The sequence below is a fragment of the Callithrix jacchus genome, chromosome 12, assembly GCF_049354715.1.
Source record: "Callithrix jacchus isolate 240 chromosome 12, calJac240_pri, whole genome shotgun sequence".
Classification (NCBI taxonomy): domain Eukaryota; kingdom Metazoa; phylum Chordata; class Mammalia; order Primates; family Cebidae; genus Callithrix; species Callithrix jacchus.
In genome coordinates this window covers 79,386,953-79,531,131 of record NC_133513.1, presented here as the reverse complement: position 1 = coordinate 79,531,131, position 144,179 = coordinate 79,386,953, and the positions used below count along the sequence as shown (strand labels likewise).

Below are 144,179 nucleotides of genomic sequence, written 5' to 3'. Positions count from 1 at the left end.
TACTGTAGCCTTGTAGTATAGTTTGAAGTCTGGTAGTGTGATGCCAGCCGCTGTGTTCTTTTTGCTTAGAGTTGACTTGGCTATGCGGGCTCTCTTTTGGTTCCATATGAAGTTCATGGTGGTTTTTTCCAGTTCTGTGAAGAAAGTCAAAGGTAGCTTGATGGGTATAGCATTGATTCTGGAAATTACTTTGGGCAGTATAGCCATTTTCACGATATTGATTCTTCCTAACCATGAACATGGAATGTTTCTCCATCTGTTTGTGTCCTCTCTGATTTCATTGAGCAGTGGTTTGTAGTTTTCCTTGAAGAGGTTGCTTACGTTCCTTGTAAGTTATATTCCAAGGTATTTTATTCTTTTTGTAGCAATTGTGAATGGCAGTTCATTCTTGATTTGGCTCTCTTTCAGTCTGTTATTGGTGTATAGGAATGCTTGTGATTTTTGCACATTGATTTTATATCCTGAGACTTTGCTGAAGTTGCTTATCCGTTTCAGGAGTTTTTGGGCTGAGGTGATGGGGTGTTCTAGGTATACTATTATGTCGTCTGCAAATAGAGACAATTTGGCTTCCACCTTTCCTATTTGAATACCCTTTATTTCTTTTTCTTGCCTGATTTATCTGGCTAGAACTTCCAGTACTATTTTCAATAGGAGTGGTGAAAGAGGGCATCCTTGTCTAGTGCCAGATTTCAAAGGGAATGCTTCCAGTTTTTGCCCATTCAGTATGATATTGGCTGTTGGTTTGTTGTAAATAGCTTTTATTACATTGAGATATGTTCCATCAGTACCGAGTTTCTTGAGGGTTTTTAGCATAAAGGGCTGTTGAATTTTGTCAAATGCCTTCTCTGCATCAATTGAGATAATCATGTGGTTTTTGTTTTCGGTTCTGTTTATGTGGTGAATTACGTTGATAGACTTGCGTATGTTGAACCAGCCTTGCATCCCCGGGATGAATCCTACTTGATCATGATGGATAAGTTTTTTGATGTGCTGTTGCAATCGGCTTGCTAGTATTTTATTGAAGATTTTTGCATCTATGTTTATCATGGATATTGGCCTGAAGTTTTCTTTTCTTGTTGAGTCTCTGCTGGGTTTTGGTATCAGAATGATGTTGGTCTCATAAAATGATTTGGGAAGGATTCCCTCTTTCTGGATTATTTGGAATAGTTTCAGAAGGAATGGTACCAGCTCCTCTTTGTGTGTCTGGTAGAATTAGGCTGCGAACCCATCTGGACCTGGGCTTTTTTTGTGTGGTAGGCTCTTAATTGCTGCCTTGACTTCAGACCTTGTTACTGGTCTATTCATAGTTTTGGCTTCCTCCTGGTTTAGGCTTGGGAGGACACAGGTGTACAGGAATTTATCCATTTCTTCCAGGTTTACTAGTTTATGTGCATAGAGTTTGTAATATTCTCTGATGATGGTTTAAATTTCTGTGGAATCTGTGGTGATTTCCCCTATTGTTTTTTAAATACATTTATTTGGTTGTTTTCTCTTTTCTTTTTTATCAGTCTGGCTAGTGGTCTGTCTATTTTGTTGATCTTTTCAAAAAACCAGCTCTTGGATTTAATGATGTTTTGAAGGGTTTTTCGTGTCTCTATCTCCTTCAGTTCTGCTCTGATCTTAGTTATTTCTCGTCTTCTGCTATGTTTTGAGTTTTTTTGATCTTGCTCCTCTAGCTCTTTCAATTTTGATGATAGGGTGTCAATTTTGGATCTCTCCATTCTCCTCATATGGGCACTTATTGCTATATATTTTCCTCTGGAGACTGCTTTAAATATATCCCAGAGATTCTGGTATGTTGTGTCTTCATTCTCATTGGTTTCGAAGAACTTCTTTATTTCTGCCTTCATTTTATAGTTTATCCAGTCAACATTCAAGAGCCAGTTTTTCAGTTTCCATGAAGCTGTGCAGTTCTGAGTTAGTTTCTGAATTCTGAGTTCTAGCTTGATTGCACTATGGTCTGAGAGACTGTTTGTTATTATGTCAGTTGTTTTGCATTTGCTGAGGAGTGCTTTACTTCCAATTATGTGGTCAATTTTAGAGTAGGTGTGATGTGGTGCTGAGAAGAATGTATGTTCTTTGGATTTGGGGTGGAGAGTTCTGTAAATGTCTATCAGGTTTGCTTGTTCCAGGTCTGAGTTCAAGCCCTGGATATCCTTGTTAATTTTCTGTCTGGTTGATCTGTCTAATATTGACAGTGGAGTGTTAAAGTCTCCCACTATTATCGTGTGGGAGTCTAAGTCTCTTTGTAGATCGTTAAGAACTTGCTTATACATCTGGGTACTCCTGTATTGGGTCCATATATATTAAGGATCGTTAGCTCCATTACATAATGGTAAAAGGATTATGTTATGTAATGACTTTCTTTGTCTCTTTTGATCTTTGTTGCTTTAAAGTCTATTTTATCAGAGACGAGAATTGCAACTCCTGCTTTTTCTTGCTCTCCATTTGCTTGGTAAATCTTCCTCCATCCCTTTATCTTGAGCCTTTGTGTATCCTTGCATGTGAGATGGGTTTCCTGGATACAGCACACTGATGGGTTTTGGTTTTTTATCCAATTTTCCATTCTGTGTCTTTTGATTGGTGCATTTAGCCCATTTATATTTAGGGTTAATATTGTTATGTGTGAATTTGATACTGCCATTTTGATGCTAGCTGGTTGTTTTACCGTTAGTTGATGCAGATTCTTCATTTTGTTGATGCTCTTTGGCATTTGGTATGTCTTTGGAATGGCTGGTACTGGTTGTTCCTTTCTATGTGTAGTGCCTCTTTCAGGAGCTCTTGTAAAGCAGGCCTGGTGGTGACAAAATCTCTGAGTACTTGCTTGTTCACAAAGGATTTTATTTTTCCTTCACTTATGAAGCTCAGTTTGGCTGGATATGAAATTCTGGGTTGAAAGTTCTTTTCTTTAAGGATGTTGAATATTGGCCCTCACTCTCTTCTGGCTTGTAGGGTTTCTGCCGAGAGATCTGCTGTGAGTCTGATGGGCTTCCCTTTGTGGGTGACCTGGTCTTTCTCTCTGGCTGCCCTTAGTATTTTCTCCTTCAGTTCAACCCTGCTGAATCTGACTATTATGTGCCTTGGGGTTGCTCTTCTTGAGGAATATCTTTGAGGTGTTCTCTGTATTTCCTGGACTTGAATATTGGTCTGCCTTGCTATGTTGGGAAAATTTTCCTTAATAATATCCTGAAGAGTATATTCCAGCTTGGATTCATTCTCTTCATCACATTCTGGTACACCTATCAAACATAGGTTAGGTTTCTTCACATAGTCCCACGTTTCTTGGAGACTTTGTTCATTCCTTTTTGCACTTTTTTCTCTAATCTTGGTTTCTCATTTTATTTCATTGAGTTGATCTTCGACTTCTGATATTCTTTTTCTGCTTGGTCAATTCGGCTGTTAAAACTTGTGCATACTTCACGAAGTTCTCGTGTTGTGTTTTTCAGCTCCTTCAATTCATTCATATTCCTCTCTAAGTTGTCCATTCTTGTTATCATTTCCTCGATTCTTTTTTCAAATCTTTTTTCAAGGTTCTTAGTTTCTATGCATTGATTGAGAAAATGTTCTTTTAGCTCACGGAAGTTTCTCATTACCCACCTTCTGAAGTCTGATTCTGTCATTTCATCACACTCATTCTCTGTCCTGCTTTATTCCCTTGCTGGTGAGGAGTTTTGGTCCTTTGTAGGAGGCGAAGTGTTTTGGTTTCAGGTGCTTTCCTCGTTTTTGCGCTGGTTTCTTCCCATCTTTGTGGGTTTACCCACCTGTTGTCTGAATAGTTGCTGACTTTTCGATTGAGTCTTTGAGTGGATGCCCAGATTATTGATGATGAAGTATTTCTGTTACTTAGTTTTCCTTCTAACAGTCTAGACCCTCTGCTGTACAACTGCTGAGGTCCACTCCAGGCCCTGCTTGTCTGGGGTGCACCTGTAGCAGCTGCAGAACAGTGAGGGATGCTACCAGTTTCTTCTTCTTCTGCTATCTTTGTCCCAGAATGATGCCTGCCAAATGTCAGTCTGATCAGTCCTTTTTGAGGTGACTCCTTGGATATACAGGGGTCAGGGAGCTGCTTGAGGAGGCAGTCTGTACTTTATAGGAGCTCAAGTGCTGAGCTGTGAGTTCCGTTGATCATTCAGGGTTGTTAGGCCGGTATGTTTAAGTCTGCTGCAGCAGAACTCATAAAACCTCTTTTTTTTCCTCAGATGCTCTGTCTCGGGGAGTTAGGGCTTTCTTTATGAGTGTCCATTGCACTGTCCTGCCCAGCTAGGAGGCAGTCTAGTCACTATTTGCCTGCCAAGTCTCCGCCCTGCTGCCGGGCTCTGCCCTGCTGCTATGGGCTCCGCCCTGTTGCTGTGGGCTCTGCCCTGCTGTCGTGGGCTCCACCCTGTTGGTAGAGTCTCTCTGTTATGGCGGGTTGCTTTGGCAATGGCAGGTTGCGTCGGCAATCACAGGCTGCATCAGCAATGGGAGTGTACCTCAGTAGCGGCAGAATGCCTTGGTAATGGTGGACGCCCCTCCCCCACTGAGCTGCACCATCCTGGGTTCAGCTGTGCCCAAAGTGAAACTCTTAACCCTGAGCGTTTCAAATCGCCATTTTGTTTGTCCCTGTGGGGTGGGACCCGCTGAGCCTGATCACCTGGCTCCCTACCTCAGAGTCCTTTTTCTTTTTTTTTTTTTTTAAGTTGAACAGTTGAATCTCTCCCAGATGTTTCAGTCACCTGCTGATAGGGCACCGGGATCTGTGTTATTTCCTGTGCAGTGACCCACTGCACTGGCTCAAATGTCGCTTCCTGGGAATCTCCTGGTCTGGCTCACTGTCCAAATCCCGTTTAATCAGATAGATATGCTAATATGCCCTCCCAAATCTCAGATTACCAGTTTAACAGGGCACCCAGACCAGTGCGTTTTGTGTGGAGTGCCGCTGCGCTGCGGCGCTGGCTGAAACAGCTGCATGAGCCGAAACAGCTGTGCTGGCGTCCCGTGTCTCTCCTACACCTGGGAATTTCCCCATTCTGTGGGCAACAAAGATCCATTTGGAAATGCGCATTGCACTCCCCCTCTGCGTCTTCACTGAGAGCTGCAATCCTGATTTGCTCCTACCATGCCATCTTCTCTCATACATTGTCCATTGTCAAATTTCTATGATTATCTAAGAAATGTCTTTTTACACTGGATTCGTTTAACCTGAGTCCAGACAAGTTCCATATATAGCATTTGGTTTGTCTCTTATATCACTCTTAATATATAATATTTCTCATGATCTCTTCTTTCATGCCTTTGTTAAGGAAATCCTGTGGTTTATTCAGTAGATGTTTCCATTGATTGTTCTGACCAGTTGTTTCTTCATGGCGTGTTTTAACTTCTTCTATCCTTGCTGTTTCCTTTAAATATTAGCTAGATCTAACAGTTTGATTAGATTCAGGTCATTATTTTTTCTTTTGGCAAGAATACTCAACCAATTCTGCCACTGCACCCTGGAACAGAAGGCAGCAAAAAAAAAAAAAAAAAAGAAAATTCACTTTAACCCCCACTATGATTTCATCTCCAACCTGACCAATCAGCACTCCCCACTTCTCAAGCCCCTACCTACCAAATTATCTTTAAAAACTCTGATCCCTGAATGCTTGGGGAGACTGATTTGAGTAATAATAAAACTCCAGTTTCCTCCACAGTCAGCTCTGCATGAATTAAGCTTTCTCCACTGAAATTCCCCTGTCTTGATAAATCGGCTCTGGCTCTGACCATCCTGGCCAATATCGTGAAACCCCATCTCTACTAAAAACACAAAAACTAGTTGGGTGTGGTGGCATGAGCCTGTAATCCCAGCTATCCTACAGGCTCAGTGGGCAAGGTGAAACCCATTGAGCAGCCATGATAATAGTCTTCAATGATCTTTTGTATTTCTGTGGTGTCAGTTGTAATGTCTCCAGTTTCATTTCTAATTGAGCTTATTTGTATGTTCTCTCTTCTGGGTTAATCTGGCTAATGGTCTATCAATTTTGTTTATTTTTTCAAAGAGAATTTTTTCATTTTGCCGATCTTTTTGTTTGTTTGAATTTCATTTAGTTATATTCTGTTCTTTGTTATTTATTTTCCTCTTCTAGCTTTAGGTTTAGTTTGTTCTTGTTTTTCCAGCTCCTTGAGGTATGACAGTAGGTTGTCAATTTGTGCTCTTTTGAACTTTCAATGTAGGCATTTAAGGCTGCCAGCTTTCCTCTTAGCAGGTTTTTGTTGTAGCCCAGAGCTTTTGATAGCTTGTGTCATCATTATCACTCAATTCAAAGAATATTTTAATTTCTATCTTTGATTCTTGTTTTGTGAGCTATCATATGGTCTATCTTGGAGAATGTTCCATGTACTAATGAGAAGAATGTATATTTTACAGATCTTAGGTAGAATGTCCTGTAAATATCTGTTAACTCCATTTGTTCTAGCATGTCATTTAGTGCATTCTCTGATGACCTTATGTCTCGAAGATCTGTCTAGTGCTGTCAGTGGTGTATTGAAGTCTCTCACTATATTGTTTTGCTGCCTATCTCATTTCTTAGGTCTAGTAGTAATTGCTTGGTGAATCTGGGGGCTCCAGTATTTGGTGTATATAAATTTAGGATCATAATATCTTCTTGTTGAATTGATCCTTTTATCATTATATAGTGACTAACTTTATATGTGTATATATTTTACTGTTGTTGCTTTGAAGTCTGTTTTGTTTGGTATAAGGATAGCTACTCTGGCTGGTTGCAGTGGCTCATGCCTCATATCCCAGCACTTTGGGAGGCCGGGGTGGGCAGATAATGAGGTCAGGAGATTGAGACCATCCTGGCAACATGGCAAAACCCCCTCTCTACTAAAAATACAAAAATTAGCTGGGTGTAGTGGCAAGTGCCTGTAATCCCAGCTACTAGGGAGGCTGAGGCAGGAGAATTGCTTGAACCCAGGAGGCAGAGGTTGCAGTGAACCAAGATCATGCCATTGCACTCCAGCCTGGCAACAGAGCAGGATTCCATCTCAAAAAGAAAAACAAACAAACAAACAAACAGGCAAAAAACATGAATAGCTATTCCTGCTTGCTTTTGGTTTCCATTTGCATAGAATACCTTTTCTGCCCTTTTACCTTGAGTTTATATGATTTTTTTCTGTTAAATGAGTCTCTTGAAGATGGCAGATATTTGGATAGTGATTTTTAAAAAATCCATTCTGCAGTTCTGTATCTTTTAATTGGAATCTTTAGGCCATTTACATTCAATGTTAATATTGAGATGTGAGCTACAGTTCTTTTCATTATGTTAATTGTTATCTAGATACCTTAAGTCATGTTTTAGCATTTCTTGTAGTGCTGGTTTGGTAGTGACAAATTGGCTTTGTTTGTCTGAAAATGACTATTTCTCCTTCATTTATGAAACTTAGTTTTGTGGGATACAAAGTTCTTGGCTTAGAGTTGTCCTGTTTATGGAGGTTGATGTTGGAACTTCAATCCCTTCTGGCTTGTAAGGTTTCTGCTGAGAAGTCTGCTGTTAGTCTGATCGGTTTGTCTTTGTAGGTTACCTGTTGCTTTTGCCTTGCTGCTCTTAGAATTCTTTTTTTCATGTTGGCTTTAGATAGACTGATGACAATTTGCCTTTAGATAGCCTGAAGATCTTTTGCACCGAATTTCCTGAAAATTCTCTGTAATTCTTGGATTTAGATATCTAAATCTCTAGCCAGGCTAGAGAAGATTTCCTCAATTGTTCTCTCAATAGGTTTTCTAGACTTGTTATCTTCTCTTCTTCCTCAGGAACACCAATTATTCTTAGGTTTGCCATTTTACATAATCCTGTATATTTTGGAGACTGTTCATTTCTTTGTATTATTTTTTCTTTATTTTATCTGATTGGGTTAATTCAAAAGCTTTGTCTCTGAGCTCTGAAATTATTTCTTGTACTTGTAGGGTGTTCACTTAAAATATGGTCCCCTGTGATGGTTGGTGTATTAGTCCATTCTCACACTGCTATAGAGAACTACCTAAGGCTGGGTAATTTATGAAGAAAAGAAGTTTAGTTGACTCAAAGTTCTGCAGGCTGTACAGGAAGCACGACTGGGAGGGCTCAGGAAACTTACAATCATGGTAGAAGGTGAAGGGAAAGCAATCATTTTCTTCACAGGATGGCAGGAGAAAGAGAGAGAGGAGACAGAGAGAGAAAAGGGAAATACACACATTCTAAATTATCAGAACTTGTGAGAACTCACTATTGCAAGAACAGCAAGGAGAAAATTCACCCCCATGATCCAGTCACTTCCCAAATTTGATGTGAAATTTGGGTCAGGATAAAAATCTAAGCTATATCAGTGGGCTAGATCTATGGACAAGTTAGGTAATTATAGAGGTATGAAAATGGAAGTAAAATAGATTCCTGGAAAACCTAAATGTTCAATCCACTGTCCTTGATAATTTGTGTAGCTAGATCCAAACAGAGACCACAAGGCTGGGCAAGAAGCACTGGGGCTTTGGACTCCAAGCTCTGGGACCAGGACTGGACCCTCTGTGAAATTTGGGATGTCCAGTGTATCTTTGTCCTTGAGTCTATATCAGTGTTCCTTAAACTTGAGTGATAATTGAACTGGAGTTAAAAGGAAAAATAATCCTCATGGATCCCATATTTTCTTATAAATTCTTATTAAAATATTAGTTAAATATGCAGAAAAATCAGGAATAAATCACTTTATCAATCTTCTGTAACTATAAAAATAAGAATACTGAATACACTGAAAAGCCACAAGCCAGTAAGAATCAAGTAATAATTATTATTATTATTTTTTTAATTTTTTATTGGATTATAGGTTTTGGGGTACATGAGCAGAGCATGCAAGACAGTTGCGTAGGTACACACATGGCAGTGTGCTTTGCTTTTCTTCTCCCCTTCACCCACATTTGGCATTTCTCCCCAGGCTATCCCTCCCCACCTCCCCCTCCCACTGGCCCTCCCCTTTTCCCCCCAATAGACCCCAGTGTTTAGTACTCCCCTTTCTGTGTCCATGTGTTCTCATTTTTCATCACCCACCTATGAGTGAGAATATGCGGTGTTTCATTTTCTGTTCTTGTGTCAGTTTGCTGAGGATGATGTTCTCCAGATTCATCCATGTCCCTACAAACGACACGAACTCATCATTTCTGATTGCTGCATAATATTCCATGGTGTATATGTGCCACATTTTTCCAATCCAGTCTATTATCAATGGGCATTTGGGTTGATTCCAGGTCTTTGCTATTGTAAACAGTGCTGCAATGAACATTCGTGTACATGTGTCCTTATAGTAGAACGATTTATAGTCTTTTGGATATATACCCAGTAATGGGATTGCTGGGTCAAATGGAATTTCTATTTCTAAGGCCTTGAGGAATCGCCACACTGTCTTCCACAATGGTTGAACTAATTTACACTCCCACCAACAGTGTAAAAGTGTTCCTTTTTCTCCACATCCTCTCCAGCATCTGTTGTCTCCAGATTTTTTAATGATCGCCATTCTAACTGGCGTGAGATGGTATCTCAATGTGGTTTTGATTTGCATCTCTCTGATGACCAGTGATGATGAGCATTTTTTCATATGATTGTTGGCCTCATATATGTCTTCTTTCGTAAAGTATCTGTTCATATCCTTTGCCCATTTTTGAATGGGCTTGTTTGTTTTTTTCCTGTAAATCTGCTTGAGTTGTTTGTAAATTCTGGATATCAGCCCTTTGTCAGATGGGTAGACTGCGAAAATTTTTTCCCATTCTGTTGGTTGCTGATCCACTCTAGTGACTGTTTCTTTTGCCGTGCAGAAGCTGTGAGTTTCATTAGGTCCCATTTGTCTATTTTGGCTTTTGTTGCCAATGCTTTTGGTGTTTTGTTCATGAAGTCCTTGCCTACTCCTATGTCCTGGATAGTTTTGCCTAGATTTCCTTCTAGGGTTTTTATGGTACCAGGTCTTATGTTTAAGTCTTTAATCCATCTGGAGTTAATTTTAGTGTAAGGTGTCAGGAAGGGGTCCAGTTTCTGCTTTCTGCACATGGCTAGCCAGTTTTCCCAACACCATTTGTTAAACATGGAATCCTTGCCCCATTGCTTGTTTTTGTCAGGTTTATCAAAGATTGTATAGTTGTATGTATGTTGTGTTGCCTCCGGTGCCTCTGTTTTGTTCCATTGGTCTATATCTCTGTTTTGGTACCAGTACCATGCTGTTTTGATTACTGTAGCCTTGTAGTATAGTTTGAAATCCGGTAGTGTGATGCCCCCCGCTGTGTTCTTTTTGCTTAGAATTGACTTGGCTATGCGGGCTCTCTTTTGGTTCCATATGAAGTTCATGGTGGTTTTTTCCAGTTCTGTGAAGAAAGTCAATGGTAGCTTGATGGGGATAGCGTTGATTCTGTAAATTACTTTGGGCAGTATAGCCATTTTCACGATATTAATTCTTCCTAACCATGAACATGGAATGTTTCTCCATCTGTTTGTGTCCTCTCTGATTTCGTTGAGCAGTGGTTTGTAGTTCTCCTTGAAGAGGTCCCTTACGTTCCTTGTGAGTTGTATTCCAAGGTATTTTATTCTTTTTGTAGCAATTGCGAATGGCAGTTCGCTCTTGATTTGGCTTTCTTTAAGTCTGTTATTGGTGTATAGGAATGCTTGTGATTTTTGCACATTGATTTTATATCCTGAGACTTTGCTGAAGTTGTTTATCAGTTTCAGGAGTTTTTGGGCTGAGGCGATGGGGTCTTCTAGGTATACTATTATGTCGTCTGCAAATAGAGACAATTTGGCTTCCTCCTTTCCTATTTGAATACCCTTTATTTCTTTTTCTTGCCTGATTGCTCTGGCTAGAACTTCCAGTACTATATTGAATAGGAGTGGTGAAAGAGGGCATCCTTGTCTAGTGCCAGATTTCAAAGGGAATGCTTCCAGTTTTTGCCCATTCAGTATGATATTGGCTGTTGGTTTGTCATAAATAGCTTTTATTACTTTGAGATACGTTCCATCGATACCAAGTTTATTGAGGGTTTTTAGCATAAAGGTCTGTTGACTTTTGTCAAATGCCTTCTCTGCGTCAATTGAGATAATCATGTGGTTTTTGTTTTTGGTTCTGTTTATGTGGTGAATTACGTTGATAGACTTGCGTATGTTGAACCAGCCTTGCATCCCCGGGATGAATCCTACTTGATCATGATGAATAAGTTTTTTGATTTGCTGTTGCAATCGGCTTGCCAATATTTTATTGAAGATTTTTGCATCTATGTTCATCATGGATATTGGCCTGAAGTTTTCTTTTCTCATTGGGTCTCTGCCGGGTTTTGGTATCAGGATGATTTTGGTCTCATAAAATGATTTGGGAAGGATTCCCTCTTTCTGGATTATTTGAAATAGTTTTAGAAGGAATGGTACCAGCTCTTCCTTGTGTGTCTGGTAGAATTCGGCTGTGAACCCGTCTGGACCTGGGCTTTTTTTGTGAGGTAGGCTCTTAATTTTTGCCTCGACTTCAGACCTTGTTATTGGTCTATTCATAGTTTCAGCTTCCTCCTGGTTTAGGCTTGGGAGGACACAGGAGTCCAGGAATTTATCCATTTCTTCCAGGTTTACTAGTTTATGCGCATAGAGTTGTTTGTAATATTCTCTGATGATGGTTTGAATTTCTGTGGAATCTGTGGTGATTTCCCCTTTATCATTTTTTATTGCATCTACTTGGTTGTTCTCTCTTTTCTTTTTAATCAATCTGGCTAGTGGTCTGTCTATTTTGTTGATCTTTTCAAAAAACCAGCTCTTGGATTTATTGATTTTTTGAAGGATTTTTCGTGTCTCAATCTCCTTCAGCTCAGCTCTGATCCTAGTAATTTCTTGTCTTCTGCTGGGTTTTGAGTTTTTTTTATCTTGCTCCTCTAGCTCTTTCAATTTTGACGATAGGGTGTCAATTTTGGATCTCTCCATTCTCCTCATATGGGCACTTATTGCTATATACTTTCCTCTAGAGACTGCTTTAAATGTGTCCCAGAGGTTCTGGCACGTTGTGTCTTCGTTCTCATTGGTTTCGAAGAACTTCTTTATTTCTGCCTTCATTTCGTTGTTTACCCAGTCAACATTCAAGAGCCAGTTGTTCAGTTTCCATGAAGCTGTGCGGTTCTGGGTCAGTTTCTGAATTCTGAGTTCTAACTTGATTGCACTATGGTCTGAGAGGCTGTTTGTTATGATTTCAGTTGTTTTGCATTTGTTGAGCAGTGCTTTACTTCCAATTATGTGGTCAATTTTAGAGTAGGTGTGATGTGGTGCTGAGAAGAATGTGTATTCTGTGGATTTGGGGTGGAGAGTTCTGTAAGTGTCCACCAGGTTTGCTTGCTCCAGGTCTGAGTTCAAGCCCTGGATATCCTTGTTGATTTTCTGTCTGGTTGATCTGTCTACTATTGACAGTGGAGTGTTAAAGTCTCCCACTATTATTGTGTGGGAGTCTAAGTCCTTTTGTAAGTCATTAAGAACTTGCCTTATGTATCTGGGTGCTCCTGTGTTGGGTCCATATATGTTTAGGATCGTTAGCTCTTCTTGTTGTATCGATCCTTTTACCATTATGTAATGGCCTTCTTTGTCTCTTTTGATCTTTGTTGCTTTAAAGTCTATTTTATCAGAGATGAAAATTGCAACTCCTGCTTTTTTTTTGCTTTCCATTAGCTTGGTAAATCTTCCTCCATCCCTTTATTTTGAGCCTTTGTGTATCCTTGCATGTGAGATGGGTTTCCTGGATACAGCACACTGATGGGTTTTGGATTTTTATCCAATTTGCCAGTCTGTGTCTTTTGATTGGTGCATTTAGTCCATTTACATTTAGGGTTAATATTGTTATGTGTGAATTTGATACTGCCATTTTGATGCTAAGTGGCTGTTTTGCCTGTTAGTTGTTGTAGATTCTTCATTATGTTGAAGCTCTTTAGCATTCAGTGTGATTTTGGAATGGCCGGTACTGATTGATCCTTTCTATGTGTAGTGCCTCTTTTAGGAGCTCTTGTAAAGCAGGCCTGGTGGTGACAAAATCTCTGAGTACTTGCTTGTTCGCAAAGGATTTTATTCTTCCTTCACTTCTGAAGCTCAGTTTGGCTGGATATGAAATTCTGGGTTGAAAGTTCTTTTCTTTAAGGATGTTGAATATTGGCCCCCACTCTCTTCTGGCTTGTAGTGTTTCTGCCGAGAGATCTGCTGTGAGTCTGATGGGCTTCCCTTTGTGGGTGACCCGACCTTTCTCTCTGGCTGCCCTTAGTATTCTCTCCTTTATTTCAACCCTGTTGAATCTGACGATTATGTGCCTTGGGGTTGCTCTTCTTGCGGAATATCTTTGTGGTGTTCTCTGTATTTCCTGCAATTGAGTGTTGGCTTGTCTTGCTAGGTGGGGGAAATTTTCCTGGATGATGTCCTGAAGAGTATTTTCCAGCTTGGATTCATTCTCTTTGTCCCCTTCTGGTACACCTATCAAACGTAGGTTAGGTCTTTTCACATAGTCCCACATTTCTTGGAGACTTTGTTCATTCCTTTTTGCGCTTTTTTTCTCTGATCTTGGTTTCTCGTTTTATTTCATTGAGTTGGTCTTCGACTTCAGATATTCTTTCTTCTGCTTGGTCAATTCGGCTATTGAAACTTGTGTTTGCTTCGCGAAGTTCTCATATTGTGTTTTTCAGCTCCTTTAATTCATTCATATTCCTCTCTAAGTTATCCATTCTTGTTATCATTTCCTCGAATCGTTTTTCAAATCTTTTTTCAAGGTTCTTAGTTTCTTTGCATTGATTTAAAACATGATCTTTTAGCTCACAAAAGTTTCTCATTATCCATCTTCTGAAGTCTAATTCCGTCATTTCGTCACAGTCATTCTCCATCCAGCTTTGCTCCCTTGCTGGTGAGGAGTTTTGGTCCTTTCTGGGAGGCGAGGTGTTCTGGTTTCGGGTGTTTTCCTCCTTTTTGCGCTGGTTTCTTCCCATCTTTGTGGATTTGTCCGCTGGTCGTCTGCGTAGTTGCTGACTTTTACTTTGGGTCTCTGAGTGGACACCCAGAATGTTGATGATGAAGTATTTCTGTTGCTTGGTTTTCCTTCTACCAGTCTAGCCCCTTCGCTGTACGACTGCTGAGGTCCGCTCCAGACCCTGCTTGGGGTGCACCTCTAGTGGCTGTGGCACAGCGAGGGATGCTACCAGTTTCTTTTTCTGCTCTCTTTGTCCCAGGATGATGCCTGCCTAATGTCAGTCTTTTGGATATAGAGGGGTCAGGGAGCTGCTTGAGGAGACAGTTTGTACTTTATAGGGGTTTAATTGCTGAGCTGTGCACTCTGTTGTTCATTCAGGGCTGTTAGGCTGCTATGTTTTATTCTGCTGCAACAGAGCTCATTAAAAAACCCTTTTTTTTTTTCTCAAATGCTCTGTGTTGAGGGGTTTGGGCTTTATTTTCGGATGTCCGATCAGGTGTCCTGCCCAGCTAGAAGGCAGACTAGCCACTGTTTGGCTGTCGAGTCTCCGCCCTGCTGTTGTGTGATTCGGGCTGTTCCTGCCGGCTCTGCTGTGGTCTCCGCCACGCCCTGCGGCAGAGTCTCTTTGTTGTAGCGTGTTGCCTCAGCAACGGCAGGCTGCGTCAGCAGTGGGCGTGTATCTCAGTAGGGACGGGTTGCCTCGGCAACGGCTGGCTGCGTCAGCAATGGGCGTGTATCTCAGTTGGGGCGGGTTGCCTCAGCAACGGCTGGCTGCGTCAGCAGTGGGCGTGTATTTCAGTTGGGGCGGGTTGCCTCGGCAACGGCTGGCTGCGTCAGCAGTGGGCGTGTATCTCAGTTGGGGCGGGTTTCCTCGGTAGTGGTGGACGCCCCTCCCCCACAGAGCGTCTCGACCGTCTGCTCGGGATAGTTTGAAATCGTGGTTTTGTTCGTCCCACTGGGTATCCCAATCCCTGCAATCCCCTGGGCTGGGCTACTGTCCAAGTCTCGTTCAGTCTCAAGTCCAGCCCTCTCAAGTCTCAGGTTGTCGGTTCAACAGGGCACCCGGACAAGTGCGCCCTGTGGGGATTGCTGGGTAGGGCCGGCCGCCGCCGCCCTGGCTGCCGGCTTCGCCAGGCAGACCTACTGCCTGGCGTCCCGTGTCTTTTTTATACTTGGGAGTTTCCCCATTCTGTGGGCAACAAAGATCAGTCTGGAAATGCTGCTCTGACTCACCATTTGCGGATTCAACGGGAAGAGCTCCAATCCTGGGTTGTTCTCACAGCGCCATCTTGAGTCCTCCCCTCAAGTAATAATTATTAACTGCAGTTCATGAAGCTCTATCACAGAAATTAAATCACTTGTAATGTGATTATGATTCTAACCTCTCTTATATGAGTTTTTTTTGAGTCCACTAGGCTGTAGTGAGTTTGATGACTCACTTCTAATCATCACTCTTCTCTGTTCTATCGTGAGGTTCATATTTGAGCAGATGCCAAGTCATCAATTAATCATCACATGGCACAAGGCATCAATTACATATAAGCGCATCTAACTTCTTTCTTTAGTAAGCTGCGATAGTTTAAGGAATAGCACAGGGTATTGATTATAAAGGTAGACCTAGGTGTTACATGCTTGGGTTTGAGCCCTATCCTTATCACTTATAAGCTATGCATCCTTAGGCTCAGCTAACAAGTGTTCTATGATTTTTCCTCATCTCCAATGTAATACTTTATCTCACATTGTGAGGATTAATGAGATATGCATGTTAAACACTTAGAATCCCTAGCACATAAGAAGTACTCAATATAGCCCCTAGTTTGCCTATTATGGAGCAAGTTCACTGTGCACTTGTTACAGCTTGTTTGCAGCTGGTGATATAGAACACACTCAGATGTGACAGGTTAAATAAAGTCGATTTATTACCTACAAACAGGCAGAAAGGGGAAAAAAAGAAGCCTAGGATATGTTGTGAGACAGTCCCCCAAAGGTCAATAAACCTACCTGGGGCAGATGGAGCCTCAATTCCATGAGTCCCACTTGTGCTATAGCTGAAGGACCCATAAAGGCAGCCAGTTCTAGATTATATACCTCAGGGGCAATGTGGCTCACTAAGAAAAACTTCAAAGAACATCCTACTTCCAGGGGAGAGAGGAACAAAGCCTGGGCTGTAGTAGGCAGTTCTTGTCTAACTCAAAATATTGCATTCCCTAGGAGGGACAGGAATAAGGCTGGGCTTTCCATGCAGTTCCTCCCTTTCTCAGGATACTGTATTCTTGGCACATTCTAGGTATTCTTACAAGCAAGAAAGAAGGGGAGAACTTGGTCAGTCCAAGGCCACCTGGAAAACAGGGCTGCACTTATTTATATATTTTAAGACTTTGCTTGGAATCAAAATACAACATTACAGATTTCTTATAGATAAGTATTTAACTCCTAAAAAGACCTAAGTTTGAGAAACATGAACCTACACTAAAACCACAAGAAGTGGCCTCCTTGCGGAAGGAACCCTTTTGCTTTTCACAATGTAATATGAGCCCTCTTGATAGTGGCTTTTAATCTTTCAAGCTTTAGAGTTTATTTTTAATAGTGGAAGTTCTCGTAATACATTTTAAGAGATTAAAAGGTGACAATTGCACGTATTTACAAAACTATACAGTGTTGTCCAACCCCATGTTGTCCCATGTTGGACAACATCTCTCAATACTGCAATTCGGTTTTACTCCTAGAGAGGAAACACACTATAATAATGGCACATGTCAGATAGAATGATGAGCCAAAAAAAAAAAAATTGTGTGACATGGTGTAGAGGGGTAAAGGGCACTCAGTCTTCTTTAGGTAAGAGGCATTGACAACATTCAACTGATGCCAGAGAAATGTCATGAATTTAGTGGAATATGGAAGGCCTCAGCCTCGGGGTTACATAAGTACATGGTCAGTGCAGTAAGCTGTTCTACACAAATGGTGACAGAATACTAATCATTTTAAGAATGTAAGAACCACATGTATCTTCAGTAAGAGTGGAAATAAATTGTGCACACTGACCAAAATTTGGCAGAGAGCTCAGCACAAAGCCCCATGCTGGGGCCTATAATTTGAGGACCATCCCTGCCCTAGCTCCGTGGTTCTCAATCTTGGCTGCACAATACAGATATCTAAGGAACTTAAAAAATGTGTGCTAATGTTTGAACACACTCTACACATTCTCAATTGATTGGTATGATGAGTGGCTGAGGATCAATGCTTTTTAAAGTCTTCCCAGGGCTTCTCATGGGCAGTCAGGGTTGAGAAACAGATTCATGTTTCTATTGACAAACAGAAACATTACAGATATTAGGACTATACTGGTAAGAAGAAAAAGGGAGTGGTGAACTCAAGGAAACTTGTGCCAAAGAAGACAAAGGGCATTTTGCTCCAATTCACCCTAGGTATACTTCTTCCAATAAAACTGTTTCATTCAGTAATGGGGATAGTTTTCACTTATGCTTGTGTTATGTAAATTCTTTTCTGAAGATAGGGGAGGAATCTTAACTCTCCCTGAAAGATAGAATGATCTACTAATAGACTTCTGATCAACTCTAGAAGAATATTCAAGAGAACACATATTGGCCAAACTCCTCTTAGGAACAAGGCATTGGCAAGTGTAATGAGTGGGAAAGAAGCCACATAAATATGATCCTGCAGAGAGGGGCTTATTCATCACAAAATGATTTTAATTATGAAAACTGCAAAATAACCTAAATGTTTTTCAGCAAGAAAAGTAGATCAATAAATTATGGTGTTTAACACAGTGGAACACTGTAGTTAACATGTATGAACTGAAGCTACATGTCTCAAAATCATTATCAAAGTGTGAAGCAAAAAGGTAAGTGGCAGAATCATCTGTACTACATGTTAATAATGTGTGCTTTAGATAAAGTTTGAAAACATGCATGATATCAGTGTATACTGTTTTTGGATATAAAATGGAATAAATGAGAAAATATGTGTGAAACTATTTATACCAAATTTGGGATAGAGGTAACTTCTGGGCCATGTAAGCTCCATGAAAGTAGGGGTTTTCTTTCATTTACTGATGTGTGCCTAAACCTAGAATATGGTTTAGGACTTAGTAATGACTGATAAATATTTGCTGGCTAAAGCAATAAATTAATGGAATCAGGGATGGATTTGTAAGGTCTTCAGTTGTAAACACGGCTTTTATTTAAAAAAAAACATGAAGTTTGGCAAAACATGTGACAGAACTTAATGATGAGTACATGGGTGTCCATTAGGTTATTATTTTGACCTTTTCTATTGGCTTGACATATTTCATTAACATTTTTTTAAAAAATGTTAATGCAGAGCAGACAGGAATTAGTACAATTGGAAACAGGGTAAAGGAAAGAGGGGATTTGATGACAGATTTTAAATCTGGGTTGACTGGAGAATAGCAGCACCCTTAAGAGTTTCAACTACTGGATGAAAATCTGGAATGAAACTGAGGGAGGCAATAGCACTCCTATTTTAGATGCATGATATTTAAAATTCTGGCTGAATTTCATCTAGAAATGCCCCCAAACCCACTGAAAATGCTCATTCTGACATCAGTAGTTTTGGGAGAAAAAGGGTCACAGGATGTAGTTTAAGAGCTTCACCCTCAATTTTTCCCAAAACACATTTAGACAACAAAATTGGAAGCTGAAAAATTCGTCCCTGGAAATGCAATATTAATGAAGGGCCCTGCCATTTGAGTCAAGATTGATACTGATTGCCTTACAAAAGAAGGGATATAAATTCTTTGCACGTGAAGATGGTCATGCCCTTCTGGGTCCCTGGAGCAGGATTATCTTGGGCCAGCACATAATTGGCCTGCACAAATAGTGCAGGCCCCCATCAAATATTTTTAGGTTAAATATCTGCCTGTCCTTCCCCTCTCTATCTCCAAATGATGAGTGGGTCCACCAGAGACAGAGACCAGACAAACCTTTTGTGCTCGGTTATCTGAACTTGGTCCTCAGGGCTGTACTTCAGCTCTCTGACTCTTAGCAGTAGGGCATTATTAAGTCAGGATGGAATATAAACTCTTCCATGAGAGTCAAGAGTCCTAAATTCTTGTCCTGATTCTGTTACAAATCATCCGGTAAGCTTGGTTATGTGTCTTAACAACTTTGAGTCTTATCAAGGACTTGATCTTGAGAAAAATCTCTATGGCAGGTATGAGAAATATATTACATCTTCGATGCCTTTGTTGAGAAATTTATAGTAGCTGCTTGGAAAAGTGTATCGAAAAGAATTGAGAGATGGTGTTTGGTTCCCGTGAAAAAGTGGCAATGATTGATTAGCACTGTCTGGTCAGGGGACTGGGGTGGTGATTAGCACTGTCTGACATGGGCCAGGTCTGGATCGGTGGTCAAAGGATAGTCCTGTGTTTGGCCTTCTTGAGCTAGAGCATTCTATAAATGCCAATTTTCAAGGGGTTAAGGAGGCGCAGGGAGAGTTTCCAGTAGGGGCAGAAAATCATTACTTACACTACTTTAGTCCCATCTTATTCCCACAAAATACACAAGTTCCCCTCTTGACAGATGAACAACATTGAACACTAGAGAAGGTAAACAAAACAAAACAGAACAAAACAACACAGAGTATTCACCCAAGGATGAATCTACATGAAATCTGTGGGATTCTTCTCTATGTTCAATCTGCAGCGCCATCTACTGAACTGGACAGAAAATAATGCAAAGGTGCCAGATAACTGTGCTAGATGCTTCAGCAATATTAACTGACTACACCTCCTTACAGCCTTGTAATGTTATCCCTGTTTTACAAAGGGGGAAGTAGGAGTTGAGAGAGTTGAAGCAACCTGTACAGAACATATAGTTAGAAAATGGCAGTGCTGGAATTAAAACCTAGGCCTGCCTCATTCCTAAGCTCATGCTATTCCCACTGAATTATGTGGCCTCTCAATCGATCATTTCGGTTTTCACGTGGTTGAGGTCAAGAGCTTCTGCTTGACAAGGAGAGTCACAAGAGCCCCCCTTTTCAGTTGACCTTCCCTGGAATAGAGACACTTTAATGGTTCTTCTTGGAGAAGCAAGTGATTTGTTCCTTTGAATGTTGGAAATTGTGTCCTGTTTGTGATGTGTGGTCTTTGTGTGTAACTCCTCAAAAACACAGCCACCTATTACTCCTAGAGCTGGCCCTGTTTTGAGGGATACTTGGAGAGAAAGAATGTCTCCAAGAAATTCTTAATTTGCATAAGATATGTCACCTCTAGGTCTCTACTAGGCTCTGGGTTTCTTAGCCATGAAAACAGAATTTATGACTCAATTATCTTGGATTCAATTTTCAAGATCTCTCTCTTGAAGAGATCACAGATTTTGTACCTTACTGATAAGAAACAAATATTAAAGAATGGGTAACTCTAGAAGGTCACTTGTCCAGAGCTATTTTTTAGGAAGATTATTTTGGGTCTTTTATATTTAAAAGTTGGTTGAGAGCTGCCCTTCAGAATAGGGAACAGGACAAGGTGTGCTCTATGAGTCCTGGATGTGTCCCTCACTCTCTGTACTTCTGTGGCTCAGTTTCTCCACATGTCAACAGGAAATAATGTATCTTACATCTTCAGGCTGAACTGAGTACCAGATGAGATCCTGGATATTACATTCTCTCATTCCAAACTGTTATGGGTCTGTAAACACCACAAAGACAACTATACGGGAAGGCAGGTGACAAGATTTATGAAGTGTATAGAGGAAACTTGAGTGCTTACCCTATGATGTAGAATTCATTTTGTACTGCCCCCTGGCTTCAACTCTTCAGATTGTGAACTTAAAAAAGGAGGATGAAAAGGTTCGAGGAGATGGGAAGAAAGCTTAGACTTTGGATTAGAAATATTATTATGAAACATTATGAAAATAATTGTATTTTTTTCATCCCAATTGTATGCTTGGTTTGAATTTAGGTGCCAGTGTAGGTTTTCTGGTCCCTCTCTTCCCTTTAGGGTTCCCAAGTTAGAAAATCTTTCCTTACTCTTCTCCTTCCAGGGAAAGCTATAGAATTCTGTGGCTAGAAGTGAACTGGGGGTGATGTTCACTTTCTGAGCATTGTGCAGTCCTCCATGTTCAGAGTCTGCCTGTAAGCTGCTGTGGGCTTGAGAGTGTGGTGAACTGAGAGGAAGGATTTTGGCAAAATGGCATAGAATGGGAGAATAGTGAACAGCTTCACCAGGGACCCGAGAGCAAAGGGCAAAGCTCTTGAGATTCCAGGGCAAATGTACCATAAATCTACTTGCTTTAGGAGTTGAGGAGCTTGGTGGAAGGAAAAATATACTTCTCGGGTGAAGCTCCTCCAGAAAACCCCTCTCGGTTTTGGAAGAAATTATTTAAACACCACACCCTGTACTCAATGGGAAAGAAGGTCACTCTGGTGGAGGGTTGAGGTGAGGTGCGCTGTTGGTGTGGAAGGGTTGCTGCATGCTGTAGTGTGTGGTGGTCCTCAGCCCAACTTCTAGCCTGGCCGCCTCTGGTCTATCTCTGAGTACCAGGAGGAGGGAGGCTGGAACAGGTGATTCAGTTTAATCACAGGTCATTCAGTTTAACAGAGGGGTTGCAGGTTCAATCCATTTGAGAAGCAGGTGTCAGGCATTTCTTGGGTAACAGGGCTGAGCTGGGAGCTGTTTTCTTCACTGCAGGTGATGTGGCCTGGCTAGATACCCACAGACGTGTGGTGGAAATGCCTCCTTAGGTCTTGCCATACAGTCCACAGTGCATCGCATCCTATCCCGACCCCCTACACCACGGAGTCTGCCGGCTCATGTGGCCCCAGTGGCAGGGCGGCTTGTATCACATCCTGGACCTGCTGCGGTGCTTTTCTTGCTCCGGGTCCAGTTCACACTGGCAGCCTCTAACACTCTGTAGATTGGCCGGAGCAGTATTTCTAGGTGTGGAGTGTTCTCTCTCTAAAACCAAAGAAGACAACCAGGCATTGTGCTTTTATTTTCTTTCCTCAGGAAGACTGTTGTTCAACGACACTGGCTCAGGTGAATAGCAGTGACCATTCAGTGGGTCTGTGGACCCGGTGGGGCCCCAGTAATCCAGACTTTAGCCAGTCTCTGTTTGTTACCTGACACATGATAAGCCCCCTTTAACAGGGGATAATGATGATGCTTTGATGATATTTCCAGGAGTCAATATCAACTCAGATCCTATATCTGATAGTCTCCAAAGTCTCCAGATACTCTCCACATCAGTGTGGGCTTTTACCTTTTCCTGATTTTAAAAAGTTACCTAAGGTAGGTAGAATAATGCCCTTCCCCCTAAACGTGTCTATGTCCAAATCCCAGAAACTTGTGAACATATTATTTTACATGGCAAAATCAACTTTGCAGGTATGGATAAATCAAGGATCTTGGGATGGGGAGATTATCCTGGATGATTCAGGTGTATCTCAGTAACCCATTATAACCACAAGGGTCCCTGTAAGTGCAAGATCAGAAGCAGGATGGTTACAGATGAAGAGAAATTTGAAGGTACTACACTTGATTGTGAAGATGGATGAAGGGGCCATGAACCAAAGAACACAAGCGGGCTCTAGAGACTGAAGAAGATGAGGAAACAGATTCTCCGTTAGAGTCCTCAGAAGGTATGCAGTATGCCAACACCTTCATTTTAGCCCAGTGAGACCTATGTCAGATTTCTGATCTCCACCACTGTAAGTTACTTAATTTGCGTTGTGTTAAGCCATTAAGCTTGTGGTAATGTGTTACAACAGCAATGGGAAACTTGTATCCCACTCAGTAGTGCATTTGCCCCTTACCCTGGGAACCTTCCCAGAGCACTAAATCCTACCTCTCAAGAAAGTGCCTTCGAGTCCACGAATTCTTTCTTATCCAGTCTTATGCTTTGGCTTCTTAATCAAGCCAAAGCCCAGTCCAATCCAGTCCCAGCTCCTGTGTACCTACTAGGTAATTCTTGCCATTCCTTTGAAGTATAATCTTTTCCCTTTTATAAATCCCAGTATGTCCTGAGCTGGATTATGTTGGATTGGTGTGGGAGTAAGAAGAGGAGATGGGAGCATCTCCTTTGGAAGTTACCTGTTGCCTCATGGAGCTAAAGCTTCTGCAGTATCTTCCACGTAAGTGAAGTGCTAGTTCTTACTGTGGTGCAGTGGGCCACCTCTGCAAGGTCTGGATGGTCTCCAGAGCCAAAATCCTTGGGGCCATCCACTCAGATAGCCCCATCCCATATTTCAGTGTCCCATGTTTTTCTAACCAGAGTCCTGGCCTTAGTATAACTGATCTACTTTGGCTGTGTATTTAAATGTCTCTAGAGTTCTGTATTTCTAACTATCAAGCTCTGAATCTACTCCTCAGCCATGTCTTCTTTTTTATTGCAAGAGGTAAATTCTCAAAGAGGCTCCCTGGTTTTCTCACTTAGCTTGTAGCTGGCTGCCAATCATCCTCACTTTCACATGATTTCTCTGTGGAGCATTACTATAACTTGATAACTGTTTACCAACTCTGATGTCTTGTAGGAGTTGGTCCCAAATACATTTCAAATGCCTGCATCATTGAGCCATTCCCACTAAATCATTGAACTGTGACCAGGGCATTTTCCCAGGTCAACATCAGTGAACACTTCAGCAGTTGGCCTGTCACCTGTGCCAGGGATTCTCTGTACTCGATATTCTATTTGGGATGGAGTGCTTCTTGCCAAATCAGTGGTGAGTGGGCCAGTCCTGGAACCCCATTATGTTGCCTGTTTTCCTGGACCACTTATGGTATCACTTGTGTCTTTCAAGAAGCAGATGCTGAGATGGGCTTAGACATGACAGAGATTTCATGGAAAAACACCTACTTAGGATAAAGGGGAAAGGAGCAGAAACAGTTTAGTAAACCTCAGACTTCAGTGTAGATACGGTGTTTGTGAAAGAGGAGAGCTGGAAGAAGGCATGATTTGAAAGGAAGATCCCCAGACTACAATGCAGTCTTGAGAAAGCATTGGTCAGGCTGGTGAGGAATTCCTCAGCAAAGAATGCTTGATAAAGGAATCTTGCATTGGGCAAGAATGACAATAATGGCCCAGCTCTTGTCCTTCTGCTGTGTTTAGTCATTCTGGGAGGTAACCCAGGGAAAGCGTGGCCTTGTTATTGTAACTGCCAAATCCATATGGATCAGCAGCAACCTCAGTTCTCACCTCCTCAGAAGAAAGAATTTGACTGAGGGTCATAAGGCAGAAGGAGAAATTGAGGCAAATTTTAGAGCAGGAATGAAAGGAAATAAGAAGAGGGCCAAATGGGGGACTTCAGAGATCAAGTGTGTGGTTTGACCTTTTGACTTGGGTTTTATACGTTGGTATTCTTCATTCACAAGAAGGGTCTTACATCCCTTCTCCACTGATTCTTTTCTTTGGTTGCACTGTCCACACGTGCAGTGGCCTGCTAGCACTTGGGAAGTGAGCATGCGTAGTGTGTTTTTTGGAGGTGGATGCATGCTCCCTTGAGGCGTTCTTCCCTTTCCAGTACAATATCCCTAGAAGGTCATATACCAGTTAAACTCCACCATTTGCTTCTTAATGCACATGCTTGAGCCCATTCATGCAACTCCTGAGATCTTGTTGGGAAGCTGCTGATCACCAGATTCGGTGTTTGTATCTATTGGGAGGTTGCCTTTCTCAGGCACTGGCTGTAACCAATTATTATTTTAGAGAGACAGTTAACAACTGCCTGTTCATCACCTGGTAGTTGTCTGACATTCTTGGAGTGTGTGTGAGCAGTGGGAGGCTTCTCCTGCCCTACTCATATCTGACTGGCTACCTACTGTAACAGTATGAACAATGTGGGAGATCCAACTATGCTCACTGTGGCAGGTTCTTTGAAAGGAGGTCTGAGTGGCACTTCTCCATGACCACCCCAATGGTTAATAACCTCAGCCCTGGAGTCAATATTCCTGGATTTGAAGCTTGGTTATGCCACTCATTGGTGACATGATTATTGGCAAGGTACTTAATTTCTTTAAGCTATAGTTATCATATCTTAAAGCATGAGGTTTATAGTAATTATCTCATAGGCAAGCAGTGAGACTTAAAAGGGTAACACATGCAAAATGCGTGAACATGCTTGGCATACAGAAGTGGCATAATAAATGGTAGCTAAACAAATAAAATAGGATTGACGGCTCTAGAGCCTGTTCTTACCTTTAAGTCTACCTATTATTCTTGGATGTGAACTGTAAAAGTCATTATAATGTAGTAGGAGAAGCAATTCATTCTCTGTGAGAGGACCATAGAATTCCTTGAAGATGGGATTTTATTGTATTTGAGTTAAACTCTAAAGTAGGCGTTAACTTTTGACAAATGGGAATGGCTAAGAAGATAAAGGAGACAAAAAAGGAGGTGGAGATAGGGGAGAAATTCCAGGTAGAAGAAAAGCCTCCTTGGTAGGGAAGCAGATAAAACATTTACTGAAAATCGTAGAGAAGATGCAGTATGTGAGGGAAGTGGATAAAGGTGAGCTGACACCTTCACCAAGGTGACTCTGGACTTTATATTTGAATTCCTCTCACTCATTTGGGAAATGTAAGTAAAAATTTGAATTCCTTATAAACAGCTTCTTGAATGTGACTCTGTTCTGAGACTGAACTAAAAGGGAGCAGGTTTGGTCATGGCAAAACAGGCTGGCAGTGGATATTGAATATAGTCCTTATCTGGGAATAGAGCTCTTATATTTGTGGCATAAACCAAAGAGTAGTGGGAGAAGAATTTTGGGCCAGATAGGAGATGACTTCTGACTAGTATAGACCACACTCAATGGTTTAAGAATGTGGCAAACGAAAGCCTGTCTTCGAGATAAGCTATTTAGCTGCACAGAAAACGTTAACTCTCATTATTTTGAATCTTAAATATTGCCAAATTAGATTACCTATTTCCTTACTTGATTAAATATAGAACTGTAAGAATAATTCAATCTCTCTTAATGGCCCAACATCGACATTGTGGACATTAGTTATTATGCCAGCTTGTATAGGGTGGAACCTTTGGAATTTAAAGTGCATCAGACTTTTTGCCCCCATGCTAATAGTACTACACCCGTTCAAGAGATATTTTTAGAAATTATTAATTCTTCTTTTATCCCTCTTCTGCTGCCTATTCTTTATAATAGGTTCATTTCCTGTCTCCCAATTGTCGGGGTAGGGGTTTAATGGTAGTAGCTCTACCTCTTTTCTGAAGTAAGGCAAAGGGTCTTCGTGAGCATTGTCTGTGTTTCAAAGGCCTTGTTTGCAGGTAAAGACATTTCTGTTATATATTGGATGTCATGATTAGTTGGTAGATCTTCTGCAAGCCTTGGGTTCCAGCCTAATCTCTGTCCTTAAGTAGCTATGTTTCGGGTATCACTTATCCTTCTTCAGGTTAATTTCCACATTTGTAAAATAGAAACTTGGAAACATGTCCTCTAAAGTCTAGGAATGATGGGTGGAAAATGTTTTCAGGAGTCAGAAGGTATTTAGAAATTCTCATTTGCAAGGTGTTTAGGCAAGTTAATCCATCTCTATGTCTCTTTCTGTTTTCTTATCCATTTTGATGGTTAATAATATTGGTCATGTAGTTAGCGTGAGGTCTGGGTAGAATAAATGGGAAAGTTCCTCTTGCAATGCCTGCAACCCAGTGGAGAGTACCTGTTAGTTCCAGTTCCCTTTCTTCAATTGAAATTGTTTTTGCAAGATTAAGTGCCGAAGAAATCAGAATTCCCCAGGCTATTTGAAAAGTCTCTAAGTGTCATTAGCCAAATAGGCCACTGGATGTCACACTTGGTCTAAGCTACTGTACACACACTGTCCAGTGCACTCTGGCTTGGACAATCTTAGGTTTTTAGGACTAAAATAGACTTTGGCAATCTTCGAGGCCAGAGTGTAAAAACTGTGGGTTGTAGGCAAGTTTTATTTTGCACACATTTTATTTTTCTCAGTATTTATTGGACTTGGATGCATCAAGGCAAAGGGTACACTCTTCAGAATGATCAGAGTTGAGATAACTGTGTCCTACACCCTGGAGTCTTACAGGTGTGCTTCTCATTTGGGTCACCCAACTAGTCCCTTAAGGCAAGGGAGTGTAGGAGCCCTTTATGTCCTTTTACAAAGGAGGAGCCTGACCACCGAGGCACCTTACATGGCCTTCACACTGACACTTGATTGGGTGTTTTGTCTCATGAATATTTTATTTTATGAATTTGGTTCGGGGTATGTGACTGTGGTTGGAATATGAGTCCCAAGGCACTTAGCAGAGAAACATTAGGCTAAAACAATAAAGTCCACAACCTCTAACAGTAAATCAGTAAGACAAGCCAAGGGTTATGATTTATCCCAGCTCTTGTTAGAAAAAGCAAGCCAAGAGCACTCACTCTGAGTACTAATAAGTTTTAATGTAACCATACACATGCATGGCAGGTACACACTCTTAAACATAAGGGTTTAAATTTTCATAATTGTTAGATGGAAGATATAGGCTAATATTGCCTCCAACTATACCCACTGCCTTTGGAAACCCAGTAAGGATCATTCTCGTTCTTTTTTCAAATTATTATACTTTAAGTTCTGGGGTACATGTGTAGAATGTGCAGGATTGTTACATAGGTATATGCATGCCATGGTGGTTCGCTGCATCATCACCCTGTTATCTACATTAGGTAATTCTCCTAATGCTGTCCCTCCCTTAGTTCCTCACCCCTTGCTATCCCTCCCCTAACTCCCCACCCTTCAACAGGCTTTGGTGTATGATGTTCCCCTCCCTGTGTCCCTGTGTTCTCATTGTTCAACACCCACTTATGAGTGAGAACATGCAGTGTTTGGTTTTCTGTTCTTGTGTTAGTTTGCTGAGAATGATGGTTTCCAGCTTTATCCATGTTCCTGCCAAGGACATGAACTCATCCTTTTTATGGCTGTGTAATATTCCATGGTGTATATGTGCCACATTTTATTTATCCAGTCTATCATTGGTGGCCATTTGGATAGGTTCCAAGTCTTTGCTACTATGAACAGTGCTGCAATAAACATACATGTGCATGTGTCTTTATAATAGAATGATTTATAATCCTTTGGGTATATACCCAGTAATGGGGTTGCTGGGTCAAATGGTATTTATTTTTCTAGATCCTTGAGAAATCACCACACTATATTCCACAATGGTTGAACTAATTTACACTTCCACTAACAGTGTAAAAGTGTTCCTATTTCTCCACATGATCGCCATTCTAACTGGCATGAGATATTAAGCTCTGTCTGGTTGTGTTTTCACTAGAATTGTAGATTATTTGTGGGATTATGGTGGCAGAATTCCAGACTTGTAGGAGCTATCAAGATAAGAGTGAGTCAGGTTTCCTTATAAAACATTTTACTACTTGGGGCACTTTTTCTGAGGTCCTGCACAAGTTGGGGAGCATGTGGTTCCTTCCCTGGGGACCCAGAAATGTGGAGGGTGAGACATGTCTCTCTCTTTAGTTAATGAATTTTGAAGGTTCCTAAGGAGGTTCACAGGCAGGCTCTTTAAAGTCTTTTGAAGAACACTGATGTCAATGATTAAAAGCAGTAGCTTAGCCTGTTAGAAGTGGAACAAATATGAAAGAGTATCAAGTTGATTTTCATATGACAAAATCAGAAATGGCAGTCCAGAGATGTTAGAGGGCTTGCTGAAGGTTAGACATCAATTTTGCTGGGCTAATACTTTCTTTTTTTTTTTTAATTTTTTATTGGATTTTAGGTTTTGGGGTACATGAGCAGAGCATGTAAGACAGTTGCGTAGGTACACACATGGCAGTGTGCTTTTCTTTCCTTCTCCCCTTCACCCACATTTGGCATTTCTCCCCAGGCTATCCCTCCCCACCTCCCCCTCCCACTGGCCCTCCCCTTTTCCCCCCAATAGACCCCAGTGTTTAGTACTCCCCTTTCTGTGTCCATGTGTTCTCATTTTTCATCACCCACCTATGAGTGAGAATATGCGGTGTTTCATTTTCTGTTCTTGTGTCAGTTTGCTGAGGATGACGTTCTCCAGATTCATCCATGTCCCTACAAACGACACAAACTCATCATTTCTGATTGCTGCATAATATTCCATGGTGTATATGTGCCACATTTTTCCAATCCAGTCTACTATCAATGGGCATTTTGGTTGATTCCAGGTCTTTGCTATTGTAAACAGTGCTGCAATGAACATTCGTGTACATGTGTCCTTATAGTAGAATGATTTATAGTCTTTTGGATATATACCCAGTAATGGGATTGCTGGGTCAAATGGAATTTCTATTTCTAAGGCCTTGAGGAATCGCCACACTGTCTTCCACAATGGTTGAACTAATTTACACTCCCACCAACAGTGTGAAAGTGTTCCTTTTTCTCCACATCCTCTCCAGCATCTGTTGTCTCCAGATTTTTTAATGATCACCATTCTAACTGGCGTGAGATGGTATCTCAATGTGGTTTTGATTTGCATCTCTCTGATGACCAGTGACGATGAGCATTTTTTCATATGATTGTTGGCCTCATATATGTCTTCTTTCGTAAAGTGTCTGTTCATATCCTTTGCCCACTTTTGAATGGGCTTGTTTGTTTTTTTCCTGTAAATCTGTTTGAGTTCCTTGTAAATTCTGGATATCAGCCCTTTGTCAGATGGGTAGACTGCAAAAATTTTTTCCCATTCTGTTGGTTGCCGATCCACTCTAGTGACTGTGGCTAATACTTTCTTGTACCTAGAAAGTATTTGCTGCTTTTGCTCTCTTATGCTCATTTTGTTTTCTATTAAGGTATTATTGACATGCAATAAATTGCACAAATAAATTACACAAATAAAATTATAACATTTGATAAGTTTCAGCATGTCCATTCTCATAAAACAATCATCACAGTCAAGATGATGAACAAATCTATCATCCTGGAAAGTTTCCTAGTGCTGCTTTGTAATCCTTCCCTCTTGCCCCTCTCCCCAAACAACCACGATCTTCTTTGTCTCTTTCTACATGCACTTGCATATTCTAGAATATCATATAAATGGAATCATGCAGTATGTACACTCCATTAGGCTTCTGTTGTTATGCAACATACTTTGATATTCATTCGTGTCACAGCATGTTTATTTTTTATTTGCTGAGTTGCATTGCATTGAATGAATGTGCCACAATTTGTTTATTCATTCATTCCCCCTTTGGTGGATGTCTGAGTTTTATTCTGGTTATTGGCTATTACAAATAATGCCACTACAAACATTCATGCACAGGTGTTTGTATGAATACATGCTTTTGTTTCTCTTGGGTTAATACCTAGGAATGGAATGGCTGGATCATATGATAGGAATATGTTAAACTCTTAAAAAGCAGTATTATTGAAGAGCAATTGATACATAATATATAGTACACATTTATATTACACAATTTGATAAACTTTGACATATGTATGCACCTGTAAAAATGTCACCACATTCAAGATAGTGAATATATCAGTCACCTACAGATGCTTCCTGGTGTTTCTTTGTAATCTCCCTACCCTTCTCAGCCCCAAACTCATGGAAACTCTGACTTGCTTTCCGTCACTAAAGGGTAGTTTCTATTTTCAAGGATTGTTTAAAATGGAATAATGCAATACATGCTATTTTATGTTTGGCTTCTTTCACCTAATGTAATTATTTGCATTTTATCCATGTTGTAGCATATTAATAGTTTATTTCTTTTTTCTTTTTGAATGCTGTTCCATTGTATGGATAGATTTTGGTTATTACAGAGAAAGCTGATAGGAACATTCATATATAAGTTTTTGTATGGAAATATACTTTCATTTATCTTGGGTAAATATGTAAAAGTGGAATGGCTGGATCATACAGTGAGTGTACATTTAATTTTCTAAGACACTGCCAAATTGTTTTCGAAATTCATTGTATCCTTTTGCATTCCCAAGAGCAGTATATAAGACTTCCAGTTCTTCCACAACCTTGCCAACATTTCTTATAATAAGCCTATTTAATTTTAGCTATTCTAATGCATGTATAAGGACATGTAATTGTGGTTTTAATTTGCATTTCTCTAATGACCAATGATGTCGAACATCTTTTGAGGTGATTATTTGTCCTCTATATATCTACTTTGGTGAAATGTCCATTCAATTCTCTGCCCATTTTTAAAAACTTGGCTTTTTTCTTAGTGTTGAATGTTGAGAATGCTTTATATCTTCTAGATATACAACCTTTATAAAATATACGATTTGCAAATAATTTCTGCTAGTCTGTGGCTTGTTTCATTCTCTTTTAAAGAGCAGAAGTTTTAAATTTTGATAATGTTCAAGTTATCAATTTGTTTTTTTACAGATAATTCTTTTGGTGTTGAATCTGAGAAATATTCACCTATCTTAAGAAAACAACATTTTTTCCTATGTTTTCTTCTAGATGTTTTATTGTTATAAGTTTTAAATATTTTTTTAGGATGCATTATGAATTAGCTTTTCTGTATGGTATGAGGTAAGGATCAAAATGTATTGTTTTACCAATAGATTTTCAATTGTTTTCATCACCATTTGTTGAAACTGCGTTGTTTTCTCCACTTAATTAACTTTACATATCCATAAAAAATCAGTTGCCCATGGATATATAGGCATATATATATTTAGACTCTATTTTGTTCCATGGCTCTGCTTTAATATCCTCACACCAATATCAAAATGTCTTAGTTACTTTAGCTATAAAATAAGTCTGTAAGTCAGGAAGTAGAAGACTTCAGACTTTGTTATTCTCTTCAAAGTTGTGGTAGCATGTTCTATATGCATTTTCATATAAATTTTATAACCATCTTGACAACTTCTAAGTAAACCTGTTGGAATTTTGGCTGGGGTTGCACTGATACTATGATTGGGGAGAATTCACATTTTGGCAACATTGAGTCTTCTGACTGATGAACATGGTATAGCTCTCCATCTGCTTAGGTTTGTAAAAATTATTCTCAGCAATGTTTATAGTTTTCATCCCTATTTTATACTTTTGATGATATTGCAAGTTGTATTGCTTTTTAAATTTCAACTTTGTTTGAAGTTTGTTGCTCATATATAGGAGAACAATTTATTCTTGTATATTGATCTTACACCCTGTAACCTTGCTAAGTTCACTTATTGGTTCTTTATTAAGAAAAAATAGGACAAACAAATAATAATAAACAAATAATAGGAGAAATAAACAAACTATGACAATAAAGTGACTTATATTTTATTTCTTCTTTGAGAACAAATTTATTCTTATTTTTTAAAGAAGAAATAAGATACAAGTAGCTTTATTGTAGAGTCCACTGAATTTTCTATTTAGACTGTTATGTTGTCTTTAAATAAAAACAGTGTTACTTATTTCTTTCCAATCTGGAATTTTAATCTTTTTTCTTATTTTATGGCACTGGCTAGAATCTCTATCATGCAGCTCAATAGAAGTGGTAAAACTGAACACAAAAGTCTCATTCTGGATCTTAGGGGAAAAGCCTACATTTTTTTTTTTTTTTTTTAACTAGTAATATAATGCTTGCTGTAGGTGTTTTGTAGATGCCCTTGATCATTTTGAAGAAAAATTTTTCTAATTCCTAGTTGACTGAGCATTATTATATAGTTTTCTTTTTAAATTTGATTGTCTGATTCTGGTATTGGGGTAAAGCCAGCCTCACAAAATAAATCGGGAAATATTCCATTTTTTCAGTGTTCTGGAAGAGTTTGTATAGCATTGATATTATTTCATTCTTAAATGTTTGGTGGAATTCATCAGTCAAGCCTTCTTTACATGGAATTTTCTTTGGGGAAAATTTTTAACTATTAGTTAAATTCTTTAGCAGTTATCAGACTATTCAGGTTATCTATTTCTTCTTGCCTACGTTTTAGCAGTTTGTGTCTTTTAAGAAATTTTCCCATTTCATTTAAATTCATTTTTAAAAATTTGTTGTTAATAATATTCTCTTATTACCTTTTTAACATCTGTAGAATCCGCCCTATGTTGTTTCTCATCTATAATATTGACACTATGTTGTCTTTTCTCCTTTTTCTGCCTGAGCAGTTTGGCTAGAAGATGAGCCAAACACCTGGCTCTTGGTTTTATAGATTTTCTTAATTGTTTTCCTGTGCTTTATTTCATTGATTGTCACTCGCATTTTTATTATTTCTTTCCTCGTGCATGCTTAATTTGCCCTCTTTTTCTATATTAAAAAATGGTGACATGAGAGATCGCTGATTTAAATTCGTAAAAGTAAATACATATGCTAGAAAGAAGTTCTCAGATCACTCACATTATATGCCAGTAAGAGACCTGCTTTCTAACATATGTGTTTAAAGGTATCCATTTCTTTATAAGTACTTTTCTTTTCTGCAGTATCCAATATATTTTTCTATGTTGGGTCTTCCTTTTATTCAGTTCAAAATAGGTTCTATTTTTCTTTTTCACTTTTGAGTCATGGGGTTTTTTTTTTTTTTGGAAGTATGTTATTTAATATCCAAATATTTGAGGATTTTCCAGATCTTAGTGTTATTGATTTCTAATTTAATTCCACTGTGGCCAGAAGACATATTCTGTATGATTTGAATTCTTGTAAATTTATTAAGGCTTGTTTTATAACCCAGAATATAGTCTATTTTGTCAAGTATTCTGTGTGGACTTCAAAAAAAATGTATTCTGCTGCCGTTGGGTATTCTATAAACATTAAGTTGGTTGATAGCACTTTTTAAGTCTTATACTTTTTATTGATTTTCTCCATCTTTCCTATCAATTATTGAGAGTAGTATTCTCAACTTGCAACCATATTTATGCATTTGTCTATTTCTCCTTGCAATTTTATCAATTTTTGCTTCACATATTTTGAGGTTCTGTTACTAGGTGCATAAATCTTTAGAACTATTTCTTTGTTAATGAACTTTTTTGTCATTGTGAAATAGACTTCTTTATCCCTCGTAATCATCTTTGCTATGCCTTAAAATTTTCTTATACATATTATAGATCAAAATTTTGTGCTTTGTTTTGTTGTTTTTTTTTAAGAGAGGGTCTTGCTCTATCACTCAGGCTGAAGTGCAGTGGCATGATCATGGCTCACTGCAGCCTCCACCTCCTGGGCTCAAGCAGTTCTCCTGCTTTGGCCCTCAATGTGCTAGGATTACAGGCATGAGCCATCTCATCTCACTAGACAATTTATAATTGTATATATTTATGGGGTACAAAGGGGTATTATAATTTATAAATACAACATTTAATAATTAAATGAATTAGCATATTCATCACCTCAAATACTCATCATTTTTTGTGGTGAGAACATTTGAAATTAACTTAGCAATTTTGAAATGTACAATATATTACTATTAACTATGTTTACCACACTGTGCAATAGTTAATCAATTTTATTAACTATGTTTACCTCATTCTTCCTTTCTAACTGGGACTTGGTACCCCTTGTTATGCTTTTGTGAGCTTGTTTTGAGTATTGTAGCCTGGAGTTAGTCTGGGATTTGTGTCCATTAATACACAGATTTAGGAATTTACCCTTCTCAGCTCTGTCCTTTCTGGAATTTCTCCGATGTTCTATCTCCAGGAGCTCCTTTTCCTGGTTTCTCTAGCTAAAAAAGGTTTTTGTTTTTTTCTTTCTTTTTTTTTTTTTTGAGTTTTACTCCCTGTATTCTCATGCCATTCTGCAACATGGAGTTGGCCCTCAGGATAAAGTTGCAAGAAAAAGTAAAAATTAAGATTCTCTGCATCCTCTTCCTCTTAAGATCACAGGGGCCCCTTGGTGGTTCCTTTGCCTGGAGAGATGAGTTTTTTCTAGCAGTTTTAGGTGATGTGTTGCTGCAATCACAAATGCCACCACTGGTGCAGCTCTGCAATGAGGTAAGGGTTGGGCAGGACTGAGAGAGATAAAAGAGAATAAGGAAGAAAAAAATAAGAAAAAATATTCCCCCTGTGGATTCCTCCTCCTCTACACTATCTGGTTTTTAAGGAGCTCCTTTTCTGATTGTTTTTGTCTGTCCTCATGCTGCTAATAAAGACAAACCTGAGGCTGAGTAATTTATAAGGAAAAAGGTTTAATTGACTCACCATTTCACATGGTTGGGGAGACCTCACAATCATGGTGGAAGGTGAATGAGAAGCAAAGTCATGTCTTACATGGCAGCAGACAAGAGAGCTTGTGTGGGGGAACTCTCATTTATAAAATTGTCAGATTTCATGAGATTTATTCACTATCACCAGAACAGCATGGGAAAGACCCACCCCCATGGTTTAATTACCTCCCTCTGGTACATTGACAATGTGTGTTTTAGTGGGAATTATGGAAACTACAGTTACAGATGAGATTTGTGTGGGGACATAGTCAAACCATATCACCGATCATGCTGGAAAGGGGCTTTGTTTGGGAGGTTTTCGCAGTTGGCTTGCTGAACAGTTTTGAGACCCAGGTTGCACATAGGATAAATCCCAAGGACATAAAAGATATCACCCTCCCCCCTCCAGAAACTCACTAGCATTATGCTTGAATCTTCAAGTTTTGATTTTTCACATCAACCTACTGGCTAGGGTTTTCTGTAACCAATGGGAGAGATAGTCTATAGTTGGTTTACCTCAGTTTGGACAGCATCAGATGTCTATGTGCCTAATTTTTACTTGTTCTGTAGAGAAAAGAACCTGGAAATTTCTATGAAAACCTTACTAGGCTACATTTGCAGATTTTTGTGATGATGACTATTATTTATATGAGGCTTACCATGTCTGGTAGTGTGATAGGTATTTTAATGTACATAATCCCAATGAATCCTCACAGTAACCTTATGAAGAAGTTATTACAATTTCTCTTTAACTGATGAGGAAATAAAATCAGGGAGTTGAAGTGATTTTCCAAGATCAAATAATGAATACTCCCAAGCCAGTGCTTATGCCACTCTGCAAGGTAACATAGAATTAAAAAGCCCAGTGGGAGCCATGTTGAGGTGGACCTTGAGTGTTAGAGTAAACACAACATGAAAGAAAACATTACTTTATTTTTCTGCAACTCAACTTGATTTTTCACTGAGTCCCTATCTCATTGTACAGGTAAAATTAAAAACCTGCCAGACTCATCCTCCCATTCCTGAGACTCTGCTGCAATCCTTGGTATTCTATGTAGTGCCAGAATGTAATCATGGAAATGGAGAATTTGGTCTTCATCATTGGTTCATAGGAATGATTTATGAGAAGGCCAATGTCTCTGTTCCAACAGTCCCTCCCACTCCCTTAGAGAAGCCCTTGCCATGTTTGAGGCATGGATATATAGTCAAGGCTGCTTGAACTTGTTCTGCAGCCATTCTTTGAGATCTTGTTACTTCTGGATGGTGCTGCTTGGAAATTTCCTATGTTCTTGGTTCTTGAGGTCTCTTCCTTCTCTCTCTTCCCATTCCAATGTTGTTTTGTGGATGAGGATACACATTCCTCCCTTTGCTTCTCCATGATAGTTTGTTTCTGCTTTTGTCACTTTCTGCCACCCTTTCGCTTCCTTCAAAAACCCTATAAATTCTTCCAATTCCCAAAGATTTTGAAAAACCACAGCCAGAAAGCCTTGCAGGAAATCTCTGTTTGATGTTTGACCAGATACTTTTACTGAAGCAATGATAGACAGTTGGATCTGCTGAAAAAGGGGAAGAATACAGTGAGAATAGAAGAAAGTTAATGTAGAAAATATTTACATAGCCATGTAAGCTAAGAAATCTGTAGTTAATTCCATAGATCAATATTTCAAGTATTGGTTGTGAAAAGGTTTCACTTTTTAAAATGAGCTGTTTATTAAGTGGTTTTGTTGATGATAACTTCAGTTTTTTGAATGTGTAATGATAAGGAAAGTGGAAATTTACAGTGTGTCATTCATTGGTTGATTGATTGGTAATAACTACCAGGAGCCCTATGCTGAAAAGGATTCTGAGGCTGTGACAGACCAACAGGAGATCAAAGAGTCATTCCTCAATGTCTGCCAAGGGTATTGGAGAGGAGAGTGTCTGCCCATGTGTGAGATATTTGCTTTCAGTGGGACATTTTATCATATGTATTATTGTTAGGAGCATCCAGAGGGGATAGAAAATTTGCCAAAAGGCAAGGAATTAGGCATTGTGGTAGTAATATGTTGACAGTGTGCTAATAAAAAAATATTGGTCTGTGATATGGTTTGGCTGTGCCCCTACTCAAAACTCAACTTGAATTGTATCTCCCAGAATTCCCATGTGTTGTCAGAGGGACCCAGCGGAAGGTAATCGAATCATGGTGGCTGCTCTTTCTCGTGCTATTCTCATGATAGTGAATAAATCTCATGTGATCTGATGGGTTTATCAGGCATTTCTGCTTTTGCTTCTTTCTCATTTTCTCTTGCTGACACCATGTAAGAAGTGCCTTTTGCCTCCCACCATGATACTGAGGTCTCCTTAGTCATATGGAACTGTAAGTCCAGTTAAATCTTTTTTTTCTTCCCAGTCTCAGGTATGTCTTTATCAGCAGTGTGAAAAAAAGACTAATACTGTAAACTGACATCAGTAGAGTGGGGCACTGCTGAAAAGATACCCGAAAATGTGGAAGCAGCTTTGGAACTGGGTAACATGCAGAGGTTGGAACAGTTTGGAGGGATCAGAAGAAGACAGAAAAATGTGGGAAAGTTTGGAACTTCCTAGAGACTTCTTGAATGGTTTTGCCCAAAATGCTGATAGTGATATGGACAATATGGTCCAGGCTGAGGTATTCTCAGATGGAGATGAGGAACTTGTTGGAAATTCCTCATCTCCATCTGAGAATAAGTGACTTTTGTTATGTTTTAGCAATGAGACTGGCAGCATTTTGCCCCTGCTGTAGGGGTTTGTGGAACTTTGAACTTGAGAGAGATGATTTAAAGTATCCAGCTGAAGAAATTTCTAAGCAGCAGAGCATTCAAGAGGTGACCTGGGTTCTGTTAAAGGCATTCAGTTTTATAAGGGAAGCAGAGCATAAAAGTTTGGAAAATTTGCAGCCTGAGTATGTGATAGAACAGAAAAAAACATTTTTCAAAGAGAAATTCAAGCCACCTGCAGAAATTTGCATAAGTGGCAAGGAGCCTAATGTTAATCCCCAAGACCATGGGGAAAGTGTCTCCACATCATGTCAGAGATCTTCACGGCAGCCCCTCTCCTCACAGGAATGCAGGCTGAGGAGAAAAAAGTGGTTTTGTGGGCCAGGCCCAGGGTCCCCATGCTGTGTGCAGGCTAAGGACTTAGTGTCCTGGGACCCAGCTGCTCCAGCCATGACTGAGAGGGGCCAACATACAGTTTGGGCTGTGGCTTCAGAGGGTTGAAGCCTCAAACCTTGGCAGCTTCTACATGACGTTGAGCCTGAAGATGCACAGAAGTCAAGAAGTGAGATGTGGGAACCTCTGTCTAGATTTCAGAGGGTGTGTGGAAATGCCTGGATGCCTAGGCAAAAGTTTGCCGCAGGGGTGGGCCCACATGGAGAACCTCTGCTAGAGCAGTGTGGAAGGGAAATGCGGGGTCAGAGCCCCGACACAGAGTTCCTACTGGGATACTGCTAGTTGAGCTGTGAGAAGAGGGCCACTGTCCTCCAGACCCCAGAATGGCAGATCCACTGACAGTTTGCACTGTGCACCTGGAAAAGCTGCAGACACTTAATGCCAGCCTGTGAAAACAGTCAGGAGGCTGTTCCCTGCAAAGCCACAGGTGTAGAGCTTTTCAAAACCATGGGAACCCACCTTTTGCATTAGCATGACCTGGATGTGAGACCTGGAGTCCAAGGAGATCATTTTGGAGATTTAAAATTTCACTGCCCTCCTGGATTTTGGATTTCCATGGGCCCTGTAATGTTTTTGTTTTGGCCAATTTCTCCCATCTGGAATGGCTGTATTTACCCAATACCTGTACCTCCATTGCATCTAGGAAGTAATTAGCTTGCTTTGGATTTTACAGGCTCATAGATGGAAGCTACTTGCCTTGTCTCAGATGAGACTTTGGACTGAGGACTTTGGGGTTAATGCTGAAATGAGTTAAGACTTTGGGGGACTGTTGGATGGCATGATTGGTTTTGAAATGTGAGGACATGAGATTTGGAGAGGCCAGGGGCAGAATGATATGGTTTGGCTGTGTCCCCACCCAAATTTGAACATTAATTGTATCTCCCAGAATTCCCACGTGTTGTGGGATTCGCTTACCCAAGGGGAGGTAATTGAATCATGGGGTGGTCTTTCCCGTTCTATTCTTGTGATAGTTAAGAAGTTTCATTAGATCTGATGGGTATATCAGGGATTTCTGCTTTTGTTTCTTCCTCATTTTCTCTTGCCACTGCCATGTAAGAAGTGCCTTTCAACTCCCACTATGATTTTGAGGCCTCCCCAGCCATGTGGAACTGTAAGTCCAATTAAACCTCTTTTCTTCCCAGTCTCTCAGGTACGTCTTTATCAGCAGCATGAAAATAGACTTATACAATATGCCCACCACTGTTATTCACATGTTTCAATTGATAGTCTCTACAATAGAATCTGAGAGTCTGAGTCAGGTACTTAAAAACCAGTGCCAGAACTGGGTCCAGAATTCTGGACTCTTGCTTCAGAGTTCACTGTTTTCCTGGAAACTGTATCAGGTGTCTTGAACATTCAGGTGGATTGGAGGATTTTTTTTTTCTCTTATTGAAACTTTTTTGGATCTAAAGTGGTTCATGTCATGACATTGTTCATCAAAAGGAAATTTTACTCACAATTTCTTGAAATATAGGAGCAAAAGATACCACTCACTTGCTGTTACTTAATATCATTCCTGGTTCTCTGAAGTTCAGATTCTCCTCTCCGTTCTCTCACCTCTATTTTTCTTTCTCTTTCCTCCCTTTCTCTCTTCCTCCCTTCTTCTCATTTTCCTCCACTCTATCTCACATTCTCTTTCATCTACCCCTTTCTTCCTTTTTTTCTTTCCACTACACTAGCATTTTTGAGCACCCACTTTGTATCAAATATATAGCATAGCATTTCTTTAGTTTCTTTTTTTCTCCATTATTGGGCGTATGCTCCTGGATACTGACATCAACAACAGTTATCCATAAACACAAAACTTGAGTTGTTTTTCTCTGATTTAGCACAATAGCTTCAGTGACTCTCAGGTATAAGCCCATTTGAATTCTCTGTAACTTTATAACATCACTGTTATATTAGTCATCGATTGCTGTGACTTTCAGATGATAAACGTTTACATTCATTGCATTTTGTAGCTTTTTACTGTTGTATTGATTATCAGTTCCTTTAAAAAATTATCCTGAAGCTTAAAAAATTAAAATAACATTTATTATATCACAGTTTCTGTGGGGCAGGAGCCAGATGCAGCTGGCATGGTCCTCTGCTTTGAAGTTTGTCATAAGGTGCACTCAGTATATTAGCCAGGGCTGTAGTTTTCTCAAAGTTCTGCTGAGAAGGGACCCACTTCCAAGTGCAATCATGGTTGAGGTCAAGACTCAGTTCCCCTTGGGCTGTTGGCTGCAGGCTGCTTTCAGTTTCTTGCCATGTGACTCTTTCCATGGCCCAGCTTACAATATGGCAGCCAGCTTCATCACAGTGAACAGGCAAGAAAGGCCGGTAAGACGGAAATCATAATCTTTTACAATATAACCTTGGAAGTGTTATCTGATCACTTTTGCCATATTCTGTTCATTAGAATGGAGTTATTAGGTCCAGCATGCACACAAAGGAAGGAGATTTTATGATTGTGTGAATACCTGGAAGTGGGGCCAGTGGGATCCTCCCTACCACAGGTGTACTTTCAATGGGTAACAATGCTTTCAGAAACTCTAAGGTACATGGGCAGTTTCCTTTTAGTTGGTAAAGGCAGGGTATAAGAGAACTGAAAATGCCTTTGCAAAAATTACAACAGTGAGAAAATTTTGATAGTGAAAGGGATCTGATGGAACAAAACTCCTTCTCGCCTTTAAGTTCTAAGTTGTCCTTAATTATTTCTAGGCTTGGCCAAGCTAACTTTGGGAGATATTCAGTTTATAGTTTGAATAATGGCCCTTCCATCTAACTAATTGCCTTTGTAAAGCTAATGAAAGACTACCAGGTTAGGAGGAGGATGAGCCTAAATTCTTCTAAGGTGTTCACCTAAAGGATAACCAGCTATTATTCTATAGGTCACAAGATTTGCAACTCCCCCAATTACTCTTGCAAATGACTCACTATAGTAGAACCTAAGCTCAGTGTTTTGAGTTGTCTTTTCAGGTTTTTGTGTTTCTGACTACCTATGGTTTCACCTAAGCCACTGACTCCCTCTGATTGGTCCCATGGCCCCACTCACAAACAGACTCTCTAGCCAGCCAAACTATCCTTGAAAAACCCTAGTCTCCAAATTTGCAGGGAGATTGATTTGAGTAATAACTCTGTCTCCCACACGGTATGGCTGGCTTCATGTCTGTTAAACTCTTTCTTTACTGCAATGCCATGGTCTCAGTGAATTGGTTTTTGTCTGTACAGTAGGCAGGAAGAACAGAGCCAAGATTCATAAGTACCTATTTTCAAAGGCCAGTGCCAGATGTTCTCATGTGCCTACTAATTTAAACATCTCATCCTTCCTGTGATGTAGGAATTTGTGGCAGACTCGGCTAGTTTTCCCTTGGAATTCATTCTCCATTCTTTCATAGCAAAATAATTTTTTTCCTGTCTAGGTAGAGACCAAATTTTCTATCTTCTCTTATAGCTAGGTATGGCCACATGCTTAAATTTTGGCCAATGTCATGTAAACTATAGTATCCTGTGGCAGCTTCCAGTAGCTCTCCTAAAGGGACAGCTTATGGGTATCCTTCCCTTTCTTTGTCCTTTCTCTCTCTTTCTACTTGTGTATAAATCTTAGATGATGAGATTGAGACCATTCAAGTAAAGCAACAAAAGGAAGCCTATGTTCATGAAACCATGAAGCACAGCACCAGCATTGTACTGCCTTTAGGGACTTTTGGGCAAGAGACAATGAATTGCTATCTCATTCAAACTATTACTGTTTGGCAATACTGTCACTGCCATCTAAACCTAATCCTAGCTTATTCAGAATTTGGCACATAGAAGTGGGGTGCTAAAAGTAACAGAAACTAAAATATGTGGCATTAGGTAAGGGCAAGGTTGGCAAACTTTCACTGTCAAGGACAAGATAGTAAATATTTTAGGCTTTGTGGTCATATATGGTCTTAGTTACATGTTCTTCCTTTTTTTTTCTTTAAACCAACCTTTCAAAAATGTAAAAAACCTTCTTAGCTCAACCTTTTAAAAATGTAACCGTCATTTTTTAGCTCAAGGGCCAAAAAACATCAGGCAGATAGATGGGTTTGGTCCTGGACGGAGAGTTTGCTGTGTTTGCTCTGGTTCTTAGGGATCAGCAGATGCCCCCAGGCAAATGTTGACTTCAGGGCCCACTTACCTTTCTGGAGTCATGTTTTCTCAATACTTTTAGTTGCTAAGTATTTTTCTTGTTTCTTTATTAAAAATAATGCATTTAATTATTAAATGTTGCTTTTAACCTCAGAGGAGTAAACTCATATAGAAGATGTAAATCATCTAAGGAAGTTGTCAAAATCACATTGCAATTATGGATTATTAATACACAGGTATTTACTCAAAAAAAGGCAAAACTTTCATTTTCAGGAAAGAAAAAATTAGCCAGCAACTCGTATTGATAATTTTTAAATCTTTATAATGGCACTTGAAAGTTCAATTAAAACAATTGCATCATCCAGGAATTATACAGTTTTGCATTGTCTCTCATTTCATGTGATTTATGATTCTAAGATGCCCATATCTTCCAAACCAAAAATTATATTCCCAGCAAGTGAATGGTGTAATTTTACTTAATATCTTTAGATAGATCATAGCATTCTATAAAACATTGTACTAAAGTACAAAAATAAGTGCTTTATGCACAGTTTTTAATACTGTCTTTATCTTTTTTTTGGTACCTCAGCTAACCAACATCACATAAATAAAAATAATAACAAAAAAGAAAAGAAGGAAGAGATTGTTTAACATCTGGAAGCTATAATTGCATTTTGCTGACAGCTTGCTTTTCATTAAGACACAGGGAATAACAATATTGGGCTGTATTGCAGTCAGGAACATAGAAGAGAAGGAGAATTGTATGAAGGAATAAGAATAAAAATTCCAATGGTTACATTAAGTATTTAAACCAGTGATAATGATGAATTGATTTAAATAGATTTATCTGTAGTCTGTGTGCCCAAAGATCTCTTAGGAATTATAAAGAAAATGCCAAGTTTCAAAATAAAATTTACATTTGTACAGGAGCATATATACTTAATTGCAAATCATTTCTTGCAAAAATAGGCATGGCTAAGGCTTGTGATATAGATTTTAAAATTTTATAAACACAAATGAATTTAGAAAACAGAAATAGTTAATGGCCAAAATGTTTTCAAGTAAATAAAATATATAGGTACCTGTTCATTAACATAAATCAGTTTGCGTATTTATCAATTCCATGTTTTAATACTCCTTCTGGACCTCTAACTAGCCTTTTCACCTTCTTTTATTTTTGCCTTTATATTTCTCTTGGGGAAAATATTTGAAAACTCATTTTATTTAAATAACTATAATAGGTCAAGTGTTAAATTCATCTTTTAAAAGGCCTATTGTCTCAATCCAGAGCTTGGCAATCATAGTGAAAACTTAAGGTTTAGAATGGAGTTGATTTATTTTCAGGATTCTAAATGTCAAGACCTATCAGTGAGGCAATTATATGAAATTTTGAAAAATGCAGAATGGACCATGAGTCTGTGTGCCCCATTAAGGAGAGAAGTAGAAAATATATGTATTTGTATTCACAGTTTCTGGCATAAGAGTAGGTACATAGTAAACACAGACTGATCATGTATTCTCTGAAGAATAGATTTGTGGGTTAATAGCAATAGAGCCTGTAAAATTTGTTTAATTTTCAATGTTCATAAAGAGAATTGAAGGAGAGTTAAAAGGAAATTTTGTGAAAAAGGAAAATAATCTGACAATGTCTTTTTTCATTCAAAATAAAATCTTCATATGGAATGATGTAAGGATTTGTTTATGAAGAATGGTTGATGAACAATTATAATGATGAAATCAAATGCAAGGGAATTAGTGTTGGAGCAAATTTGTGAAGCAGAAGGAAAAAAAGGTAATATGTTTTTTAAGGTGAAAGTTTACATAAGACCTTTCTGTTTCAAGACAAGTAACTTGACTCAAGGAAGAAAGAAACCAGTAAATGCTAAGACCTTACTAGTTCGCTGTGGATCTCTATAGACCAAGCAAGTGTCCCTAAGAGCTATCTGCCTGTCTTTTCCCCTGCCTAATCTGGCTTAGTAATGGGTAGCTTGTGCTGCCATATGAAGGCAGAACTCAGGACTCATAGCCCAGGGGTAATGAGAGGAAAACTAGGACCAGAAATGGGCTGGGTAGAGAGACAGTAAGACAGAAGGTGGATTGATGGAGATTTTGGAGGAGGAAGTGTTACATTCTTCTCTGTCTCCCATGACCCTGCTCAGTCAGGAAGGAGTAGCTGGGCTCTTTAGTATAAGCTGCTATCTGCTCTGAAGAGGGCAAATCCAATTCTACACAATTAAAAACAAAAGAAAACCGCAACCTATAAAGGTGGTGCTGGTGGGGTGTGTGTGTGTGTGTGTGTGTCTGTGTGGCAGCGGGGGGGAGGGGGACTGTATAATTTGTTGTCTAAGCTGGGACACATTTAGGAATAAGAGGGACCATTGTTAATATTTACAAAAGAACAGACCTAAGCCAGAGTTGTCCTGAAAAACCAGGATGTAGTGTTACCCCAGAGAGACATTGCTAAACCCTGAACAAGGTTGATATTCTATAGTCTCCAAAAAGGTCTTTGGGCAGTTTACTTTATTTAAGATACTGTTTCTTGGTCTTTTATATTCCTTTAGACAAAGTATCATTGTGGAGAGAGAGCAAGCTGTATTCTTCTTCTTGAATTTCTCTCTCAACATAGGAGAAAAGTCTGTAACGGGGCAGGTAGGTACAGAAGTATTCTATATTTTATTCCAGGTATGTTTGGATGAATGAAGTCTTTTGGTTTTCAGGTGATTTTCCCTTTCTAAATTGGCTATGAATTTCGTTATTAGTGAGAGAGTACAAGGTTTTCTTTTAGCTTTCCTACAAAACTGAGGAGAACTGTGGACACATAGTTTACAATCTCCCACAAATAAGCCTACATATACATCGCTATCTATATTAAACTTATCTATTTTCTGTATAAATATTGTTAGACAGCATGGCTTTTAAAATGTTGGATATTTTGAGGGCAATAGAGTATTCTGTGCCCATTTTTCATTTAATAAAAAAAGTTTAAATGTTTTACTCCTTAGGCAAATAGAGAGAATGGGAGTCAGAAAAATCTCTTTTTCCTTAGTTTCACTCATTATAGCACAACTTACTTTGTTTTCTTAATGTTGGCAAACACGAACATAGAGCCTGGTATATACATTACATTTCTATGAATATGTTCTAGTAAAATTCAAAGCATTTCTCAAGACATTATTTAAGTAAAATATCATTTCAAAATCAAATTTGACAATTTAACAAAACTTAGTTGATAATGGTTGCATGTCAGTAGGAATATTTACTGCCTAGTTTCTTTCTGTCTTCCAATAAATATATACAAAATCTTAAGTTAGCCTGTTAATACTTTCTTTTTAAAAATATTTATTCAAAGTTTTTTTGTAGTGCTTACTAGAAACTTAGTTTTATCTTTAACAGATGTATTTACAATATATAAAAGTGTATCTACAAAATATAAAAAGTGCTAAGTTTCTAGGCTAATTTTTAGATACATTTTCATCCCCCTGGGAACTTTTATATGAATGCAAGGAGAGAATAATCATGACTATGTGTGAATATTGAACACATTGTTCATTTTCTGTTGTAAGTTACTGTTAGAAAATCTTAGTGTTGGAGTTGTTCAATAATAATAGACTTTATCAAACTTCGTAGCTTAGAATGCAATGAAAAGTTACCTCAATTATCAACTTGATTGCCCTTCATTTTACAAATGGCCCACCTAAGAACCTCCCTGTTTATGTGGATTCTAATTGTGGCCCAGTTGTACAAGATAGAATTATAAAATAGTCATTTAGAATATAATGAAAATTAATACAAATGAAAAATTATGTTGATGCAATATTGTGCTAAATGCAATCAGAAGAATTTTTTTCTAAAAAAAGAACTTTTAAGTAAAATAAAAACCAATTTCCTTCACAGCTGTTATCAATACATACTTATAATTTAATTTCTTTCCCACCTTGAAAAAGCTAAGGAACTGTGGTTTGGAAATAGGTCCCTTTTTGTTAGATATTTATTTTTGCTTTTTTTTTGAGACAGGGTCTTGCTCTGTCACCCAGGCTGGAGTTCAGTGATGTGAACATGGCTCACTGCAGCCTTGCCCTCTGGGACTCCAGCAATCCTCCTACTTTAGCTTCCCAAGTAGCTGAGACCACAGGCCCACATCATCACACCTGGCCAATTATTAAGTTTTTTTTTTGTAGAGGTGGGGTTCTCTCCAAGTTGCACAGTCTGGTCTTGAACTCCTGGCCTCCAGCAATCTTCCTGCCTTGACCTCCCAAAGTACTGGGGTTACAGACATGGGCCACGGTGCTAGATATTTTTTGAAATTCGTATTTTCTTGACATGAGGTAGCTTTTTAGCAGCATTTTGGGTGCTGTTCCCCAAACAGTATGGTTTGGCATGATAACAGATTGGAGGATAATCTAGTCATCTAGAAGAATTATATTTTGTTGCATCTGAACGTGCTGTTCTAGCTATAGTAATGCAGTGGGAGAGAAGTAAAGCAGTTTGAGAAGAGGCAGCATTTTTACGGGAAAGAAAATAGATACCCAATCTCATTGCTGATCCATTTCCTCCTACTGAAGCAACATCAGGCTGATTTTAATTATCAACTAGCTATTAATTACCAGAATTTAGAGACCAAATTCAAATGTACTGGATGTTCCTAAATTATTGTTTTGTTATTATAACCTGGTTGGCTGACTAATTTTAATTTTTTTCTATGAAGAATTAGGGAGCATTCCAATAAGAAATTACTGAAGAATTGATAGTGATGCAGAAGGTTTGAAGGTATTCAACACGTGCTAATTTCTTAAGTCTAAAAACATAAACCTTATGCAAAATTAGCCTTTGGTTCTATCAGCAATTTAAAAAAGCTGATTTTCTTAATAATTTTAAACTTACAGCAGCAGGACTTGCTCTATCTACTTAACTTGGGGGAAAGTAAAAATAAACTTATGGCATAGTAGACACATTAACAGTTTCTATGAATATATTTTAATGGAATTCAAAGTATTCCCTAGATACTACTAAAACAAAGTAAAATTTTAGCAGAAAAACAAAGTCACATCTACCTATTCATACAAAACTGGCTCTAGGGAGGTAAATGGTATGATAACGTGAGATGCTATTCCCGTGGTAATTTTCTCCATACTTTGGTTTTGTTGTATGGTTGGGTGTTTGCTCTTAATCTTGTGTAAAAGCTATTATGACTTTATCCAGAATAGTGAATTTTTTTCTTATAAAGAAATTCCGGTATTAACTATTTTTTCATTTTGATTAAATTTAAAACTTCTTTGAATCAAACCTAATCTGCATTCACAAGCCATCTGATAACACCCTTTGCTATTTATTTTCAAAGATTTTAAGGAAAATCAGAACTTTCACTCCTAGAATTCGGAATGCTTTTTTAGACTGAGTAAAAATTTGCCAGCCCCAATGGACATTTGTATGTCAATGTAATTACTATCTTTGAGAATAAAAGCAGATCTGTGGGACAGCATAAATTTGAATCTAAGAATTACTTTAGGAGAAAGTTGTTTTACTTTCTCCTTTTTAGAGTTAGTTTCAAGCCTACATAAATTACATTTAAATTCATACTGTTAATGGGATAAATATGATTTGGCTATTTGTTTTAACTTAGATGATTTTTAATTGCATTTTTCTATTTAATAAAGGAGAAATAAAAAAGAAATTAAGAGATAGAGTATAAATACAAGAATATAGCAATTCCCAAACCTAGGTGCACATTGAAATCACCTAGGGATCGTTAAAAAGTGCTGATGCCAGGCACCCATCCAAAGAAATTTTGATGTAAATGTCATGAGATACCATATTGGCATTAGCATTTTTAAAAGCTCTCCAGATGATTCTGTTGTATGGCTTACTTTGGGAACTACTGTCCTAAGAAATATTAGAAGCTAAATGTAGAACAGAAAGCACAGGGCCTTTCCGAGTTTCAGCCTTGAAGCCTTTGTTGTCTCCCTGGAGTTGGTACAACTGAAATATTACAAGTACTTTTAATTGTGATTGAAATGTACCTGAATTTGATTGGAATCTTGCCTGCTTTTGGATCACAAGATTCCATTAAGGAGTTGGCAAAATTTTCTTTGTATTAATGTTTTTATTTGAGTTCTGTAGATTTTTGTAAGGGCCAAGGGATTTTTAAAAATGGAAATTCTATTACTGTATCTTAAACTATGAATGAGACTGAAGTAGGAGTAATAGGTATTTGATGTTGGATTTAGATTATTTAAGTTTGAACAAAGCAAGCATTTACAAATATGGCAAGAACGTAGTGCCTTCTCTTTACTTCTGTTCCAGGTTTTGTAGTGCTGTTGCTCCCCTCTCTTCATCATCAGATGTTCTTGGAGAAGAGGTCTAGGACTCTAGAGGGATTTTGGTAAATGACAGCCATGCTGATTAAAACAGTTTCTAATCAGCAATGATTGATTTAAGAGTTTTCTGTGGCAGCTTCAACAAAAGGACTCAGGTATGGTGAATCTGCCTGATACTCAGTGAAATAAAAAGGAAGGAAAGATAGAGGATTTCCTGGCAGATTTAAAATAAATGGGTTAGATAGATCAAGGCTAACCCCAAGTTAATATAACTGTCTCTGAATACTAGATGGTGGGGTGGATATTACAAAAATATCAAAGAAATGAGAGCAAATCTGCACTTCTCTCTTTAAAATGACTTTTCAGTCGATTTGCTGAATAGGAAAAAGTATCATAAATGATATTCTGTATATCTGATTTACATTTTTTATAATATTGGGTAGGAGAAAAATGAGTCTGAGATGATGAAAATAAATTAATATGAACAAGTTAAAACATTTTAAATTAGAAAAAGTCATTTCATGTTGGCATGATTATTGGAAAAGTTAGGAGTTCTAGGGAAAAATAGGTGTGGACTAATGAGCTGAGTAAACAGTGGGACCTGGATTTGTTTTAACCATATCTGCAACATATCATATCTATTTCTAGGAAGTCTCCATGGGCTGCAGGGGACAGGAAGACCCTGATCTGTGACAAATCGACTGGATGGAATTTTCAGGCTGAAAAGAGGTTGAATCCACAAAATCTTGGACAGTCTTTCATGAGCTCAGGTCTGCAATCATGCCGCAGAGTGGGCCACGGTGAATGCATTTTGAAAACACATTCTACCTTCCCTTTTCCTTTTATGACTTTGTGTTTCACAAAAGCAGCTGCAAGCCAGAGGTAAGACTAGAGTTTACTTGGCTTCCCTTGATTGTTAATGACTGCTCAGGTTTGCTTCGTTCCTCCCAACTCTTGCCAGCGAAAAGATCTCTTGCCACTCTCGCAGGATTTGTAAACATACTCCCTAAACACTCAGGAGCATTGGAAGAACAACTTTCGGGGCAATGGCTCTCCAGCTTTCTGTTAAACAAAAGGTTCTTTAACATTTGATTTCATTTCAGAATAACATTCTTACTTCCTGATTCTGCAATTGGTATAAGCTATACTGTCTCTGGAAAGACATTTCTTTAGGAAAGATATTACTTATGATCATTAGGGGACTGAGTTAGAGGTTTATTTACTTTTTTAAATAGAGTTTTGTGTGTCTTATTCTTAAATTTAAAAAGTGTCTTCAGAAGGCGCCATATCCATCCCCTCGGGCAGTCACTGCAAAAGTAGGGTAGACCTCATAGGTTGTATATGCTGCTAAGTCTTGTCCAAGGGTTACCGCTTGCTTGAGCTGAGCTGCAGACACAGGTGCAGTTGCATTAGGGACAGCATATCCTAGAGGAAGATGCAGAGAAAACTTTGTGAAAGAAATTCACATTTGCTCCCTTTTGGCTTATTGTCTTTTTTTAGAAATATGAATATTTAACATATTGCTTAAAGCTAAAAGTTAATATATATATATATTTTTAAAGTGCCATTAGGGATACAATATGTTGACTCAGTGATTTTAAATGACATTTAAAAAGTCCTAGGACAAGGTTCCCAAAAGTGGGGTTAACTACCTGTGCCAGAATCACTTTATACTTAAAAGATGCTTGGGATTGGGTCCAAGGAAGAGAAACTTAACAGGATGCTAAGTTTATTAAAGCTTGTGATTTATAACTATTGAGGGCCTCTGAATTTATAAATGAGAAAGAGTGATTGAAGGGTTGGCTGGGCATGGTATGTGGGGAGGTGGGGCTCTGTGGCACCAGTTCTCCTGCAACCCCACACCTGCCTCAATGAAACATTCAAAACATTTGCCTTTACCCAAGAAGATGTATAGAGACTGGGAGACAGTAGGAAAAATACTGTAAAGTTTAAGTGTGCTTCTCCAAAATTCCTTAAAAGCAAATGCTAACCTGTCCATATTTAGCTCTAACCATGAATGGCAAAGGCACCTTATTATCTCCCAAGTGCCTCATCAAGCCTGTGCTTGGTGTGTTCAGAGGCTCTGATGCCGGTTCTTACCCTCAGAGAACCTAAGTGCCTGAGAATTAAAAAAATAATCTATGTGCTTTCATGTTAGCATTGTGGTCTAATGGATGAGCATTCACTTTTGAAGAAGAAAGCGTATTAGCTACTATCTAAAACATTATTTCTCTGTATTGTTTTAGTCTAAAACCTGAATATTTCTGAGATGACCCAAACAAGATAACAAGAGAAAGATAGAAGTATACTCAAGTACAAATAGGTACTTTGTTGTTGTTGTTGCTCTTGTCTTAAACCCGTTTGGTTTATGTGCAGTAGAAGCCTGCCCAACCCCAGACACATTGATTTTTTTTCTGGTGGCTTCTCAGAAAGTGGTGACAGGGAGCTGGTTGGATTATTTTGAACAAAAATTGAATCCACCAGGAGCATTCACTTTGGTCAGTACTGCTGATTAATGCACTAGTGAAGTTTGGTCCATTTTCCAAGGATAGGAGACATGATGTGTTAACAGTTACTTTCATAAATTTGGAAACTATTTCTAAACTAAGTAAGTAACGTAATTGTGCGAGTGTGTGCATGCATGCATGCATGTGTTCATGGCACAGGTTTTAACCTTAGGGATTTTGAATTTTCTTTTTCAACTTGGTCAATTTCTTAAGCTCCAGGGTGTTTATGTTTCAAATCAATCCTTCCCTTGGAACCTATTATTCTTTGCTTGACTCCACAGCAAAGTTATGAGAGGCTCTCAGATTCTTAGGCATTCCCAAGGCAATGGTCATGCCCCAAATATTTTTAACTTCTCACAGAAGCCAATAGAAATGAGAATAAGGTAAAACATTCTTTGGTAAAAGCAAATTCTTTCCAATGTGAAAGCAAATATTCTCCTGACAGTTGCTCATTAGTTTTATTGTACATTTATTAGGTGTCTTTGGTTGCAGCTTTCTGTAAGATAAGGGCTCAACTTTCTCTAAGAGCTGAGAAGCCCTGGCATGTGTCCTTAGTAAATGGACATGTAAACATCCTGTTATGTGGAAAGCAAGCACCGGCTGCTGGCCCCTCACTGCCCAGGAAGGACCTTGCCCTCTGTAGTGTCAGCTGTTTCCTTGGTAACCTCCAAGGGACTCACCACAGAGTGTTTCCAAGTTATTACAGAGAAACAAAGCCAGGATTGAGGTCACTTTCAGATGTGAAACATCATTAGTGTTAGCCTTGCTTGCCAGAATGGAGGATTTATTCACAACTTTTGAGAAAAAAACAAAACAAACAAAAAAACATAACTGGGAGCAAGTCCCAGCTGCAGTGGTGTGAGGAACATAAAAGTTCTCACAGCTATACATGAGCAATATATGAATTAATTAATCAATTCTAGTTAAAAATCTACTTTGGACTTATGGGGTGCATACTACTGACACAATGACAAGTCAGAATGACAGATTTCTTGAATAGAAACGAGCTTTTACTAAAAAAAAAAAAAAAAAAAAAAAAACAGATAAAAAATTTTCAGTGAGAAAAAATTTCCTAAACAACTTTCTTGCCTGGTTGCCTTTAATCTCTAAAGATTCATTTTTAATTATTAGCATTTGTCCTGGGTACATAATAAATGGGGACAAGTCTTTTAAATATGACCTCTGAAGGCATTGTTAAGCTACAGATAGGCTTTGCTTTAAGCAATCAACATATGCCCCAGACCAAAATTATAGAACAGATAAATTGAGTTGAGTCCTGATTATTCACATATTGAAAAGATTTCTGTCTGTTCCTCACTCTCACACATACAATTTTTGACTTTAAAATCTTTTTGGAAATAAAATTAATAAAAGTAGATTGAAGATTGGAGAAGGAGAAAGGATTGCTGAAAACAATTGCCATTGGCCAAATTACTTTTATAATGCTTCCTGACTCTTTAGGTGAATGCCTAGCACACAGTAAGAGCTCCAATAAACATCATCTATCCGTAGGCAGTCTCAAACTCTCTGACTAAAAGTCAAAACCAAAACAAACCAAACTCAGAGAGACTGAGTCATTCAAGATCACACGGCCGTTTAAAGCCGGGCTGAGACCAGAACCCACTCTGCTGCCCAGCTTGATTTTCTTGCCTCGTGCTTTGTGGGCCACTCATTTGGGAATTTCTTTTTGGTCCCAAGGTAGTGCAAGTCAGATTACTGTAAGTGGGGTACACAAACATTTCTATGATTGATTCCATGGTACCAAAAAAAGGGTTTCCCTAATACTCTCTGCAGGGTGCTAATTCTGACGTAATTTCCCCATACCTGGGAAAGCAGTAGCAGCCGCAGCCGCAGCCATGGTGCCAGGATCGCCTCCATCGGTGGGGATGCCCAGGGTCTGCAGGGTGTATTCAGCTGCGTATGTCTTTGCTTCGTCCACATAGGCACTCAGCTTTGGAGGTGTGAAAGGGTGGCTGGAGAGCAAATCAGTCAGGGTAGGCATTTTTAAACTGGTACAGTTGAGTCAGGTGAAAACCTAAGGCACTATCAGCTTTGTAAGATGACTGGATGGTGGTATTTTGTGTGGGTATTTTTCATTCTGTTTGCTATTAAAGCTTCTAAATATAAGTTGCATGTAAGAATATTTACAAATTAATCTAGAACATCAGTGGTTGATGACATTCCTGGGACATACAAGTAATTCACTACTTGTATGCTTTTTCTAAAGCAAAAGTGAAAGAAATTGTTCCTAAAATATATAGAAATACAGGTTCAAGGTAAATTTCAGGAGGTGATATCCACTAACAGAGAGGTCATATATTTGATCCAAAATTTAAATGATGGGTTATTGTGTTATTATGTATAAAAATGGTAATGTCATATTATTCAACCTAAACACTGCACAGATAAAAGAATGGACTATGGTTTTGTTTGTTTGTTTGAAATGGAGTCTTGCTCTGTTGCCTAGGCTGGAGTGCAGTGGCACAATCTCAACAACCTCCAGCTCCCAGGTTCAAGCTATTCTCCAGCCTCAGCCTCCCAAGTAACTGGAACTACAGGCGCCTGCCACCACACCCAGCTAATTTTTGTATTTTTAGTAGAGACAAGGTTTCACTATGTTGGCCAGGCTGGTCTTGAATTCCTGACCTCAAGTGATCTACCTGTCTTGGCCTCCCAAGGTGCTTGGATTAAAGGCATGAGCCACCATGCCCAGTCAATAATGGGCTATAGTTTTTTATTTCTATTGAATTTTACACTACTGACTGTTTTCCACTGGTTGGTGATACTACACAACCTTCATTGTGCATATGAAATTTGGGGGCCTTTATGTGCTGGTTTCATAGCTGGCACATCCCAACTACATATCTGAGTGTTTAATGAACTGAGCACTTAATGAAAAATGAGTAGGTGGTAGACCTGAGTGTCTTGTTTAGATGGTGACTAAATGCACTTAATTTAGAAGTGTGTCCTGCTCTCACATCAAAATGGTAAGGAATTTGGAGAAGTTACACACATTGCAGGATTCTGGCTGGCTAGAGCAGGAATGGTTATTTTGTATAAGAAGAGCTGTCTTTGGTCTTGTCCAATAGCAGAATGCAGCTGGTACACTGGCTGTCCCCAGTTATTTTTCTGACATATCTCTTCTAATATCTGCAAGAATAAAAAAAATGTTATTTCCCCCTCAAATGACACATTCACGTTATTTCCCAAGTTTTCAGGTTTTAAACACTAATCTTCAGAGTTCAAGCTAATATCAGAAGATATAAAATGCCACATAGTTTAATGACTCATAAAATTTAAGATGAACTCAATTTGAACTCCATTAAAAATGTTAGGTCTATCAGTTCATAAAAATCACTTTCACACCATTTACTGTAATACGTTTTTAGTTTAGTCCTTTAGCTGTAACTTTTTACCGAAAGCTTAATTTTATGACTTGTTTGGTATATTTTGTTTTTAAAAAAATTGTTGCTCCAATACTGTGGGTATAGATTTACTCATTGTTACCCTCAATCTCTGGGTTTATAATGGTTTAGAGATGATAACCTAAGAATATATTTTTCTTTCATGTCGTTTGTCATAGGGTTTTAATCTCACAGTTTTATAAAAGTAGAATTGAAAAGTTTAATGGATTGGAATTTATTGAGCATTCCTAGATGGGAGTTGACAGCTGCGATGTTTTTATTTGTTTGGCAAGACACTACTTCTGGCTTTTTTTTTTTTTTGTCTTAATGACAGTGTGCTTTTTAGCATCCACCTGTATGTTTTTCTCTTCTGCAATTACTCCAAACAATATTTTCTAAAGATTCATAGTTTCTTTATTCTGAAGCCATTTTTGGTTGTCCAGAGGTCCTGATGCTCTCTTTAGTCAGCAGATTTAGTAGACTGTGCAAAACAGGGCAGCAGGCAGAGAAAATAACTATAAGACAGAACAATGCCCAGGATGGGTCTCTGGGGTTTCTTACCTAATTTGTGCTAATGAACCTAGCTGCAATAGCATGACATTTTCTAGTTTATTAATTTGTAGATTGTTCCTATTTTCTCTATTGACATTTTCTTTTTAATACTCTTGCTATGTAGGATCTCTTGTCATCCTTAGAGCATTCTCTACAGTTCTTGGGCAATAATAAAGGAGCTTTTCCTGGTAGGTATTATGCCTGCCTGTTCATGCCAGGTGAGCCAACCCTGGTGGAAGGAGCACCAGCTCTCACTGCTGACTTTGTAGGGCAGTGCTGGTCTCTCTGCTTCCAGCTGGAAGTTTGCAACTCTACTTTGGGGTTGTTTAGGCCCCATCTATATTGATGGTGGCAAGGTCTTCATTTCTAAACTCTAATTGTAGAATTTCAGAGACAAATTAAAGAACTTTTATTAATTGATAGAGATTATTACCCACATGTTAATATAAAACATGATGAATTTCTAGCTTGAGTTTAATGTAAAACAAAGAGATCTCTTTTCATATTACAGCAGCACACAGAATTACTGTTATGCAGAATTTGTGACTATTGTTTTATTTTCTTAAAAGATTTATAAGTATTCCAGTACTTGAATCAGGTTCTTTGTTTTGGGTTTTAACCCAAGAGAAATTGGATGCCTAGCTTTTGCATTTTCAGAACTAACTTCATCATGTCACCTACCAGATTTCATTATAATTATGTGTTTACATGTCAGTATTTTTTCCCACTGAATTGCCATCTAGTGTTTGATGAGAGGGATTTTGCTATATTCACTTCTACATCTCCAGGACCTGGCGCACTACAGGGTGCATAAAAGAAGCTTTCTAAATCTTTTGTGAACAAATGATTGCTGTGTAGCACTCTGATAGGCATTCTTTTTGTTTTTTAATTGCCTGGGTAGGGTTAGCAGAATCCTTAGATAAACTAATCTGTAGATAAAAGACAGCCAGAAATCCCATAATACAATTACCCAAGATGAGCTTTTAGAAAACCACGTTTTATTCTTGATGAAAATTATAAGGGCTCCTACTTATACATACATGTGGGGCTTATACTTTTGGCATGGGATTAGGGAAGTTTCCTTGATGATACACAAACTGTAACTCTGGGTATTCAGCCAAAATGTATTTCAGAGAGATCAGCACCTATAACACTCCCACAGGGAACAGTCTCAGGGTTAGCATAGACTCTGATTTGTTTTTAACCCTAGGAGTCAGTTTCCATATAGAAACTTTTATAAATTTTAATTTTCCCATAATAAAAACCACAGGCTACTTCTGAAGTATGGAAACTTAGAACTGTTAAATCAACACAATAAAAATTCACTGTAATGGCATTGCCCAAATATAACTATTGAGGAAGAGTTAATTTGGTGTGACTGATGACATCTCTTAGTTAACCTAGATATTCACCTGGATATCATGGTGAAGTTTTCCCTTAGATACACTATTTCCAAGAAAAGATATCCTAAATGGTCCATTCAGGGGCCTGCCATAATACTCTTCATTTGCCAAACAACCTGGCTCACACACAATAGACATTTATTCTGAGATGGGGTCTTTGCCTCATTTTATTTTCATATGGGTTATTGGTTGATAATTCTTAATAGCTCTAAGGTTTTTTGCATTTCAGTGGAATACTGTTCAAGGTGTTAAACGTTATGGTTAAAAAAAAAGAGTAAGGGCCTATAATAGAATAACAGCACCCCCTGTCCAGCATTCGCTCAAAGTGTGTCACGTTGATTGGATGTTTTATATATTAAAAGAAAAAAAAAACCCATAGCTTGGGTAGGGATCAAGTCAAATCATTTCATTAAAGTGAATGGCGCTTATTGGCACAACTTAAAGAAACTATTTCTGGAATAACATTACCTACCTGGGGAGCGAGTTTAATTCCTTGGGGTTTTAATGCTACAGGATTCATTGGGGTGAGCTCCATCCCAGGTAAAATGTCATAGAGTTTGTCTTCTCTCTTGTCTCCTTTGACCTGGTATCCTCGACCCAGGCCTGTGTATGCCAAATAGCCACGGCCGCCCAGTCCTCTCACTCCCGCAGCCCCTACAGGTACATTCATGTAAATTTCTAGGAACGTAAGAAGGCATTAAACTGAATCAAACCACCAGAAAATCACCCTGATTCTTACTGTAATGGAAAAGTTAGCCCAATTCATGGTGCTTCTTGCCCTGAAGACAGGTGGGAAACTCTAGGATTCTAATGTAATGAAACTCAACATAAGGTAAGGTATAACACAGATGTCTGTCCCTTTTCTAAAAAACCTTCAGAAGAAAGCAATACCATTGATAAGTACAATACTATTGATAAGTACACAAGCAACTTAAAAATTTTGGTAGAGAAATTTTGCAATTTTTGTCTTTAGGTAACCTTTTCTTGAGATTTTCTATGGACTAATAAAGACTGGAAATGTATTTATTACAACATTCCAACATAATTCAACCACTTGTTTTGAAATCAGTCTTGCTTAGAGACTGTCACCGATCAGTATATCAGAAATAAATTCTGGCTTCCCTAATTATCCCACCTCCAATGACTTATTGGAAAATAAACATTTAGAAAGCATGCTTTTAAGTTCCCCATCCTCTCTCTTATGTTCGGTCAATGAGATACTTAAATTTCCATTGAGTTTCATGCATAGATTCCTTTTGATTTTTGTTTTGCCATGTTGCTACTTAGATTATCTATTGGTGGCATAGAGATAAAAATTAAATTGATTTCCCTTCATCCATGAGTATTATTCATTGATTCTTTTCTTGTTATAAGATAGACATTTTTTCCCTTTTACTGGAGTTTGTTTTTTTCTACATCATAACTGGTTGAAAATTTGCATTCAATGTATGGATTGGTTAATGATGTGATTTTACATTATAAATGCATAATATTTCAATGATATAATTTGTCATCACATAAACAAGTTATCCTAAAGGAAATCCTGATTATTTCATTTGCATTACAATTTTGGGCAGAGTAATTATGAGTATGAAACTTTTAAGGCTGTTGAAGACTAGAGCTCCTAGGATGATCAATTCAGTTCCTCTGAAAAATAGTAAAATGTAGTAAGATAATTGTTTCCACAGTAATCTAGATGTGCCTCTTTGCTTCTAAGTCAAACCCCAAAATAGACCTAAATATAGTTTGTTTATTGAATTGCCCAGATTCATGTCGTATTTGGAAGATAGAACTGGGATTCAGCTGGCAGCCACATCCTAGAAAAACTAATCTGAAGGAACCAAAAACACAGGGATAAGCTAGTTTCTTGGAAATAAAATAAAGGCTTTATCTTCTAGCTTCCTCGAAGAAATGAAGCTTGAAAAGCTACTCAAACATTTAGAATCCTTACAGGATTCAAATGTGAAATGTTTATTGTTTTATTAGCAGTCCAATTGAGGGTTCTTTTTTCTATTCAGTGTTTATTTAGTTCCCCATGTACTAAAGAAATATAGTGATTTCCTTAATAGTTTGGCTTTTAAGAAAGTATAACACATATTTCTTGGTCAGGTCAGATGAGAACATCTCATATGTCTGTTATATTATATCCATTATTATTTGTGATTTATGTGTTAAGATGATGTCACTGAATCACCATAAAATACATACATGCCTTGAAAGATTTTTGCTATGAGGAAGTTAGTTTCCACTGGACTATACTTGTCTATCCCAGAAGTGTTGTAATGAGCCACAGATGACTGCACAATAGTGGACAAGTGATACAGAGGAAGCTAACAATTGTGGAACTAGGTTTTAGTTTGTGCAAATTTTGTGGACCCATGCAAAGTTTGAATTTTTGCACTAGGCTCATTTGCACAATGTTTTGACCACATTTTTTCAATAACCAGTTGTAATGTAAAAAAGACTCCTATTAAAGGGAAACCATTGACATAATACTTGATTTTTAATAAACAATTTTTCAGTTCTTTTCACCCAATGGACCCATCAAATGTATCTAAGGCTACTGCAGTACGAATCATTTGAAATCTTGGGATTACTCTAAAGCAAGATCTGACTGGTGTTACCTCTAACAGAAGGTGCTCGGATAATGGCTCTGTTGCTGAGGTGTCCTTTGGTGGCTGGGAAATGAAGACTGGGAATTGCTGCATAGGCCTGGGGGGCATAGAAGACAGGAGCTCCAAGGTAGGTTGTGGTGGGATCATAAACTTGGCCCAAAGAATAGGTATACTCTCCTTGCAGCATGGTGCCCCTTCCACCTGTGCCTCGGGTGTACCTAACATAACTGTCCTTGTCCACTGGTTTTGCCAGGGTCACTTCAATGGGAGAACCATCCAGCACCTGTTTTAGATGGCAAAGAAAAATCAAAATAAGATGATATGAAGATAACCAGGTGTGGATGAGCCCTAATAACATGACTACTTCTAAGTGTTAGACTATTTGCTGTAGGCTTACTGATTGTATCTTGTCACTTTATAGGTTTGTGTTCATACACCTGTTGAATTTTCTCTGAGCACTTTGTTGGTAAGCTGCATAAGATGCCAACAGGTTTGACAGTAACATATTGGCCAGCGTCTATTGACATATTCATTAGAAATTTACAATCTGGTTACAGTCAGTGAGACAGAAAGTTATGTAATATGTCTATTATGTCATATATGTTTTAAATTACATGTTTATATAATTATACAACTACAAGAAAATTGAGGTTTATTATGGATGGTATAAAATCTCCATTACCTAGCACAATAAAATGAAGATGAAAGGAAACCAATAACGAGATCTTATCAATTATTAGCATTTAGCATGGGCAGCCAAGTCAGGCCCTTCCAGCCGATAGCCAGCTAACTGTCATGCTCCTTAAAGCAGCCATACAAGTTTTCACTGGGGAAGAAGACAGGCATAGTGTGGCCCTACCACAGGAAGAGGAATCTGGGAGGCTGTTGCATTGCCTGCCACAAGTTCTTTCTTGTGAAGTCAGCTTTGGATCTGCTGAACAGTTGGGAACTAATAAACAGGAATGACAGGGTCAGGGGTAATTGGGAGTGAGAGTAGTATTGAGGTTCTCAGATCATGCACCCCTTAATACTTGTCCTCAAAAATTATTGACACAAGTTTTGAAATTGCACACAGCTCCAGATGTCGAAGATAATGGACGTATGTAGATCTACATGTGCAAATACTTTCTGTGTACTGCTTGCCTACACAAGAAACAAGTGGCTCTCAACAAATTCTTGATAGATTGATGTATTTATTATCAAAGGGAAAAGTATTGTCAGAAAGCATGTGTGGCTTTTTAAAAATAAGAATATGATGATTCTCTATTTTATATGAAGAATACTTTCATATAAAGTGTTCCTACAGAAATTCCCATTCACTGCAGCCGAGTGTGCACCCTTACCCTCTGATTTCATCAGTGACTCTGTGGTTCCTGCATTATTGAAGTCTGCCGGACAAAGCTTGTGCTTCATGGTCATCTGGACCATTTTGTTCAGCCTCTGGATCAATTTGTCCCCAGTGTTATGTATTTACCTTACTTTTTAGTAGCAGGAGCCAGTGTCAAATAAATTAGATGGAATACTCCGAGAGACAGACAGAATCCAGCTGGTAGTCAATAATCTTATACTGATGTTGATGTAGTTAGAAAAAATAGACCTGGGATATTGAAAATAGGGGAGGACCTTGGGTATAAGATTCTTTATATCTTCAATCTTGTCTTGAGGAAGATGAGAGATCCAAATAGGCCTCTGCTTATTGGCACTCCCAGAGATATTTTGCATGGAATGATTCTTTGTTGCAAATTCAGATTTCTTGTTGTAATTGGTTTTGCTCTGCCTTCCTCTGTCCCATCCAACAGCATTTTAAACACAATATTGTATTTTAGTTATTTGGTTTAGGTAGTTCAAGAGCTTGGACAATATCTTATTAATCTGTATAGCCCAAGCTCAGTAAAATTTCTTTCACTTCATAGACTTACAAAAAGAATAAATGAATAATCATTCTGGAGCTCAATTCATCATGTTTCTCTCTGAATAGACTTCTCTTCCTGACTTCCATAAAAATCTACCATATTGGAAACTTATAGTAACTTGTCCTTTTTTTCCACCCCTATCTCCAATCAGTTCCTGAGTCCTTTGACTTGGTCCCCTACAGTTCTGTACATGGCTGTCTCCTGCTTTCTATACCTACCTGAGTTCAAGACCTTATTTTGTCCCATTTGGGTGACTGTAATAGCTTTCTAACTAGTTTCTATTATATGTTCCACTCACTTATATTAAAAAGTGAATTCTTACTAGGTTAATTGTCCTAAGTTGTAAATGTAATAATTACTGCATAAAAAATTTCAAGGCCTCACCTCATCTAATAAATTAAATATAAATATCCATATATATGCTCTAAAACCTTTGTAGTTCCTAGGAAAACTTACTTTTGATTTTTCCATACCACATTATAGTCCAATATAATATTAAATATATATTTAACTAAACAATATATGTAAACATTTGTATAAAAGTACCTAGCTGTAAAAATTTTGAATAATTTGAATATGTTTGCATTGTAATTATTCCAATGTAATTATTGACATTTAATTTGTGATGGCTGTTCCTTCCCAGCAATCATCTTGTATACTCAAGGATGTTTCCAAATGGAGAAAATCTAACTTACAAATTGTTTTCCAAGTAAAAACACTTTTATAACTAAATGTGATAATCAATGAAGATGAAATAATGCTTTTCTTTATAGACATGTATTTATGCATTAGCTTTTGCTTTGCAGTTTTCTTTTTTTCATATTTCAGAGTCAATACTTTCTCCACCCCTCCTCCAGTAATGAAACATTTTGACTTTGAGTGGGTCCCTGAGGAGCTAATATGTAAGAGGCTCCACAGTGTCTGAAGGACCGAGGCTAAGAGATCCTCCCTTTGCCCTCTGGATCCAGTCCCTATGGAATCCACTGCCTACTAGCTCTAGCCTGCTTTCTGCTCTGGGAGGCTATTCTACATGGGGTCTTCTTTAACCTTCTAGATTGTGATTGGATTTAGCCAATGGGAAACCCTGGTAGGAGGTTGGAGAAAGAGACAACAGTGAGTTTGAGGTGTTTATTCTGCTCGCTCCCTCTTTGAGAGGTCACCTTCAGCTAACTGTCTTTTGACCAAAACCACAACCTCTTTCTTTTATCTGTTCTTTTTTTCCTTATTGATGGAGTCTCACTTTGTTGCCTAGCCTGGAGAGCAATGGCACAATCATAGATTACTGTAGCCTCAGCCTCCTGGGATGAAGGGATCCTCCCATCTCAGACTCCCAAGTAGCTGGGACTACCGTAGTAGTCCATGACACCATGCTCAGCTAATTTATTGTAGAGATGAGGTCTTGCCATATAGCTCAGGCTGGTCTCACACTTCAGGGCTCAAGCAATCTTCCCACCTTGGCCTCTCAAAGTTCTGAGATTACAGGTGTGAGCCACTGCACCTAGGTACTTCTTGCAAAGAGATCTGCTCTACACAATTCTCTCCACTTTCAGGATTCCTATTAATTCTCCAGCCCTGTACCTTTGCCTCCAGAATGCTGTGAACCCCAGATTCTGATATTCTCTTTTGATTCCTGTAGTCCCCCCACACACTTTTGTAATTAATTCCTTTGCTGTTTGTTTTCTTTTGGGACCCTGACTGATACTAGACCCCAGGGGTAAAACAGTCCCATATATATTATGTTCCAACCAAGTTACTCTACATTTTCCTGTTCTCCAATTTTGTCTTGATCTTCTCAATTCTGTGCCTCTAAGACTGCTAGTCTTTCCATATTTTGATTTTTCAAATTACACCCAATTTTCATATCTTCCTTTAAATATTTTCATTTCATAATCATGAAGATGTTTTATTCTTTATGGCCCTCTTCTTCCTTTGAACTTTCTCACCATGTTTATCTCTTTTTATAATATTTACTTGCCTGCACTTTGCATGTGTTTGTGTAGTTGTCTTATTCCTCCAACAGACTTTGAACTCTTTGTCAAACATCTATGATTCTTTTTGTATCCTAGCATGATAAGTGATCTACAGAAGGTTTTAAATGTTTATTGGCTTGATATATAAATATTATATTGGTTAGACAACTCAGTAGTGAGGCTATAGAAGCTTCCCCAGCCCTTACTCTTGGCAAGGTGAGAGATTCTAAGCTTTCTAAGTTGAAAGATCAAACTATGAAGGCAGAATAACAGCTATCTTGACATCTTTTAAAATCATCAGCTTCTAAAATACTGCACTAAAATGATGATAATCTTTTTGAAATAATGAGAGGAAACTGGAATTATGAAAGACACCTTGAAATAATCTACCTCAATTTCCTCTTTCCATGCAAATTGAGGGCCAGTGACTTGTATAAATTAGAAAAAATCAGAGGTAAAGTTGGATATATTAGGTACATCTCCAATTTCCATTGTGTTTTCCATCATTTCTCTTTACTACATCTTAAATAGACGGAGGCAGCCATGTCAGAGAAGGTTGGGGTGAAACAGACTTGCAGGACTGCACTTTTGAATGTAATGTCCACACCAAACTTGGATGGAATCTACATATTTTTTTCTTTGTTCTACCTTACCTTCCCATTTAAAGCTTTCATAGCCTCAACTGCATCTTCCCGGTTACTGAAGTGCACAAAAGCATAGTCTCGAATTTTCTTCACCCTCTCCACAGCACCTGTAAATAGAGTGAAGGTTGCCCCATTAACAAACTTAAGAAAGCCCTGAAAATAATATATTTTAGCACCTAGCTTCCAAGAGAATTTGATTTCTTTTTAATGGAGACCTTATATTTAAGTAAGGATCTCATCAAGAACATTCAACAGAAGATTTTGTTTGCAATCTTTAGAATAAAATGTATATTCTGACTTAACATAAGTTATTAAGGATTTATGTTTTCTACTTCCTAGATTATAAGATCTCTAAGGGTGAGAATTGCACCTTCCTTTGCATCTTATGTAATGTAAAAGATAATACCTTATGCATGGTAAAATGTTTGTTGAATTGAGTTGAATTCAATTATTGGTCATATTACAAACATATATTTAGGCTATTACCTTTTAAAGTTTTCTGTTTTTCACCCCAGCAAAATGTCTTTATCTCTTTTGTAATTGACTTATGTAATTAACTTTAATTTAAAACTTAAATATTAGGTAACTACAGTTCTGACAAGGCAACTGATATTTATGAGTCCACACAGAGAGAAACTACAACCAGATTTCCTATATCCTTATCCAGTACTCTTTAAATGAAAAAGCAAAAAAAAAAAAAAAAAGGAAAAGAAAGTTGTTTCTGAAAGAACATCATTAAACCAAGATAAGTTGCCTGCCTTGCTGTCATGATAGGTAAAGACTAGAAACAATGCAGTTATCTACTATTCTGCTTTCAGGAATGTCTCATACAGAAACACTCACACACATCTAAAAGGATCATACATAAGAATATCAATTCCACTATTGTTGAAAGAGCAAAAATAAAACAATTTAATATCTATTTTCATAAGTAATTAAATCTACTACATTTATACCAACACCAAGGAGTCTGTAAAGAAAACAAAACTCAGGCCAGGCGCGGTGGCTCAAGCCTGTAATCCCAGCACTTTGGGAGGCCGAGGCGGGTGGATCACGAGGTCAAGAAATCGAGACCATCCTGGTCAACATGGTGAAACCCCGTCTCTACTAAAATACAAAAAATTAGCTGGGCATGGTGGCACGTGCCTGTAATCCCAGCTACTCAGGAGGCTGAGGCAGGAGAATTGCCTGAACCCAGGAGGCGGAGGTTGCGGTGAACCGAGATGGCGCCATTGCACTTCAGCCTGGGTAACAAGAGCGAAACTCCATCTCAAAAAAAAAAAAAAAAAAAAAAAAAAAAAAAAAAAAGAAAACAAAACTAGACCTGTATGTAATATGGAAAGATTAAATATCTATTGTTATATTTTAAAAAGTTATAAAAGAATATATAATATTATAGCATTTGTGTTTTTACTAATCCAGAACCATATATATGTGCACACAAATATAAATACACTCATACAGAAAGCAAACTGAAAAGATAGAGACCAAACTCTTAGCAGGGGTTACTTCAGGAATGGGGAGAAAAGTTTGGGAGAATTAAGGGAATTTTCATATTTCAATGATATATTTGGTATTTTACAAATATTTGCAAAATTTATTTAAATTATTTGTATAGAAAACCCAAACAAAACAACAATACATTTTTATATAAAGGAAATGCCGAACATGATGGCAACATATAAAAATGAAAAAGGCAGTTGTACCAAGAGGGTTGGATGTTATATTTTTAAAATGTGGTCGCTTATTCCATTTTAAAAATAGATGTTTTGCTTAGAGTGAAGGTAAGGTGGAAAATTGTTTAACCATATAAGTTTAGCATGCCAATTATCTTCTTTTAGCCTACACTCACTTGGGTGTACCTTGAGCATCCAGGGAGACAACACAGGCTGAAACATCATGCCAGGGAAAAGAAGAGGAAGAAGTCCTCTCCTTTCTGTCTCTATCAAAGTTTCATTATCCTCTTAGATTCAAGACAACAAAGGTAATTAGAGTATTTACTCTCCCATATGGTTCAATGACTAAGAATTACCTTCCTTTGGAATAATAGTTGGCCTGTAACATAAAGACATTGTGATACTTCTCTTTTCACTCCCATCAACATTCGACCCTTGGTTTCTTATGGCAATGGTTATACAGAGCAAAATTATCTGGCCAGGCTAAGGATAACAAAGCTCCCTGAGATCAGAAAGCACTGGACATATAATTAATTGAACTTTCAATATAGTCTCTTTATTCCCTTCAGTGTCACGTGGGGTGATGATTGTGACTCAATCCTATGACATGTTTTAGTAATTGAGAAGAAAGAGGTTGGCCAGTGATGACCTTCATCTTTCTAGTCTTTGCTTTGTTCCTATTTCAATGTCATTCTCCACCTAGGCTCCCTGGTCTGTTATCTCCCTGAGAACAGGACCAGTTTCAGAGACTTCTTAGTATCATCTTTACCCAGTTCCTGCTTCCTGCCTTGAACACAGGAGCTCCTCAATAAACACACATGGAATAAGGGAATAGTATCAGTCAATTCACACCCCAGCTTCTGTCATCTACACCAGGTAGGTGGCATTTCAGATGATAATAAATTTAGGTTTTCTGAAATTCTGTTTGCAGATATTTAAAATTATCTTGCACTGTTGAATGATAATTTCCAGATGCATCTGGTTTTGAAAAATTTGATATTTAAAAATGTAGCCTCATAAAACAGACAAGTTAAAAAGTTAGAGTTTGTATCCTAAAAGCTGGTTTTCTCTACAGCAGTATTCACACATGGCTTATTTTAATATGTTTCTTCTTTAGTGCATAGAAGTTTGTTTAAGGATTGATCCTCATTTGGCAGAGGGTGAGTCCATAGAATATGAATGATTATTACTACTCAATCATCCATTAGCAAAGAAGAAAAAGATCCTCTGAAATCATGATGGAAGGAATTGGAAAATTATTGCTGTGTTTATTATCAACTTGTCAGCAACACATCAACGTGAGGAGAAACACACCTGCATGCCAAAGGGGAGGTTATCAGAGGGTCATGTTTCCCCAAGTGTGGTCCCCTGACCAACAGAATCAGCTTTGCCTTGAAACTTAATAGAAATTCAAATGCTTGAACCCACCCCCAATAGGGAAAGCAGTCAGATTTAATGTGCCCTTCAGGTGATTCTAATACTGCTAAACTCTTGTGGGAAAATCAGATCTTGTAGAATGACTATAACTGGAAATTCAGCTGATACCCTCCGGGTACAGTGGGGAAGAACAAACCATCTTCAGCCAATTTTTGTTCTAATTATCATTTGCATCTCTGAGTGTCAATATAGTATTATTCAAGTTAATTATGGTTAAAATGATACATGGTCAAATATTTTGAGGAAATATGCAGGTTCCTCTGAGCAACCTAAACTTGAAATGGAATTTTTAAAGAGCAGTTTTCCTGTTTCTTTCCACAATTTTTTCTAGGTAAGTATAGCCTTGGCACAGTACATACTTTCCAAGATAAAATGAACTAGTTAGCTCTGACTTTTCCCTCTCAAGGCAGCAGATGTCTGCTAGTTGTTCACCTTCTGCAATTCATATTTATTTTTGCAGAGGGCTAGGAAGAACAAGCCACACATCATTACATAGCCCTGAGAGTTGTGCCACCAGCTGCAGACTGTGCCCTGAAATCGCATGGACACATTGTAGTCCCAAGAGGAAAGAGAGAGCGAGAGAGAGAGTGAGAGAGCAAGAGACTGAGAGAGAGAGAGATGATGTTCATTATTTTCATGATAGTTAGTAGGATCTGGGCACACATGTCTCTTCAATATATCCCAATACACAGACTGGGAAAACCGAAGCTGATAACCAGGGACTAGGAAAGAAAGCAGCCTTTTAGTAGTTTCTCATTCTAGCCCTTTGCAAAAAAAAAGGTGCTGTTTTAATTAGTTAAAAATAAGAAGTATCATTCAATTTAGTTAAAAATAAGAAGTATCATTTAGTTAGTTAAAAATAAGAAGTATCTGGGAAGGTAGAAAGTCAACATGGAATGAGGGAGGATAGTGGGTAATATTTATACACACACATATTGGTTCCTATGCCTACAACTGCATCAACATTCAGACCTCAGCTTATATGTCACTTCCAAACACAAGTCATCTCTGCACTCCAATAGTAGCCTGTCTAAGCTGTGATTTTTCTGGATTTCTTAAACTTTTTCCACGCATATATCATAGCTGTTGGTTCCTTCCACAGTGCCTCACACATAGGAGCTACTGAAGGAAAGACAGTTGAATAAATGAGTGAGTGAATGGAATAAGGTTGGGCATGAGAGTATTAAAGTTGTTAAGAACATGCCCTTTACCAGACCTGGGTTCAAATTCAGGATCTGCCACCTGCTAGCTGTGGGGCCCTGGGCAAACTACTTAACTGCTCTGGGTCCTGGTTTTCTTATCTAGAAAGTAATGGAACAAATACAGCAACCTGCATTATAGAGTTGTGATGAATCAATGACACATGCTGTGAAAGTGCCCACTGCAATTCCTGGCACACAGTGAAGTGGTCCATCATTCACAGTTTCTAGTTTAGTCGTGGATTCACAGCTGTTGGTGTGGAGTCGCACTATTACACTAATATTTCAGGGAAGGCATTGTTCCTGAGGCTGGAGAATGATCTTTGGTGAATCTTTCAAAATGGAGCAGTCACATCCTTACTGAATACCTTTAGAGCAAATCATCAGCTGATCATTCTGTTGTATTTGAAATAGCATCCAGAGTTGGAAACAGACAATGCGAGTATGTGCAAGCAAATATTCTCAGGCAGCTTTAACATGTGGCACCATGACCCATGCTTATTAACAACCTAGGGAATTTGTCAGGAGACTGGGAAATACTCAGTTATAAAAGGGTATTACTACTATGATAACCCTAAGCCACGACATCCCAGAGTGTGTTTAGAGACACAGTAATCCTCCAAGATGATCTGCCGAAAAAGAGCATCCATGTTTCAGAAATTTGAAAAATGAAGCTTTCTGTATCTCTTCTTGGAGAATTTCAAAGCCTGTTAGAAGGCTAAAGACTTTAATAAGTTTGATAATGAAGAAGTTAATTTAATTTTGCAGAATATGGTGTTGACAAGCTGATTTGACCATGGAGCCCTTTTATCAGTAACATCTACTAAAAGACCATAGAATTAATGTTCTGAACTGGGTTTGGGAAATGGTGATTTGGACATTGTTTCTTGAAATGCTCTACCCTTCTCAGCATTGTAGATCCTATATGGAGAAGAAAGAGATGGGGAGTCAATCTGATGGCTTAGAATTGATACTGAAAAATATTGACAAGATGAGTATCAACTAATAATCCCCTTCCACCTTCCCTCTATTCCTTTCTTTTCTTCTTCACTTAAAGCAGTTTTCTAGGATTGCCACCTTTTTATTTATGTCACAAGCATATTCCATTAGGCCAGTGGTTCTAAACTGGGGGCAGTTTTGCCCACCCATGGGGTATACTTTTCAAAGTCTGAAGATATTTTTGGTTGTTGCATCTTGGAGGTTGCTACTCGCATCTAACAGGGATGAGCCTGAGATGCTGCTAAACATTCTACAATCCACTGGACATACCCTCACAACCAAGAATGATCTGCCTCAAAATATCAATAGTGTTAAGGCTGAGAAACCCTGCATCAGACCTACAGTTATGTCTTGCATTAATTATTATAGTAAATATTTATTGGGCAATCATTGTCCCCTAGGCCCAGAAACTAAATGTCTGAGGACAGAGGAAATGATAAGAGGTGGGAAAAACTCATGAAATTTATAGTTTAGTGAAGAAAATGTGTATTCATTAAATAATCACACAGATAACTATACCATTATAATATTGATAAATGTTATGGGACCATATGGTTGATTTTTTAATCCAAAGTTAGGAATCTAGTTTGAAAGGTGTGCATGCAATTATGAGATGAGCTAAATAAAAGCATTTCTATTTGAAGTTATGGGATGTCATCACAAGTATAGGTGTTTTTAAAAAATGTTTTGAAAAGATAATCTTATATATATGTCCTACCTGGTTTGATATTGTTGAATTCCTTTTCAATCATCTCCTCAGAGGTAGACAGCATGAGATTTCTTACATATAGGATTTTCACTGAAGACATTGTATCTTCATCAACTTCTACTTCTGGCTCTGCCCAGTCTACTGCAATAGGATGTCCCCATAACTGAATTCTTCCTGTTGAAAATGATTACAATTATGATTAATTATATAGAAATCAGGACAATATCATCTCAGTTTATACTGATGGTCTTTTAAATTGACCTGACCCTTGAGGTCTTGAATGAGCAAGATGGCCATTAAAATTGGTGAGTACTGATCTTAAGAGACAGTCCAAATAAGAATAGTAGCTGACTAGAAGGGAGTCCTGTGTGACCAGTGGCTTGTTAAACTTTATATTGATTATAAAGGAACCAGGATTTGGTTTGAGGTTGAAGAGAAATAAGGCAATGAAGAGCACACTTGACTCTGAGAACAGTGCTCATTGGGTGGAGGTAGTCACTTAAGGTAAGATAGCAAAAGGGAGAAAGAAAAAGTATGAATTTAGGGCCTAGACAGAGTCTGACTCCACAGAACATTAAGAAGGTTACTAGGAAGAGTGTTTACTGCTCTTGGAATCTGTGTTGCTAACTATGCTGGGTACCACCATTGAGATGTTCAAAAAATGGTGCTTGGGCAAAGGTGGGTGGGGCTCAGCCATCCTTAGTTTATTCTCTGTCCCTTACACTTGGTCAAGGCTTAGAACAGCTGTGTTCCCTCTGAATCCTCTTTTACAACATGAATAAATTGGGAATCTGGAGACATTTTTTAAAAATCCGAATTAAGAAGACAGATGATGAACAATGAAGTGTCTATGATGAGAAATTTAACTCTTCTGAAAAGGGTAGTTGTTCTCCATGGCTACATATATTTTTGTATTCCTATAAATACAATTTATTGAGTGTCTTGTACTATACCATGTGTTTCCAACTCATGTGCCATCTCAGTTCCTTCTCACAGTAACCCTGTGGGGAGGTGAATGACTCCCAATTTTACAGAATGGGAAATGAGCTATAGAGAGGATAACTTTCCCAGACCTGTTCTACTTAACCACCTCTCCCGTTTTTGTTTTTGGTTTGGTTTTGTTTTGTTTCTTGGTGACTCTGCTCCTGTACCCCTACACAGTGTAGATCCTGTCAAAGTGATGAGAGGAGGGTGAGAGCCAACCCAAGTTCTAAATTTGTTAGGAAATCTAGTTTGTTTTTCATTCATTGTTTGGGAATAAACTTTATCCTGTAAGCAATACAAATCTTGAAAGAACAAAATCAGGAATTCTCAGTATTGGTAAGGGTTTAGTTGTTTAATTATTACTCATGGGAAGCAATTATTTTCAATCAGAATGCATTGAAAAGCAGTCAGTGAAAGCATCTGTGGCAATGGCATTCTAAAACCCAAATGAAGAATAGGCATGTCTTAAGAGATAACAGACCCTAGAGAAGCTGGCTCCTGTTACTCTAGCTGTGACTATCTTGTTCTGTATTGCATCCCAGGGGATAGTTTTCCTCATTATTCTCTTCCCTTCCTCTTCTAGGCTTTACATAGATTTTTCATTTGTATTATCCCAAGATCCCCAAGGCTCCCAGTTAACTCTGGTTTTTGTAGCTCAGTGGTTCTCAGCCTTGGCCCCATAATAGATAAAGTTTAAAAAATAATGAAACCTGGATTCCACCCAATGATGTACTGGAGCTGGTTCCTATATACTTGCAAAAATAGATTATTAAATTTTTGCATTTTCACTTTCCAGCTTTATTAAGGTATAATTGATTAATCAAAATTGCCTCTATTTATGATATACAACATGATGTTTTGATATATGTATATATTGTAAAATGATTAAATGAAACTAATTAACATATCCATCATCTCACATACATTTTTTCAGTGGTGATAACATTTAAGATATACTCTCTTAGCAATTTTCAAGTATACAAATATGTTAACTATAGTCATATTATACAATAGATTTCCAGAAATTATTCATTTTAATGGAAACTTTGTATCATTTGACCAATATCTCCCCATACCTCTGCCCTCAGCCCTGGTAAACACCATTCTACACTTTGCTTATATGAATTCAACTTTTTAGGTTCCACATATAAATGAGGTCATGCCATATTTGTCTTTCTGTGCCTGGCTTATTTCACCTAATATAATGTTCTCCAGGTTCATTCATGTTGTTGCAAATGATAGAATTTTCTTCTATATAAACGCTGAATAGTATTTCATTGTAACTAATAAACGAGCTCAGTACAGCTGCAAAATACAAAACCAACATATATAAATAAGTAGCCTTTCTATACACTAATAACAATAAATCAAGAAAACTGAAAAAAATCAAGAAAACAATCTCATTTGTAATATCATCCCCCAAGAAAATACTTAGAAATAGATTTAACCAAGAAGATGAAAGATACATATAATTAAAAACTATAAAATATTGATAAAAAATTAAAGAAACCAATAAATGGAAAAATATCCTATGTTCATGGATTGGAGGCATTATTATTGTTAAAAGTTTCATGCTATCCAGAGCAATCTATAGCTTCAATAAAATCTTTATCAAAATTCCAGTGACATTTTTCATAGAAATAGAAGACAATACTAAAATTTGTATGGGACCACAAAGGATTCTAGCCAAAGCAATCTGAACAAAAAGAACAAAGCTGGGATGATCACACTACTTGATTTCAAAATATACTACAAAGCAATAGTAATCAAAATAGTATGACACTGGCATAAAAACAGATAAGACATTTATGCCAATGAAACAAAATAGAGTCCAGAAGTAAATCCACACATTTATGGTCAATTGTTCTTTGACAAAAGTGCCAAGAACACACAATGGGGAAGAAACAGCCTCTTTAACAAAATGGTGTAAGGAAAACTGGATATCCATATGCAGAAGAATGAAATGGGACTCTTATCTTACAACATACACAAAAGTCAAGTTAAAATGGAATAAAGACTTAAATGTAAGACCTGAAACTGTAAAACTACTGGAAAAAAAACATAAAGAAAAGTTTCTTGACATTGGTCTGGGCAATAATTTTTTGGCTATAACCCCCAAAGCACAGGCAACGAAAGGGAAAATACATGAATGGGATTGCATCAAACTAAAGTTTCTTCACAGCAAAGGAAAAAATCAGTGGAGTGCAGAGAGAACCCAAGGAATGGGAGAAAATATTACAAAGCATATATTCAGTAAGGAGTTAATATCCCAAATATATAAGGAACACAATCAATAGTAGTAAAACAAATAACCCAATTAAAAATGCACAAAAGGCTGGGCGCAGTGGCTCATGCCTGTAATCCCAGCACTTTGGGAGGCTGAGGTGGGCAGCTCACCTCCTGTCTCTACTAAAAATACAAAATTAGCTGGGCATGGTGGCGCATGCCTGTAACCCCAGCTACTTAGGAGGTTGAGGCAGGAGAATCACTTGAGCCTGGGAAGTGGAGGTTGCAGTGAGCCGAGATTGTGCCACTGCACTCTAGCCTGAGCAACAAGAACGAAATTTAATTTCAAATTTAAAAAAAATTGGCAAAGGATTTGAAAAGACATATCTCAAAAGAAGAAATGTAATGGCCAACAGGTATGTGAAAAAATGCTCAACAACCCTAATCATCAGGGAAATATAAATCAAAAGGAAAATGAGCTATCACCTCACAGCTGGTAGAATGGCCATTATCAAAAAGATCAAAGATAACAATGTTGGCCAGGATTTGGAGAAACAGGAATACTTGCACACTGTTGCTAGTGTAAGTTGGTACAGCCATTATAGAAAATAATATGCAGATTCTCCCAAGAAATAAAAATAGAGCTACCATAAGATCCTCCAATTGCTGTACTGGGTTTATGTTCCCCCCAAATGAAATCATTACGTTAAAGAGATATCTGTATTCCCATGTTTATTGAAGCATTATTCACAAACATCACAATATGGAATCATCCTAAATGTTCATGAACAGATAAATGAATAAAAAAAGCATCAGAATTTTGTGAGCCAATTGAAGTCACATTGGTAGCTTGAAATCAGCGACAGTGGGAGTGTTAATACAATGGAAGTTGGCAAATACTAAAATCAGGGCTTTTGGTTTTTTCCCCTGGGAGCTGGCTGTTAAAGATTTACCAGCTCATTACTGACCTCTGGACTGCCCCTCCCAATTCTGATATAAGTGGGCTGGATCTCAGGATTTTTAAAAATAGCTCAGTTAATTTTAAAATGCAGCCACAGATGAGTACTACTGCTCTAGCTTTATTCTTCTTAGCCTAGGACCATGAAGAGCTGCAAAGGGCTAAGGGAACAGAAATGAGAGGAGGTATAGGAAGCAGGGATTTCCACCAACATCCTTGTGAAGGCCCCTGGTAGAAATGAGTGTTACAGAATAATATGAGAACACGAGCTTGAAGTAAGACAAATTCAAATGTCAGAACAATGATCCTGGCTAGAAAACATATCCTTTCTATCATCAGTTTCCTTATCTATAGCCTACTATTGTTGTGAAGTAAAGAAAAGATGATGCAGATAAAAGACTTAATAACTTTTACATGATTCAACAATACGCTCTCCTTTTCATATTTTTTGCCTGTTTTTATATATGTATAGTTTTCTCAGAATATGCACTCTTTGAGTGCAATGGTTAGGTACTATTTTTTATTTTATTTTAGAATCTCTCATGTCATTCAGAAGGGAGCAATATATGTTCTAAATGCTTAATAAATATTTATCGACCGAGCGGTTCCCAGGTATTCCTATTTACATGCCATGAAGATGAATACCCAGTATCATTAGCTGATGGATTTAGCAGTGAATCACAAAATTTGACTGAAGAATAGAATCATCTGGAAAACTTAAAACACCAGTACCCCAACCTTATACCCCAGTGAAACAGATTCAATTGATTAGAAGCTAATATGGGTACTGATATTGTTTGAAAACATCAGGTAATTCCAATGTGCAGCCCAGGATGGAAAATCATTTAGTCAAATCATGGGTTTTCAAATGTGCCTGGGAGCTTGTTGTAAATGCAAATTACCTGGCCCCACACCAGACCTACTGAATCAAGAACTTTTGTGGTGGGATCTAGCAATCTGTGCCTTAACAAGTTCTCCAGGTGATGCTGATGCAGCCTGATATTGAGAATCACTGCCAGGAATTTCTTCAGCGCATTCTTAGAATGCCTTTCTGATCTCCGAGTGGGACACAGCAACTTTGTCCTGTAAAGAGCTCAATAAAGATGAGATTTCTCGAGGGGGAACTGCCACTGTTAAGAGGAGGTAAGTGGCTGAGGAGCAGTTACATCTCTTTTGACAACCATTGTCTCTCTGTCTCCAAGTCTGGGTCAATTAAGAAAGAAAAGTTTCTTGTGGTCTTCACTTAATCATTTTTCCTAACAGTCTCTGTGTTCTTTAAAACTGGGTTCTTCAGAGGGTTGGCAATTACAGAATTCCTTTGTTGTGTGTGAGTCTGCAGTGTGTTAACAGGTACAGTGATCCAAACGGGTGCTAGGTTTTGTTCTGAGATCTCATTAGAGGTGAAGGAGTTTGCTCTGGCTGGCTTACTCACCACTGTGCTTCATCTTGTTAGTTTGCGGATGAGTTAGTTGCTGACTAAAATCCAGCTGAGTGAAATCCACCTGAGACTGGCTCAAAGGGCCACAGGTAACGGGGTTTGCCTTGGATCATGGTGAATATGGGTAGTGGACGGGGAGGGGCGATAGCCTCCCTATGGTGTATCCTGGACAGAGAATCCACAAAGAAAAGTCAGGACTGTGGGTGGAAGCTTAATAAAGTGCTTGAGAATTTCTGAAGCTTATCTGATAGGCCCTGGCCAGCCTAGTCAGTTTGACTTACATAAAGGAGTTCCTTCAGTGGGGCAATGTGCCACTTTATTTGGAGAGATAGGGAAGCTTTGAGGAGGTTGAGCTTCTCCAGGAGTACCGGATTGTCTTGACCCTGGAAACTGTCTTTCACTTGTTTTGGACCCTCTTTCACTGTCCTGCTCCCCCACACCCAAAATGATTTCACATATCTGTTTTCACAGATAACAAACGCTTCCTGATTGAGGGAGAAAAGTGATTAATTCAGGCTGGAGTACCGGAGGCAGGTTTCTCCAGAAGGTGCTGGCTGAGCTGGGGCGAATGTCACAAGTGAAGGAGGGACAGGTACTCCTACTAGAGGATACAGCATTAGGAATAAAGGAGACAGATATAAGCATGACAATGTCTAGGTCATTGAGGTGTCTGTCTTGATAGAAGAAAGTTTTTATTCGGAAATAGAAGGTAGCAAACATGATCATAAAAGAACGGGGAATGAATAAAAGGTCTTGAATAACGGAATCACATATTTAGTTCTTATCTCATATGCAGCAAGGAGTTATGAATATTTTTGAACTGGCCAGTCAGTGACACCATTCATCCTACAGAGAGAGATTGAATTCCTACTATTTTGGAAACAAATCTGTTGGTAATGTTCAGGATGGAGTAGGCAGAGGATGGGGCACATGGAAAAGAAGGCAGAGCTGGGAGAATAATTAGATTTTGAAAAAACTGTGTAAGGCTTAGAACATGTTCGTTTAGACTTCATGGTGGCCTGATAACAGGATGGATACAAAAGACTTTTCAATGGTAGAGTTGTTGATGTTGAAGAAAAAAGAAGAGTTAAAGCAGATTGCAAAATATTATGTCCAGGTCACCAGGAGGTATGACCCCTGAGGAGTTTTAGTGAGTTTGTCTCTGAGCCTGTGACTTAGATGACTTGACTACTGGCCAGTGAAGAAGGACGAAGTTGTGAAAGATTCAACATTAAAAATATCTACCTCTTTAAAAGATGCAGCAATCTTTAAGAACTGTTGCCTTTTGTTTTCACTTTAAGCTGCCTTCCTGAAGATATTATTGAAAAATCTTCCCCAAGCTAGAAGCTGTCTCCCAATTTTGAAAATTTCTAGGAGGCTGATCTACTAGTGGTTTATTTTGAAGAGTGTGGATAAAGGCAACATAAATGTGGATGTCTTTGTTGTGGTTGTTTTGCTTGGAATTCTGGTGGCTCTCCCATAATTTTCATGAGAAAAGTTCATTCCAATGTGTTCAGTCCATCATTCTTGAAATCTTCTTATTTTAATATTCATTTTAAAACCTGCATAAGTTGTAGTTAATGTTTTAGAATGAGCCAAGAACTGTAAAAAATTGTCCTAAGTTGATGTGATGAAGGCGGCGTTGTGGTAGATGGGTCTTTTAAACTTAGAATTTGATAATTATTGACCAAATGGGATCTATCCTGTGTTGTAGTAACTAACAAATAAAGGGGCCTGTCTAAGGAGAGCTTTTATCTCTTTCCTCTCAAATTAGACAAATTATAAGACAACGGGGAGTCATAATGAAAGTATGTCACCTAGTTGTCATTGGGATAATGTATCACTTGAATTATTTCTACATTCTAATGGATAATATGCCCTATTTCTAATAAGCCTGATAACAAAATCTATACACAAAAGTAACTGTGATTGATATATTTCATTTTAAGAAGACTCTATTCATTATAGGATTGCTGTCATTTAAAGTTCTGGGTTTCTTCAGTGCATGTAAATTAGCCTCAGTGCACAGAATGAATATTTTTCAAAACCAAGTCTTTGAAAACTTCAGGGAATGGAATCAACTGTGAGATAGTAAAGAAGGTTAAAAAGTTTAAACTATAACATAATGAAAGTTAGAGAGCCAAAAAAAAAAATTAAAAATGCTGATTTTCTTTGCGGAGGCAGGCAGGATAGAGTGAAGTCCCATCTTTGAGGAGGGGATTGCTAACCTGGTAACAGTTTCCTCCTGGCCATGGCAGCCGCTCGATGACTTTCATACTCCACAAAGGCAAAGCCCCGGTTTTTGGTTTTATCTGCAGCGCTTGGGTAGACGATGACATCGACAACACCTTCAGTAACCTTTTTCATCTCTGATAAGATTTCTTCTCTCTTTTTGGTTTTTGGGATGCCCCCAACAAATAATCGGCAGTTGTCCACGCTGGCACAAACCCCTAAGAGACGCCCATTTCTGCAAAAGGAGCAGGGAGTTTTGGTTGATGAGAATCCTTGCAGGATTCAGGTTGAAAATGGTTGGCCCTGGACCAGATATGGCCTGCAGATGTGGGATGTTTGGTCTCCATTGTGTTGAAACCATTTTTGGAGAGTTGTGGTTTATTTTGCAAGCTTATTACATGTGTCAATATGTGCTCTACATCATTTGAAGCTGAGTAGCATCTACTTTCTTTAGGCTAGATGTAGATTCAAGAGTTGTAAGTCCTCACCACTCCCTAAAGCATCCCCAGCACTGAGGCCCCTACACCTAACCCAGGTTACTCAAGCCACCTGCCTGGTCCTGCAGTCACTTGAATTTGCAACACCCAACATTCCCTTTCTTCTGCAGCCAAAGAGAAAAGCTGTTCTGATGTGATCTCTGTTAAAAACAGTCTCTTGGGGCTAAGGCGGTTGGATCACGAGGTCAACAGATTGAGACCATCCTGGTCAACGTGGTGAAACCCCGTCTCTACTAAAAATTACAAAAAATTAGCTGGGCATGGTGGCACGTGCCTGTAATCCCAGCTACTCAGGAGGCTGAGGCAGGAGAATTGCCTGAACCCAGGAGGCGGAGGTTGCGGTGAGCCGAGATCGCGCCATTGCACTCAAGCCTGGGTAACAAGAGCGAAACTCCGTCTCAAAAAAAAAAAAAAAAAAGACAGTCTCTTATACTTCATCACATTTCTACATATTATCTTATCTGGCTCACACAAAGTGACTGTGAGATTGGCTGAGTAGATGTTATTTCCACTGACAGGTATACTTGAGACTCCAATAAATTAGAAGACTTACTTAAATTTTATAGATTTTAAGGAATGAAACCTAGCTCTGGGATTTCAGTCCCTGTTTCTTCCACTGTACAGAGTTGCTTCTTAGCAAGTTGAGGTATGTACACCTTCACTGGCAGAGTATACATTAATTAAACTATTCTGGAGAATATTTGGCAAAATGTATCAAGAGTCTTACATGTGCATAACCTTTTACCAAATAAAGTATCTTCTGGGAATACATCCCTGGAAAATAAAAATGAGCACGAGAACTTATGTTTGAGGATATTTATTACTGCTCTTTAAAATTGCCCCCAAATTAGAAATGAGCAAAATACTTCACAGTAAAAAACTGGTTTAATGCATCTCAACTGAGATGTTATTGGCTTTGGGATTAGACATTTTCTCATTGTATACTATAGTATGTTTATCATCTCTAGTTCTTGCTCTCTACATGCCAATAGTGACCAACTGGATCATTCAAAAATGTCTCCCCACCTTTCTAAATGTCCTGTTGGGTGGACAGTACTGCTCCTGGCTGAGAATCACTGGTAAACAAGATAGGCATTCATACTGCTGCATGCTCTGCAGCCATTAAAAAGAGTAATGTAGAAGAATGTTTATTGGTTTTAAAAAACAGTTCACACTATGCCGCTAGGTTTTAAAAAGCTATAAAATAAGTATAGGAGAAGGCCATTTTGATTAAAAATATATGGAAAAATCTGGAAAGACAATAAAATATCAACATAGTGGTTATTTTGGGGCAATGGCATTACAGAGAAATGGTTTTAACTTTTATTACTTCATGCTTTTTGATGTTTTCCATGTGTTACATATTCAGCTATATGACTTTTGTAATAACACTAAGTTATTAAAAATGGGTAAAGTATGCGTAGCAGAAACGATTCATTTGCCATGAATAAAATCTCTTGGCCAGGTGAGTGGATGATTGGTCTGATTTCCATGGAGCGAGTGGCTCTTGGTTGTGTGGCAGGTTTCTGACCAGGGTTAGGCCACTGTCCTAGCTTTTTCCTATGCTTTGCTGAGGAACCAAGGACCATGTGTCACATCTGGGACAGGTCCATGTCAGTCTAGGAAGAATTGTACCAGGAGTGTGGTTCTCATGGGGAGGGAAGTGTTGATAAAAATAATCTTCCAAGTTTTTCTTTTTAACTTTACTTAGAAAATACCAAAACGTTATTTTCCACAGTATTAATGTATTTAGAAATTATATTATTTTTGATAGTTAGGGGGCTGTTCATACATCAATTACCAGTAGGGGGAGCCTAAAATTCCATATTTTATTTTTAAAGGGTTGTGGTTTGTCAGGCACCTTTCCCGGAATTATTTAGAGACAAAGAACCATCTCCTCTCAAAAACTGAGGGCACAACTTTAATGTCTCTAGGAGCCAGACATTTAGATGATGATCAGTGAACATTTGATGAAGTAGAAGCTGATATGATGATATGTGGGAGAGAAATGACGGATAACAGCAAATTGAAGGTTTCTTCTCTGCAAAAAAAGTTCTCTCTCTGGCCAGACAGACCCAAGGCTGTCTAGGGGTGTTTAATCTGGCATGTCATATTCCATTTGTCCTACCCACTAATTTTTAAGGTAACACTCTGCTTTTACATTGCGTCTGGCATCTAACCTGTGCTTTGACTGGAATCCTGGCCAGTAACTTTCTCTTCCTAATTTCTTTGTCATATTTTTCCTTTCCTTTTCCCTTCTCCTTTTCCAACGTCACCATCATAGCCTTCTGCAAACGTTCATAGAGCACCTAGTATGTGTCAGCACTGAGATTTATGTACATTATCTCATTTATTTTTCAAAACACCGTATATTTTTATCTTTATTTTATAGACAAAGATGCTAAAGTTCACAGAGGATACTGTTAATTATCAGTGGCCATGGTGGACTGATTATATTCATTATTCATATCCTATCTATTGCCCAAAAGCATTTACAGGCCCTAATGGGTAACAATGTGTTAAGTAGGTACCCAAATCCAGTTGATTCCCTACGCAGCCAATTCTACATCCATCTCAACTCAAAGACCATTTAGGAAATAACGCTTACTGTTGGGATGTCCAGATTTCACGAAAGACCAAGGAATGGGGAAACCTTCCAATTCCTGAAATCATAGAACTGTAATACAGCATTTTGTAGCCCTTTCAAGGCACTTCAGTGTATGTTCTTTCATATGGTGAATGCTCAGAACACCTCTGTATTCAAGTGCCAATGATAAAAGTGATGATCAAAGAGGTCAAAGGATTTGTCCAAAGGAACCTGGGCTGGACCCCAGGTCTCCTGATGCCTACTGCAAACAATCCTCCATGCACCACACAAAGCTCTTGGGGTCCATGGAGGTACCTGTGGGAGGGGAACCACCTTTATGTTTTCTCCAAGACCCTCTTCTAGAATCTAACCTTGGAACTTAACTAGTAGTTGCCAAATCCGATTGATCTCCTGTGGCTAGGGAGCTTGTAACAAAAGGAACCAGTAGTTAATTGATTTACAGAAATGTAAGGATAATATATGACTCCTTTTGGGCCTATAGAAAGTGAGAAAAAAGTGATTATAGTAAATTTGCTCTTTCTGTATTCATCATATTTAAGATCCACCCATTTTAAGGCACAGTTTTGTTTCAGAAAGGGAATAGATGTTTAAAGGAAAACTGCATCTAGAATTGATAAACTGTGCTAAAATATAGTTTTAAAAAAATCATTTGCCAACTTATTACCGTGTTTCAAACACTGGGTTAAGCGCTGTAAAGTTGTTACAGTATCCCTGCAATAAACCTGTGAAATAGATAGTATCCCCATTTTATAGAGAGGAAATTGAGGCTGAGAGAGGTAAAGTTACTTGCTGGCACTCAAATGAAGCATGACTGACTCCAAAACTGTTGCTTTTTAACTGCAGTGCTAATCTTCCTCACACATGGCTCAGGGCTTCCTTTAAGAAAGAATTTATGACAGTTCTCTCTCCAAGTGAAGATTTTAGAAATCAGACAATTTTGTGATGTCAGTTCTGTTTCCAGTTTGTAAAAACTGGTTATTGGTTGCCCACAGTCAGTTGCATCCAGGAACTCTCCTCACGTTTCATGGTCTTAACTACTATCTATTTTAGCTGCCCTGCAAATTTATATTCCAATTATGACCTGTCTCCTGACTCCACTACAATGTAGTCACCTTCTCAATACCTCTCCTGGGATGTCCAGTGTGCATCTAAAATGTAAAGTGCCCCAAAGAGTCCTTCCTGTGCTATCCATTGCAATGGCACTAACAAGTTCACAGATACTTGGACCAAAATCTGAGGTTTCTTCCCTGAATTCTGAATTATCTCACAGTCTAAATCCAGAATCTAGCCAGTTTTGTGTACTCAATCTCCAAAATATATCCCAGATCTCACCCTTTCTTATCTTGTCCACCACTGACCCCCTCATCCAACTACCACCCTCTCTTGTTCAGATCTAGACAACTGTAGTAGCCTTCTAACTGGTGTCCTCTTTCAAACCTCACCTGCTATAGTACATTCTCCATCAAACAGCAGAGGGATGTTTTAAAAACTATAAATGTAATCAAAACTCTTTCCTCCCTTCTATTAGAAGAAAATTCAAATTCTTCACCACAGAGGATTCTGTATCTCATCTGTACTTTCTCACAGAGTGCACAGCTCTCCAACTGTATTGCTTTCAGTTCTCCTGTCTTTACACTTGCTGGCTGCATGGGCTTGCTCTCTGCTCCTCAAACATATCACATTTGTTTTCACTTTGGAAACTTTGCACTTGATGTGCTCTCCTTTCCTGAAATAACCTTCCCAAGATCCAATTGTCATGACTGGCTCTTTTCATTCAAGTCTCAGGTTAAGTTTCACTCTCCCAGAGAGTATTTTCTTAAATAACCCAAATTAGAGTAGCCACCTCCTCACACAACTTTATACCATCCTTTGATTTTTTCATACTATTTTAAGTAATCTTAGATATTTGCTCTGTGATTAGGAAATTATACCTTGATATATTCCCAATATTTTGAACAATGCCTAATATATAATTATAAAATAGGTAAATTATTGTTTTGTTTCTTTGAACACTCATAGAACTTAGATACTAAGTAAATATTTAGTCATATTTATTTTTACAAAAAACATACTAACCTGTTTTATTTCTGGCTTGGTTTCTTTTTTGGCATATACCATATTAGATAAACTTGACAGAAAAGCAGATATAGGTGCATTGTCTGTTTCACTTTTAATCTAGAAGAGGTAAAGCTTACCTAATTTCATAGTTATTAAGTTGCTTGATTGCATTCTTGGCTTCCAGTTTATTTGAGAATGTTACAAATGCATATCCTCTATTGTTGCCATTAAAATCCATCATCATTCTCATTTCATAAATTTTACCGATCTGTAAGTAATAGAAATAGAAAATCTATATTTGTACGTTTGTACTTCTGAATGTATGTGCTGATGCAGACACACACACACATACACACGCACACAAACACCACAAACACAGCGTTTTCTGAAGTTTGCCTCTTGCTAGTACTAATTGACATTTGCAATGTGGAACGGTTTGCATACTTTCATGTGGGGTCAGATCAGTCATCTGATGAATGAGAGAAGTCAAGTTAAATAAAATGTGTGCAAGTCACATTTCGGCCTGAGTTAATAGAATGTGTTTTTGTTAGAGCAAAGGACCTTTCACCACATAATTATCTGAAACATCTCAGAGACATGGAAACACATTTTATGATAAGTACAATTTCTTATACCTGTAATTCCAGCATTTTGGGAGGCCAAGGCAGGTGGATTGCTTGACCCTGGGGGTTTGAAACCAGTTTGGGCAAGATGGTGACACCCTGTGTCTACAAAAAATACAAAAATTAGCTAGCGTGGTGGTCCGTGCTTGTGTCCCAGCCACTTGGAAGGCTGAGGTGGGAGAATTGCTTGAGCCCAGGCAATTGAGGCTGCAGGGAGCCATAATTGTGCCACTGCAATCCAGCCTGGAAAACAGAGCAAGACACTGTCTCTAAAAAAAAAAAAAAGTATAATTTCTTGATGTATATGTCCATGTCCTCTAACTTGTCCTCTGAAATCTCCATAGTTTAATGTCCAGTTGGTCCTATTCTATCATTGACATTTAAAACAAAAACCAAGAATGCTCATTTGCCAAACTAACTTCTTAACTTCTTCAAAATACCACTTAGAAACCAGTATTTTGTGCTAAGGAAGGGAAGAAATGCTACAACATAGAATAAAAAGCTTAAAGCTTTCATTTTAAGAAATTTAAAGGCACAGATTTTATGTCAATTCAGATTTTATATTATGCAAACATGAAATAAGCCACCAAGTTACAACAAACATGTGCTAGTGATTGTTTAGATTTTACACGTCTCTCCAAATGTAACACTCACATTGCATTTCTTATCTAGATGTATACAGATAGCACTTTCCCTCAGCCATGACAATAAAATGGACACAGATATGTTTCAGGGGATGATCTGGGAGCCTTGTCAGTTTCTCAGTCTGCTGGCTGAATGTAAATCCTAGCCTAAATACTACTAACTCAGGGCCAGGGCCTCCAGAGCAGGATAGTACTCTACTGCCCTGGCTATCGTGACTCTACTTGCCCTTATGATACTCCCTTCTACCCCCATGACTGTCCTGCAGCAATCTAGACTGAGCAATTTACTATTGCTGGCTGCTGTAAGAAGGGTTGCCCAAATAAGTATGATGGGGCATGTCTCGAGAGAAGTGCCATTAAGCACATGCCTTTGTGATTGGTCACTTCTCAGCTCAGCCTTACGCTACCCCACCCCCAGTTCTTCAGTAATGAACATCTATTTTTTTTTTTTCTGGGCTCATTAGGAAATATTTGAGCATGTTTTATCTCTATGTTTCAGGTTTTCTTGATGCTCATTTTCAGATTCAGTAGATAAGATTCTTACAGAATTAAGTCCTCATTATTTGTCCTCTTGCCAAGAGGGATTGTATGTGTAAAATTAGGTGCAGTTCTGAATCTGAGGCTGTTATACATACACACAGACAAAACTGATTTTGTCATTTAGGTAGAGAGCTAAATTCTCATATTTACTAAAATTTTCAGGAATCTGATTGTTGCTAAAAAGTTCTTGGTAAATTATTAAAACTAAAATTTAAATTTGTGTTCTTCCTTTAATTGAAAAGCCATGTTCTTAATCTTCTTGATGCATTTAAGTAGATAAAAAATTTAAACTTGGAGGAGATTTCATTCTGGATTAAATGTACAGACACATGTTGAGTCATGATAAGCATATACATTCTTTTAAAGTGAAAATGTTGTACTTTATAAAACCATATTAAAATTTCAAGTTGGAAGAATATATAATTTTAGACAGGGTGTTGTAGTATTATTATAGATGGATAGACACATTGAGTTTGTAGTTAGATGGCAAAGATTGGGGAATAAGATATAGATTTCAAAGTCATTAGAAATTGTAGCAATTCAAGCTATCAGTAACAGGATAAGAGCTAAGTCAAAGCACTGATTATAAAGAGACAATCACTAGAAACTTTGTTCATAATTGAAGAATGGTAATTGGAATGAAAACAATCATTGACCAGGAAGGATGAGAATGAAGTGAAGAGAATAGGATTTTTCCCTTGAAAGATAATAAAAATTAAATGTTAAATTTGGACTCACTTTTTCACATAATGGTATAAGCTCATCTTCAAAAAGGTCTCGGGGAAGTTTTCCAATAAAAATTTCACAGCCCCTTTCAGGGGGTGCAGCATCCCAGCCAGGTGGAGGGCCACCATATTTTCTTTGTCCATTCTCCTGTAAGTCCAGGACAGGTGTGAAGGAGAGGAGAAAATGATAATGTCTTTAATTCAATTTCCTTGAATATTTTTCAAAATCACTTCACAATAAGGAATGTATTTATCATTGATAAATAATAATAGTTAAATGATTAAAGGAGAAAAATTGAAACCTTTTATATGAATTATAATACTAAACTCTTTGGCTCAGCAAGTTGCTCGAGATAAACATTGTAAAAACTTGTAAAGTGCTAGGCAAGTATAAGGTTTTTCTTTTTTAATTTCATTGAGGTAAGAACACTTAAGAGATCTATTTTCTTAACAAACTAAACAGTGAACAGAGCAGGGTAATTAGCATATCCATCATCTCAAACATTTATCATTTCTTTGTGTTGGCAATACAAGGAATAGCCTTTCTCTAGCTATTTAAAACTACATATTAATAACATATTATTGTTAACTGTAGTCATCCTGCAGTGCTATAGAACACTACAATTTACTCTGGCTGAGGCAGAAGGATCCCTTGAGCCCAGGAGTTCATTAGTAACTTCTAAAACTAATATTTTAAGAAGTTTTATGCTATAAAATCATACATGTTGTGGAAAAAAACATAGTGATAGATAAGGTAAAAGAAAAATTCTCCAATGTAACACTCCTTGTAACTCTCCAATGTAACTACATCCTTAGATGTAGTTACTGGTAAAAAATTTCAGTCTGTCTTTTCGAGTATTTTTCTGTGTGTGTGTGTGTGTGTGTGTGTGTATATATACATTTTTTTTTTTTTTTGAGACAGAGTTTCGCTGTTGTTACCCAGATTGGAGTGCAATGGCACAATCTTGGCTCACTGCAACCTCCACCTCCTAAGTTCAAGCAATTCTCCTGCCTCAGTCTCCCGAGTGGCTGGGACTACAGGCGCTAACCACCATGCCCAGCTAATTTTTGTATTTTTAGTAGAGACGGGGTTTCACCTTGTTGACCAGGATGGTCTTGATCTTTTTCTATGTATATTTTTAAAAGACATGTTAGTTGTTTAAAGACACTGTTTTGTATGATAGTTGTTTTTTAAAATTGAAATAAAGCAGCTTGTGGTGTGCCTGTTAAATCTTCATATACATCAACTTGAGTTTTTCTCAATTATTTTCTAAGTGTTAGCACAAAGGCTCTTTGGATCACAGTATTTAATTGATGTCTGTGGTCCTGATTGCTTTTTTATTTCGAATAACTCATACTAAGTTTAATAATAACTTAATAAAATAATAATTTAATAAAAATAATAATTTTAAAAGATGTCATATGAGTCTTCTACTTTGCCTGGATTCTTTTTTTTGTTTCAAGCAACTGAATTTTTAAAAATCAAACTGAATATTTAAATTTTTGCCTAGAGAGTTCTTGTATATTTTTCTTACTCTAACATTCTTGTCTAGCAGCAAAACTTTGATATCACTGAGAGGTCTGAGAAATTGAATTCTTTATGCTTATAGAAAAAACCCAAAACATTGGTAACTTGGTGGTCTATATCTTAAACAAGAATTACCTTAAAAATGTGCAATTGACATTTTCAGAGACATTAATGGCTTTTATTCCTTTACTTATTTTCAAACAAATAGCTATTAGTAGTTACTATTTGCCAGATACTGCTCTATCATTACTTAATGTCATGGATTAAGGACTGTTAATATTCCATTTACATAAGGTGTCAAAGCCCAGATAAATTAAGTAATTTGCCAAGATCACATGGTTGGGAAGTGGAGAAGCCAGGATTTGAATCCAGGCAATCAGACACCAAAGTTCATCAGCTTAATTTTGCTCCTTTGATATATGAAAGCCATTTAGAACAGATGCATGCATTAAAATATTCCTTATTCATCCGGCATGGTGACTCATGCTTGTAATCCCAGCACTTTGGGAGGCTGAGGTGGGTAGATAGCTTGAGTCTAAGAGTTTGAGACCAGCCTGGCCAACATGGCGAAATCCCATCTTTACGAAAAATATAAAAATGAGCCAGACATGGTGGCACATGCCTGTAATCCCAGATAGCTGGGAGAAACACTTGAACCCAGGTGAGATTATGTCACTGTACTCCAGCCTGGGTGACAGAGCAAGACTCTGTCTCAAAAAAAAAATTACTCCTTATTTATGAAAAAATTTATCATGCCATTAAATAGCAAATTCCCTATTGCAATTTAAAATTATTTCAATTTCCAATCATTTTATTACAAAAAATATTTGGAAGAATGTATCTCATATTTCTAACCACAAAATCCAAAGTTCAAAACTTTTCAGTGCCAATATGATGCACTGAAATTTCCACAAGTAGAAAATCTCATACCTGACCTCATGTGATGGGTACCCAAAAGTATTAAAAGCATTGTATAAATTACCGTCAGGCTATGTGTATAAGGTATATATGAAATGTAAATGAGTTTCATGTTTATATTTTGGGTACCATTTCCAAGATATCTTTATTATGCATATGTGAAAATTCTAAAATTAAAAAAAATCTGAAATCTAAAATACTTCTGGTCCTAAGCAATTTGCATACCAGATACTCAACCTGAATTGCCAAATTACCATCTTCCTCCCTGGGCAAACTCTCCATCTGAGTGACAATGATTCTTCTGAGCCCATTTTTGCATATCTTTGATGTCTATAACATTCAACAGATTATTAGAATAAATTTGCTATACATTTGGTGGCATTTTTACCCTTGCAGTTGAGGACACCAAACTTTCATCCCATAAGAGTAAAGAGGTAATTCCAGACATTCTACATTGAAAAGCTTTGATAGTTTGAAATTAAATAGGCAACCAGCAGATGGACTTTTTAAAATTTATCTTTAACTTTCTTGTTTGCTATAATTGCTAAAAATGTCATCCAACTATTTTATGCATATCATGTGTATAGGAGGATTTATCTGCTTATGATCTGAAATAATTGACCAGGAAAGCATATTAATTATCTTTCTGTGTTTTCTATAAACACTTGAAAAAATTCCAAAGAATATTTTTTGAGACTGTAAAGAGATGCCCTGAAGTTCCCTCAGTGGGGGAGATTTGCTCTGTGAGCCACCCACCGGTCTTGGAATGCACCAGTAATGGAAGTCCAGACCAATTTAAGGCAGGCACTGGGCATTAGTCATGAGGTTAGAATAGCTGTCCATTACTCAGAAAGGACAGTTGGGCTCTGGGTTGCTAGTATGTCAGGCACTATTTTCATAGTGGAGGAGTTTAAAATAGATAAAGCCCAGTTATAACTGCTTTTTCCCCTCCTAGCTGACATCTTACTCAAGGGAAGCATTCTCTCCAGCAGCACGAATGTATTCATAGTTCAGACTAAAAGAATATAGATTGTTGTTTTTCATGAGACAGTGTTCATTAAACTCTGGAAACATTTACTTTCCTAATCAAAGACTTAGAAACCATTGTCTCTCTAGAGTCATATGCAAATAGGTGGAAAATCTTCAGCTATGTCAATGAACAGTTGAGGACACAATTCTAACTATAAATCCAGTGGCTTTAATTTAAATATTGGATGTTGAGTCTACTCAGTAACTCAGTTAATATGTCAAGAGTACTTGGAAATTTCCTCCTATCACAAATATTTCAAGTCCTTCATGATGGAGCCATAGGGTCTTCAAGAGATTATGTCTACCATCTTCTTGACCTTGGATAAAAACCACACAACCTTCTTCAATAAATGATTCTAAACAATAAGTCTTAGCATGAAGGTTGAATGAACTGAGTTAATGTTGGCCACTGAGCATTTGATCTTCTTATACAGCTGGGGAATCTGGGGAAAAATTGCCTTCTCTTCTAGAACTTAAAAATGGGAGATACTTGATTTTTCCAGCTTTCCCTGCAGGTGGGGCCATCACGGTTATTGGACAATCATGGTTTCCTTTACTAAAATTTAGTTCTGATGTAAAAATCACAAATGGTGCAAACTTTAGTGTTGAGTGTTCTGTGATGGTAGATAACATTTTCTTACCATGACAAATATGTGATGTGGTTTTGGGTATTGTTCTTAAAACTTACCCTTGAACTGTATTCTCCACATCTAAAGTTTCTGTGAACCAATTCCCTTTTAATAAACTCTTTTCTATTTAGCCAGTCAGAGTTAGCTTCTGTTACTTGCACATGATAGTAATGACAGCAGAAACAACAACTATCTCCAACTGAATCAGGTATTTTGCTGAGTGTTTTACATTCGTTTATTCTTCTCAACAAATCTATGAGTTGCTCTGGGTTGCCTTCATTTTATAGATAAGGAATCCAAGGCTTAGAATATGTCCAAATATATATAAGCATTAAACAGCAGAGACTAAATATGAAGATGCTTATAGTCACATTATCTTTCTTTCATTTTTACATTAACACAATACGCTAATTTTATAGATGAGGAAACTATGTCCAGAGATATATAAACACAATGGTTTAATTTGTTGTAGAAAACACTAGAATAAATGTTCTAGATTTGATGAACTTTATGGCATATATAGTGTTCAGAAACTCTGATGATTATTTTTCTCAGGCTTACCAGCCTCATAAAACCTCATGTTGTGTGTCGCATTTACTTTCCTGTTCAACTTCACCAATCATGGACATTGGATGATTATTGTTTCCCATAAACTTCCATTCATAACTGGAAGGACATTAGTTAATGAACCCTCATTCAGCCTGCTTTTTCCTGAGTACTAATTTCAGTTTCTTTAATGGCTCTTTGGAAAGTTCATATTTTAAATTTGTAATCATCTTTGTGGTTCTCTTTGGTTCTTTGTTTTTTTTTTTTTTCCTCTCCAAGAGGGAAGAAACTGTGTACTTTTCATAACTAAACTTCTTTCAGATGTTTTTCTATCCATTTTCTAATTGATCAGGTTTGCTTTTATTCCTGTTCCTGTTCCCTTAGATCCTGGCCAATCTATCCATGCTTAGTAGCATTTCAAGCCTTTATCAGCTTGCCAGTCACCAGAACCATGCCTAGACCAGTGGTTCTGTGCCCAGACTCCTGTGCATGGTTCTTAAAGTTGACAACAAGGCATTGAGGGCATCTCTCTTGACCATGTCACTTGTGTTTCATGAGTGTATGTATACTGTATTTTTCTAGTTACTGATTTGCAAAATTGAATAAAAGTGTTTATTACACATTATTTCTACTGTATTCCACCTATATACTAGATCTTTCATTATGTAATAGTTTCATGAAAGTCTGTAGGGCCATAAAATGTACCAACAGGACTCTCTTAGATGTGATTTTACCTTTGGCTCCTTCCGCAGATTTTGTTGACTGAGGACAGCAAACAGTGCTATAGGGGATATTCATTTTTAAATTGTATATAAAATAATTATCTATTTTGTATAGTTTGTTCACCTTCACATGTTGTTAAAATCAGTGGCTTCATGTTGGTAAAATATGTTTCTAGACTGAAATTCAGAAAGCAGAATTTATTTGACTTAATATACTGTAGAAGTTGGCATTATTTCTATTACCTATTTTCTGCAATTTTTATAAGGCATATACAATATGAATGCCAGATATAATGTTACTGAAGTAGAAAGAGTAATAACAATTGTAATATAAAGACTAAATGAGTTGTGGAAATTTATGGAAATATGGAATTAGAAATAAAGACAGGAAAAGCTAGGGTATGAACATAATATTCAAATATTAATTTAACTTTATCATCATACAGCCTAGTGTTTCTCAAAATATGTGAGGATGATATTAGGTAGTTTATAGGTCAATATTTCTTATTTAAATAATTATGGATTTTTTTTAATGTACATTAGGAAAAGTATAATTAGTACACAAAACGTATGGGTTTCTACTTACATCAATGAGAAAGAGTTTACTTTTAAAAATAAATGACTAAAAATAGTAAGTTGATTTAATTCACTCTAAATAAATAATATTGGCAGCATGTTTCTGTGGCAAAAATCATGAACAAAGATGCAAACGGCTCTTGACTCTTGAAAATTTATTGATTGATTTTACTTTTTGCAGAGCCCTGACATTTTATCTTTAAAAAGTGTATGACATGGTTCTTCTGAGGAAACAGCTATTAGCAAATTATGAGTCAACTTCCTGTTTCACTTTGGAAGCTTGACAATTAAAAATCTATTTCCAAGGAAATTAATCCTAATTTCACTTGAAGTTGTTAACTGTCTTATGGAAGCAGAAGCAACTTGTGTTATCAAAAGATGCATTTAATAGTATCTTTTAATAATTTTGCTTTGTATTTAAGAGATTTTTTTAGTATCAATGTTTGAAGCATTCAAAAGCAAGTAGGCTTTTTAAAATGATGTATTTTGAGAAGATTTTTATAATGTATGATTTTGGTCCTTCATAAGAATACTGAATTTGAAAATAGGCAAAATTAGAAAACAAAACATTTTTTTCAAAATTAGAAAACAGAAACTTTTAGTGTTTTTCAAAATTAGAAAACAAAAAGCACTCTCTCTGTGTATGTGTGTGTGTGTGTGTGTGTGTGTGTGTTTCTACAAAAGAGAACAAGTAAAATGCCAACTTACTTCTAAGTTTCTCTGTTTACCTTTTCCAGTAAAGTTTGCATAATGATGGACTGCAAAGCATTATCTCATTTCTTTGAGTCTGGGAATTGCTGTGATCATGCTCACTTCTCACTCTGGGCATGTGGCTTGACACACTGCTTCCATCTGTAGTAACCTCTAATTCCTTCCAAGAAGTAATTAGGTGACAGCTTTAGTGATTCCTTAATCGGTTGGGGCTTTTATCCTTTTAGAATGTGTAATTTATTCAATAGGCCCATCTAACTTTTTGTTTACTTACAGATACAATTTGCCTTTTTGAATTAACTACTATTATTGCCACTAGATCTGATTAATTTAGGCAAAACTTCCCTTGTACAGATAAAGACACAATGAAGAACATTTGGTATGGGTAATTGCTCTTCTATCTTTTCCTAGTTCAACATATGCCAAACATAATCCCATCTATTGCACTGGGGTTGAGGCATGTAAGGAATTTTATACAATCATTCTTCTTAAAATTCACCCTTGTGAATTTTAATTTCTGACAAGCTGAGGGACTTGGCAAGCCACTAAATCTTTTCTGATTTTAATTACTTCATCTACAAAGGAGTAGGAGGGTTGACTAGGTAATTGCAGGAGTCCTGTCGGGATGTCAGGGTGTTTGTGAAAGGAAGGCTGACTTTGATATCATGTTTAATGGAGGAAAATGTTCATAGGATGTTTTGCAAGTTAGTCAATTGGAATCTTAAGAGGATGTTGCTGTAATTTTAAAAATTAGTGTATCTCCAATTCCATATCCACTTGACATGTGTTCTGTTAACTACCTAATGACTTTTTATGCATTGATTCACTTTGTTACTTCAAGAAACTTGTACCAAAAAGAAAATATATGTTGTCCTTATAAGTGGAATATCCGTATTATTTCTCACAAATGAATGGTAATTATAAAAACAATTGTAAAAGAGGGAAATCATGATCAACTTCTACCTAGACGTTGTCCTCTACTAGAAGCTCTAGACCTGCTCTTGGTACTTAAAAAGGCTCGCAGGGCCTGGAGAGGTGTTTAAATCATACCTCCAACAACTAACTTTCCTCACCTGAAAGCCTGAAAGAGTGTTGAAAGTGGAATAATACTTTGTATGGGATTGGATGTTATTTAATGATGTGGCGAATGTACCATTTAACGTCATCTCGGTTCTCTGCTCGGCACCTCTTTGACAACATTATAAAGGATCACAGCTGTTGAAATCCTATACAGATTCATGATTGGCAGGATCTGTGATCTCCATAATTTCTTCTTTGCCTAGCTTGTTTGAAAGCTGTCTTTGCATCTCACAGTGGTAAGCTTTCAGGTTCTGAAGATGAAGAGTCACTTATACTTAGTTGCCGATCAGTACTAACAACCAGATAGCACTTCAAAAACTGTGAATTTGTCAGCAAGTGGAGTCCAAAGTCCATAATGCTTGGTCTTGCTTCTGTATATTTAGGTCATGAAGTTCACACTGATTTTTAAGCTGATAACATAGAAAACTTCTTTGCTTATAGCTTAAGGGAAAGCACTACTATGTGCAGTTTATGAAGATTTTGAATCTTACATTGAAGACTTCATGTATAGCCAACACCCTGTTAGGCTATTCAAGGAGAAATTCATTACTATTTGGAAACAATAGCTTCTGGAACATATCTGTGTTCCTTGGGTTAATGAAGCTCCCTCAAATGTTGGGCACACACCCCTACACCAAGGAATTCACAGAACTGCTCCTTCATTTGGAGTCCTTTGCACCATGCTGTGGCATCTCTGGCTAGTAGAAGTAAGACTGCTTCCGAGCTTTAAAATAAAGTTGGCCTGTGGGTGGCTGGGGTGATTAGCTTAGGGAAGCATGAGCTTGTGATCATCCACTGGTCCCATCCTGTTCTGAGGCTTATTGCTACCTATTTAAAGAGTTGGTATCTATGCACTTGGTGAATGACCTAAGTCCTTGGATAGCAGGGATGTGAGCAGGTGGTGAGAACAGTCAATAGAGTCAAAAGCAGGACCCAGGAACTATATTTTTCTATGAAGTCAAATTCCTATTTCTGTTCCTAGGACTTTTATTGCAGTGGTTGAAAAAGAATGGCAATGCCATAGTGTTTTTCCATCTGCTCTTCTCAGAACCAGTCTAGATGAAGCCAATTAGTAAACCTGAGGCCCTCAAGTTATTTTTATTGTATTATTTGTAGGAAAAAATGTCATTTGAGAAATATCCAATTAAAATTGCCTAAGTGCATTATCTCAAACCAGAAAGATGGAGAGTTAACTTAATTTGGGGCACTCTTAGAAGAGAAACAGTATTCCAATTAGACTTGATCTAGCACCATCCTTTGTACCTGATGGCTTGTATTTGCTGAAGAATCAAAAAACTTAGAATCAAAACATGCAATTTCATTGAAACTCAATACAAGAGAGTATGCATAGAAAGGAAAGTGTGAGGGGTGGAAATTGAGTACTGTATTTTGTTCCTAGTTTGTAGAGATTGTTCCCAGTACACCAGGTCCATGGCTGATTAATAGAGGAATGGAAAGATGATACCCACTTACTTATCTGCAGTAATATCACTAGAGGTTAGAAATTAAGACATATTAATGTCTTCACTGCCCTAAAGTGTTCTGTGTTTTATAAATATTTGGTTTAAGGAGTACTGCCTGTGTGCTCCATCTTCCCGGGATACTTAGCTCCTTGCAAAGTTTGTTTGCTCTCATAAGTCTCAGCTTCAGTGTCCTTTTTCCTAAAGAAGGTCACCTGGCATTCTCTTTTTCACAACCTGGTTTATCACATTCTTGGCACTTACCATGATCTGTAATTACTTTGCTTGTTTCTTTGTTTATTTTCTATTTTTTCTATGAGACTAATCTTCATAAAGGTAGAAACATGTCTCTCTTTGTGGTGCAATCAACAAATGAATTAATAAATGAATGGGTGAGAGCCCAGTGCTTGAGTTGGTGTGAATAGGCAGCACAAGAAGGGATACACCTATTTCTTTTAAGGAAGAGTAAATACTCTTCTATATTATAAGGAATTTTTTTTAAAACCTAGATTAGCTTCTAATATAGAGCACTAGTTTAAGGATTTGAGTTGGAGTCAGCAAACTTTTTTTGTAAAGGACCAAATAGTTGATATTTTAGGCTTTTTGTTTGTTTTAAAAAAGAAATCCTTAAAACATAAAAAAAAAGTATTCATAGCCTGCAATTATGACAAAAACAAGCTGTAGCCACATTTGGTTCATGGGCATAGTTTGTTGACCCCTGGTTTATAATTGTGTAATTCTGGGGCTTATTTTCTAACTACAAAACAAAAGGATTGGACTATATTAATATTTTTAAAAAGTTTATATATATGTAGAATTAGAAAGAATAGTCTAGTGAATGTAGGCATCTCTCATCCAAATTTAATAATGAAAATTTTTTCCATGATTTTTTTCTTTCTTTTACTCCTGACGAAATGACCTTAGAATTTTTTACCTTGTAAGATTTTTCCTTATAATAAAAATGATCTGCATTTATTATAGAAAATTTAGAAAATGAAGAAAAACAAGCAGGAAAAAAATTAGAGATTACCCTTTGTTATTTTACAATATTCTCTATTATATGTGAATAATTTCTTAAAATATTATTTATAAATTTATATGTAGCTTTCAGATTTTTAACTAAATGTTAAAATCTGGATACTCCTCCATGTCTGAAAATTCTTTGAAATCATAATTTTATATTACTATACAATTTGAAAATATAAGGAAGATCATAGTTTATTTGACCATTAATATTTATTGGATATTTAAGATATTTGTAAGTTTAAATTTCTAAAAAATTATAAATTTCACTATGATGAACATTCTTATGTCTAAATATTTGTCCTCATTCCTCAGGTCAAAGAGCATGGTCAGTTTTAAGCCTCTGTACAAAAAATGCTCATCTATTTGGTACCCACAGCTGTATTGCTCATTTGAGGCTGCCTTATGTGGTTGCTGTTTTAAATTTTGAATATATTCTTTTTCATTTCACCCATGTTATGAACTTTAGGTCAGGCACTGCATTTTTATATTCTCTAATCCCAAGACCCAGCACTAACACATTTTTCTCAATAACAAGGATTAAGGAAGCAAAACAAGAACAAAACCAAAACAATATCAAAACAAAAACAAAAAACACCCCCCCAAAACAACAAGAAAACAAAACCTTGATGCTTATTTAGGATGAGCACTGGTTTAAGAAAGCAAGGGGACTATCATACCTTATAAAAATTGATTGTGCTATAATGATTTTTAGAAAATACCAACAGGATAACTAGATAAACAAAGCTAATACATACCACATTTTAACTTATTATATATATTTAAATATATGTATATATTTTAAAATACATAGTTTTCAATATATTTTTAAGTCTGTGTCTATTTTTAAAAATATTCAGACTATTTGAGGATGATTTTTGTTAAATATACATTTAGGTTTAGTTGCAGTAGAATTAAACTTGATGTCACCAGACACCATATTGGGTGGAAGTGTATACTTTTCTGAATATGCTTACCTAGGAGAATGTATTTTTCTAGTTCTAAGGAGAAAATTCCAGGTGGGAGGAGCATCACATATCACAGTTTATGACCCACATCATTAATGCATTCTTGAGGAAAGGCTCATCATAATGTAATTTGTTTTTGTCTTTAGCTATCAAAGAAATATATGCTAGCTTTAGAAATCTGGAAATACAGTTAAGAATAAAAAAGTAGGGAAAGAAATCCCCACGTATAATTCCATTACCCAGAGGCAAAGACTGTCCCCATGTTAATAATGTAGCACATTTTTTTCCAAAATATTTTTATAAGGCTTAATGCAATTATGAAGCTTAAAGTTTAACTTAGTAGCAGTATACAATTTTTATCAATAGTATGTATTGAATACCTACTATATGTGTGGTACTGCATTACATCTCTTCTCTAAAATACTTCGACAAACAGTTCAGTGGTCAATATCCAAAAATCACAAAGCATATTTCCAAATCCTTAGAAGCAGGCATTATTGCATCAGTTGCTACATAAAGGCTGGCTCATGTTATTAAGTAACTCACATAATTCTATTTTTGATATCTGTATTTGTCCTGCTAGTAATAAGAGAGCACAAATTTATCACTCTCTGTTTTTGAATTCTTGTTTTGCAAATATTCAACATTCAGTATTAAAAACTGTAAAGATATATTAAAAGTAAAGCATTCAAACTCTAATTCTAAACTATCATTTTATGGGTATGCTCCTTGGATTGTATTAAGATGTTTCTTTAAGATGTACAAAAACTTAAAAAAAAAAAAGGTGAACCTGATGTTCTTAATGTTGTCTTTCTTTCTTTGTGGATAATCATATTAATCTCTTGTATAATCCAGAGTAGGAAGGCTGAAGTATTAGTAAGACTAAAGGATTTTCCCTAATTTATGAAAAGTTTGAAGTTGTATTTCTACACATGCCTGGTCTGCCCTTTCGACCAAATAGTCCAGTGTGCTCACCAGTGACTAGATTTAGAAGATATTAGAATCACAAAAATCATGGGCAAATAGTTCGGTATTGCCAAGCTGATCTTCCAGGAGATTATGGCCTGGAGTTGTTAAGGGACTTATTCAAGATCATACAACTCCTATGTGGTTGGGACTAGATTAGATTATAGGCCTTCTGATTTAAAGTCTTGTGTAATTTTCCACACTCTGTAGCCAAAATCAGGAGGGATTCTTCAATTCCTTCCAAATGATTGAGTTATATAGGTATTTACATTATGATTAGAAACCTTAGGTATAGATAACTAGCGTTTAGAATATTAGGCTTCACATTATTGAAGATCTGATTCAACATTCACACTGCTAACCAATATTACTTAAAGTGAATCATGTTACAAAGTTTAGTTTCAAACATAATGTTTTTTGCATGCTCTGGCATGCTGATCTCTAAAATTGCAATCTTAAAAGTCTCATTATAACAACTCTTAGTTTGCTGAATCTAGCCAAAAAAATTGGCCAATAACAACACAATCTTAGCCTCTCAATCACACAAGTTATCTAAACTGTTTGTGCCTTGTTTTCTTCATCAGGAAATTGGGGATAAACATAGTAGCTACCACACAGTGTATAGTAGGGACTAGATTAATTAATATACACAAAGCAGTTAGAATATTTTTGTTAGGCTGGGTGTGTTGGCTCAAGCCTGTAATCCCAGCACTTTGGGAGGCCGAGGCGGGTGGATCATGAGGTCAAGAGATCAAGACCATCCTGGTCAACATGGTGAAACCCCGTCTCTACTAAAAAAAAAAAAACCACAAAAAATTAGCTGGGCATGGTGGCATGTGCCTGTAATCCCAGCTACTCAGGAGGCTGAGGCAGGAGAATTGCCTGAACCCAGGAAGCAGAGGTTGCAGTGAGCTGAGGTCGTGACATTGCACTCCAGCCTGGGTAACAAGAGCAGCAAAACTCCGTCTCAAAAAAAAAAAGAATATTTTTGTTATTATTATTACAATTAAATTGTGGTCTAAGTCGTTACTATAAACATTTTCTGAATATTATTGAATATATAAGATCAAGGTAATATGGAGATTGGCCATATTATTTTAAGAGTGTGTTATATGAAAACATTTTAAATTATACATATCATTTTTTTCTCTATCAGATAAATGTTCTTAAATCATAACATTAGACCGTACAATGGAGTAAAATTTTAAAATGGAGTAAGATTATCTCCATTGTTATTTGGGTCTCTTCAAAAAAATTATTTGCAAACTATTTACATAACTTTAACAGTAATGCTGCATTTGTCCTTCAGAATTTTTTATATGATTACTGTTAGTAACTGAATAGTGCTTTATCTGTAACAGGAATTTAAGATGGAATTGGACTTTTAAGATTGATGCATAATAGTTGTGCATATTTATGGAGTCCATATATGATATTTTAATACATGCATACAATATGTAATGATTGAATCAGGGTGATTAGGGTATCACCTCAGTTATTTGTGAACATTTCAGATCTTCTTTTCTAGCTATTTTGAAGTATGTAATAAATTATCATTAACTCTGGCCTCTGGTTTTGGTATGAAACCGAGTGACTAGAGTACCAAGCAGTATGAGAAGGTAGCAGGAAACTATTTTTGCATTGTTAACTCTCACTCAACATTCCAAACTTAGAAAAGAGATTGGAGAGTTTGAGGGGAGTTTTTGGAATTTACGCAAAGATATTTGGAGACAACTGCTGTTGTGTTGTGAGTTTTAGTTCCCCCAAAATGGGTGGAATTGGGAGTTGCCTATCATTTTGCCTCAAGCATGAGAGAGGAGTAGCAGAGAAACCATTTAGACAGCTTGATGTGTATTCCCTGCCTTTGTGTTTGGGAAACATGCTAGCTGGTGGGTCTAACTCGCTCCTGAAATCTCTCAACGTGAACAACAGCTTCGTTGTTGTCAAGGAGAGGTGGTTGCTTTGTGTCACCTCAACTTCCAGATTTTGTTGGGGCAGGGAATGTGTGTTTCCAGGGGACTAGAGTTTGGCTACAGGTAGGAATTAATGATTATCTCCCATCCTCTCCGTGAGGGCAGATTCAGATATCAAAGAGAACCCAGCAGGAGGCTGGGTGTCTGAGGATCCTACAAAGAATTGCACAAGCTTTAGATACCTGTCGAGCCGCAGAGCCCAATGAAGGTAGCTCAGTAGAAACTTTCCTTCCCCCATTCCTTTGCTTAATTTTTTCCTTCTGCTTCAATCGGGAGTCAGAAATTATTGTTACCAAACTGGTGTCAGAAGAGGAAAACAGAGCTCAGAAAAACGGAAAAGAAATAATTTTCTACCCTGACATACTTGGGGAAGTGGAAATAACTATACCTAAGTGATTTTATGTCTTTACTTTTATTCCAAACTGTATCTACTTTGGAATAATATCAATATGAAAAAATATCAATTTTTTAATGAAGGATTTTTTATTACCTGAACGTTACCAGAAAAGTTACGAGACTTGACCTGAATTTCATCTGGGGGAAAAGGAAGAACAAGTACCCAGAATTGAATTAAATATAATTGGCAATTTATATTATTTTAGTATTTTTTTTTATAAATTCTGCTTGTTGAGTATAATAATTATCATTGATAGTTTACTTAATAATTTTCTTATATTTATACATTTAGGTTTATGACATGCATTCTGGCTGTCACTCTAGACAGGTTTATGCATATTTCTATCTTATATTATGGGTTCTTAGAAATACAGTTTCAGAAGGGGAACTGTAATCTGTTAATATATATAATGCTAACAGATTGCTGTTTGAAAGGATTGGAATGCTTTCTATTTCACCATCTTTGCACAAATGTTTCTAATATCAAGAAGTTCAAAATTAAAAAAAGATTCAAAAACATTCTTGATGTTATAACATTTATGGGAAGCATTGATTGCAAAAAGAAAGAAAACCATCTTTTCAAAAGTTTATTAATGAGCCTAAAATAATTTGACTTTTAAGTATTAAGAAAACTAATACATCAGTATCTCAGTGACTTCAAGGAAACTTCAAAAAGTCAACTATGAAATAATAGAAACTTAATAGAAATTAAAATACTGTGTCCTACTGTAAAAATACCAACATTTTTTCTTTAAATAAGATAATATATGTATCTAACACTACATTGTTTGCTTTTTAATGCAACATAAGTTCTCTAAAGGAAGGTATCATAAAGATAATAGTAATATACAGATAATTTCTAAAAGACAACGTCTATGAATAGACAGTTTTATTGTGTTTTTTTTTCTTTTAAAAAATGCTAAACATGGGCAGAAGTTAGTATTACATATTCTAGACTGGATGAGTAGGTGTTCTGAGAAAATAAACTGCAGCAGCTAGACAAAAGTGTTTATTCCTTAGATCCCACATCTAGAAGTCTTAAATCTGCGCTGATCTCTCTGGAAATGAAGTCTGGTTCCTGCTGTAGTTTACTTTCTGCTGATTCCTGAAACACCAATGTGGTTCTACTTCACAGCCTTGAGTGACAAATTCTAGCTGCCTTTTTGTGATAGTCTCTATAATTTTGGACCCTGATTCTGTGACAAGTTAAGGTTAAATTGATAACCTAGAGTAGAAAGAAGGTTACATTCAGGGTCATCTACAAAACTGAAATGTTGCAATTCCCTTCTCTTTTAGAAAGAGACAATTTTCTAAAGAGCTATGTAACTGACCATTCCCATTTTGCATTTTAGGACCACTAATATTCTCACTACTGTGCAAATTCAGTGGTGAGTCTCAGCAGATTTCACAAGAAGTTCCTACCTGGACCAAGCTATATCCTGTGCGCTGGACCAGTGCACGGAGGGCTGCTTCCTTCTGGGTGCCGCTCAATCCATCCCCGGATTTGTGATTTGATTCCATTGAGAGTGATTATCAGCAAAAAATCAGGTTAATTAGGGTTGCTCACTGAAACCAAATTTAAGATAAATTAAGTAAATTACTGTTGCCAAGTCCAAACTTCTCCTTTTCATGAAGGACATCTTTAGGAAATATTGTCTAAATGACTCATTTAGGAAATGAGTCATTAAAGTGAGAGCAACTAAGAGTTATATACAAATAAGGCTCGGTAAATATACTCTTAAAAACTTTTAAAAATGTGCAATATTCTTTGAAATTTAGAAACAAAACAATGAATGATACTCATTCTCCAATTACAATGCAGATTAGTAATTCTGAATCCACTTATCTCAGGATGTCACCAAATGCCCAAAAACAGATCATCTCCCATCTATTAAAAGAATATGAAGGATGGTCCTTAAAGATGTGGGAAGAGGGCACCGTCATTAATTCTAACCACTAAGATAAGGCATCAGAATTCTCAGAGATTGAGCTGTATTTTACGTGTCAGCTGAGACAATTATCTACTTATTCTCCAAAGATAAAATTTTAGAACAAAATGTGCCAGTATCATATATACAGAAGTCCTCATGCAAACTACTTTATGTAATAAAAATGTGACATTGATTTTAACAAAACAAGAACAATGGATGCTCTTGCGTTGATGTGGGAAGGGTCTGCTAACATCCAGATCACATGCCACAGTCATGCTCAGTAGAGTACATGAAAAAGTCTGTAAATTCTAAAAAATGATGAAAGTTTACATATGTTTATGTTTGTGTATACAGATATGAATATATAATTTCAGCATTTCATTGTCTGTATTTTCTATTTTGGAAACATGATTTGAATTACATTTTAAATGGGTAGTTGCACATCCACAGGTTTCTAGAACACGATAATATCCATTTGGAAGGTTCTAGGCTTTTGGGGGTTTGAGGCCTGGGAGGTTCCCATATATACAGAGGTGAAGGCTGCCATACTGATTACAGTATTAGTGGCTCAGGGAAGGTTCTACGCTGGGTTTCCATTCTGTTTAATATGCTCTGTCAACCAGGACAGAGGAAATATGTTTTACAACGATCTGACTCAAATGAAACTAGAATGTATTTGAATATAGGTACTTTTGAAAAATTTCTGACTTATTCATTGAGAATTCCTGTACTGGTTTTCATTGTCCTTTAAAGACTGAGAATGAAGACACCATTAATAATATAAGAAACTGAGTGAAAAATTGGGTGAAAGAAAAAAAGGAAGCGGAAGTGGTCATTTCTGAAAAATGCAGCTTTAAGGTATTCTAGTACAAAAATTACTATTCCTTGAATAAAGAATATTAATAGAATATTACTATCAATAACAATAGCAATATTATTAGGACTATGTACTACTATTAGTATTAATAGTACTACCATTACTAATAGCACTAATATTAGTACTAATAATAGTGTATTACTAATTGTAGCAGTATTAATAATGCCAGTGCTAGTGTTACTAATAGTTGTAATAATGGAAATACTAATATAGTAATATTACTAATACTATTAGTATTACTATTGCTACCACCATTATTATAGTATTATTTTAATTACAGGTTACTACTATTATAATTAGTGCTACTATAGTAATACTAACAGTACTACTATTAGTAATAGACATAGGGATTCTACTACCGAAGTAGTAGAATTAAAGAATGTCCCAAACTAATAGATAAGCATCATTTAGAAAGTGATATTTTGGCTAGGTATGGTGCCTCATGCCTGTAATCCCAGTACTTTGGGAGGCCGAGGTAGGCAGATCTCCTGAGGTCAGGAGTTCGAGACCAGCCTGGCCAACATAGTAAAACCCCGTCTCTATTAAAAATGCAAAAATTAGCTAGGAGTTGTAGTGCATGCCTGAAGCATGAGAATCACTTGAACTCGGGAGGTATAGGTTGCAGTAAGTCAAGATCATGCCATGGCACTGCAGCCTGGGCAACAGAGTGAGACTGTCTCAAAAAAAAAAGAAAGTATATTTTCAGTATAATTTAGAAAATCAAAAGAAAAAAATGTGATTATAGAGAGTTAGCTGTTTTTAGGGCCAGAATAATGTTGTTCTCTGCATATAAACATGGACATTCTTGCCTTCACTTTTCTGATGGTTCTTGCTTGCTGCTGACCCAGGCCAATTAAATTTGCATTCACTGATTGTTTCAAGAAGCAAGCAGTTAATGCTCTCTGTTTCCATCTCTACCCTCTGCCGGGCTTTAGGGCATCGTGTTTTATGGGGACTCTGTTAACTTAGTAAGTTAATATGCCAGCTTCGGTGTCTGTACTTTGCAAAAAGCAAAGACTTTTGAAGACTTACAAAGGAAACTAGTTTTTAAGATAAAATCTAACTCTTGCTCTTTTCCCAAAAGTTACTAAAATTGTCTTTTTGCAATGCCACTCTCAAACTCTCCCACTGTGCTGAATTAACCTACAAAAGCAGGGAGGCTATAGATGGGGTCTGCTGGGATTATTTATGTATGTCTTAGGCTCTTTAAAGGCAAAGTCTACAGCCTTCTGGCCAAATTGTAGATTTGTTCTTTGCTGAACTTCATCTTTTCCATTGAAAAGATAACAGTCATGGTGAAATGACAAGTTCATATTTGCAAAATCTGCCTTTAGTTTTGGTTAATAATTAGTAAAGGTTATTAAAGGTATTTTGACATCAGAAAGGTCTTTTGATCACATATAAATTCACTCTGAAGTGATTGAGAAAATCTGTATAAAATCTCAATTACAGTGTTGAGTCATTGGGAATCAGGGCATGGAAATAAAATTCAAAATTTGCCACAAGAAACACTTAATCTTTAATTTTAATTTTGCAAAAAAAAAAAAAAACCCCTCTCAAAGTGTTGACCTATTCTAAGGGGTGAACTTGAATTCCAGATAAATATTTATTTTAAGCAAGTCAAACTTTTGTTAAAAAGCCTGGTCAATTTGAAATAAAGACTTTGTAATACGTCTTCTAATTTAGCAGCTTATAAGTTCTTCAGATCAGAATTATAAAAGGATAGTCCTTAATGTCTCTTATTAAAGAAATAGAATTTAAAACAAACATATGGCATGCATTAAAACTATAGGAACTAAAGAAAAGCATTCATGAGTATTTATCACCTATTAATTCAGAAATTATTTATTGAGTATCTACTGTCTTTCAAGAATTTTCAAGACATAGGGATGTAGCTGAGAAAATACCAGATATCTCATTCCCCAAAATATCATGGAGTTTTATAGGGAGTGAGAGAGATAATAAATAAGATCAGTAAGTAGAATATGAAAAAGTGGATCTCATGGAGGCAAAAAGTAGAAAGGTGGTTACTAGAGAGGCTGAGAAAGGTAGTGGAGAGAAGGAGGTGAGAAGTTGGTTAAGGAGTACAAAATACAGTTAGCAGTTCTAGTATTTGATAGTACAGTAGGGAAATTATAGCTAACAATAATTTATTTTATATTTTAAAATAACTAGAAGATTTATAATATTCCAAACATAAAGAGAAAATAAATATTTGATGTGATATTCCAATTACCTTAATTTGATCATTACATATTGTGTAGAGGTATCACAATATTACATGTACCCTCAAAATATGTACAAGCAATATATATCAATACACAGTAAGTAAAATATAGTATGCTTATGTAATTTCTGTGGAGAAAATCCAGTTTTGTGGCACAGCACTGTTATCTAGATGAGGATGGCCGAGAACAGAAAGGATCAAAAAAGATGGAGATTGGATGGAGGGGAAGGCTACAGTCAGTATTACAGGAAATAATCATATATTCACATACTCTAAGCATCAGTTTCCTCATTGTTAATTGGGGTGATGAGCAGGCTGTGCACCATATTGTGAAGATGAAATGTGAAAACACCTGTGAAACACTGCCCTAGGTTTGCTAATAACTCATGTTGAAGGAGAGAGGTAGAGTAGATGAATAGCAAAGGGACTCCAGAAAGGGCCTGATGAAATGTCAACCCTTCCTTGTTTAATTTCCTCCCCTTTCATTTCTTCTTTATATCCCTTCTAACAAGGGGATGAGGAAAGGACACTAAGTGTGACAAGCCAGGACTTCCTCTAGTTCTTACAGTTTCCGTTAACTGGCAATCAGTGTTTTCCTGTCCTCTCAGACAGTATGTTTTTATAAGCAAAGGAACACTTTGTTGAAATATATCCTCACCACCAAACCTGCTATGTAAAAATGGTCCCCTCTTTTCTTCTTCAATTTTCATCCCAGAGGAAGCTCTCGGAGCCTGTTTCTTTACACGTAAAAATAGGATGAGGCCAGGTGTGGTGGTTCATGCCTGTAATCCCAGCAATTTGGGAGACCTGGGAGTTCCATACCAGCATGGGTAACATGGCAAAACCTCATTACTACAAAAAATCAGCCAGGTGTAGTGGCGTGCCCCTGTAGTCACACTACCTGGCAAGCCGATCGCCTGAGCCTGGGAGGTTGAGCCTACAATGAGCTGTGATTGGGACACTGCACTCCAGCCTGGGTGACAGAATGAGACCCTGTCTCAAAAATGCTACTACTGCCACTACTACTACTACTACTACTACTACTACTACTAATCATTAAATAAATACAATTAGGATGATAATAAGTTCACCATAGAGTTCTTTGATAATTCAATATTAATATTGGGAGCCAAATAATGAACATATATTTAAAATACTTAAAATGATTTCTGGCATGTAATAACTGTTTAATAAATATTAGCTATTATATCATTTTAATTATTATGATTATCAATCTCTAAATCCAAGAGGCAGAATTTCAAAACTGTGGAAAGGATGAAATCCCAGGTTCTTAGTATGATGCACTGCCCCTTTAGTACTAGATCCTAGACTCCCCTTTTGGTGTCATTCACATGCCCTGCCAGTTTGCCTTCCCATGTTTTCTCACACCTCCAGGATCTCTGCTTCGAATGCCTTTTCCTTCCCGTGCCTCCTAACTTCACCATATCGGCCGTATTGACCCTTCTTGACTTGATTAACATCTTCTTTGCTTTGTGATGCTTTCTTCCTTTGACCTCTGTAGGTAACCTTTAAGTGTCAGCTTCTTGGTGCTTTCAAAAAAACCTGTACATCCCGTATTGTTTCACACATGACTGTATTTATTGGCTTATATGTCTATCTTTCTCACTAAATTGTGAGCTTTCTGAGCACAGGGACTATCTTGTATCTATCTTTGTTTGCCCAGAAGGCTCTGCTTGACATTATGCTAAGTGCTTAATAGACACTTGTAGAAGAAATACAAAACTTTGGATCAGCAATTTAAAAATTACAGTGACTTACAGTCAAATAGAAGTAAAAGTAATCTGAATTCAAAGTCCTGATACTTATTATTTCTCTTCTCTGGTTACTTCCTGGAAGTTCTATCCTGGAATGAACTTGTTTTATGTAAGAAATGGATTCTCATGGTTTCTCTGCACTTATGAATATGTCATCATACTTGTGAGAGAGACAATAAAAGTAAAAAATTTCAGAATATAGAGTGATTAAAATATAAAGTTAATATTTGGACACACTTTTCTACATCTGTCTAGTCTTATATTTGCAACATTAGAGCCTATTTGACTAAGAAAACAAAGATCTAGAAATTGTTAGGGTTCAAGATTTCTGCATTTCTGAAAGGCAGAGAGAGTTGGAATGAATAGCTCACCCATCACTTGGCTGCAATTGCTCAATGGAAATTGCCAGAGTTCACTATTAGGCAAGGTTAGAGCTGCGGTTCCTGACCCTGTTGGCCTCAGGTGCCAGTGGGTCCTGTTTCAGGGAAGTGGGCAGGGAATCAGATGAGAAGGAAGTTGGAAGAGAGTCACAGACAGGGTAGTACATTCTGACTTTTCTAAATCTAAACCTGTTAGATGGATACTATGTCCTGCTCTTTGGTTATAAACCTGAGCTAAAAAGAGGAAACACATTTATCTTGTACCTAAAAACTCACCCCACATGAAGAACCAAGTCATGGAAAGAAAACTGAGAGGATTTTAAGTGAGATTTGTTATCTAAATTTGCCTGCAGTTATGAAATGGTGGAAGTTCTTTCTGCCTTAGTGGACCGTAAGCTGGCAGCTAGGGAAACAAAGAAATTGGGAAAATGAGTATTTTATTTTTATTTTTATTTTTTGAAAAAGAAAATAGAGATGGGCTTGCTGTGTTGCCCAGGTTGGTCTTGAACTCCTGAGCTCAAGGAGTCTTCCCGTCTTGGCCTTCCAAAGTGCTGGGATTACAGGCGTGAGCTTCTATGCCTGGCCTGTTTTGTTTTTCAAAGTCTTTCAAATGGTAAACTGGGACAGATAGAAGACAAAGGTAAGAGAACTACATAATAGAAAATCACATTTAAAGAGTCATGAAAACATAGCTTGGAGAAATAGAACTAGAAATGTACTTGGGTACTACTGGGTATCTACCCCAAGGGAAAGAAATCAATATATCAAAAACATACCTGCCCTCATATATGTATAGCAGCAATATTCATAATGGCAAAGATATGAAATCAACCTAAGTATCCATCAACAATTGGATAAAGAAAATGTTTATATATATATATACATACACACACATGTATACATGTGTACATAAATGCATATGTATATGTATTTATACATATATGCATATATGTATATATTCATAAAATTCCACTATATATGTGTATTGTATGTATATATGTGTGTGTATATATATATAGTGGAATTTTATTCAGCCATAAAAAATAATAAAATTATTTTATTTTATTTTATTCTTTGCAGCAACCTGGGTGGAACTGGAGGCTATTATCTTAAGTGAAACAATTAAGACACACACAAAAAAATCTGTTCTCATTCATAAATGGGAGCTAAATAATGTGTATTCATGGAAGTAGAGAGTGAAATGATAATGGAGATTTGGAAGGGTAATGAGGTGGGAGGGCAGTGGATGATGAGAAATTCATAATGGTTACAATGCACATTATTGGGGTGATGGATACTCTAAAAGTCTTGACCACTCTGCAATCTATGCATATAACAAAAGTACACTTGGATTCCTAAGTTTATACAAACAAAAGACATGGTCATTGTGAATGATAGGCAGAGAAGAACAGAAAGGAGAAAAAAGATAAGGACAGAATTAAAGTTAGAGGATTTCTTGGTTACAAATTAATTATACTCAGCTTTTAAAAAAGGGTCAGCTAGTATTAATTTAATATCTGCACCATGGTAGACAATTTAGGATTAGGAAATGGAAGCTTTCTGTTAATAGTATGTTTACTATTTTTACTTGCTTTGAATTTTCTGAAGAAATTGGATAAGGAAACTGAATGGGGAGAAACACTATTTCTGATGTGGTAAGTAGAGAAGTGTTCTTTTGTAATTGAGTGAGAAGTTGCTGGGGCCTGTAAAACTGATATGGCCCCTGTGCATTTCAAATCCATGATGAGTTCACTTGCCACCAGGACTCCTCCAAACTGAACACAGTCTTTCCTCAATGTTTAATTCTACCTTGACATTGCATGATGTAGTCTGGTCCATAACTTTTATGTAACATGCAAGTTGTACAAGTGGTTTTAGCATGAATTTCAGCCCTTGAGTATCTCCTGGGAATTTTATGTGAAAGAAATTCTAGATAGTACTGAAATGGTTGATGAAGGATTTATAACCAAAGTCTATATATTTGCCTGATGGTGCTAAGTAAGTGTTACTTTGCATTGCTTGACACAAAGCGCTAATATTCACCTTGGAAAAATATTTACAATTGGTCATAAGTCTATTTTGGAAATGAATTCATGTGGTAGCATGCATTATGGACATGCATCATGAGCTGTATCAAAATTAATAGAGAATACAAATACATAAAATTTCAAAAATGTAGCCATGAAGACATCACACAAAGTCCCAATATGTGGCATCTTATTCTTCTAAAACAATACTGGAAAAAAATTAACCAGAATCTCCTTTGTGTTATTAAGGCATTAGTAATAAATCATACATTAATTTAGAACTTGTCAATTTGGACCAAGACAAGGCTTAAAGAAAAGAAATGTAAAAGTTCTTCATAGTGGACATGTTAATTTTACTTATAATTATTGACAAAGATTTTTCTCTGTAGTAGGTTTCCACATTGTAAAGAAGGACAAGCTTACATTGAAATTTCAGTTCTGCTCCTGCATTATTGGTAGCAAACTTACACAGGAACAGAAGTGAAATTTAAATGTAAGTGTCTTTAAAAATGTGGAACCTGCTATAGAGGAGAATAACAGAAACCAAATACCGCACGTTCTCACTTAGAAGTGGGAGCTAAATGATGGGAACTTGTGGACACATAGAGGGGGACAACACACACTGGTGCCTTTTGGAGGGTGGAGGGTGGGAGGAGGAAGAAGATCAGGAAAAATAAATAATGGGTACTAGGCTTAACACCTGGGGGATATAATAATCTGTGCAATAAATCGCCATGACACAGTTAACCTACGTAAGAAATCTACACTTGTACCCCTGAACTTAAAAAATAAAAGTTAAAAAAATTTAGTTCTGGTACCATGATTTGAACTTTTCTGAGACCTGGTTTTCTAGTCTAAAAGGGGATAAGAATGCTGATACCTAATTTGAAGGGTTTTTTAAGGATTAAATAAATAAAGTAATGAGTGTGAGAGTGCCTAACATAGTACTTGGCATATAGAAGGTGCTGTAGGAATATTCTGTTCTTATTTTTTTTCTGCTGCTTTGTTTAACTCATCTTAGCCAAAATCTGTGATTTTCTCATTGGTTGCTCTCCTCCCGTTTCTCCAATGCAGAGAAAAATGCAATTTTGAATGCATTATCTTAAGCTTTTTATATTGCCTTAAAAATGGATCCAATTATTTCATGTATCTTTGTTTTTGCTTCTCAGTAGAAAAGTCCTTAAGTTCCTGAGACTGTTCTTGTTTGTCACCTCTCATAGAATATATTAGCATCATTATTAAGGTTAGGTACAAGTGAAATATCTAATAATAAAGAAATATTTGAATAAGCAGTGGTACAGTACAACAAATCAATGTTCTAGACCAATATATAATGATTTGGACAGATATTTGTGAAATACAATAAAGTAGAAAAGACATTATAAAATAGAATGTATGGTCTGATTTCATTTGCATTAATTTTTATATTCAAAAATACTTTGATTACAAAAGGTTAATTGATTATCTCTGGGTGGGTGGATTAATAAATTATTTTTGTTTTCTTCATTCTTGCTTATTTGACTATATGTAGCTATCTATGATACATAGCTCTTACTCATAATATAAAATATAAAAGTTAAAATTATGTTAATAAGTGGATGTTAATAAAAATGTCATACTTTTTATTGAGATGTGGTCAAGGTTTTATTTTTTTAATTAATACATAATAGATGAACATGTTTTTAGGGTACATGTGATAATTTAATCAATTTATATAAGGTATAAAGCTCAAATCAATATAATTGGGATATCTATCACTTTAAACATTTGACTCTTCTTTATGCTAAAAACATTTAAATCATTTTGAAGCTTTGAAATGTACAGTAGATTATTGTAAACTATTGTCTGTTTATTATTAATTACAAGACAATACACACTGAAACTAAGCATTCAACTAAAGAAGCTAGGGAAAGAATAAAATGGACTAAAAGAAATTAGAAGGAATCAAAGATAAAAGTAGAATTAATAAAACAAATCTGTAGACTTGATAAATGTATGTAACAGCTGATTGAAAAGATTAGTAAATTAGCATCCAGCAGGCAATCCTGACAAAGTAAAAAGGAGAAAATAAATTTTCAAAATGAGAAAAATTTGATGTAACCAAAGATTCATAGACTTTTAAAAAAGGGAATACTTTTGCCAATAATTTGAAAAATATACATGCAGTGGACAAATACTTAGAAAAGTATAAATTTTTAATTGCCTCAAGGATAAGTTTAAAATTTGAATAAACTAGTAATCGTAATCTATTTTGAAAACAATCAGTGTTTCCCTCCCAAATAATATCAGGTCCAGATTGTTTTATTAGTCAAGTTTTATAAATCACTTAAGAAGCAAATTATTCCTTTGAAGGAATATAAAGCCTTTTGAAGAGTAGAAAATAATCAAAAACTTCTGAACTTATCTACAAACTTAAAATACCTGATACAAAAAAATACCACAAAGCAGAACACTAGACCAAAATCATAGGAGTATAGATATGAACTATATATGGAAAAGCATCCAAAATAGTAATATACAATCAACAGGATGGGATCATTATAAAAATACAAAGTCTATTCAACATTAGGGGTTTCTATAAGGACAATCATAAAATAAATGTTCTGTATTTTACAGAAATAACAAGTGAAGTATAATGAGAAGATCTGAACAATATAAGAAAAACTTATACAATATGAATAAACAATGAGAAATGTTTAAAACCTATGTGAAAAAAACTGATAAAATTCATCTAAAAGATCTAAAGTCCCGAGTGAATGAAAGCCTTATTGATGTAAAGATAACAGTTTTTCCCAAATTATTACTTTAACGCAATTCTAATTTAAAGTCCAATGAAATTATTCTGCAATCTGACAATTGATTTCACAGTTAACCTAGCAGGAACAATGTGCAATAAATGCCTCAACATGTATTGAAAGTATAGAATGATTTGGAACCACCCTAATTAACAGTTAAGATTAAAACAAGCAGAAATAGAGAGCTAGACTAATGGAATAAAATAAAAACTCTGGACCCATAGTTTTGTTTATACTGGAACTCGACAATAGATGCAATTTCAAGTGCATAGGAAGATCATAGACAATTTGAGAAAAAAATAAAGCGGGCATATCACCTCATAACATGCTAGCAATCTAAGTGGAATAAAGAAATAACCTTTAAAAACACTGTATAACTCCCAGAAGAAAATATAGAAGAGCATTTTTATAATCTTGTGGTAGAGAAGGTCTTCTAAACCAAGCATATTAAGAACCATAAGTGAAAAGACTAACAGATCTGACTATGAAAATATTACCAACTTCTGTAATGGCAAAATAAATGAAGTTAAAAAGAGTCCACAGACTGGCAGAAAATGATTGTTATTTATATAGCAGACAGAGAAGTAATATCTGTAATATAAAGATTATTTTTAAATAAACAGACACAAATCAGTGGACAAATGAGCAAAGGAAATCAATAGTCAATTTAAAGAAAAGAAATCAAAATAGCATATAAATTTATAATTTAATAATGACAGTCTTTAGTGATCAAGAAAAGGCAAATTAAAAAACCAAGATACCATTTTTTGGTCTATTATGTGGCAAAATTTAAAAAGACTTTAAAAAAGAATAAACATAGGTAAGATTTTCTGAACACATATGCTATGTTCTGAAAGTTTTAAACATAATTTATTTAAACCTCATAAAAGCTCAGTGCTGTAGGTATTATTATTCCTATGATATGGTAAATAAATCAAGATAGAGAAAGGTTAAGGTGCTCAAGGTTACACAGGTAATGAGTGGCAGAGAGATTATTTTAATTTAGGTAGCCTGGTGGCTGAGACTGTGTTCGTAATTACTAATTTTACTTCTTTTCAGTTTCCTCATCTTAAAAAAAAAATTAGGCAGGGATGTGGAGATTATATCTACCCTGCCTTCCTTACAGTGTTGCTGTGAAGAACACAGGACATCATAATGAGCTGATGAGGGTGATACTATGGTCCAGATTCTCTTCCATAGGGACACGTGGACTGGAGCATCTGAAGCACTATGGTTATTTAGCCTCTTTGCTGGAATGAAAGTGAACTATTATAATAGCTCCTTCAAGGAATGTTGTGGGTGGATTGTCTGATGCTTCACTTGGACACATCAAGGATCTGACCCCCTGTGGATATGGTCCAAATGGATCCAGCTGTCTGCTATGTACTGAGTCATATCTTACTGAAATTTTACTTCTTGGCAAGTGTGGCGCCTTCATGGTTTACCAAGTGATGTATCATTTGGCAAGATCTGACTCCGCTTTCATGCGTACTTTTATTCTTATATTTAATTTTTTTTTCTGAGTCTCCCTCTATCACTCAGGTTGGAGTACAATGGCATGATCTCCGCTCACTGCAACCTCCACCTCCTGGATTCAAGTGATTTCCTGCCTCAGCCTCCTGAGTAGCTGGGATTACAGGTGCATGCCGCCACGCCAAGCTAATTTTTGTATTTTTAGTAGAGATGGGATTTTGCCATGTTTGTCAGGCTGGTCTCAAACACCTGACCTCAGGTGATCCACATGCCTCAGGCTGCCAAAATGCTGCGATTATAGGTGTGAGCTACCATGCCAGGCCATTTAAATTCTTTAAAGTATTGATTCTTCTTTCCAGTGATCTTTAGTTCTTCTGGATTGTAGATAGCAATAGAGGAAGAAATTAGCTATAGACCAAATATCTCATGAGGGTGCAGTGGGTGTAATCAAAGACCCAAGTGCTTCTCAAGACACCCAACACAACTACTTTGTGTACATGTGTTACACATAGCTACTCTCAGGGAATGAGTAGGATCTTCTCACCCTCCAACCTCAAATGTCCATATAATTCATTTTTCCTTCTCTATCTCTTTTTCTGTCTTATTCTTTAATTTCTATTCTCTTTCTTGATCTTGTAGTGACACCCATGGCTAAAGAATATGCTGAATCCATCTGACATGAATATTGTACTTTTAAGGCAAGATATTAAATGTTGTGGAGGAGTAGTGCTGATACAACTTTCTAAAGAAATTGCTATTTTTGCCAGGAAGTATAGGACTAGCTGATGTTTGATTACTGTTTATTGAGATTTAAAATCTATATACCATCCAATTTGGAATCATTCTAAGTCCTAAGTAGAGTAACTTAAAATAGCAAAACCTAAGATACTGAAAAAATTTCACTGTAGTGAAAATATCTATAGAGAAAAAAAAAAGCTATATTAGGGAAAAAGTACCATAGAAACCACTATCTCAGAGTTTAGTAGAGAAAAAGAAGCAGATATATAATGAACAAATAATTATGTTCTTATAATTTTAATGTGTTTGTGTTATATGTATATATCTGTATAGGTACATATGCACACACACCTGTATTAAATCAGGGCATTAAAACATGCAAGTGATAGAGGAGGTATATTTTCTCAATTTTTAAAAAATCTATATCAAGTCAGAAATCAGACACAAGCTCATGAAAAGAAAAGTGTTACCTCAACTCTTAGGAAAGTTAAGCATATTCATCTGGCCCACAGATCATCAGATCATCATTTTTTCAAAACAATCCTGACATCTAGAAATCTTTTTTGTTTTGTTTGAGGAAAAAGTAATTTCAAATAGAACAATTTATTTTTGTATAAAATTTTGTTTAAAATTATATAACTTATGATCCAATAAAAGCACATCTTGCTTTTTAGCATATTCTCTTTAAGTGGATTTTATAAAGGTACATTTTATCTGTTTTGAAAGACATTTCTCCATTTGCTTAAAATGTCCTTTAAATATCAATGAAAAGCACTTTAAATCCCTAGGATTTAGCTTGAACTGTAAATTACACAAGGAAATACCAGAAGAGGAAGCATTAACCTATGCACCTGTGCACATCTTGTCAAACTAGTACTATGAGGTTTAACTGCAAATGTTCTTAAATTTTAGCAAGTAATATTCACCCCATTAAATCTCTCCTTCCTCTTTTTTTATTCCGTGCCCTCAAAACTTCACTGTGATCTTCTCCAACAGAGGTTGTGTCCAATTTGAGTAAATCCCATAACTGTGACTTTCAATAAGTTGCGTTGAAGCCCTATTCTTGAAATATTGTACCACTATTAAAGCATACTACCGATTGGCATTAAAAATCACTTAAGAACAGCCATAGTAGAGCCAGGTGCCAATAGCAACGACATATAGAAGCTGTTTACAAAAACCAGACTCCCTACCTGGCCTCATAGTAGAATCACCTGTGCTTAGGCATCATCTTTCCCACCCCTGGAAGGATTCTGATTCAGCTGGTCTGGAATGGGGCCCAGGAAATGATAGATTTTAAAGCTTCCCAGGTGATAACAATATGCAGCTGCATGTACAACAGCTGACAAGCTCTAACTTATACATGTTACAGGTCAAACGAAACAAAACAATTGAGGGTAATTGAATTTATTCCACCTACCAAATAAATGGGCCATACAGTCACATGAAAAATCTAATTAAAAAGAAAAACACTACATGGCATAGGTAGAAACTAGATAGGAGGAAAGAAAGCATAATTCAAATTGTTCTCTAATAATTGTTTTGTCTACATTTTCATCATTTCTAAAGAATATTTTCCTAGTTGTTAGTATTTATAGATAAAAAACCTCGAACAACCTTTAAAAATCTGACTCTTACTAGATTCTGGCTCATATGATTTGTTTTCAACTCAGTTTTGATGAGGACTAGCCAATAAGATATTTATATTACCACTGCATCCATAAAACTAGTACTTGTGTGGTTCTACATATGGAAAGGAAGCAAAAGCTGTGGGGTGGAGAAAATACAGAGAGCAAGGAAATCTCTTAGGAGAAAGGAGCAGATGTAGGAAAGTTGAATCGTGAATAATGAAGAGCCTTAGCAGTTCTGCGAATTGCCATGAATTCTGCCTCTAAAATCCTAACAGTCTCTTTATCCAGAGCAATCTTCAATATAGGCACCTCATGAAGCCTGGATTTTGACTTGTTTTCTGCTTTCTGTACATATGTATACTTGCCCTTTGTTCCCTCTACACTCCTAGCTCTATTTCCCACCCCATTTTCCATTATTGAACTTAACCTGAGCTCAGCGAAAGTGTAGAGTGAAAGAAATGTCACTGCTTACTACCTTCTAGGCACAGCATGTCTGTTCTGCACACCACTGGAAGATCAACCTCCCTAAAATACCCCTCTAGTATTCTCCTCCCCCAAATCCTTCACTGAACTCATCGTTAACTAGAAAGAAACAGAGTTCAGCCCCTTAGCCAACATTCAGAGCCTGCCATGACCTGGTCCTAACTCGGCTTTCCTGCTTTTCTTTCAATGCAAGCCTGGAGCAATACCACACTCAAGCCCATCAGATCTCCTAGGCACACCAGTTCCTTTTTATTTTACCGAAGTGCCTTTGTCCTTGTTTATCCTATTATTGTTCTAGTAGCTGTAAGATCAGACCACTGATGGTGACTGTTGTGCTATCTTTATTCAATTATGATACTCAGCTATTCCCAAAATGCTTAAGTTCCACATGACTAGAATTCCCATTATTCTTTCTATAATTTCCCTGGCTAAGCTGAATCCATGCCTATTCCATTAGGTGTTGGGTGTATGTGATTTTGTGTGTATACATGTATAAGTGCACTAGCACACATGTTCAGACGTGACTAAGTATATACACACAGGGTGAATAAACTCAGAGGTCAGTGTGGGCAGCACAACAATCACACAAGAGACCTTTCAATATACCATTTTCCTTTTGCAGCTGCTCTGACTTCAATACTCTCATAAAGTTTCCAGCCTGTGCTCAACTTGGAGAAGCATATCAGAAACTCAGAAACAGGAATACTCATAAGTGACCTGTCCTTGTCAACACTGAAGATTCAGAGAAGAATGATGGGTTTTTAACCCAAAAAATATCTTGGAAAATTTTAACAGCAGATGCAATGTGAGTAGGTCTCATCCGATCAATTGAAGACCTAAATAAAACATAAAAGCTGAGTAAGAAGGAGCTCTTCCTGCATGACAGAGCAGGGACATTGGTCTTTCCTGATATTCGGACTTGAAATATTGGCTTTTCTTGCATCTGTAACCTGCTGGCTTCTGGACTGGAACTTATACCATTGACTTTCCTGGGTCTCAAGCCTTTGGACTGGTGCTAGAACTACACTGGGACTCCCCTGAATCTCCAGCTTACTAACTGCAGATCTTGGGACTTCTGCTTCTATAATTGCATGAGCCAACTCCTTACAATAAATCTGTTTATTTGTATTGATATGTGTAGACTTACATATTTGTATGCATATTTACATAAATTTATATTTTATTTATGTTTTTGTGCATTTATAAATTCATTACCTATATCTACATATATATTCTATGTTTTTCTAGAGAACACTGACTAATACATAAACATAATTCTTTTCTTTGTGCTATTATTGTTCTAGTAGCTGTAAGATCAGACCACTGCTGGTGACTGTTGTGCTATCTTTATTCAGTTATGATACTCAGCTATTCCCAAAATGCCTGAGTTCCATAAGATTCCTGGGAAAGAGAACTGGCAGAATTTAGAAACTGTAGAATGACATGGCCTAACGAGAAGAGTAGAATGTCTTTGTATGTTTAATACAAATATGTTTAATTTTTAAGTTGTCTTATGAATTTGTAAAGTGGTAATCATGGCATACAATGTAGATATTCTTCAGCTTAAAAGCAGGTGATTATTCAATAGTCCTGGTACCAATTATTTGTGTGGTATATTATAGAGACCTGATGAACTGTGAGTGCTGTTTCATTCATTCTTCATCTAGTGTTATGTTTCTTCCTCTCTTTTTAAGCTCATTGGGAATCTGATCTTTTGAACTTAGTTGCTGCATTTGGTTTCCTCAGACCAATTTGGAGAAATTTAAGTCGAAAACTCAATTTTCACAAAGTCTGCCAATCCCTGACTAATGGAGTATATTTGATCTCTGAGTGAAGCTAACAAAATCTATCTAAAGTTCTATGTTACAGTGGCACAGAAGCAATCTGACACTTGTAAGGAAAGATAGCCTTATGTTTCTATTTTAAAAGCCATATTGTATTTGTCCTGATATTATGCTAATTTACATGCATCATCGTAAGTGGCTTTGAGTACTAATCTTTTTTATCATAACTATGAAAATAACGAAGTATTAGAGATTTGCACTCTGGTGTGAGGATCTGTATTTCTCTTTTGCTTCCTCCTATAATTACTCAGCTTCCTTCAAATCATTCTATACTAATTTAGGAGACCCTGCCTATGATAGGGAATGTCTCTGTCTTAGGAAAACTACAAGAGGACTAAGTGCAGTGGCTCATGTCTGTAATCCCAGCACTTTGGGAGGCTGAGGCAGGCAGATCATGAGATCAGGAGTTCAAGACAAGCCTGACCAACATGGTGAAATCCTGTCTCTACTGATAATACAAAAAAAAAACAAAAAAACCAATAGCCAGGTGTGATGGTGCATGCCTGTAATTCTGCTACTCAGGAGACTGAGGCAGGAGAATCACTTGCACCTGGGAGGCGGAGGTTGCAGTGAGCAAAGATCATACCACTGCACTCCAGCCTGGGCGACAGAGTGAGACTCCTTCTCAAAAAAAAAGAAAAACTGCAAGAAAGTCAGAAAGACAGTGTTCCAAATTTGCACTGCAAGCCAGTGATGGGGATAGAGTGCAGTAAGATGACTTAGAAATTAACTCTATCCCCAAAATAGACAAATGGGGATAGAGTTAATTTCTAAGTCATCTTCCTGCACTCTAAAAAGCACTCTACATTTGCACCTCATGGCCTCTTTCTTACCTATTTTCCTCTAGTAAAACATTTTATAATCAACACAGAAATATGATCAGCCTTATACTAAATGGCTAAAATTTATGCACATTTGCTTGACATTATTCTAAGCACTTTATATATAATTTCTAATTATTTAAACAACCTGCCTTTACAGAAGAGGAAATTGTCACACAGAGTTCAATAAATTGCCTAGAGTTAAATTGTAGCAAGTGGTAGAGCCAGAATTTGTGTCCAACCATTCCAGGTCCAGAACCTTCCGCTTTAACATATAATTTGTCTCCACTCTGCTATGTCAACACCACAAATCAGAGATTTGGATCATTGGGCTTTAGGAAATCCTTTGCAATTCTGAGTTACTAACGTGTTATAGAAAAGATCGGACTTGATGGCTTGTTTTTAAAAGGCAGAGAAAATTGAATTTCTAGGCATTACAGGTTTTTCTCTTAAAATGTCTTAAGGGTCCATATAATGGCATTTCTGGCATGATGCCAATTCAAGTCAATGCACCTGTTAAGTATCTGTTATATAATGAGAAAAATAGACACAGTTGAATCAGTATTTTGCAAGTGTGATATTCAAATGACTTTACTAACAATTCTTCAATAAGTTAATTCTTCCTTGAAGATCAGATAAATCCTGCTACTCAAGTCCCTTATATCACCCTCTAGTTATTTTTGATACTTCCTCCCTGGACCATCTACTCTTAATATCTTCTTTCCCTATCATCAAAACTTGCTTCTCACAAGGGTTTGCCAAGCTAGTTAGTCTGTTAAGTGACTTTGGTCCCTATCACTCACATCCTGCATCTAAACTAATTTATATTCTAACAAAAATGTGTCTTCTATCTTTGGGGAACCCAAGTTGCTTTTCTCTGTCAAATAAAGGATCTCAAAAGTTTCCTTCTGGTTCTAAGCTGTGGTGCTTCCCAGTGTTCCATTGGTCCTTTCTTTGCAGGGTGGACTGTGCCAGACTGCTGGGACTCACTCCTGCACCACTTACTACTGGTGTGACCTGGGGCAAGTTTCTTCAGGTCCCTAAACTGTAGATGCTTTATTGGAAAAATGGCACAGCAATAGTACCTATTCCGTAGAGTGATGGAGGATTAAATGAGTTAATCTCTGTGCCTGGCATCTGGCAGGATGTAAGAGCTTTTATTAACATTATTGTTATAATCATCATGGGGTGCCAATTCTAGTTAGTTTGTAGTGCATGAATTGCAAGGAACTGTTAGGGAACTTCAGAAAAGAGGATTAGAAAGAGGATTTCTGAGATGAACATCTATATGTGCCAACACAGTTTTCCCCCATGGTACCAGATTTTGATTTCTGACTTCCATTGCAAATAGTCAGAGGCATTAGGGTATAATTACATCTAATAATTAAAAGTAAAATTTACTTCATTCTAAAGGCCCCAGCTGGAAAGATAAGCACTAAGCAGAATCCCAGTAGAAGAGCAGGATATAAGAATACTAAAATCAATAGAAAATTTAAAAATTTCATTTGTATACAATGCTTTGCCAGTCCCCTGCAAGGCAGGTAGGAGATTTTATAATCCTCTGTTCCTTTATATGTTTCACTGTGTTAGTTACAGCATCTGGACTGAGTTATAATTGCATCTTCTCAGGGCTGTTTCCTTCTAGGACCTATATGGGAGTGGTCCTTCTCTTGCTTTCCACATGGACCGTTATGTCCTCTCCTCTCTTTATTGTGTTCATCCAGCCTCTTAACTGATCAATACACTAATGTCCAGTGAAGTTGTTGAAGGCCCATTACCTAATCACCATGGTGCTACATGAACAGAGTTGGGCTTAGAAACATTAGTTGGGAGTGTCTTTCAGTTAATCAGATTTGTACATTTGGAATGGTGAATATTGACACAGTTACCTTGAAGAAATGAGGCATCCTGAATTGACATCAAGTATGAAGAAATTTGCCATTAAAAATCTGTGTAAGTTCTTCTATATGAAAAGCTTTATAAACTAGAATGTCCTATGGAAATAAGGTATTATTGTAGTTGGTTCTCCTACTTAACTAAGACTAGTGATTTTTAAATCAATTGGGCATCCTAAAATAATGATTATTTTTTAATTGCTGGAGGAAAGGAAGACATCACTACATCATTGCAGGTGGGATTTTATAGAATTACGAACTAATCTGCTCACTCAGACATTCTGTCTGGCCAAATTGGTCGTGCGCTAATGCTCTTTAGTTATATTATGTCTGGAGCAGAGCATTATACCTAACTGTGAAAACCAGAGGGATTTATCTTACATCCTTATTACTATTTCCCTCTTAATATTACGAGAGACCAAACCCTACTGAATAAGCAAATTTGGAAAATGTTCTACATGTGATTAATACATATATGCATAAAACTCCACACATAAATCTATATAGGAAAAAAGCTTAGCTTATGTATCTTTAAAAGAAATCAAATTAGAACTTTCAAGATACAAGCATATTTTAGTCAAGACAATAATTTTTAATAAAAGGATATGTTTTAATTTTTGGATTGCATCAATCAAAAATATTCAATACAAAATTTTATTTTATTAAATAAAGAATTCTAAGTAGTCATTAAAATTGATAACCTAGATGGGGTGCGGTGCCTCATACCTGTAATCCCAGCACTTTGGGAGGCCAAGGCGGGCAGATCACAAGGTCAAGAGTTCGAGACTAGCCTGGCCAACATAGTGAAACCCCATCTCTACTAAAAATACAAAAAATTAGCCAGGCATGGTGGTTGGAGCCTGTAGTCCCAGCTACTCAGGAGGCTGAGGCAGGAGAATCACTTGAACCCAGGAGGCAGAGGTTGCAGTGAATCAAGATCCCTCCACTGCACTCCAGCCTGGGCAACAGAGCAAAACTCTGACTCAAACAAAGCAAAACAGAACAAAGCTGATCACCCAGTTGCAGTAGATTTGATGAAATAAAATGATAGACTAGCTTTTCTGATTTAATGGGCAGCAAACATTTGTTAATAACACTCTGGATTTTACAGGATCAGACCAAGGAGCAGATGGGCTATAGATTTCTAATACAGAATGTCACCACAAGGGTACTGCTCCTTTTCCAGATGCTTTACCTGGGGGCAGTTGGACTGTAAGAGCTGCACTTTGTGGGAGCCTGGTTACTGTTTCTGTGAATAAGATAAAATAGTGTTTATCCTCTGTCGATCAATACTGTCTTGTTTGAACTTATTGAGTCATTTTAGAGACACATAAGGTAATGAAAACCATTGTGTAATAGTACCCACAGTACTACTCAGCTTTCTAAAGGATGACAATATTTCAAGAGACAGTTGCTGAAACAAATTTTTAACATTAACTGTATACATGATGAAATAAGTGTGTCCTGTGTCAGGTACAATATCCTCTAAAATAATGACATACTCTGTGTGTGTGCTTTAATACTAAAAACAATAATTACAGACTGACTTTCTCTGAATAAATGGAATAGTACTGCTATTTGCAATTAATTGAAATTTTGTTTATAAACAGTTTTTGATTTCAACTTTATTAATATTGTTTTCACAAACAAGACCTAATAGGTACTCTTGGGAAATTTTAGAAAAGTTTTCTGGAGGCTGTTACAAACAGGAAAGTGAAAAGAGAAGGGAGTTGTTGCTGAATTCTTAAATACCAGGGACTGTACTTCACTCCTTTGCTTTATCATCTAATTTAACCTTCACAAAATACTGTGGGGCAGATTGTACCCCCATTTCACATTTGAGAAATCTGAGATTCAGAGGAGTCAAACAACATGCCCAAGGTCACAAACCTAGGAAGTTTTGCAATAGATATTCTGGCTTAGCTGTGTCCAGGCAAAAAGCCTAGTGCTCTTTCTGTAATTAATTTAAAGTTTCTCAGATAGGCATAGTCCTATTTGGTAGAAGAAGACTAGACTCTAAAGTCCTTTAGATTTTTCAGTTGTGACGATTTCAATCAATTCTGATTGTTATGAATGCTGGACATTGGCTATAAAAGTGATTTGGTCTTTCCCTTTCTGTATTCTGAGAAATACCAGTTTTGATAGATGTTGATAAACGTTCCTGAAAGAAGATATTATGTTGTAAATGAAGCCCAGGAAGCAAAATATTGCCTACTTTCTTAGGTAGTCATGATAAATGACAATATTTGCATGTGTCATGAGTCCCCAGTCCTTGAGGGTATAATATAATGGGTACATGCTTGGTCTCTGAGTCAGACCACCAGACTAGGGAGTCTGGCTTTGCCAATTGCTGAGTAGCTGAGCCTGTTAGATAACTTGTCTGTGCCTCTATTTTCCCATTTATAACCTGTTATAAAAGTATCTACCCCATAGAGTTGTTCTAAGAATCACATGAGGTGATTCATGGAAAGAACTTAAAAGTAGACCTGACAATATAGTGTGTCATAGATGTCTGTTATCATTATTACTGAAAACACTCATGTTTTACTAAAAACTCTCATGTGGTAACAAGACCTGCTATATCTTTTCTAACACCATTTCCTCGGCTTACTTGACAATAGAGTCACTTTTCTTTTGAGCCACATTTATTAATGTCCACTAAATATAATTTTGATATTTGAAATGACAAAAAAACAACCTTGGTATTAGCGCAGTAGAAAATAAGAACTAAGTTTATACAGTGTTTTAATATCCATTATGTCATTTTATAGTGTTTGCCCACAACAATATTTCTTTTCCTTGCCACCTGTCTTCCTTTTTCCCTTAAAATGGATAAATAGTAAAATGTTAAGAGTTATATAAAATGGGCAGAGTAAATGTTATTCCAGAAAATGTGAACCTTGTAAGTCATTTGTCTCTTTCTCTGTATTGAGCAGGGCAAAACCTGACTGCTTTGACAAGTAGGTGATATCACTGTCATTTCCAGACCCATGTTCCACGGCATGCTCTGTAACACATGTTATAAAGGAAGTTTCAGAGCAGACCAACACATTTTCTTCTTGATCCTAAATTATAACTAGGGCTGAATTTACCAAAATATACTCTACAAAACACTAATCCTGCACAATGCACAAATAATGCTATATTCTTCATCTTGTTGGAAATATACAATACACATTTGAAAAGTCCTATAGTAAATAACCTTGTTTAGTTGGAATCAATTCTTCTTGGAAATTACATTGATAATCGTGACAAAAAGTTAGAGTTTAGGAGGTTTCTGGCAGAAGTGGGATACTTCTGGCAAATACCCAGATTGATTGCTTTCTTGAGATAAAATACCATTATATTCTGGTTGTGAATAATCTTTTTAGAGTAAATGAAAAAATGTGAAAATATATCCACCTCAGCATAGTCGCCCAAACTGTGGAAACAATCCAATAATTAGCCATTCCAAGGTTGAGATTTAACACATTAAAAGCCAGTAATTTTCCATAATATTTTTTTGCCAGAATCAAAAGTGAAGAGTTTACCCATTCCTTTGGTTAGCAAGATAATGGCAGGAGAAATAGCAAGAATTTACCAAGACATTTTTTATGGTAGTAGTAGATAATTAAACATATGAAGTCTGAAGTATGATAGGAATTATGACCAACACACAGAACTCAAAATCTTCCAGGGATGTTAATGCTATTTCTTTTGTTAATTGCATTTTTGCTTCTCAGATTCCTAGGATCAGGACAGGCACTCAACCACAACTGTCCCTGGTGTCTGGTTAGAGCTAAATAAACTTCTCAGAACATTGGTTCCACTCTCGAACCCTCAGAAATTTATTAAATCCTGGTAGCTGTCTCATTTTGAGGTTATATGATAATTCTAATATATTCTTTTGTTTTCCAATTTTTTCATTAGTCTCAAAGCAAGCTAGATAATTCCTCGAATTAGGCTAGATAGCAGAAGAGAGTAAAAGCTGTTTTCACTGCATTGCCACTGATACAACAATGCACAGTTTCACAGAGTTGAAATAGAAAAAAGGAAAACACATGGATCATACCTGAGTAATTTCAGAGATCCCCACCCGGAAAGGGTTTCCTTGATTATGGCGAATTCAACGTGTCACTCGGGTTATGCTCTAATCACCATATCAAACTCCAAAGGTTCAGTGGCTTTAGGTTTGGTTTACAATTCCTGGGAGTTAAACTTTAACTCACCCTGTCTCTTGCATCCATGCAGCCCTTTGACCAGGTAACTGGGTCACTACAGCCCAGATATAATTTATGAAAACTATCTTTGTTATTTGTTTATAAAATTAAAATAAATGTTGTAAAAATATTGGGGTAAATATTATTTTGAAGCTATTTCATTGACTTATATGATATATTTAAAAAGTAAAATTCACTGCAATTGGATATGTAAACTTTTCTTTATGTTACTTCCTTTGTTTTTTGCTATGCCAAAATGATATTATGCTGACGGTAATTTATGAGAATATTTCTTTGTTTCACACTTTTTATATCACTGTATTACAGGGAGTAAAGTGTAGAGTTTTAGGACAAGTGCATTGATAAATACTGGCCAAGAAACAGAAAATACACAAAGCCCTTATATAATAAAGTAGACAGATTTGGGCCAGATCAGGTTGGGGAAAGCATACTTCTTTGAGTACAAGCTGCTCGTTTAGATTGTAAGAGGGGTTTACTTGTAAAAAACATAATCATCAGCCATATACTGGGGTTATATGATAACTGATGCTATTGTTCATTGCCTGAAATCTCAGTGGTAACTGAGTTTCTTGAAAAATAGATAAATAGTGTTTTCAAAAATACAAACTCTATACTCTGAGTTCTCTGGTAAGAACTCTACTCTCTAGAATAAATCCCTACCGGTAATAAAGCCCACTTAAAGAAAAGGAAAAAGAACCAAAACCTTTCTAATTTTGAGTAAATTTTGATTTAAGGACTTGGAAATCACACACTCCAAAACTAGAATTAGAGGATACTCTTCCTTGGCTTCAGTTCTAGTAAGAGGAGTCAAATTTTCTAGGAAGCAACCATTAAGAGAGCATAGTTCTCAAACATGAAATTATTTCAGTTCTCAAACATGAAATGATTTACCATTTTCCCATAGCAATGCATGACAGGGTTTAACAAAAACACCCCAGGAACAATTGTTTTACCCCAGAATTGTACCCCTAATGTTAGACCTAGAGAAGAATTTATGCCTCACCCAGCTAGATAGCTGAATGACGGACACATCTCTCTGCTTCCTTCTTGAAAAAGGATCCCTATTCCTTCTTGAAAAAGTAGTCCTATTGTGAAAGCAGTAGGTTTCCCTAGTGAAAGCACAGTCTGGGCTTGCATGGTTCCCAAATGAGTGAGGAATTTTTAGTTTGAGTTTGCCTGGTCCAACAAAGAATTGTTGATATTGTAAGATGGACAGTTTGGGGAGGGTTTCCTTTATTGTTTTGTGTGGTAGGTACTTAGATGGTGATAAGTGGAGTTGAAGAAAGGAACGCTAGGATTTTTAGGTATCTGAAGGAAACATCGAAATACAACAGGTAAAAGAATGATATTAACTACGTCTCAGTCCATTCAGGTTACCATAATAAAATACCATACAATGGGTAGCTTCAACAACAGACACTTGTTTCTCATAGCTCTGGAGGCTGGAAGTCCAAAATCAGGGTGCCAGCAGGGCCCTCTTTTTGGTTATGTCCTAACATGGCCTTCCTTGGTGCATGCACACAGAAAGAGAGATCCCATATCTTCTCCTTTTTAAAAATAAGGGCATTAATCCTATCATGAGGGACCTAGCCTCATGACCTACTGTAATCATAATTACCTCCAAAAGGAACTGTTTCCAAATACCATCACATTGGGAGTTGGGGTTTTAACATATTAATTTTAGGGGGAACATAAACATTCAGTCTATTGTAACCAGTTATTAAAAATATGTTAATTTATTATCTGATGGATCCTGGCATTCAACAGGGCAGGACTATACTCACATTAACCTAGAGTCTGATGATTTCAGTAAGACAATTTATATATCACTCCTAAGAGCCAATGGTAGTAATGAATTTTGTAGTGATGAATTGTTGTTATTCCTTTCTATTTTTTAAACCATTTTGTTACAAGGATAGGAATATACTGATAAGGAATAAAAAGAAAAACAATGGATCAGCTTCTCTTTTTCTGAGGGCTAATTAGAGAGAAAGTTTGTGGCCTTGAGACAGAGAAATCAATAGATCAGAATGAGATCAAATTTATGACCTTGACCTCATCAGTAATCAAGAGAGTTAACTGTACCAAGGATGGCAAGGCTTGCCTTTATTTTGTAAAAATAAACTCAGTTTAGATAGTGGCTGGCAAATGTGAATTTTCTATTACTTTATTCTACAAACAATTACTGAGAAAGTTCTCTCTGCTAAGTGTTGCATTAGAGAGGTGATTATTTAAAATGAGATTTCAGTCTATTAGTAGGCTATAAAATCAATAAAGTGGGTTGTATCTAACATTAAAAATAGAAAGAAACTATCAAATGAATTGCATCTAGAAAGGGTAATACTATTCATGAAACTTTTTTCTAATTGTGTATATATCTGTGTGTACTGGTTATAAAGTTTATTTTTTATTGTGGATCATAATTTTAAATGTTTGGGAAATACTGTGCTAGTCTTAAGTGATTCAGTGGGTAACAGACCAGATAAAAGGTACACACATTAAGCAAATACCTCAATGATTAACTAATTATAGTTGTAATAAGCGTTATGAAGAAGTACAGAATACTAAACAGAACATTAAACCCGGGGACCTACCCTCATGTAGGGCTGGGTGGGATGCGGGGTACTTGAAGAAAGCTTTCCAGGTCACAAGACATTTAAGCTGAGACCTGAAGGATGTGTGGGTGGGAGGTGGGCATTCTAGTCAGTGGAAGTAGCACATGGGGATGCTCTGAGTTCACATGAGTTTGGCATATGCAAATAACTGATAGAAGGTCAGTTGTGAAGGGCAAGAGGGAAACTGATGGGGACAGTGATTGGATTAGGTTGCCAAGTCAGGCAATTCATAAAGGGCCATCATGAGATTCCCAGCATTATCCCGGGGCAATGGAAAGTCACTGAAGCATCTGACGAAGGGGAGCCACATGAACCATTTGTACAGATTCTGGGTGTAGCATGGAGAATAAATTGCCGTGGGATAACATTGCCTACTTCTCTCCCTTTTTCTTGTTGTTGTTGTCTTAGAATAATGTTACTCATGTATATATTCAAGTAAGTTAGTGATTTGAACTTGAAGAAGATGAAGCAGCTAAAAGAGACTAGTTGGAGGGGAGGTGGCAGGGGATGTTAGTTGAGATTAGGGTGGTAGCTCTGGGAATAGAGGAAAGTAGACAGTCAATGAAATGTGTAGGATGCAAATCATCAAGAGGTTGTGGGAACTGAGGAGGCATGACATCTAAAGGACAAGTCTCAAATTACTGGATATAGCCATTGGCTGGATGGTGATACTATTTGATGAGGTGAGAATACTCAAAAAGAAAGAGACTTACAAAAATGGGCTATACCAGATCCATAGTAAGTGCTCTTTCAGTGGTTGCAATGATCAATCATTCATACATGAAATACTTGGCTTATGGATTTTAACGAATCTTGCTTTCAGACTATATTTAGGTAAAAATTATTGTTTTGCTGCTGAAGGTAACACATAAAGCTTTTAAAAAACCTAAAATATAACTCAAAGTCAAAGATTACCAAGGATAAGATGCTTCTTTGCCTGCCACCATCCTTCCTGTCTGAGTTCCATTAAAAATATCTCTTCTGGGTAGACCACGAGGTCAGGAGATCGAGACCAGCCTGGCTGAGATGGTGAAGTCCCATCTCTACGAAAAATATAGAAATTATCTGGCATGGTGGCAGATGCCTGTAATTCCAGCTACTCAGGAGGCTGAGGCAGGAGAATCACTTAAACAGGGAGGCAGAGGTTGCAGTGAACCAAGATCACACCACCTTACTCTAGCCTGGGCAACAGAGTAAGACTCATGTAAAAAACAAACAAACAAACAAACAAAAAAACCCATTCACTTCAATCTCCTAAGAATTCAAGATTTCATTTTTCAGTGTTTGTTGGGTGGGTAGGGCTACTTAATTCACTGGAAGGAAGCATTTCAAAGAATCGAGGGGCCATATCAGACACACTGAGTATTGCAAAATCTTATTCTCTTTCCTTGCCTGTTGACTAGAAAGTACTCTGATCTAGGAGTTGGGACCTTAGCACTCCAGTCCCAACACACTATGACTTATGAGCTACTTAACCTTGAGCAAGTTTCTGGCCCTTTTCTAAATCTCAGAGTCTTTGCTTTTGATGGGGAAAATATCTACATCTCTTGTATACCTCATTGGTTGTTGAGAGGATTGAGGGAATTGGTATATGTAAAAACGACTTTAAAATAATAGAATACCATGTGTATACAGAGCAGGGTGATTTCAAAGCAGATGAGATCTGTAGCCTTTGAAGTGATGTCAGTGCAACTTTGTGTTTTGATCTTTGACATAAGAGCTTCTAGGATTTATGCCTGATCATTTGGAGATTCATAACATATCAAACCTAAATGCTCAATGCTATTCTTAGTGCGTGAAGACTTTGGAAGACAGCAGAGTTTGATTTAGTGCATTAGAATTCATCTGTTCGTATGTCATATCCCAGAGTTTTAGATTTTTGAAAATGTTTTGGTTTTGTAACTAGAGCCATCTAGTGTTGAGTTGATTAAATACACACACACACACACCCACACATGTGCACACACACACACTTTCTCTCTCTCTCTCCCCCTCCCTCCCTCTTTATTTTGTGCTTTAGGAAATTGCATCTTGTTCTCCTGGCACATTAGAATGGTATTTTAGTATACCATAATTGTAGGATAAGATGAGAAATTAGGAATTTAATAAAGCTCTGGCTACATCTAAAAACCACAACAGTGGGATGCTAGCCTGACCCTGCCCTTTCACCCTGAGTTAAGAACCTCCCACCTTTCCTTGTTCCTTTTCGTCCTTACCCCTTTGTTTAATGAATGTTCTTGAAATTATAATTTTTAAATGTGGTTTTTTTTTTAAAGAAATGTTATTTAGCTTAACCAACATAAAAGCAAATACTGATTCTGTGTAAAAGAGCAACTTTAGAAAGAAAAATCTGGTTACCAAATCTAGTGTATTCCTTTAGTCATGTTAGAAAATACAGATCATCAGGTCTTTTATCTGCATTAGAATTGGCTCTATTCTGTTTGCTATAAAGTAACAAATTTTCACAGAAAAATCTGCACTTGCTTTTAGCTAATGACCTGAGAAGGAGTTATTATATAATCTTTTTTTAAATGATGATGTCATTAACTATTTTTTTGAGTTAATTTTACTAGCCTTTGATAAAAAGAGATATATTCTTTTCAAAAGGTAGGGGACACTCTGGAGGAAGCAAAGTTAAAATAAGAACACACATGCATTTGTGTGTGCACCACACACACACACACACACACACACACAGCAGACAAGATTATGAAAAAAGCATAATATTTGTTTCTGCTTTCACACAAATGTATTGCACCTTATAACCAATTGATATTTTGAATTCTTCAAGCTAACAGATGACTCTGAGAAGCTAAATACAACAATTTAGGCAATAGTTTTTCATTTTTTCCCAAATAAAAACTAGATCTGGCCACTATAATTGCAAGAATTTAAATTAGGATTAATTCATCAAATCCATACTTTCTATATCCAAGTAGAAAACATTTAACAATAAAATAAAAAGGACAATTTTTCTGACTTTGTTAATAAATACTAGAAGAACTTGGGAGAGTAACAAAAATGGAATAATAAAATGCATTCATACATTTTCAAATGGAATAAAAAAGAAAACTGAAACTAATATCAAGATTTTTTTTAAGAGAATATTAAACTTTCAAACAAAACTGAGGCTATATTTGAGGAGCCTAATTTTCTATTTGTGTTATTTGTAGCTTATGCAAAATGGAAATTAACCTTTCAAATATGCTTTGCAGTTTCCATAATACTTTCAGCAGATCTTAAAAACAATCATCTCAGTCTTAAAAACTGGTAGAGTAAAATGTTAAAAAGCATGGGTTTTGCAGCCCAGTCACTTGGGTTAATAACCCAACTCAATCACTCACGGTTACCTACTTTCTGGTAAGTCATCTCACTCTCAAAGCATCTATTCTCACATCTAGAAATGGCAAACTACCAATGACTTTCTTCACAGAATTGGAAAAAACCAACTTAAACTTCATATGGAGCCAAAAAAGAGCCTGCATAGCCAAGACAATCCTAAGCAAAAAAACAAAACAAACGAACAAACAAAACCAAAGCTGGAGTCTTCAAGTTACCTGACTTCAAACTATGTTACAAGGGTACCTTAATCAAAACTGCGTGGTACTGGTACCAAAACAGAGATATAGACCAATGAAACAGAACAGAGGCCTCAGAAAGAATGCCACACACCTACAACAATCTGTTCTTTGACAAACCTGACAAAAACAAGCAATGGGGAAAGGATTCCCTATTTAATAATGGTGTTGGGAAAACTGGCTAGCCACATGCAGAAAACTGAAACTGGACCCCTTCCTTACACCTTATACAACAATTAACTCTAGATGGATTAAAGATTTAAACATGAGGCCTAACACCATAAAAATTTTAGAAGAAAACCTAGGCAATACCATTCCGGACATAGGCATGGGCTAGGACTTCGTGACTAAAACACCAAAAGCAATGGCAACAAAAGCCAGAATAGACAAATAGGATCTAATTAAACTTAAGAGCTTCTGCACAGCAAAAGAAACCATTATTAGAGTGAACTGGCAACCAACAAAATGGGAAAAAGTCTTTGCAGTCTACCCATCTAACAAAGGGCTAATCTCCAGAATCTAAGGAGAACTTAAACAAATTTACAAAAATAAAACAAACAACTCCTAGCAAATGTGCATGGAGAGAGAGAAAAAAAATGGAGATAATAATAGCACCCACTTCATAGAGTTCTGGTGAAACTCAGAGGAGAGATGTGATGGAAAGTGCTTAGTCCAGTGAGAAATTTATGTTAAATATTTTCCCATATTTGGAAGGGTCAGGGGATAGAAGGGGGATGAGGGATGAGATATTATTTAATATTACTTACTGGGTACAATGTATACTTTTTGGGTCATGGTTATACTAAAAGCCCAGACTTCACTACTATGGAACATATTTATGTAATGGAACTGCATTCCTACCCCTTACATTTAACAAGAGATAAAAATATTCACCTATATTAATTTTATATTCATCAGTCTTAAAAGAAGTCTTGAATATTAACTGTATTTCTTCTATTATCCTAACAAACAAAAATGAAACTGTGATTCTATGTGTTCTCAAAATACACTGCTCTGAAAACCATAGTGTTTTCTGTCACAAGGTATAATCCTATCTGCATGGTTTGATTAACAACATTATGTATTTACACTGTGGGGTGAACAATGTGAATTTGCTCTGAGCTTCATAGATCACTGTGGAAGTTAAGACATTGTCATATGTAGTTGTATTTTATCCTTACATCAACTCTGGAAAGTAATTAGAGCAAGGGGTGCAATTTTTTCTGTTTTGAAAATGAGATAATGGGGTTAAATATTTTCTACATGATAGTCTCACACCAGGAACCAGCATGGGGTGAAGCAAAGAGCACAGGCTTTGGCCCTTGACTCACTGAGAGGTCTGGGAAGGTGTCTTAATGTCTTTGAATATCAGTGTTCTTATTTGTAAAGTAGGGCTATTACTCTCTAATTATATTTTTTAAAGTAATTAAATGATCTATGTGTTTGTACCATAAGTGAGGTATATACATATATAAAGAAGACTGCTGAAGAGTGGCTGTTTGCAGAATGCTTTTTGCAGTGCGTAGAGCAGGATGGGCATATTTTAAGGAGCAGGCAAATGTTTTTTCTTCCCCACTCTCTACCAGCAGGGTGGTGGCAGTTGATGTTCTCTTGCCTTCTTTTGTTTTTCAGTTTTTGGTGATCTTATTTAGTGTTCACCAATCTCCTTTCTACTAAAATAATCAGAGAAAGAAACAGAACTTGGGTATAAATACCTTGATGTGTAGCTAAGTTCAGTCTGGCTTTAGGAAGAAATGGTACTGGGAGCTGCTGGCTTCTGCTTTTGTGTTGCCCCTCTTCACCTGGGTACTCACTGACACCCTGTAACCATTAACTTTCCTTCTAGTGGTAAAATCTTGTGATTCTTTCATTCTGTGACCGTGACTCTACCAACTTGTTGTACCATGACTCCTAGGTGTACCTGATGGGGTTAAAGTTCTGGCAAGTAGGAAGCTCGGAGAGAACCTTTGTGTGGACCATAAGATCAGAAGCTCCAATTCACAGGAAAAGAAAGAGGATATGAGATTTGGAAAAGTTTCAGTCTGACCCTTTTAGTAATTGAGGTAACTGAGTCCCATAAGGAAGTAGCTGGCAAAGGTTGAATTTGGAGGAGAACATAGAGAACTGAAATAAGAAACTCTAAAACTTCACTTCTGACATTAGAACTTGGTGGGTTCTAGGTTTGAACTGGGAGATCAATACTGGAGTGCACTGGCTGAGTAGTGACACTGCTAAGTACCTGGTAGGAAGGTGCAGGGCTAAGCATTTGGGCCCTCAAGCTAGCTTTTCTGCTTGCTTCAAGTTTAGAACTCCTATTCATGAGCTGTGAAATCTTGATGGAGTTATTTAAATTTCCTTCTCTCTAAAATGGAGTATTTTTGTTTTGTTTGGGGGGGCGGGGATCATGAACTTCTTTATTTTTCTCTGAATTTGAAAAAAAAGTAACAAATGTTTTTAAATAGCATCAAAAATGGAAAACCTTACAATAAATAAAAACCAAGATTCATATAGAGTTACATGTCAAGATCCTCATGGTTTATTATCACATGAAAAGAGAAAGCTGCACAGCAAGTATGTTGTATGATCCCTTTTACTAAAAACGCATACATAGCAAACTGCATAATATATTTGCAAAAAATATATAGTCATATATGTGTTCCCATACATCAAATTTTTACTAGTAGGCTTGTGAAAGAGGATGTGAGATTGAGGGGACAGATAAAGGAGGACTTCCAATGCATATATTCTGTTAAAATTATCTCACTTTCTTATTTTGCAGATTCACTAGAGTGTATCTAGGGCTTCCTCTCAGAGAACTTAGATTTTATTCAGTTCTAGAAATGATCAGCTGCTGTCTCTTTACTATCATTTTTTCCACCATTCCCTGTATTCTCTTTTGGATCTCACTTATAGATGATGATAGAGAAAGACAGATGATAAATGTAGATCTATTTTAAAACAGTTTTGTTGAGATGTAATTTACATAATGTATACTTTATCCACTATTAAATACATTTTGAAATGTCTCAAACTACTCTCCATGTTTCTTACCTGTTTTTTCATATAAAATGTGGTGTTTTGAGAATTAATTAAGATAATTCTATAAAACACTTAGCCCGTTGTCTGGTATACAGTAAGTATTCAATGAATGTAAACTACAGATTATTTTAAGTAAAACATGAGTTCCAATAATATGATTAGCTCATTATTCAGAAGGATTTAGTAATAAGAGAAAAGGGAGGGAGTTCCTTTATTTGTTATCTGACAAAAATATAGAAGAGAAAGTGAAAGGATTCACACAGTACATTGAGTTTGTGTCAAAACATAAATTTAAATGTGTGTTTGGAGCTCATGGTACTGTCATTATATCTAAATCTTGGAGTAGGAGGATTACAGAGGAAGGCAGCTCATGGTTTAAAATGTATCCTAGGTTGTGTTTGCTTTGGCCAACCAAAATATTTCTGGATTTTGTTGCTGGAAATATTTTGGCTTGTCCACATGGATTAATTCTAATACATTAACTTCACACAATAAAGCACCACTGAAAATGGAACAACCACACTTTACAACCTCACCCAGTTCTGTTCACTCAGTTGGAAAATGAGCTTGATGTTAATGATAGTTATTGTGGATTCATTTGCTGCAAAAGGGACATTCGACCAAAGCACCAATTAAAGGCACACTTAATTCAGCAAGACCTACTTTGCTAAGTTCCTCTGAGTTCAAACATCTGACTGCTGACTTTATGCCAGAAAAGCTATTTTTTACTATACTTAAAAAAAAAATTTACCAGAGTAGTCAACTGACATTTTTACCATTCTGTGCACTTTGTATATTTTTATACAACTGTGACCAGGGCAAGCCTTTAAAAACGGTTTTATCTCATTAGGGCTATGCTCTTTATGGCATACAAAATAAACACATTATTCTAGGTAGTGTGGAAAAGGCAGGAGTCAAAGATTTTAAGTCTGAGCTCTGGCAGCTCTAGCCATATAATTTCTGAACCTTAGTTTCCTCGTCTGTAAAATGGAGTTTTCATATCTTTGGAAGTGCTACAAAGAGTGAGATGAATACTCTGTGTAAAGGCTTGCTGCTTTGCTGGGCATAAAAGCATTTATAATACACGTTGATTTCCTTTGTAGACTGCTGGCTACTGGTGGTGTCTTGGAGGGAACTCATACTTGTATACCTTATTCTCTCCCCGGCAGTGCTCCTTGGCTAGGCAAACTCAGTGAGTGACTCTAATAGTGTAGACTTCTAGATAAAGAGGCAAAGATGTTTTTGTTGTTGTTAAACTAACAAAGCTAATCAGAATAAAAACTTCAGTAGCTACTCTTTAATGAGTCCTACCTCAGCCTCACCAGGACCACCTCAGGAAGCCATTTATATACCTACACATACGAAAGTCAAATCTAGCAATTGTCTGCTCACTACTTCCATACGCCTCTCTTTAGGTGAACTTTTTTAAACTTTTGAAAAAATGTTTATTAAGGTTTAGGACATGTCCATTCTAGATTTTTTGCAACTGTTTCTTAAGACAAACATGATTTTACAAGAGCTTTAAATTTACAGAAAAATTATAAAGATAGTACAGTTTCTATATACCCAACACCTTTTTCCCCTATTATTAACATAACATTAGCATAGTACACATGTTATTATTAATGAGCCAATATGGGTATTAATTTTTAACCAAAATCCGTACTTTCGTCAGATTTCCTTAGATTTTTACTTCATCTTCTCTGTCATAGCATCTCATCGAGGATACCATACTCATTTATTCATCATGTCTACTGAAGCTCTCTTTTTGCTGTGACAGTTTCTTAGACGTTGTTTTTGAAGACCTTGACAGTTTTGAGTTATACTGATCAAGTATATTATAGAATGTCCTTTAACTATAATTTATCTGATGTTTTTCTATTAGACTAGGGTTGCAGGTTTGGTAGCAAGATCACAGAGGTAAAACGCTGCCTTTATTACATTCTGTCAAGGATAGCAACCTGATACATGGCTGTTGATGTTGACTTTGATCATCTAGATAAAATAGTGTTTGTCAGGTTTCTCCATTGAAAATTACTTTTTTCTTTCCCTTTCCATATTGTGCCCTTTGAAAGGAAATCACTGTGCATAGCCCACACTTAAGGAATGGAAAGTTATGTTCATTCTCTTTTTGGGCATAGTATCTGTTTATATTATTTGGAATTCTTTTGCATGGGAGATTTGTCTGTTTGTGCCTATTTATTTAGTCATTTATTTAAATCAGAATTGACTCATGAATATTTATTTTATACTTTGGGTTATAACCCAATAATACTTTTTTTTTTTTGAGATGGAGTTTCACTCTTGTTGCCCAGGCTGGAGTGCAATGGCACAATCTCAGCTCACTGCAACCTCTGCCTCCCAGGTTCAAGTGATTCTCCTGCATCAGCCTCTCGAGTAGCTGGGATTATAGGCATGCACCACCATGCCCAGCTAATTTTTGTATTTTCAGTAGAGACGGGGTTTCTCCATGTTTGTCAGGTTGGTCTTGAACTCCTGATGTCAGGTGATCTGTCTGCCTCTGCCTCTCAAAGAGCTGGAATTATAGGCATGAGCCACTGCACCAGGTCAATACTTTCATTATTCAAATCGTTCCAGCTATGGCCATTGGGAGCTCTTTCAGTTAGTTGCTGTGTCCAGACACACTTTTCTCAGCTGTATTTTATATATATATGTATAAAATATATATAAATATGTATATAAAAAATATATATAATATAAAAAAAATATATAAAATATATAATATATATATGTATTATTTTCAAATTTGATGCAGTTTCCCACACAAAATCATATACTTTATGGGGGAAGGGTAGGTATCTTAGTTGGTTTGATTGTTTACTTCTGTATCCTTAATACTTAGAAGCGTGCCTGAAACATAGTAAGTGTGCAGTGAATATCAAGTGGAGAAATGTATGAATGAATAAGAACGTATCAACATTGTGTAAGGCACATTATGTATACCATTCCAAAACTTCGAAACAGTTGTCAAAGGAAAGCATTAATAATGCTTTCCCTATTTTATAGATGAAGGGATTAGACTTAGATAAGTTCAATAATTTGCCCAAGGTCACTCAGCCAGTAAGAAAGAACTTGAACCCAGAATTGCCCAACCTTGTGCCCATAGGCAGCACTGAATATTCCTATTGAGAAATATGTTATGGATTTTTAAAACCCATATTATAAAGTTATATCCATGTGTCTATATCCACCTCTATCACTATTTCTCTGTCATTTTCTCTTTCTCCATACTTATATACAAGCAAATATTATCTATTAAAAATGGACCCCAAAAGTCAGCATAAATTTCAAGAAAATATTTAAATGTTGCTAATCCTTTACTCAATGCCTAAGTTATGCATCTTTCAAACATTTCTCCCATATCCTAGTTTGCTGGAGGAACTAAAAAATTTGAGAAGATTATATATTTAAATAAGTATTAGCAAATTAAATACACTGGGGAGAGTTGAGTAAAGTATCTTTTTGATCTGCCTGGGAAATCTAGAAGAGGTCCTTGGCTTTACTATATCACCTTAGAAATTAATGTTGAAAAGTAACGAGGTAGGTAAAGGAAAGCAAATACGTGTAGGATATTAAAAGCCCAGGTTTGACTCACAGCTTTTCATTTCCCAACAGAACTGCAGGCAAGTTCTCCAGTGCTTTCAAGCCTTAGTTTTTCTCTTCTATATTTAATAAAATGGTGATGTTAAAATTGACCACTTCATGAGTGAAGGTTAAATGGGGCACTGTGTATTAAGTGCATAATACAGTGCCTGTCACATATAAAGAACTTAATATGATGGGTGCAGTGGCTCACGCCTGTAATCCCAGCACTTTGGGAGGCCAAGGTGGGTGGATCACGAGGTCAAGAGATCGAGACCATCCTGGTCAACATGGTGAAACCCGTCTCTAATAAAAAATACAAAAAATTAGCTGGGTGTGGCGGCGCGTGCCTGTAATCCCAGCTACTCAGGAAGCTGAGGCAGGAGAATTGCCTGAACCCAGGAGGCGGAGTTGCAGTGAGCCGAGATCGCGCCATTGCACTCCAGCCTGGGCAACAAGAGCAAAACTCAGTCTCAAAAAAAAAAAAAAAAAAAGAAAAAGAAAAAGAAAAAGAAAGAACTTAATATATGATAGCTTTTTAAAATTTTTTAATTACTGCTTTAATTGTCTTCTGTCTTCTCTAGAGATCAAAATGTATTTGAGAGTTTAAATAATGTTTTGTTTTAATGGAGGACTGTTATGGAATATTGGGAGATTTAAGCTGAGAATTTATTTGTTGTACACAAGTGGTTTTGAAGGATATTTAATTTCAAGATAAGATTATTTATCTTGTAAAAATAATATTATTAACTCAAATATATTTACTCTTAACTTGTACTCTGTTATAAAGATAGCTTCCAGGCCCTAGTTAACTGCCGTACCTCATACTCTATGAAAAACATGCCTCCAACCCCCTTTTTAATGGCCCAAAGCACAGATCATCACTTGCTGTACTTAAATAGAATACTACTTTTGAAAATTTTCTTTTAAACTAATAATACCAAATTTTAATTTATATTAAGACAAGTAATGTCAAATATTACTCAGTTTGGGTGACTCGGGCCATGAGTTGTAATATGGCTGTGACTGTGATATCTGCTACCAACCAGTTTCTATAACCTTTAAGAATTGCTTTCTAATAATGGGAAAAGCTCTCTAGTTGTTCATCATGGTTCTAAAGACATAATTCAGCAATAATGGCAGGAGACAGGGTGGCCTCTCAGGGGGCATGTTTTCATGTTGATAATTAGGGTCCACTGAAGTAATAAAAAATGAAGTTAAAAAAGTCCTTATTTTTTATTACTTCAGTGGCATACATACTATATTTCCTTGGTATACATACTATATTTCAGCAATTCTAAGATATACATTTTCCATATTTTAATATCTCACACTGCATCTTATAATCACTGTTGGCCAGATAGTGAGTATAATGATGTTATTACTTGGACATGCACATAAATATTTGAAGGATTAGGTATCACTAGTTTAGAACAAAGTCCTGAAGATAGCAGTGTGTGATTCTTTTTAAAAATATGTATTCAATGGTCTTGATGGCACAGGGAGGGAAACTATGTAGAGAAACCTAGACTAAGCAGAGCCAGATTGAGTGTGAGGAGTTTTGAAATGACCTTAAATTTGTTTTCCATCTGTTCCTTATTATTATATATAAAAGCATATGTAATGAAAATGTATATCTAAATAAATCTAAAGAAGCTATTTCAGCAAGAAAATTAAAAAAAAAAAATCTAAGGGCTAAAGAAAGCATTCCATCATGGGACAGTAGTGTTTTACTTGTCTTCCTGGTACATAAAATGTGTATTTCACAATGGCAGTGTATTAGATTTTACAAAAAATGGTAGCTAGAAGTCCTCAAGCTGGATAAAATGTGGTAGCTAGATGTCCTCAAGTAGCACAGGCTTTGGTTTTGCTATAGAACTTCTGGCTTCATTTTCCAGCCAATGCTCTTGCTTTAATGTGTCAGCCTCATGCTTAGGTTGGTTCAGGCCTCACATCTTTAAACAGAGGTCCAGGGAAGACAGAGATCTTCATGGGTCCATTCTCCCATAACCCCTGTCTATAGGGAAAAACTGCACGCTGCTTGGCTTATGTCTCATTTCTTCAACTATTGGCAAGAGGGAATAAGAGTATCATGATTAATATTAGTGTAAAATTTGAAAACTACATGAGCTGGCACACAAAGGGAAGAGGATGGAAAGAATGTTGAAAGGCAACTGCACCGTGTCCACTACAATGGTTTTCTTTCTTTTTGTTTAAACGAATAGTGTCAAGGCATATTTTTAAAGTTTGCCACTTTTATTGAAACCCAAATCTCTTCCCATTACTAGATTCAATAAGCATCATAATTTCTGGTAATTATCTGTACAAAATATCAGGCAACAAAAGCAAAAATAGATAAGTGAGACTACATCAAACCCAAAAGCTTCTGTTCAACACAGGAACAATTAGAGTGAAAGGCAACCTAAAAAATGGGAGAAAATATCTGCAAACAATTTGGTAATGGGTTAATATGCAAAATATAAGAAACTTCCGTAATTCAATAGGAAAAAACCCACAAAATAAAACATGATTTAAAAATAGGCAATGGTCTTGAATAGACATTTTTCCAAAGAAGACATACAAATGGCAACAGGCATATAAAAAGCTGTTCAGTATCATTAATCATCAGGGATATGCAAGTCAAATATACAATGAAATAGCATTTCACATCTGTTAGGATGACCATTATCAAAAATACAAATGAAAACCAGTATTTATGTGAATTTGTAGAAATCAGTATCCTTGTACACTGGTGGTGGGTTGTCCAATGGTACAGCCACAGTATGAAGGTTCCTCAGAAAATTAAAAGTAGAATTATCATATAATCCAGCAATTCCAATTCTGTGTATATATCAAAAGAGATTGAAGTGGAAATTCTGCACTTTCATTGCAAAATTATTCACAATAGCCAAGATATGGAAATGAATTAGTTCATTTGTATTGCTATAAAGGAATACCAGAGAATGGGTAATTTATATAGAAATAGGCTTATTTGCAAAACAGCATGATATTGGTACGAAACCAGACACATAGACCAATGGAATAGGATAGAGAACTCAGAAATAGAGCTGCACATCTGTAACTATCTGATCTTCAACAAAGTTGACTGTAACAAGCAATAGGGAAATGACTCCCTAGTCAATAAATGATGCTGAGCAAACTGGCTAGCCACATGCAGAAGAATAAAACCGGATCTCTGCTTTTCACCATACACAAATATTAACTCAAGAATACTTAAAGACTTAAATGTAAGACCTAAAACTACAAAATTCCTCAAAGAAAACCTAGAAAATACCCTCTGGTCATCAGCCATAGCAAAGAATTTATTACTAAGTCCCCCAAAGTAATTGCAACAAAACCAAAAATAGATAAGTGAGACCTAATTAAACTAAAAAGCTTTTGCATGGCAAAAGAAACTATCAACAGAGTAAACAGGCAACCCAATTATGTGGGAGAAAAATACTCATATATTATGCATCTGCCAAAGATCTAATATACAGAGTTTGTAAGGATCTTAGACAATTGAACAAAAGAGAAATAACCCCATTAGAAAATGGGCAAAAAACTTGAATGGATACTTTTCAAAAGCAGACATAAATGCAGCCAATAAATATATGAAAAATGCTCAATGTCACTAATCATTACAGAAATGCAAATCAAACCCACAATGACATATCATCTCACACTAGTAAGAGTAGCTATTATTAAAAAGTAAAAAACAAAACAAAACAAAAACAGATGTTGGTGAAGTTGCAGAGAAAGGGATTGCTATGTTGTTGATGGGAATGTAAATATTTCAGCCACTGTGGAAAGCAAAAGACAGACCATGACAAATGTCGATGGGGATGTGGAGAAAAGTGAATCCTCGTACACTCTTGGTAGGAATGTAAATTAGTACAACCACTGTAAAAGAACAGTTTGCAGGTTCCTCAATAAACTAAAAATAGAACTACTATATGATCCAGCAATTCCACTGCTAGGTGTATATTTCAAATAAAGGAAATCAGTATATGAAAGAGATATCTGCACTTCCATATTTATTGCTGCACTATGCACAATAGGCAAGATTGGGAAGCAACCTAAGTGTCCATCGACAGGGGAATGAAAAAATAAAATGCAGTACATATACACAGTATACTGAGTAGTATTCAGCTATAAAAAAGAATGAGATCCAGTCATTTGCAACAACATGGAAGGAACTGGAGGTCATTACATTAAGTGAATTAAGCCACACATAGAAAGACAAACTTCACGTGTTCTCACTTATTTGTGGGAACCAAAAGTTAAAACAAACTCATAGAGACATAGCATAGAATGATGGTTACAAGAGGCTGGAAAGTGGGTGACGGAGTGGGAATAGTTAATCAGTCTAAAAGAATGGTTAAAAAGAATGAATATAATCTAGTATTTGATAGCACAACAGGATGACTTTAATGAAAAAATAATTTATACATTTAATATAACTAAAGGAATATAATTAGATTGTTTATAACACAAAGCATAAATTCTTGATGTGATGGATATCCCATTTACCCTGATGTGATTGTTACACATTGTATTCCTGTATCAAAATATCTGATGTGCATAATAAATATATACACCTACTATGTAGACACAAATATTAAAAATTAAAAAAATAGTAAAATGAAATGAAATTATAATATTTATATATGGGCAAGTTTTAAAATATTTTCTTGAAGCAAATCTGTACAAAATATATCAGACTTATTTGTTAGAATACTTTAGTACATGAATATTTCTATTGTAACATAAGTGGTATCAACATTTCAGGGAATCAAAGTTGGGTGAGGATATTTTAGCATAGTACCCAAGAAAATTAAGCACTGCTCTCTGGGAATATATTTGTCTAATGTTAACTGAGATCAACCGAGTGTCTTTGTAACCTAGGACCTTGGAAAAAGAATAGTTGCCATTTTCTGGATTTAGGATAAAAGATAGGATCTGTTCTATACCTTGGGCTTATGTTTTACGATCTGCTTTACTTCTTGGAAAAGATATGAGAAGACACTACTGGTAATTTGTAGATACCAAGAAGTAGATTCTTCTTTTATAAGAGACAAGATGATAAAATTCTTAAACTATGGACAAAATGGCCAGGAGTATCTAATTTCATTAATCAGTGGAGGGATAGTTGGAGCTTCTGGGGCGGGCAAGAAAGTTTGCACTGTTGTTTTCCCTACCATTGTGACAGGCCTTAAGATGGACTAATGTATTGGTGGTGCCAGGATCAGAGCTTCAGAAACGTGTTCAAACTAATTAGAGCAAAAGGTCTGGAACTGGGAGCAAAGGCTTCAAAAATCCTGAAAATAAAAGAGAAAAGGTCTCACAGGTGACCATAGAGGGTCTGTGGATAAATCCCAACTGGATTTCCACTGAAGGCATTTTAGCAGACTGAGACCATAGGGCCTGGCATTAGAGAGATTTGAATCACTGCCATTTACTAGCTATGTGGCCCTCAACTAATTGTGTGATCTCCAACTTCAGTTTCCTTATCTGGACAAAAAGAATAATAGTACCTACCTCATTCTCATTCTATTGTGTTTATTTCTTTATTAACCTGTCCCAGTCCTTGCCTTTTTTAAAATTTCATTTGTTGATTTTATTTGTTGTCTGTCTTCCCAAAGACAACATAAACTCTGTGATGGTAGGAGCTTTGTTGGACTCATTTACTGGTATATTTTAAGCACTGGTTATAGTGAAGATGTAAGAAAACAAGAAGGTGATGTGAAGACTAATGTCTGAGTAGATAAGAGAGAATGGAGTCAAGGAGAAAAACTGGAAAAAGATGGGAAGGAAGAGGGGAATAGTTCAGCACTTCTCCAACTTAAATGTGCATATGACTCTACTAGAATGTTGTTAAAATTGCAGATTATAATTTAGTAGGGCTGGGGTGGGGCTTGAGATCCTGAGTGTCTAACAAACCTTCAGGTGATGTCAAGGCTGTGTCACAGGGACATTGAGTATCATATTTTTGAGAAATCACTGAATCAGACACTGTAGGGATGAGACTGGGAAATTGTGTTTTTAGCAAACTTCCTAGGGAATCATAATGTATATCAAAGTGAGAGGACTACTAGGAATAATGACAGAGGAAAAACAATTGAGATTTTAGGAAACATAGAGGGATTAGTAGGATTAGAATCGAGTTAATATCGGTTGACAATCAAAATGGCTAAGTTTAATGTATGATAAGTCTTAACTGGAGTTCTGGGAGACTCTAAATTTTTATTTAGATCAAAGAAAAACTATGTATTTAGCAATGATTCCAACATTTCTAAACTTTGTATTGCTTAAAATTAGAAATTACATATCCCATTCATTTTAACATTTATGTATTCTGATCAGCTTAACTGGAATGCTCTGAACTAATTGGAAAATACTGTACATACATTGAAGAGCTTTTTAGTACCTGGTACTGCTTTTGTAAAGAATAACTATATCAGGCCAGGCATGGTGGCTCATGCTTGTAATCCCAGCACTGAGGTAGGCGGATCACTAGGTCAAGACATCGAGACCATCCTGGCCAACATGGT

General features: G+C 36.9%; 1 protein-coding gene across 4 annotated transcripts; it reads right to left on the bottom strand.

Moving 5' to 3' along the window:
* Nucleotides 1-42,574: 42,574 nt before the first annotated feature.
* On the bottom strand, nucleotides 42,575-124,668 carry A1CF (APOBEC1 complementation factor). Of its 4 annotated transcripts, XM_078344013.1 has the most exons (13): nucleotides 124,622-124,668; nucleotides 101,096-101,239; nucleotides 96,348-96,484; nucleotides 85,162-85,296; nucleotides 82,754-82,884; nucleotides 77,450-77,688; nucleotides 69,625-69,789; nucleotides 63,605-63,702; nucleotides 59,078-59,351; nucleotides 56,926-57,131; nucleotides 54,108-54,244; nucleotides 52,919-53,067; nucleotides 42,575-50,012 (listed from the first exon to the last, which is right to left on the bottom strand). In XM_078344013.1, the coding sequence occupies exons 5-13, from the start codon at nucleotides 82,864-82,866 to the stop codon at nucleotides 49,861-49,863; spliced, it is 1,533 nt and encodes a 510-aa protein (XP_078200139.1). In that variant the 5' UTR covers nucleotides 82,867-82,884; nucleotides 85,162-85,296; nucleotides 96,348-96,484; nucleotides 101,096-101,239; nucleotides 124,622-124,668; the 3' UTR covers nucleotides 42,575-49,860. The 4 variants fall into 4 exon arrangements, with proteins under 4 accessions (XP_078200139.1, XP_002756404.1, XP_017818924.1 ...); XM_002756358.7 differs by lacking the exon at nucleotides 96,348-96,484; XM_017963435.4 differs by lacking the exon at nucleotides 96,348-96,484 and having other exon boundaries at nucleotides 56,926-57,107.
* Nucleotides 124,669-144,179: the final 19,511 nt, after the last annotated feature.

Excerpts from the sequence above, each read along its gene's own strand:
- A1CF (XM_002756358.7), bottom strand. The coding sequence starts at position 101,194 with ATGGAATCAAATCACAAATCCGGGGATGGATTGAGCGGCACCCAGAAG. Across the intron at positions 57,132-59,077 it reads CCGAGCACCTTCTGTTAGAG|AAATTTACATGAATGTACCT; the intron begins GTAACACCAGTC and ends TTACGTTCCTAG. Across the intron at positions 53,068-54,107 it reads GCCAGCCAGAATCCTGCAAT|CCACCCTTTCACACCTCCAA; the intron begins GTGTGTAACTTC and ends TTTGCTCTCCAG.